At 39.5% G+C, this 144179-nt stretch overlaps 5 protein-coding genes and 1 long non-coding RNA gene across 12 annotated transcripts in view; 4 read left to right on the forward strand and 2 right to left on the reverse strand.

The window, feature by feature from the left end:
• The first annotated feature begins 50109 nt into the window (after positions 1-50109).
• LOC140641087 (immunity-related GTPase family M protein-like) lies at positions 50110-68761 on the forward strand. 3 transcript variants are annotated; one of them, XM_072840396.1, is made up of 3 exons: positions 50110-50519; positions 55878-55936; positions 66791-68761. In XM_072840396.1, exon 3 carries the CDS (start codon positions 66812-66814, stop codon positions 68003-68005), a length of 1194 nt encoding a protein of 397 aa, XP_072696497.1. In that variant the 5' UTR covers positions 50110-50519; positions 55878-55936; positions 66791-66811; the 3' UTR covers positions 68006-68761. The 3 variants fall into 3 exon arrangements, with proteins under 3 accessions (XP_072696497.1, XP_072696499.1, XP_072696498.1); XM_072840397.1 differs by lacking the exon at positions 50110-50519 and adding an exon at positions 52040-54127; XM_072840398.1 differs by lacking the exon at positions 55878-55936.
• Positions 68762-80094: 11333 nt separating this feature from the next.
• Positions 80095-81416, reverse strand: LOC140641085 (interferon-gamma-inducible GTPase 10-like). The gene is given in 2 exon segments (XM_072840392.1): positions 80095-81056; positions 81059-81416. Coding segments are annotated over 2 exon segments (1320 nt in total).
• Positions 81417-103034: 21618 nt separating this feature from the next.
• Positions 103035-113843, forward strand: LOC140641097 (interferon-gamma-inducible GTPase 10-like). Its single transcript, XM_072840414.1, has 2 exons — positions 103035-103279; positions 112230-113843. Exon 2 carries the CDS (start codon positions 112250-112252, stop codon positions 113507-113509), a length of 1260 nt encoding a protein of 419 aa, XP_072696515.1. The 5' UTR covers positions 103035-103279; positions 112230-112249; the 3' UTR covers positions 113510-113843.
• A 325-nt stretch (positions 113844-114168) lies between these two features.
• Positions 114169-115992, forward strand: LOC140642004 (protein SON-like; the record flags this gene model as incomplete). The annotated part of the gene is made up of 1 exon (XM_072842614.1): positions 114169-115992. A coding segment is annotated over one exon (912 nt), but the record flags the coding sequence as incomplete, so codon positions are not given.
• Positions 115993-132946: 16954 nt separating this feature from the next.
• Positions 132947-144179, reverse strand: part of LOC140641096 (interferon-gamma-inducible GTPase 10-like) — a 13989-nt gene continuing 2756 nt past the window's right edge. Inside the window, exons 2-4 of one of the 5 annotated variants that reach the window (XM_072840411.1) lie at positions 142657-142818; positions 137775-137905; positions 132947-135700 (exon numbers count right to left, since the gene is read on the reverse strand). In XM_072840411.1, the coding sequence (XP_072696512.1) occupies positions 134355-135680 (1326 nt within the window). In that variant the 5' untranslated portion in view covers positions 135681-135700; positions 137775-137905; positions 142657-142818 and the 3' untranslated portion in view covers positions 132947-134354. The remainder of the gene's footprint in view (positions 135701-137774; positions 137906-142656; positions 142819-144179) is intronic. The other 4 variants (XM_072840412.1, XM_072840408.1, XM_072840409.1 and 1 more) reach the window with 4 other exon arrangements.
• On the forward strand, positions 134589-140770 carry LOC140641098 (uncharacterized). The gene is made up of 2 exons (XR_012037613.1): positions 134589-136739; positions 137161-140770. It is a non-coding gene; the product is annotated as an uncharacterized lncRNA (long non-coding RNA).

Consider the following 144179-nt stretch of genomic DNA (forward strand, 5'->3'; position numbering starts at 1 on the left):
CGGGGAGGCTCTCGCCCTCTGCTTTAGCCCTGCTCCTTGCGGTGCCCCTCCAGCACTCTATTCTTTTTTATTTATTTTTTCTGCCTTCCTACCTTATTAGAAGAGAAAACCTTTCTCTCTGCAGCATCCGGGCTATTCTCTCTTTAAATGTCAGGTTGAATTCAGGTGTTTTTCCAGTTATCTAGGGAAGCTGGTGACCCGATGAGACCCCTGCTCTTCGACCATCTTCAGAACTTTGCCTATTCTTTTATTCTTAAAACTCTTACATCACTTGACATATATTTACTCATTTTATTGTGAATCCTGTTGGAATATAGAGCTCCATCAGCATAGGACAATTACCAGTTCTGGGTTTGTTTATTTTCTGCCCCATCTGCAGAGCTAAAAGCATTCCTGGCACTTAGTAGGTACTTAATAAATATGTTTTGAATGGAATTCAATTATTTTTAGGAGACCATGATATCTTCCAATATCTTATGCTACAATTTCAAGACTATCTCCTGGATAGCAGAAACTAAAGTGACACCCACTTGTGTGAAATATTAAAGAAATGGTGCCATGAAAATAAGGAGATATTTAATTACCCTCACTATTTTAAAAGTTATCAAAATGAAACCAGTCTACCTGGAGCTGATGAAAAAAATTACGAATTTAAGTGACAATAAAATATGGTATAGTATGTTCAATTTAAAGAAGTTATAGAAATAAGTGAACTTTTAAGAATCTGATAAAAGGTAGGCTTGTCCTATGAAATAGACTCAAAAACATAAGCATAGTGCATGTCAGAAAGTTTAAACTTTAACTTATCTATAAGGTATGTTATTTCTTTGCATAATTATACTTGAAGCAAAATTTGTTTTCATATTATTGGAATAAAAGTGAGTCTAGGTTACCAATGGGAAAGGCCAAGTCAGTCACCAAATGTAGTAGGCCAAGCCCCAAACTGCTTCCATTCAGAAGAGTATTAAAATGCAAAAGTTGGGTGTGTAAAGCACAAGTGCTTATGGAAATCAGGGGCTAGTTTGTCTACCCTAAGGGAGGTAGAGCTGGACAACAAGGATGAAATCAAACCAGAGAACATTAAAAGGAGGGCACTTTGGTATTATGTAAATATATATATCTAAGTGAGATATTTTGAATATTTCTTGGACTGTTGCATATCTAGTTCATTGTCAGGTTAATGAATCAGTGTTAACTGTTTCTTGTGATGCCCTCTCTAACACCTGCTAGGGCTTCATTGATTCGAGGTTCATTCTCAGGCTAGGAGATGATAGTTTGCTCTGACGAGTTGAACTGGGCAGCTGCCCTTGTCATGATCTGCTATCAACTCTTTAGTTCCTGGTTTCTCACTCAGTAAACATACAGGGCTGATGTATATAAACAAGCTGGAGAGGTCAGTCAATCTCCAAAGCAATTAAGTAAAATAATTTATAAGTTTGAACTAGTTTCATAATTTTTGGTCTGATGGATCCAGCAACACTACCCTGAGTTAATTGGTTTGTTGACATGGATCCAATCAGAGTTGCAGGCAGTACGTTCTCTCTGCAATCCTGCTCTGTCTGTGACTTCAAGAACTGAGGCAAATGGGAACACAGAACAATGAAGAACGGGTTTTTAAAAAAAATTTTGGCAGACTATAATGTGATTGTGCACAACTTGTTATTTTATCGTGAACCATCAGATGACTTTTTTTTAAGGCATTTTTAATGGAGAAGATACATCATATAGGCAATCCATGGTTGGTTCATTTAAAAAAATGTTTTTCTTGGAAAAGATATTAGCCTAATCTATGTGCATGAAACTGTTTTGTTTGTTGCTCTCTATTTCTGTTATTTTCAGAAATTACATCAGTATTGCTGGAAGCTTTGATTTTTTTTTCTTGCTCATTCTCTCTTTTTCTTTAAAAAAAAAAAAAAGATTTAGGGGATCCCTGGGTGGCTCAGCGGTTCAGGGACTACCTCCGGCCCAGGGTGTGATCCTGGAGTCCCGGGATCGAGTCCCACATCGGGCTGCCTGCATGGAGACTGCTTCTCCCTCTGCCTGTGTCTCTGCCTCTGTGTGTGTGTGTGTGTGTCTTGTGAATAAATAAATAAAATCTTTAAAAAAATAAAACAAGATTTATTTATTTGAGAGAGAGAGAGAAAATGAATGAATAACCAGAAGAATCAGAGTGGGAAGTAGAGAGAATCTCAAGAGACTCCCCACTGAGCATGGAGCCTGGGGCTGGGCTCAATCCCACAATCCTGAGATCACAACCTGAGCCAAAACCAAGTCCAGAAACTCCACCAACTGCACCACCTAGGTGCCCCACATTCTTTCCTTTCATTTTTCTTTTTCTTTCTTTCTCTCTTTCTTTCTCTCTCTCTCTTTCTCTTTTTCTTTCTTTCTTTCTTTCTTTCTTTCTTTCTTTCTTTCTTTCTTTCTTTCCTTTCTTTCTTTCTTTCTTTCTTTCTTTCTTTCTTTCTTTCTTTCTCTTTCTTTCTTTCTTTCTTTCTTTCTTTCTTTCTTTCTTTCTTTCTTTCTTTCTTTTTTCTCCTTTTCCTTCTTCTCCTTCTTCTCCTTCTTCTTCGCTTTAAAAAAAAGTAGAGGGGTGCCTGGGTGACTCGGTTAGTCATCTGCCCTTGGCTCAGGACATGATCCCAAGGTCCTGGGATGGAGCTTGGTGTCAGGCTCCTTACTCAGCAGAAAGCCTGCTTCTCCCTTTCCTTTTGCCTCTCTCTCCACTTCTGCTCCCTCTCAAATAATTTTTTTTAAATCTTAAAAAAAAAAGATAGAAATGAGTTAACCTCTGAGCATATAAAGAAGGTTGGGGATCCCTGGGTGGCGCAGCGGTTTGGCGCCTGCCTTTGGCCCAGGGCGTGATCCTGGAGACCCGGGATCGAATCCCACGTCGGGCTCCCGGCATGGAGCCTGCTTCTCCCTCTGCCTGTGTCTCTGCCTCTCTCTCTCTCTGTGTGACTATCATAAATAAATAAAAATTAAAAAAAAAATAAAGAAGGTTGGACATTTCAATGAAAAAAGTAGATAAAATTTCAACCATAATTGCATTTAAAGCCAAAATTGCTAAAACATAGTAATCTCTTCTTTAGCCTAGAAGATTAACAAGCTGATAGAATTTTAATTGATGATTTAATTTTAGAATTAGCATTAGAGATTTCCATATCTTTTTTCAAGCCAAGGGCAAGGATAGCAAAATAAAGAAAAATCGTGAGTGATACTGGATTCATATCAAATGTGCTCACACTCAGACTAAAAAATTATATAAAATGCAAATTTTGTGGCAATTATGATTAGCATATTCAGTAAACAACATATCATCCTTCATATGGACATGGAATACATTTTGAGTATATAATCATGACATTGCCAGCTTTTTATGCATAATTGACTTCATCAATTATTTAAAACTGCAAATATACAATAAGCATTTCTATGTCTTCCTATAGTAAAAGCAGTGTCTGTCCCTTTGACTTGGTGATCAGCATTGATTTGCCATTTGTGTATGTGTATGTGTGTGTGCTTTTGGAGGCCCACAGCAAATTGTAAATGCCATACTTTCAGGAGAAACAGCTGGAATAAATTATGAAAAGCAGGATGACATGCCAAGTAACAAATAAGAAAACTGAATTAGAGTTTTACGGGTCTATCTCAGCAGAGGAATGGGTTTTCCCTATGTCTCTATGGGAGGCCCATTCTAATCTTCAAGCTGGAATTGTTCAGCTTGTTTTCTCTTGGTATTTGGATGGGAAAGTAGAGTGAGCCAGGCTTTAAATTAAATAGCAAAGTACTTGCAGGATGGGGGTCTAGTGCTCTGCATAGCGAGTTGTTTTTATTCTCTGCTTTGGCACTTTTTGGATGAGTTAGGCTGGAGGGTGTCCCTTAGTTCTCCATTCTATAAACAGAATGCAATCACTCATTTATAGGGCTCTGTTAAGGGCATAAACATTTTCAAGCACTTATTGAAATAATTACATGAAACTTTGAAGTGTAATCCTTTACCTTGAGATCTGTGTTGACTTTTGGACAGTCTGGCCCACTACCAGTACCCATCTATTTTGAAAGAGAACAGTGTTTTAAAGACTAGTACCATGCAAAGAATTGGCCCCAAAAATCAAATATTGGTCTTGCTATAAAAATATTGGGAATTTGGAGCAGACTGGGTCCAGGAGTGAAAACTGTCTATGCAAAGGGCCCTTTAGAATGAGCAGAAATAACATTTAAATTGCCCATCTAATAAGTCAGAAGTTAATCCTGGCTCAATGAATTAAAAATTATGTGGGGTTTTTGGCCTTAAATTAGGAATAAATAGCCTCTAAAGTCATGCATAGCAATTTATGGCCACCTCCTCATCTTGCCCCCAACCTACTGCTCAGTGCTGTAGGCACTTGTATATGATGGCTGAGTACCCCATGATAACAGGATCACATTGCTTTTGAGAAACTTTAGGAATTAGTAATACCTGGTTGGAACATAGTTCAGTCACTAGCTAGGTTACACCAGGCAAAATCAAGTAATCATTATTGGATATTCTCGTAGCATTATTGCAAGATTAAGGTTTATTTCTTTTATTTTATTTTTAAGGATTTTATTTATGTATTTGAGAAAAACAGAGGTAGCAATAGAGATAGTAAGAAAGAACATGAGCAGGGAGGAGAGGAAGAAGCAAGCTCTTCAAGAAGCAAGGAGACTGATGCAGGCAGGGCTCCATCCCAGGACCTAGAGTCATGACCTGAGCCAAAGGCAGACACTTAACTGACAGAGCTACCCAGCCACCCAAGGCATTCTGAGTGGTCTCTAGTAAGAATTAAAACTGTAGTTATTTCTGTTGTCATGGTGGTTAATAATATAGCATCCTAAATATTAGCTGGGTGAGGTAATATTAATCACACATTTTGGGACATTTTATTTCTAAAATTCTTTTGTTATTCTTATTTGTTCATTTCTCTTTTGTTTTCCTTTACCACTTTCCTTAAAAGCTGTGCCTACTTTGCTTGATTTTTATTCTTTTGCTAATTACTCAGTGAATTATGCTAAATATCGTTAGCTAAGACATAGGCTTATATACATATTTAAAAGTTCATATATGGGGCAGACTGGGTGGCTCAGCGGCTTAGGGCCGCCTTCAGCCCAGGTCATGATCCTGAAGACCCGGGATCGAGTCCCATGTGAGGCTCCCTGCATGGAGCCTGCTTCTCCCTCTGCCTGTGTCTCTGCTTCTCTCTCTCTGTGTCTCTCATGAATAAATAAAATCTTAAAAAAAAAGTTCATATGTGCTGTGCATTGACTCCCATTTTCAACCAAATGATGGTAAACAGGCTGATGGTTGAGCCCTCCCTAACCTGGTAAAGCCACTGATGGTTGTAAGAGGAGAGATGGTCAGTAGTTGTCAACCAGGTTGCATATGAAAACCACCTGGTTGGGTGCCACCCCTGAATATTCTGACTTAGTGGATTCCCTGGGGCCCTGTCATCTTCAGTGAGTTTTCATATGCAACCAAGATTGAGACTCACTGGGCTCTAAGAAGAACCTTGAGTTTTTGTACAGCAGCTCCTAGCAGGGTATCAATTTTTCTGAAACTATGTATGTTTTCCACAGAGATTAAAGGGCAGTGGCTTGCCTTTGGAGAGAAGCATCATTTTGTTTTATGTCACTTTCGTTTAGTTCAACCAGCACACTGTGCATTCAAGTTTAATCATAACTATTAAGGAAAGTGTATTCTCTCTGCTATTGTCTATATTATGGCTCATAGGGGAAGGCTCCTACCTCAAATGTGAGAGTTAACTGAACCCATCCACAATTATTGAATTGATGGCCCCAACAAGTATAAGTGGAACACTGTTAGTGTGGGTACTAGTTTGGCACCCTGATTGTGTCTTTTGAGTGTTACCTCAATAAAACTATTCTAGAAGTATGTGCTAGTGCATTTCTTTCACTTTTTGGTGAGATTTATCCCAAGTACGGGTGATACCACATTTAGGGGTGGATAAACCCACAGATGAGCAGAACATTTGAGCCTCCTTGCAAGGAGACTCCTGGTTGCAGCCCAAATCACACCTTCCTGACTGCCCTCTCTGGGTCCATTTCATCCTTTACATTGGGTTCCCACTGCCAGGCTTTCTCTCCCATTGTGGGTGTCCTTCCTTCAAGGACAAGCTGGAATTCCACCTCCTCCATGAACCTCGCCATCCCTGCCTGGCCCGGCCTCCCTGAACCTATTCACATCTGTGTTCTGGGGTTTGCCTGCTGTGGTTAGTTGTTTCAACGCTTGGCATGCATCTTCACAGCTAACTTTATACAGTTTCGTTGGGAACAGCCTGTTGTCTTGAGGAATATAGTTCTACTCTTCATTTATTTATTTTTAAGATTTTATTTATTTATTCATGAGAGACACACAGAGGGAGGCAGAGACACAGGCCGAGGGAGAAGCAGGCTCCATGCAGGGAGCCTGATGCAGGACTCGATCCCGGGACCCTGGGATCATGACCTGAGCCAAAGGCAGACACTCAACCGCTGAGCCCCCCAGGTGCCCCTAGTTCTACCCTTTAGTAGTTACACAGTGAAAGTGTGATGGTGAAGGTGAAGTAGAAACGTCTACTTTGAGATAGAAGAGAAGACAGGGGCTGGATTGATTCAGGAAGACCAGAGAGAAGCTAGAACTTGAACAAGGATTTGGGATTAGGTAGAATTTGGATTGTTGGAGGAAAGAGCCTACTACAAAGCCTTTTTTTTTTTTGGTTTGACTTGAAAAATTGTGTGTGTGTGTACAAAAATATACAGGCACATATAGGTACCTGTGGAGCCATCTGAGTTTCTAGACCTTCTTAATATCTTCAGAATTTGTCCTAATATATATTATATATGCTATATATAATATATTAAACATATATAGACATAGGATACATAATATATTTATATATTCATTATATATAAGATAATAATTATATATTATGCTTATAAATATATTATTTCCATATAATATATAAATATGTTACTTATATTTATATAATATATATATATATATAATTATGGAACATATTTATGATGTATTCTATTTATATTATTTTTATATATTATATATAAAATAAATACATTATATTCCTTTAAGTCCTGTATGAGGATCTTTTGTCCAAGATATATGTGTGTGTGTGTGTGTGTGTGTGTGTGTGCATAGTAGCTCAACCCCCTCCCCCATGTACATTTTGAATTAGCCATCAAGAATATTGTATATAAAGTATAAAATCAAGAGCTCCAGTGATCTTAGTCAGTTACAGAGTCTGTTCTGTATTGCATGTGAAATTAAAAACTTTTCAAGGTAATTCCATCTCAGAGGTGCATCTGGAACCTTTGTCAGCATGTCCCAGTTCTGACAGTCACCTTGGATACCTGATTGGAACATGATGCTACAAAAGGAGGAACAGTAAAATCAGCCAGGAACCAAGTTTCAAATTTATTATGACATTGATTTCAGACAGTGACAAGGTCACAAAACCATCATCTTGTGCCTATTTGGGTTTGGGGCACTAGATTTTCAGTCCAACAAGACATTTATTTATTCAAAATTTAAAGCTTAATTTTAGGTAGTGCTTTTTAAGTAGACCTAGCTTCTCTCTCTCTCTCTCTCTGAGGACCACTCAGCTTTCTTTACAATGTGTATGACCTTCCAACAAGCCTTCCTCTTAAATCTCCCTGTGTGCTTTTGTATTCAACATTAGCTGACTTCCACCATAAATTCAGGGTGGCCAATTACTTTTCATAATGAAGTTCATGTAAATTGAAGTAGAGCAGAGGTTTTATTAATGACACTGATCTATTATTAAGACTGATTCTATCATCCTATCTGAAGAGTGAGATAAAAGTCAAAAATAATATAATGTTCCCTGTCAACAGGCTTGATGAAGAAAATGAAGTTTGGAAAATTTACACATCTCAGCTTTTTTTGGGCAGGGGCAGTGCAAGGCACAGTCATTTATTTTGAGTACTGTTCCAATTTTTTTATAACTCCCATTAAAAAAAAATCAGGGTCTTCTGACAGTATATCAGTTCTACATAATGAAAATTTTATTCCCGTGCAACATGGAGCCAACTGGTGGTAACTTTAAGATCCATACACAGTTGATTTTCTAGGATACTTATACATTCATATTTTCTTTTCTGCTTTTCCCGTGGATATGTTCATAGATATCATGCCATGTATCTGGGTTTTTAGTGTGCAAAACATGGTCTGGTCAGGGTGTTTACTGCCCAGCTCACATTTAACCCCCCCCCCCCAAAAAAAAACCCTCAAATGGTAGATTTATTAGTGGTGGTTTCATAGGAAGTAGGACAGGCAATGAAGTGACATAGTTTGGGGGTGAGGTGGGGCCCTTCTAAATGCTCCTACACCTGCATAGCTATTTGCTATATTTTAGAATATGAATGTTTTAAATATGTATGTCAATGCCCTCATTCATACCTTATTAATTTATGTTTGTTGTGAATTATTTCTATATGCTTTTGGGTGTTTCTATTAAAAATGATTTAAAAAGTTACAGCAGGGGTAGCCCAGGTGGCTCAGCGGTTTAGCGCCATCTTCGGCCCAGGGCATGATCCTGGAGACCCAGGATTGAGTCCCACGTCAGGATCCCTGCATGGAGCTTGCTTCTGTGTGTGTGTGTCTCATGAATAAATAAATAAAACCTTTAAAAAATAAAAATAATAAAAAAATTAAAAGTTACAGCATATTTTAGGAAATTCAAAAAAAGCAGAAGGAATTGCAACTCATTCAGGGATGGATCAGTAAATCAACATTTAAAAAATGACATTGCCCGGTGCATTGGTGTGTAGAGAGAAGTAGAGGATAATTAGAATAAAGCCCAAAAGTGTTTCTTGCATTGGTAGGTGAAGGATGTACACTGAGACATGGAAAGAGGCATGATTCTGATGGCTGTAGAGGGATAGGAAACCAAGCTAATATTCGTCTTCAGTCAGACACAAAGGTGTAGAAGAGAGTGTGGTGGTCCATGGCATACCAGATACAAATCTTCCCATTTACAAGGGTCAGAAAATCAATTCAAACGGATTAAATTACAAAAACAAGGGAATTTATTGACTTATAAACCAGCTTAATTAAAACAAATTATTGCCTTTAATATTTAAAAATCCAGAGAAGGTATCTTTGAGTCCAAGTTCACAAGCAATTATATCAGGAATCTTTTCTCTACCTCTTGTTTCTGGTTTTCCATACTGGTTTCCTCCTTGGGTGGGCTCTCCTCAGAAGCTTCTGAGCCATAGCCTTCCTGTTTGGCAACCCTAATGGAAAGAGAGCACGTTTTCTAGGGATTCCCACCAGTGTCTGGGCTGATTCTTGTGAATTGACCTTGACTCATTATTTCTTAAGAACTAAATGCTGTAGTGAGGTGATATAATGACCTGACTTCACAAACTGGAGTTGGATGCCCGTTTTTGAGCTTAGGGTAGAGTCAATTCCCCCAGCCAAGACCACAACTACTGGAGGTGTGGGGAAAAGAGGATTCCCCCCAAGAAATTGGAGGCTGGTAACAGAATGGACCATGAACAGGATACGCAGCCAAACAATTAAGAGGTCCACTGCATATTGTTACAAGTAATATCTGGATGGATAATGGTCCATCCTTAAAGGAGTGAGGGCTTTAGGAAAAATATAAAATAGGCATTAATGTCACTTTAGAGAATCTAATGAACATTACTTGAGAAATTATAAAGTTAATACTCAGTTATGATTATTAAGAGAATGAATAGCTAAATCAAAGAACATATTTTCATGCAGCTGTCCCAAATAATTAGAAAAGTATGTGGGAAGATTGATCCAATGAAAGGATCTTCAAGGTTTTCTAGGGGAAACTTTTATGTCCAAATTATGATCATTCATAAGAATTGTGGGTGATTTGATGAAAACAGAAAACATTCTTGCAAAACATTTGTTTTTGAGCCTCTGCTTCATACATGTGCCAATCAGTAGGCTTGTATTGCAGGCATGAGTAGCTTCATTTTACTAACAAAATGCTGCATTATTTGCCAGAATAATGTAATTTGTCTAGGGGAGAAAAAGGTTTTTTTTACCAAATCCCTTTAACTCGAACTTAAAGTTATATCTTAAAGTATAGCTTGAACTATAATACATACTTGTCATTCTAATAGGAGTGATTTGATTAAGATTTCCAAGTTAAATATTGTTTGTGAATTTATTCTGGTTTTAATTATAAATTGTTTTAAAAAAAGAAATTTCATGCCAAGTTCTAGAAGGATATATAATGCACAGCTTTTGGAGCTTTGATAGTCCCTGTTTAATGTTAAAAATAATGTTGCCTGGAAATTTGATATACATGTCAGAAAATTCAATGCAACTGAATACAATCCAGAAATTAGAAGATAGATGTTGGTTATAGAGCATAAAACAAATAGAACTTTTGCTGCTTTCAAGCAATTTGAAATTTAGCATAGTAAAAATTTCTGTATTTTATAATCACGATTATAATACATTTTATTATATATAATAGTATTACACATAAGAGTAGAAGACATAAGAGTAGCACATGACTCATTTTGTTTCAGTATTTCTAGCCAAGGGCTTTTGGAAAGGCTAGTCCTTCACAGCTCCAAGGGTGAATTTTGATTAGTCTAAGAAGCTAACTGAGTTGTTGCAGGATGCTAAGTACTATTTTTTCATGAGTTTCATAATTGTAATTGGAGTTCCCAAACTGAGGACAAAGGTGTTCAGGGATCATATATTCAAAAAACAGGTTGTAGACCATTAGTGGAGAATTTCAAAACAATTCTGTTAATTCAAAACAAATCTGTTAACTCTCAGTCCATCACTCACATCAAGAATATATAAGAAGAAGCAAGGATACTCACAGAGAGATTTTACTGGAGAATGTATTAGTCTTTTAGGGCTACCATATAATATAACAGTATATTACAGACTAGTTGACTTAAACAACAGGAATTTATAACCTCACAGTTCCAGAAGCTAAAAGTCAAAATAAAGGTGCTAGAAGGGCTATTTTTTGATGAAGTTAGTCTTCCTGGCTTGTAGATTCTTGCTGAATCTTTACATGGCCTTTCATCTCTGTCCATGTGTACAGTGAGAGAACTCTCTGGCGTCTCTTCTACTTCTTTTTTTCTTTTCTTATTTATTTATGATAGTCACAGAGAGAGAGAGAGAGGCAGAGACATAGGCAGAGGGAGAAGCAGGCTCCATGCACCGGGAGCCTGACGTGGGATGCGATCCCGAGTCTCCAGGATCGCGCCCTGGGCCAAAGGCAGGCGCTAAACCGCTGCGCCACCCAGGGATCCCTCTCTTCTACTTCTTATAAGGAGACCAGTCTTCTTGGATTAGGGTCCCACCTTTATGACTTCACTTAACCTTAATTACCTATCCAAAGTCCCTGTGGCTACATACTATCAAGTTAGGGGGCAGGGCCTCAAAATATGAATTTTGGGGCACACAATTCAGTCCAAAACACAGAGGGTTCCTGGAGCTATACTTCTGCTCACCTTAAGTTGAGTGAGTAGAGACCTTGAACAAACTACTTACAGAATGTTGGGGGTGTTTTGCAGGAGGAGAAATGGAGCTACAGAAGTTACAGATATAGCCAAGTGATCAACATAGAGTATAGGAAGATAGTTCCTGTGAGAATCTGGTAAGGTATCCCTCAATTTTGGAAGCCAGGGACTTCAGGTGAACCTCATTGGAGATATCCAATAAATTGAGTAGCAATATTTCATTGGATACAAGTCGTTTCCTACTGAATCAGCCTATCATCTATCCATCTATCTAGCTTTGCCTTACTTTGGTGACACCATTGACTCTTAGTACTGAGAGACCCTGGCACTTAGATCCATAACTATACCTGGTTTAGTTCTGGAAAATGCCTTTCAAAGACAGAATCTAATACAGAAAATGTAAAGGAAAATTCTGATACCCCTATGTACACAGAAACTTAAAACTGCAGTTGCTGGAGGGGAGGTCAGCAAGGGGACAGGGTAACCGGTTGGTGGGCATTAAGGAGGGCATGTGATGTAATGAGCACTGGGTGTTGTATGCAATTGATGAATAACTGAACTCTGCATCTGAAACTGATACACTAATGTTGATTAATTGAATTTAAATAAAATAAGATCTAAAATCTAAAAAAACACAAAAAAACCTCTGCCAGTCAATATCAATGATGAATCTAAAAAATTGTAATATAAGAAAACCAAAAGTTTATTATCTTTAATGAATCTCTCCCCAAATGTTTGAAAGACAGGCAGAGTTGATTGATAAATATAAATATATATAAATGTATAAAAATATAAATATAAAAAGCCAATAGAAGTGTGAAAATATGTTTAAACTTTGGAGTGTGCACTCTTCTACACTGCTGATGGGAGTACAAATTGGTGAAACCAATTTAGGAATAGGTTCAAAATATATACTCTTTGACCCCATATCTCCAATTTTGCCCAAAACAAATGATCAGAGAGCACACAGAGAAATTCATGAAAGAATGTTCACCGTTGTGCTGTTTATATTGATGCCAAAATGGAAAAAACTTATGTATCCACAGAATATTTATATGGTAAAATACTGTACAGCTATTGATCATATTTTAATAAACCGGGAATCCTCTTGTGATATAAGGTTAAAATAAATAGAGGGACACACAAAGAACACAAAAGACACCAGTCATAAGAGAAAAAAAGTAATCAATGGGACTTCATCAAAATTGAACCATTATTCTCATTCTCATTAAGCTAAAAATTATTAGTAAAATAAAAAGCAAACCAAAGACTGGGAGAAAATAACCACGAGATAGATAGATAGATAGATAGATAGATAGATGATAGATAGATCTGTAACACTTGTTACAACTCAACAATGAAAAGAAAACCAACTTGATAAAAAAAATGCACAAAAGACCTGGACACTACTTGAAAGAAGATAGAGGAATGGCTAATACACACCTGAAAAGGGGCTTTACTGATATAAAGTCATCAGGAAAATGCAAGTTATAACTTCAATAAGATACTACCATACACCCACTGGAATGGCTAAAATTAAAATGACTGATAATGCCAAATATTGTCAAGGATATGAAAGTACTGGAGCTCTCATGCATTGCTGGTAGGAGTGTGAAATTGTATGACTATTTTGGAAAACTGTTTGGCAGTTGCTTCTAAGAGTTAAATATACACTTCCCCTATGACCCAGCAATTCCGTTCCTAAGAATTACAATTCCAAGAGAAACAAAATCATATGTCTACAAAAAGACTTGTACAAGAATATTCTTAGAAGCTTTATTCATAATACCAAAAACTGGTAGCAAAGCAAATGTCCACCAACAGGAAAGTGGACAAATTGTGATGTATATTCACAAAATAGAATATTATTCAGCAGTGAAAGGAAATGAACTACTGATAAAAGTAATTCCCTGAATAAACTTCAAAAATATTCAGTTTTGAAGTCACACATAAAGGATACAAGTATGATTCCAACTATGTGAATGTCAAGGACTGGGAAAACAAATCCATGGAGACAGAAATCAGAATAATGATTGCCTAAGTGTGAGAAGGGGAATAGCCTGGAATAGGGCATTGAGGAAACTTCTTAGCAATGATACACTCATTCTCCTGATTGAAGTAGAAACTACATAGGCTTATAAAATTATCGGAATTCATCAAGGTGCACACTAAAAATAAATAAAATTCACTGATCATCTTTTTTTTTTTTAAAAAAAAAAGAACTCAAGTACAGTCTGGGTAAGCCAGTCCAAAGGTCAAGACATACTCTTATTTTCCTTTAGCTGAGATCCCACAGGAAGGGATCACTCACTAGCTGGCTCTGTGAGTGTTTCTCTACGGGGAGACAGAAGCATAGACTCATGTTTCTTGTGTTCCATTGATCATCCAATCCATCCAGTGCCTGATGCATGGACTATATGCTGACTGAGAATATTCTCATTGAAGCAATTGTTTTCCCAGATAGATTTTCTTGTTGAGAGGGCAGGTGTAGGTGTCTAGCTGCAGACTGACTAATGTGTATTTTGCTTTAGTTCTGCTTACTATATGTCAGAGCGAACAGCTCCTTAGGAAAATTACCTTCAGTTGACCTTTTATCCTGATTCTTCAGTATACCTAGCACAGATACCTACCCAAGGCCCTACCTGGATGTCCATAGGCCTCTTCTAAAAAAGTGAGTCCTGGGATGCGTGGGTGGCTCAGTGGTTGAGTGTCTGCCCAGCTGGGGGTGTGATCCTGGAGTCCAAGGATGGAGTCTGGTGGCATCAGGCTCCCCACAGGAAGCCTGCTTCTCCCTCTGCCTGTGTCTCTGCCTCTTTCTGTGTGTCTCTCATGAATAAATAAATAAAATCTTAAAAAAAAAAAAAAGTCAGTCGTCTGCTGCACAGCTTTGTGAAGAAGTGGTTTGATTGTGGTGTACACACACATCATCTCTAATCTCTTTGAGAGGTTTTGGCTTGTTATATGCCAGAATCAAGTCCCAGTTGTGATGCTGATTTTAAATTCAGATAGGATCCAGACGGGGGGGGGGGGGGGAGGTGTAGGGTGGAGAAGCTTGCCTTCCAATGTGAGATTTATCATAGTTTTGACATTAAGTGCCTTTTCCTTCATAGTGAGTTAAAGGCCTAATATTTCTGTTGTTCGCTGACATCTTGATGTAATTGGTGCTCACTGCATTCATGGAAATAAAGGAGATGGGGACACTATTTTGGTTGGAGGAATAAGAGGAGGGGAAGCAATAACATAAAACCTACTTGAGAGAGGCAGAGGGGCACTCTTCCATTTATTTTCCAAACTGTAATTTTTTTTAAATTGCCTTAATAATCAAAAGAAAAGTTAGTCTATTACTGCTTTCAGATAAACCGGTAATTTACCACTAAATGAACAGAAAATAAGAACAGTATGAACATCAATAAAAGCCAGGGTTGGGAAAAATTGCTTTGTGCAGACAGAAAACTCTGTAATTTATCCCAAACTCTGCTCAACAGATTCAAAGCATGATGTAATCTTTGTCTATTACTTACCATTCTGTGCAAATGAACTTAGGAGATCTCTTTCTTGTCCTTTAATGTGAAATGTGCAGCTCAGGCACTATTTTATTCTTAGACTTAACAGTTTGTATATAAACAGAGCATAAGATATTTGCAAATATACAATATGCAATTCTACCTATAGGTACAGGGGGAAAAAGAGCATTCAAAATTATGTTAAAGATGGACTGTGGGAGATCTTTTAAATATGACTTAAGCTGCTCCAAGTCGAAAAGATACTTTGATATATATATATTATATATTATAATATATATATATGTATAAAATATATATGTATATATGTTTGGATTATAAAAAAGTTCTTTCCACATTTCATGGAAAATTTAGACACTAGATGACTATGACTATAAAAAACATTGTAAACTCAATATCCAGAGATAAGCACTGCTAATATTTCAATGACTTATCCTTGCTTATTTTTTCAGTTTAGAAATCATTCTCCACTTAACATTATGTGAAGGCATTGTCGAGTGTCCTAAATACCATTCAAAAACATTGCTTTAACGGACTACCCAGGGTCTCGCAATGACGTCATCAGGATTGCAACATCAGCGGCTCTCTGACGTCAGGCCTCCTGGAAAGACCAAGGAGCGCACTGTGAGGATCCCAATGCCAGGGGATGCTCAAGCACGCCCCCCCTCCCACCTCCACCTCCGAAACCAGAGACCACGTGGGAAAGGTAAGAGGAGCAGGCTTAGGTTCACTGCATGGGCCTCAGAGGGGTGCAGGCCAGCTCAGTGCCATAGTCAGGCCCATGGTTTTGGTTTTATTTCTCCAATGGTAACAAAGGGCGGGAGGTGCCCCCAGCTGGAGGGATGCTCCCCGGGGAGTTCATTGGGAGTATCCCACTCATGAAGGTCCCTGAGGGAACCTGTGGGGTGCCCCCAGCTGGAGGGATGCTTCCTGGGGGGGGGCTCACTGGGAATATCTCCCATGAAGGGGGAACCTGTGGGGATCTACCCCTATGGACCAGAGACAGAGAAGAGGTGGCCTTAGAACACCCAGCACCCAGGTGTGGGTGAACCGCATTCCTACTTGCAGTGATGCCACCGAGCAGATATCCCAGCCAGTGGCCACCAGGGGCCCTGAAGGCCTGGTTGTGCGGTTGGCAATTGGGCCACATTTGGGTCCTCAGTCAATGGGATGTACCAGCAGAAGAGCCCGTTTTACACCCACCCAGGCAGGGAAATAAATCCTTAGCCCTGTAAAACTGCTGAGCATAGGCTCTAGTCCTGCCCATCCAGGAGATCTAAGAACCTGAGCAGCCTGGGATTCCATCCTACAGCCCTGCTAGGACACAGAGCAAGTCTGTAGCCTTGCCTCAACTGTTGAGAATAGTTTCTGGCTCCATATAACCACACAGCCTAAAAAGTAATCCTGGGCACACGGAGAGACCACCATGCACTACCAGAGAGCTGGAGAACTCAGCCTATGGACCTGACCCATCTGTGTAGACCAGCTGTAGCCCCAGCCTGTAGTCTTGCTAGATTGCCCAACACAGCCTGCTGCCTCACTCAGGCAAGGAGCTCAGCCAGTAACCTTGCCCAATCCTGAAGGATAGGATATGGCACACCCACCAAGGGAGGCCATACAGTGACACTGCCAGGTTACAGAACACAATCTTTAGCCCTACACAATTGCAGGAAACAGCTGTAGACCATTCTTGACCAGCTAGCCAGGCCAGTGAACTTGCCCTGTAGTGGAGCAAAGCCAGTGACCCGTAGGATGGGGAAAGCCCTACCTGTGACCCTGCCTGAATCAAGAGACCAACCAGCAGCACCGTTGGATCAAAGAACACATCCTGAGAGCCCACCTGACCAGGAGTGTTTGTGGAGTCTAGCTCATAGCTGTGCCTAGTCACATAGTCCAACCATAGGCACCACCCTGCTAGGGTACACCGCTTACAACCCCATCCAGCCAGGGGTGATTGGAGAGTTCAGTTAGCAGCCCCGCTTTAGTATAGGACACAGCCAGAAGTCCTTCTGGACCAGGGAGCTCACCCAGCAGGCCCACTCAACTGAAGAGTCCAGCCAGGGAGGTCAGGGAGAAGATGGCAGAGGAGTAGGGGTCCTCAACTCACCTGGCCCCACCAACTTACCTGCATTATTTTCAAGCCAGCCTGAAAACCTACAAATTCGACCTGAGATTTAAAGAGAGAACAGCTGGAATGCTACAGAGAAAAGGGTTTTCACTTCTAACAAGAATCATCTAGAGTGAAATTTACTTAGGTTGTGGTTGATATTCTTGACTCAGCCCGCTCATACAGCCACCATCATATGGTTTCACTCATACACTCATATGGGGAATATAAAAAATAGTGAAAGGGTTTATAAGGGAAAGGAGGGAAAATGAGTGGGAAAATTAGAGAGGGTGTCAAAATATGAGAGACTCCTAACTCTGGGAAATGAACAAAGGATAGTGGAAGGGGAGGTGGGCAGGGGGATGGTGTAACTGGGTAACAAGCACTGAGGAGGGCATTTGATGGGATGAGCACTGGGTATTATACTATATGTTGGCAAATTGAACTTCAATAAAGAAAAAGAATTAAAAGAGTAAATAAAATAGTTGAGGTTGAAAAAAATGTTCTTTATATATGAGGATAAGGAAAGATACTTAAGCTGAGATTTAAAAGAAGGAAGGAGTGCCTGGGTGGCTCAGTTAAGTGTCTGCCTTTGGCTCAGATCATGATCTCAGGGTCCTGGGATCAAGCCTCATGTCAGGCTCCCTGCTCAGTGGGGAGTCTGCTTCTCTCTCTGCCTCTCTCCTGCTCATTTGTTCTCTCACTCTCAAATAAATAAAATCTTTTTAAAAGAAAGAAAGAAATAAACTAACTAACTAAACATATATAAGGCAGAATATTCCAGATGTGAGAAAAGACAGTGTAAAGGCTCTCATGGGTTAATCAGCATGGTTGGTGTGAATGGAAAAGCAAGGTAGCTGGTGTGATGGGGTAGCATGAAATGGAGCAGAGTAGTGTAAGGGGAGATAGTAGAAGATCAGGGCAGAGAGCTTGCATGAGTGAAAGAGGAATGGAGGATCATGCCAACACTATCGGCCAGAGTATGAGTTTTAGAAATGCAGAACCATCTAAGATTTTGAAAAAAGAACTGACATCTGTTTCTCATTTTTTAGTGCTCTATGGAAAATAGTTTATAAGGGACCAGGCTAAACACAGAGATGAGTTAAGATGCTATTAAAGTTCTAGGCAACAGATAAGGGTGCCTTGGACCAACATAGTAATGGCAGAGAGAGTGAGTGAGAAATAGTTTGACTTGAGAGATACTTTGAAGGGAGAACAAGAACATTATGGATGGATTGCTGCATGTGAGACATGAGAGAAGGAGAGGTTCAAGGATGTCTCAAAATTTTTCCTCACCAAATGGAAGAATGGAATTGACCGATACTACGAAAGAAAATAAAATAGAGAAACAATTAAAGGAAAGGAAATCAAGAATTTGGTTTTACATATGAAGGTTCCTCAAAAAATTAAAAATGGAACTACCATATGATCCAGCAACCCCATTTCTTGGTATATATAAATATATCCAGAGGAGATGAAATCACTATCTTGAATAGATATCTGTATGTCTGTGTTCATTGCAGCATTATTCACTACAGCCAAGACGTGGAAACAACCTAAGTATCTGTTATAGGTGAATGAATAATGAAAATGTGAAAAATACAATGGAATATTATTCAACCATGGAATAAAAGAAAATCCTGCCATTTGTAACAACATGGCTTTATGCATGGCATATGTGGGTATTATACTAAGTGAAATAAGTCAGACAGAAACAAAATACTGTGTGATATCACTTATATGTGGAATCTAAAAACAATGAAGCCATAGAAACAGGGAGTAAGATATTAGTTGCCAGGGGCTAAAAAGGTGGGGAAAACATGCAGCTGTTGCTCAAAGTACACAAATTTTCGATTTTAAAATGAATAAGTTCCAGGGACCTAATGTACAGCATGATGACTGTCGTTAATAAGACTGTGTTATATGCTTGAAAATTGCTATGAGAGTAGAGATTTAATGTACTCACCATAACAACAACAAAATGGTAATTATGTGAGGTGAAGGATGTGTTGACTAACATTATGGTAAATATTTCATAATATATACATATATCAAGTCATCACATTGTACACTTTAAAATTACACAATGTTAATGTCAATTACTTCAACAAAGCTAGAAAAATTTTTAATTAGTATTTTTATTAAAAAATAATTTAGTTTTGGACAAATAAAATAGGGATTCCCATGAGTCATTCAAGAGTAGAAGTCAAATAGGCAGCTTGCAAAAAAAAAAAAAAGAAAGAAAGAAAGAAAAGAAAAGAAAGAGAAGGAAAAAAAAAAAGTAAGCAGTTGGCTATGGAAGTCTGGCATTTGGTGGGAAAAATCTTGGACTAAAAATACAAATTAGGCAATATCAGTAATATAGGCAGTAGTTGGTTGGCACAGCATAAATGACTCGGAGCAGGAAGGATTATAGAGAAGACAGCTGAAGACTGTGTTGAAGACCCCTGTTTTTCCACACCCAAAAAATCAAAAGGTGAGGAAAAAGATAAACTTCAAAGAGTTCAGTTATACAGCTTAATGTTAGAGGGCTCTTTTAATGCTATATACAATTGGCAGTTACTACAAGTCCCCTCATTTTCGGAAGAACCAGTACTAACGAAGCTAACACCTTATTTATTTGTTTGCTAAGCATCAGCTGCTCATCCTAGCTGATCTGAATCTGGACAAATAAATTCAAGAAATGGCAGAGTTGGGCTCCTCTAAAGAGCATTGAACCTTTGCATAATGCCGTTTAAGAACTCCAAAGGCTCTTCTCAGCCACCTCGTGTTTAAGAAATTGATAGGGCTACTCCACAGAGTATTTTGATTCTAAGGAAGTCTCCTCAGGGAAGCCACAAGCCTGAGTTTCCATCATTCAGCCTACTAGACACCCATACTGGAAACGTGAAAAAATCATTTATTGCTAACCCACTGCAGTAGCCTAGACAGCCTGCTCCATGATTCCAAACTCCTGGAACTGAGAACTTTGTAGTCCTTCTCATATTGAATAGAGCTGACCTATAGAACCAATAGAATATTCTGGAAATGCTGATGTGTGACTTCAGAGCCCAGGTCATGAAAGATATCAGAGCTTCTACCTTGCTGTCTCTTGAATTACTTCCTTGGGGGAAGCCTGTTGCCACCTTTCAAGGACACTCACACAGCTCTAGAGAAAAGAGTCACGTGGCAAGGGGCTGATGCTTCCTCACAACAGCCAGCAAGGAACTGAGATCTCCTATCAACAGCCATGTGAGTTGAACCATCTTGAAGGCAGAACCCCTAGCCCCATTCAAGCCTTTGAGTGACTGCAGCCTTGACCAACAACTTGATGGCAACTGGAGGGAAGACCCTTAGCCATAACTAATCCAGCTAAGCTGTTTCTGGATTCTTGACCTAGAGAATCAGGAGCAATAAAGATTCATTTTGTTCTAAGCTGCTAAATTATAGGGTGATTTGCTACATAACAATAGATAATGAATACCTTCATAGTCTTTACTCTCTCATCTTTTTTTTTAGATTATTTATTTTTAGAGAGAGACAGAGAGGGAGCACAAGCAATGGAGGGGCAGAGGGAGTCAGAGAGAAAGAATCTTCAAGCAGACTCTGTGCTGACCGTGGAGCCCAATGCAGGGCTCAATCCTAGGACCTAAGATCATATCCTGAGCTGAAACCAAGAGTTGGTTGCTTAATCAACTGAGTCACGCAGGCACCCCACTCCTATTTCTTTTTTTTTGCCCCTTATGTACACACTTGATTTGGGATGTGCTTAATTCACAGGAGGATGGAGGTTGAAACAGTGGTTCTTACTTACACTGGCTGCATAATGGAATTTACTTAGGAAACCCCCAAATTCAGATTGCTTAAGTCTGGGATGTAACCTGGACGTCAGGGTGAGTGAAAGTTAGTACATGCAAACATACACTATCAGATTTCAGACAAGACATGAAGTAAATCTCAGCTACCAAACCTTCACTTCTTTCTGAAAGTACTGAAAGGCAGAGCAAGTGTTTTATGGGTCAAAGTGTTCTAGACATGGACGCTGCTGAAAGAATCAGCAGTGAAGGTACATCTATCATTTGCTGGTAATCCACACAGAGCATATAAAGCTCTGGCAGAAAAAGCCAGATACATGTGAATGGCCTTCCATCTGACCTCAGCCTACACACTACTTAATGCATGCTGCTGGGAGCCTACAGTTTCATAAGGGAAAACCTGAACTATTTTCTTTTCATGCAAACTTCTACTGCATTCAATCCTCCTGTGCTCCCACCCACATGCATACCACATCTGTATCAGTGAAGATACTTTTAACGGCAAGTTCAAGGAAAGCCAAACCAATCAGCTCAAAAATAAAAATATACTCTATAGAATGATAAAGCTCAATGCAAGGATATTCCAGAGTTGTCTGAGTGGTTATTGACATCATGCACACAGATTCATTCCCTCTCTGCTATACTCAAGGGTTTCTTATTAGACACAGCTGCCTCAGCTGCAGGCGTGAAAAGAACAGAAGAGATGATCTCTTCTAGTAGGGGTGGGATGAGTAGCCTGATGGGGTCCCACAGCCTGAGCAGAGAGAGCCGTTTCTTGGCCTATAAACTCCCTTCCTGGCTTCAGCAAGGCTCTGGGGCTCTTTGCCTTCAGTGTTGTAGCTCTGGTGATGGGCCTGCCTTGGGCTCCTGGGCTCTGTTCTTGGAGCCTGGGATTCAGAGGAGCCATTGCCCAGCCCCTCAGTATTACCGTGTATCCCTCCTCTTAGGGATAGCAGAGACAGAGCAGCTTGCAGGAAGCTGACACCACTCACTCCCCACCATGTCAGCTTCCTCAGCCTCTGCAGGGCACTCAGGGTGGGGGGGACAGCAGGACTAAGTAGGACACAGTTGGAACACCACTGTTCCCAAAGGGCCTAACGCCAAGGGGTGATGAGTCCAGCACTGTCTCTGGAGCTCAGGCCCCAAACCTAGCTCCATGGCCTCTGCCAGATGGCTTTGGAGGTGATCTAAGCAGCCCCCTTATCTGTACATAGTGACTGGGGCAGGGGATGGCTGGCCGGTATAGCAGCTGACTTCTCTGGCCCCTGTAAATATTGGATCAATGAATGAATTGATGACTCTCCCAAGGGAAAAAAAAATTCCCCTTACATTAGGAAAGAAAAACAAACAAACAAAAAAAACCCTTTCATACACAGACTCACACACAGACACACGACTTCCCACACATCTCATTGGTGTGAAAAAATGAATTATGTACTCCACCCAATCAACAGGAAAGAAAATCGGAAAACCTGAGGTCAGGATTTACCTCAGAGAACCAACGATAGGATCACACATAGACACACACACACACACACACACATCCTTCATATTAACATCAATGTATTATAATCCATCAATTAGAATAACTTTCCATTGCACAGAATAGATACAGATCAGTTAGCTATTGTGTGTTACTCAACGTACAAACTCAAAATCCCAGTGGTGTAAAACAAACATGTATTTCTCAGAAATCTGTAGGTTAGCCTTAGTTGTTCGGCTCTGTTAATCTCAGAGACACCCACTTGACATCTGTGCCTCTTTCAGTGGTTGGCTAATCCAGGCTGTGCTTTGCTCTGTGACACTGCTTCAAGCTATGAGTCAGGCTGAGTTTTGCTCCGCACTGCAGATTGGGCTGAGGTCTGTTCCATACATATTCATTATGCGGTACTGGCAAAGGAGCAGAAGGTAGGAAGCTTTCTCATGGCAATAGCAGAAGCACAAGAGGCAGGCAGAAATAGGCGGCCTCCTAAGGTCTAGAATCAGAACTGACACATTATTACATCTATCCACATTCCCTAGGACAAAGCAAGTACATGGTCAAGCCCAAAGTCAGGATCTGAGGAAGTACACACATACCGTTTCTAATGGGAAGGACTACAAAATTCCATGGCAAGGATTTTGAATATAAGGAGAGGTTAAGAATCAAACCCAGGGGCACCTGGGTGGCTCAGTCAGTTAAGCATCTGCCTTTGGCAGCCTTTGGCTGCCTTTGGCTCAGGTCATGATCCCAGAGTCCTGGAATCAAGCCCCACATTGGGTTCCCTACTCAGTGGGGAGTCTGCTTCTCCCTCTCCCTCTGCCTGCCACTCCCCCTGCTCATTCTCTTTCTCTCTCTTTCTCTCTCTCTCCCCCTCCCTCCCTCCCTCTCTCTCAAATAAATAAATAAAATCTTAAAAAAAAAAAAAGAATCAAAGCCTATCTACCACAGTTAGGACATCTGTCTTTGGTTACCCAAAATAAAATTATTAGAAAAGTACTGAGGATTCACACAATTGATGGAAACAATGATCAGGTAGGTTTAGAAAGTAAATTCTCAAAAAAAAAAAAAAAAGAAAGAAAAAAAAAAGTAAATTCTCTGAAATACCAAGAAGCTGAAAGCATGATCATTTTTAGCAACAATCTGCCAGAATGCTACACCACTGGACACTCTGTCATTGCTGCTTCTGGGAAAAAAGCCCTGCTGTCCTTTCTTTTATTTACTCATTCAAAATTTAAATCCTTGGTAGAAACATCCAATCAGCTGAGCATAGTTCACAGCCAAGCAATATTATCAGGATCAGGGAAGAGAGGACATAACCTTTTGCATTTCCATGTTGGGAGGTGGACACTGGCTCCACCAATGCTGGAGAGAAAAATACACAACAGTTAGGTGGTTGTTCTGAACCGGAAGGTGATAGGGATTCTGTGAATAGATAAATGCATTTCGTGATATGAAAACATCCCGCACAAAGGGAGGTACTTCCTGCTTAACAAAAAGGTGAAACTTGGGATCATTCATGATAAATCACCTGATACTTAGTCAGCATTTACCAGTAATACACATTCAAACAGCAATTTCTTTGGACACAGAGGAAAGAAATCCATTAGCCTAGCAAAACTTTTTTTTTTTTATTGTTTTGGGCCGTGGAATATACTTAGAGAAATTCAATATTTCCAATATTACACTCGACATTTAAATAATCTAATTTACATGCAAAAGATAAATGGCTACCTCATGTTCAAACATGCTCAGGAAAAACCATGGGGCCTTGAAACGTCCTCACCAGGATGGCGTTTTTATGCTGAACTACACTAATGTGATAGGTCTTCAATTCTACTCATGGCTTTGGGAGATCTATACATTCAAAAAACTATTATTATGCTTAAATAATGTAATTGACAGAGACTGTAGTATCAGATTAGGTCATAAAATGAATGGATTTGGAGGATCTCCTTTTTTTTTCCTCCCTAATTCACTTTTGGATATTACACCAAGGACAAATACACCAAAGAGAGCTGGTTGAGTAAGTGGCAAGTTTTATTAAATGTTTATAGTAAATCAAGTCTATATTCCCAAACAGTCATTTCATTAGTGAACAGAAGTGGAGGGGGAGCAAAGAGGAAATGAGAGAGGGAAGGGAGGGAGAGAAGGACAATCAAGGAAGGAGGGAGTCAGGGAGAAGAGGAAAGGAAGGGCGATAGGAGCATCCATCCACCACCTCACTGAGCTGGGCACACAGCCATTCTCTGGGTTATTCGAGCCTTATTTTGGAATATGGCCACAGATCAAGCATGTCTTCATAAGCAATTTTCTTCTTATGCAATTGGGGCCACAGGTGCAACATTATGGCTCTCAGTTAACCACATTCACACTTGCCCAGGCTCCTAGGACTCCATCCTACTCTTTTTTTTTTCTTTTTTCTGAAAGCAGAGCAAGGATAATCTCATCACAGGGGCTCACTCAGACTAATAGTAGTCAAGAGAGGAGAATGGAGAGGTAGGGAAGTATTCTTAAGACGCTGACTTCTCAGGGCACCTGGGTGGCTCAGTGATTGAGTGTCTGTCTTTGGCTCAGGTCATGCTCCCAGTGTCCTGGGATCAAGTCCTGCATCGGGCTCCCCACACGGAGCCTGCTTCTCCTTCTGCCTGTGGCTCTGCCTCTCTCTTTGTGTCTCTCATGAATACATAAATAAAATCTAAAAACAAAAACAAAAAAACTCTGGCTTTTCATCTAAACCAGCTTCTAGGCCACTGTGGTTTTGTTCCTGAAGACCTCCTTCTTACTAGAGGACAGTCCCCACACAAGCACTGGCCTTTTATTTACTCTTGACAATGTTCAGTACAGCTTGATTTCCCTCCAGAGTCTTCTACTAGAGATAGTGAAAGAAATATGAACCACTATTTTCTGTACTGAGAGTGATAATAGACGTAGGCATCTTAAGACACAGGAGAAGCTTGCCCAACAATGCCCCAGAAAGTCACCCTGTATAGAAAGGAGAATGAATGAAGGAAATTAATCCCATTCAGTTGTACAATCTGATCAAATCCTGGCATGCTTTACAGTCTCCATCATTAAAATTAATGGTTTCCTAATTTAGGCTATTTTTAAGTTGCTCCATTATTTGTAACTATTTTTGCATATATACACATAAATAGGCCATCTAATTCTAATTAGATCTAAATGAGAGTGGAGAATATGGCTGAAATGTCCACAATTTATGCTCAAAAAACTACAATAATTAAATTGTCTGAATAGGTCCTTGCCGAGACAAAAAAAAAAAAAAAAATGCTTTCTAATAAAAATGAGGTATCATTTTTTTTTACTTAAAGTTATCCAAAGATTCCAAATAACTAGTTAAAGGGTCATTCCTTCTCTATTTTTGACTGAAATTGGTTAAACAGAGTCTGAAATCATTTTACTTCTAGCCTGGACAACTTACTCACAAATTACTGTTTTCAATGGTTATTACCAATGATGGATTTTAGTTCTCCATTGCCCTGGTGCTAAAAAAATAAAAATAAAAATAAAAATAAAAAATAAAAAAATTGTTGATTTTAAGAGTAAAGTAAAACTTCTACTTTTTCAACTCCAGAAAATCAGTGAATAAAATTCTTTCTTTCTTGTTGTTTTTGGAGGCTTACACCCTCCAAAACGGTCTTCATCATGCTATTCCTTAACTTATTCCAATAAATGTTCCTACAAGATCCAAATTTACTCCATTATTTGCAGCGTTACCTCTACTATTCAAATTCTTGCCAAATTCCAAATTAATTCTGTTCAGGATTTTCTATAGTCAAACAAGGAAAGAAATTGTCTAAATGCTAATCCACTGTTTATTCATTTTCTTCATATAGCTTCAGTCTCCCAGAGGTTGACATTTCAATAAAACCTTAAAAGGGATTATAATGCTGCCTCGTTATATTTTGTTTACTCTAAGAAAATAAATTTAAAACTTTCCCACCTTTAACCCTTTAAAAAATTAGAAAGTAGCTTTCTCCCTCCAGAAAGTAGGCTTTGAATGTGGAATTGCTTCCAAGAATCTGGAATAAAAACCAGTCCCCGGGTAACAAAAAAATGATTTCAATGGATTCTGGCAAAAGCTTTCCAATAGTTTGTTTCCCTTAAAACAATTTGATCACTCTCATTCTCATAGGATGCTAAAGCACAAAGTCCCATATGTACTTAACGCAATATTCAAAAGATCCTTGGATTTTTTTTTTCTGTAGCTCTGACTATACCTCTTGGGCTTACCTGTCACTGAAGGCAATCAGTGCAGTGAGGATTGAAAATGAAGTCCATGATGCAATTGCTCTGAATATTACAAATTAAGAAGACAGGTTGAAATTTTCATCATGCCTGGGGGAAAGAAAACTTAATATGCAGGAACTAATTAATATGAAAACAACTAACTGAATTAAGAGTTCTCTGTGGCTGACTTGCTAAAATAAAGCAGGTTATATACAGGAAAGAACCAAAATCAATCCCATTCTTCTCGTGCCCTAATCATCAAATCTTCACATGCACATAGAACCTAAGTTTTGGGTGTGGTCTGCAATCACCTGTGCTGCCATGTTATGCCATCAAGTAGTTGGTACAATTCTATAGGTCAGATATACTTTACAGCTGCTACAAATTATTAGGGCTTCGATGCCTCTGGCATCCAGATGTTCACAGAACGAGGTCAGTCTCACCAAGGGAACAAACCCCTGTGGCCACGTTGTTTTAAAATCTACATTCACCCATGCAGTTGGTGAGCACTAAGAAACCTAGAGTTGGGGACACCTGAGTGGATTAGTGGTTGAGTGTCTGCCTCCGGCTCAGGGTGTGGTCCCAGAGTCTGGGGATCGAGCCCTGCACCAGGCTCCCCTCGAGAAGTCTGCTTCTCCCTCTGCCTGTTTCTCTGCCTCTCACTCTCTGTGTCTCTCATGAATAAATAAAATCTTAAAAAAAAGAAAGAAAAAGAAAGAAAGGAAGGAAGGAAGGAAGGAAGGAAGGAAGGAAGGAAGGAAGGAAGGAAGGAAGGAAGGGAAACCTAGATTTGTAGAAGAATGAAATTTCCTCCCAGAGGACAGCTATCGGCTCAGCAAACGAATGTCTCACTTCAGTCAAGGAGGTACACCAAAGCCAGGGTAAACTGCCCTTTCTAGAGCCATGTCAGTCAGTTCAGGAATTCAAAATCCAGAGAAATGTTTTAAGTAGAAATCAATTTGCTTCTCCAGCTTTACTGAGGACTGCCCACAGGTGAAGCATCTACTGAATGACAAAATATTTTGCTATCACTTCCAATTTAATTTGTGTCGGGTCACATGCTAGGGGCAGGGAGGTAAGGAAGCCAGGGAGATGGCTCGAAAGTACAAGTCCAGTTAGGGAAGAAAAGAGTAGCACCTGGGGATTGAAAACCATATCAAGTTGGCCAGGAACAGGAGGGAATGCAAGGTCTGGCCACAGACTAGGGAAGAGAGAGACATCACAGGATCACATGACAGATATTTTGAGGGCGAAGATGAGTAGTAGGCACATAACTCCTACCAACCTTTCAAGGCCCCACCTAACTCGGAATTACAGTCCAGCCATGTGAGTAAATAGAGGATATAAGTGGATTTTAGAAAATTGGATTTCATGAACACAAGACAGTCTTTGACACATCAGTCTTGAATTTAAATTTTTTTTTACAGCTATCCATCTGTCACAGCTTCGTACAAATCCAAAACTCCTCCAAAAGTTTTATGTTCCACCACAGTCCAGCTTCTGGACACAAACGCTAATCTCTCGTTTGGCAAATAACCTCATCTTGTGATTTCTCTTTACTGTTATCCTATGGGCTATCCAATTTTCATGTTGCTTTTAATATTCTTTCTTTTAAGATTTTATTTATTTATTTATCTATCTATTTTAGAGAGAGGGAGAGAGAGCACAAGTAGGGGGAGTGGCAGAGGGAAAGGGAGAAGTAGGCTCCCTTCGGAACAGGGAGCCTGATGCAGGACTCGATCCCAGGACCTTGGTATCTTAACCTGAGCCCAAGCCAGACACTTAACCAACTGAGCCACCCAGGAATCCTGTTTTTAACATTCTAACAGAAGTTTTGCTTCTCTGAATAGATAATATGCCACTAATCTGCCACTTATAGGCAGGGAGTATGATGGATCTTTAGCTCAGAAACATGTAAACACACACACACACACACACACACACACACACACACACATTGCCTCTGTCCCTTACTCAGATTAGGTATTTTACAGGAATATGGAGAGTGAGGGCATGTAGATCAGGATGTATAAAACTAATCTATCATTGCTAAATCATATTGGGCTTACAAATGCAAAGGTCAGTGTTTGGGGTGCCTGGGTGGCTCAGTGTTTGAGCATCTGCCTTTGGCTCAGGGTGTGATCTTGGGGTCCTGGGATCAAGTCCCACATTGGGATCCCTGCATGAAGCCTGCTTATCCCTCTGCCTGTGTCTCTGCCTCTCTCTGTATGTCTCTCATGAATAAATAAATAATTTTTTAAAAAAAGGTCAGTGTTTAGAAACCTAAAGCTCCAATGGATATCAACCATGGTCTATCTCCCCAGTGGACTTTATGACAATGGGGGGGAATATAGGCATGAGGTGATTTCTTTCATTAGCAAATAGGAAGTTCCACATCAAATGGTGGTATTTAAGAAGATGGTGAGCAGATTGGGAAGTGGCAAAATGACTCAAAGCCCAAAGAAAGCTGAGCCTGCAGAGGAGGATACTGATGAGAAGTCTTGAGAACTCTGCAAAGCCCTCAGGACCTGGAGATGCCAGGTACCTTGGGAGGCAGAGCCAAGGACAGAACAGTATAAGGACCCTAGATGCCCCTTCCACCCTGTGCCAGGTTAATTCCCTCCCCATTCTTTAAAGAGAAGAGAAAAACATCTTCTCTAGAGAAATCGAGTCTCTGATGACTTGGGACTTAAAGACGTCAGGTTTGGCAGAGTGAGAGAAAGCTACTATGTTGAGAACAGGGATTCATTGCACGTGTATTGTTAAGGAAAAATTATTCTTTTCATTCTTGTTAAACACAGTAAAGCAGACTTTATCTAGGGAGACCAGACTATTCCAATGTAATTTTGTAAAAGGGAAAGAGACATTCAATACAATCTTATATTTGTGTGAACTTCTTAGTTTCTGTCATAGTAACCTGATAATTCTTCTTTCAGTTTTTCCATAAAACCACTTACATTGTGTTCAAGGGGGCATGAAAAGAAAATCCTGTTTTTTATTTAGTTGCCATATTAATATGTTAAATCACTTTTTGTTGAATAATAGACCCCCTACTCACACTAACTTGGCAAACAAAGGAATTTACTGGATCACTAGAATTAAAAATTTATATCTGACTTGAATCCAGGGCTCAACCTATGTCAGCAAAACAAGGCTCTACCCTTCTCTTTGCCCTGTTCCCTAATGGGATGGTTTATTGGCAAATTCCACGAAGAGGCAAGATGGCTAATCCACACCTTTCATGTTCAAGTCTAGCAGAAAATAAAGAGCATATTTCACAGAAAGCTCAACTCACAACCCAAAGACTTCACTTTGATTGGCCCCCTTAGTCAGATGGCTTTCCGCAAAATGAACATGATATCTTGGGAAATGAGGGTTTTGTTTTTCATGTGTAGACTTCTACCTGGACACTTGACCAATGAATGGGGAATCCAATTCCCCAAAGAAAAACTGGGGTACTTTTTCCAGTAGTGTGGGGATGGATGTTGGACAAAACAAAAATAGTATGTATCCATTACAGCTTTGAATACATTCAAAAATCTATTGTTCTCCTGTCTCCAAAGAGCAAAATTCCCAGAAAAGGACTTCCCCTCCAGCCAACTTAATGTTTCTCTTGGTAAAGAGACCCTGAGAACTAACAAATCATCTCTTTTAAATTTGTGATCAAATCACACACAAATGTACATTTTCAAGTTCTATCACTTGGAGCCTTTAGAGTCCTTGCTCAATGTCTATACTGGTTTGTAGTTATGAATGAGACCAATGGTAATTGTGCTGATAACTTTTGATTTTCTTCCCCCAGAGCATATGCATTTCTACCTGAAGCTTTGCCTTGAATATCATCACATTCCACCCTTAGCTTTGAAGATAAAATTAAAGCTTTTTCTTCATATCCACGCCCCCTGGGCTGCCAGCCATAATCAGCCTCAGCAGGAAGCTGGGTATTATGGAAAGCTATGTTGTGTATCTTTGAAATCAAGCAGGAAAGCAGCCCCATGTAGGCCTCCTACATACTCCAGTAAATGGCTAAAGTGATGTGGTTTTTGGTTTCCAAATAAAGAAATTAGTTTTCAAAAATTGGCACAAGACTCTGCCATTTCTGTTATTTGTGTGAGATAAACCAGTCTTGTCATGTTCATCGACAAATTTGCCTCTGGAGCAAACCCCTGTGGTTGCCACCCATGAAGACCTGATGGGGCCTTCAGGGCTTTATTTTTACAGAAACAATCCATGCTCTGCCATTTCATTTGAAGCTCAGAGAAACCAGCATGACTTTTCTATTTTTCAAGCCTCACATTTTCTTCTCCCAATGACAATGCATCACACTTGTTTATTGAGTACCTACTAAGCTTAGCAGATCCCTGTCCTTAAGGAGATTATAGTCTGTAAAGAGTCTGATTAGGTTACATGGTGATTTAGAAATGTACTCTGGAATCTTAGGAACCACCTCTGAAGTGTATAGCTAACTTCCTAGATAAAAAATTTCTCTTTGATATTAATCACCAAAAATATTCTTAAGTGTTCATGGCTATGTGGTGACAATGAGTTCTAAGGGATACATCTAACTATACCATATATAACTAAACCATATATATGGTTTCTAGTAAGGAGATATCTATTTCTCCCTTGATATGACACATAGATACAGATATAGAAATACACTTGTCTCTCCTTAGTAGAAAATTTTTTTCTCCTGTTGAACAAACCTTGCTCTTTGGTCTCTCCAAATAATAATTGTAATAATAATTTACAAATTTAAAAAATAAAAATCATTTTTAAACTTCCTTTGGGTATAAACGGTTTGATAACTCTTTCTGTATCTCTAGCTGCTATTCTCAAGCCCTCATAATTTTCTCCTGATAAGAGTAGATTGGGGTTGAACAGGAAAGAACATGAGAAGCAAGAGAAGCACCTGGATGGCTCAGTCAGTTAAGCATCTGCCCTCAGCTCATGATCTCAAGGTCCTGGGATCTGATCCCAGATAGGGCTCCTGGCTCAGTGGGGAGTCTGCTTTTCCCTTTGCTCTGCCCCTCCCTCCTGCTTGTGCTTTCTCATTTTCTCTCTCAAATAAATTAATAAAATCTTTTAAAAAAGAAGAGAGAAGAAAAGAGAAGAAAAGCAAGATTTCTTTTTTATTTTTGTCTCTCAGCCATTTCTTGAATAGGATTCCTCATGTGCAGCATGGAGCTAGCAGCTAAAGAGAAGTAACTTGTGGAGAAACATATTTAAGGGCTAATTAACTTGTATAACACAAATAAATCCAAGACAAGAAGAGACCTTTAGGACTATAAATCATAGTGTTTTCCTCCTATTATGGATCCAAGTATAACAAATAAAAATTGAGATGTATTTTCCCAGGGTTTAAAAGTACCAGAGAAGAATTTTCCACTTGCTTTTGGAACTTGCTCTTGGGCACAGCATCAGATTTCTCCCTTGATGTTATAAGGCAAAAATACCCCAGCAGAATCAAAACCACAAGTATCTCTAATGTCCTAGCCCTAACAGCTTTTAGTCTTCCTACAAAAGCATTTTAACCCTATAAACAAAATAATTATCTGAAGCTTGCTGTCTATAATCCTTTGCAAGGTTTTTAAAATACTTCCAAATGTGATTTAACCTAACCAAAGAAACAATAGTTCAGATTAGGATGCGAGGCTGCAACAATAACTATATACCCACCGCTGGTTATTTAACCCAAAGAATTGGTCTGGAGAAGGCTGATATTAGAGGAAATTAAATTACAAGATACATTCGTTAGACAAATCTACTTGCACTAGACTTTGGAAAAAGAGTATCTGAATGATGAAAACATCATCTGCTACCATCTGTTCTGCCAAGCCCAAAAGTCTTCTCTCAAATATTAGGGTCAGCTATATATTTATCAACTTGCTTGCACTCTGAAAGGATAAACCAAAACACAGGGAATAGACCGTTTAAACCAGGACTTTATGTTACAGAACAGGGAAACCATGTAAGTCTTTGAAGATCGACCCTGAAGATAGAATTTAAAACTCTCAGTGGCTTCTAGAAGGCCAAGGAAATCCTAGGAAATCTAATGCTAATAAATGAGAAAATAGAAATAGCCATTGAAATGCACCTAAAACAACAAAACATCCAACTTTGTGAGACAAAAGCTGATAAAAACGTAAGGAGAAAGAGATGAATCCATGATTATAGCTGGAGAGTTCTACATCCTTTCACCATAAATGGATAGATCCAGCAGACAGAAAATCAAAATATAGCTGAATTCCACAACACCATCAACCAAATGTATCTAACAAACATCTATAGACCACTTCATTTAACAGTAGAATATACGTCTCAAGCTCATGTGGAATATACACCAAGACAGACCATATTCTGGGCCCTAAAACACAACATGACAAATTTAAAACAATAGAAATCATAATGTTTGTTCACAGACCACAGTGAAACTAAATGAGGAATCAAGAACAAATAAATAGCTAGAAAATCCCCAAATACTTGGGAGATTAAACAATACTTCTAAATAATGCATAGGTCAAAAAAAATCCCAAGAGAACTTTTAAAATATTTTGAACAAAATGAAAATGAGAACAGATTAAAACTTGTGGGATGCAGCAAAAACTGAGCATAGGGGGAAATTTATAGCATTGGATGTGTAATTAGAAAAGAAGAAATATCTGAAATCAATCACCTAAGCTTCTACCTTAAGAAACTAGGAAAAGAAGATCAAATATAATCCAAAGTAAGCAGAAAAAAAAGAAATAGTAAAAATCAGAGAAATTAAAAACAGAAAATTGGGACACCTGGGTGGCTTAGCAGTTGAGCGTCTGCCTTTCACTCAGGGCATGATCCCAGGGTCCAGGATCCAGTCCCACATCAGGCTCCCTGCGGGGAGCCTGCTTCTCCCTCTGCCTATGTCTCTTTGTGTCTGCCCCTCTCTTTCTGTGTGTCTCTCATGAATAAATAAATAGATCTTTTTTTTAATAAATAAATCTTTAAGAAAATAAAAATAAAAACAGAAAATCAACAAAGTCAACAAAACCAAAATCTGATTCTTTGAAAACATAAAATTTAAAAGGTTCTAGTCAGATCAATGAGAGAGAGAGAAAGAGAGAGAGAGAAAGAGAGGACAAACTATTGATATCAGAAATGGAGGACAGGATATCATCAATGCATATCCCATGGACATTAGAAGGATAGCAAAGGAATACCATGAGCAACTCTATGCCTACACAGTTGAGAAGGATCTGGATGAAACAGACCAATTCCTGGAAAGACAATCTCTGAAAACTCACACAAAGAGAAATAGATAATCTGAATAAGCCTATATTTACTTTTAAAATTGAATCAATAATTAATTAACTCTCAAAACAAAAAACTCCAGACCCAGATGTTTTTACTGATTAACTCTACCATTTAAGGAAGAAATTATACCAATTCTCCACAATATCTTTTAGAAGATTAAAGCAGGGGGAATATTTCCTAACTCATTCTATCAGGCCAGCATTATGCTAATATCACACTTAACGGTGAGAAACTAAAATCTTTCCTGCTAAGGTTAGGAACAAGATAGGAGGTTTCCACTCAATACTCCCTTTCAACATTTACCAGAAATTCTAGCTAATGCAATGAGCCAAGAAAAGGAAATAAAATGAATACAGATGGAAAAGGAGAAACTAAAACTGTCTTTATTTTTGCAGATGACATGACTGTCTAATATGTGAAAAAAAATCAGAAAAATATCCAAAAACTTCTGAAACTAATAAGTGATCAGAGGTAGGTTGTCCACACCTATTAGAAAGGCCAGCCTCCATAACACTGACAACATCAAATGCTGACTTCTGACAACAATGTTAAGTAACACAAAGTCTTGTTCATTGTTAGTTGGAATGCAAAATGGTGCAGATACTTTGGAAGATAGTTTGGTGATTTTATATAAAGTAAACATACTGTTAAAACAAATGAATAAATGAACAAACAAAAAGCGGAATCCTATAAATACAGAGAACAAACTGATGGTTGCCAGAGAGAAGGGGGTGTGGAGATGGACAGAATGTGTGAAGAGGTGTGGGAGAATGAAGTCACAGGAATTAAAGGTAGAACATAGAAAATACAGTCAATGATATTGTAATGATGTTGTATGGTGACAGATGGTAGACACACTTGTGGTGAGCACAGCATAACCTATAGAGATATTGTGTCACACTATGTTATACACCTGATACTAATGTACTCTTGTGTGTCAACTAGACTCAAATAAAAAAAATTAAAAAGCAAACAAGAAAAACTAAACATTTTCTTGCCATACAACCTAGCAATTGCTCTCCTTGGTATTTACCCAAAGAAGTTGAAAAGTCCATATAAAAAGCTGCATATGGATGTACACAGTAGCTTTAATTGCCAATACTTGTTATCAACCAAGGTGTACTTCAATGCGTAAAAAGATGAATATCTGTGGTACATCCAGACACTGGAATACTATTCAGTTCTAAAATACAATGGGCTCTCAAGCCATGAAAAGGCATGGAAGAAACTTAAATGCATATTACTGAACCGAAGAAGCCAATCTGAAAGACTACACATTATATGATTTCTACTCTATGACATATTAGAATACATAAAAGTATGGAGACGGTAAAAAGGTCAATAGTTTTCCAGGGATTAGGGTCAAGAAAGGGATGAAAAGGCAGAGCAGAGAGGATTTGGGGGGCAGGGAAACTATACTACAGAGGTAGATATATGTCATTATACATCTGTCCAAACTCATAGAATATAGGACACCAAGAATGAACCAATGACTGTCGACTTGAGCCATAATAATGTTTCGATGTAGGCTCATCAATTATAACAAATATGCCACTCTGGTGTGGGAAGTTGATACTGTGCTTACAGGGGGGCAGAAGAGATAGTGTGAACTCCCTACTTTCTGCTCAGTTTTGCTATGAACCTAAAACCACTCTAAAAAATAAAGTCTAATTTTAAAGGAGAAAAGAAAAGACTTATATCAAGGCTATTTTGCACAGTGCTTGCCCTCCTCCTGTTGTGTAGCTGACAATAAAGAGCAAGAATCTCTTCCATGCCTTGGCAAAGTCTCATACTCCATTCTGAGTCTGGTATCCACTTCTGACATTTTATCCTTTGTGCTTTTAATGTGGGGAAATATATCTGAAAGTTCCTTTAATGTGAAGCTTTTGGCTGACATCATTTACTCTCTGACATCTTCATCCTTTTGTCTTGACCCCTTTCCACAGGTACTGATTGTGCCTTTACTAAGTAGCTTTGGTTGCATATTTACTCTCACTGTGCCTGCAGATTCAACATTCAGAGGCAGCTATTCTGTAGTGGTTCCTTCATATTCCGTGAGAATTGCATTTCCAAAGAATCGCTTTCTGTTTCCTTGTGACACGTGTGTCTTTGTCGTCTCTCCCTCCCACTCAAGATTATCCAGTTTTGTGATCTGTGATGTGGATGTTCAAGAGGAGGACAAAGAAGCAGCAGAATGACATGTTTGCTGTCTGGGTATCTGTGTGTGAACTGAATAACGTGCACGGGGACCAAGCACTGCCTGACTGAGAAGGAAGTGACGGCTGATCATGACGCACATCTGTTATCTGTATGGTAATTTGAGTTCTGAGGAATTAGCTATGAAGTTTGTACTTCATGTATTTTCTCACCCTTAATATATGGTGGTAACTGAAATGTGAATTGTGTTGCCCTGGGACCGAGATTATTTAACTAAATAGTGGTAACTGAAATTTGTGCAGAGGTGTGCAATGCAGAGCAAAAACTGCCTGTATAGCAAGCATTTGGTAATATTTTATTGTAAGAAAAGGATAATGTAGAAGAACGTAAGGTAGGATGAGAAATACTGTTCTTATTAAAATGAAGTCTTTGCCAAAGCAGAACATGAAAGTGAGATGTCAGAAAGAACCAGACAGTGGATTGGACTTTGTGTAACTTAAAAAATTCTACATGGCAAAAAGTAATCTAAACAGAGTTACATACAGATACAGTGAAACACTGGAACACCTGCACCCCGATGTTTCTAGCAGCAGTGTCCACAATAGCCAAACTGTGGAAGGAGCCTCGGTGTCCATCGAAGGATGAATGGATGAAGATGTGGTCTAGGGGGGAGGGGCAAGATGGCGGAAGAGCAGGGTCTACAAATCACCTGTCTCCACCAAATTACCTAGAAAACCTTCCAATCATCCTGAAAATCTATGAATTCGGCCTGAGAATTAAATTAAAGAGAGAACACCTGGAATGCAACAGTGAGAAGAGTTCGCGCTTCCATCAAGGTAGGAAGACGGGGAAAAAGAAATAAAGAAACAAAAGGCCTCCAAGGGGGAGGGGCCCGCGAGGAGCCGGGCTGAGGCCCGGGCGAGGGTCCCCAGGACAGGAGAGCCCCGTCCCGGAGACGCAGGAGCTGCACCGACCTTCCCGGGGGAAAGGGGCTCGCAGGGAGTTGGAGCAGGACCCAGGAGGGGTAGGGATCCAACTTAATTTTTCTGCATATAGTGAGCCAGCTTTCCAAAAAAAACTTCAACTAAACAACTTTCATTGATTTGTGGTAATTTCTTTAAAGTTTATTAAATTTCCATGGATACATGTGTCTCTTCTGAGTGTATTATTTTCTTCCACTTATCTGTTTATCTGATCTTACACCAATAGCATATTGCTTTTTATCACTTTGGCCCTGTAGTAGGTCTTAATACCTGACAGGGCAAGGTCTCCAACTTTATGACTTCTCTTTAAGTAACAGGCAGCCATGAGCTTTTATTTGCCTCTACAAATTTTACTGCAAAATATTTAACTGTACTTTCGATTGAAATTGGATTGCATTTATATACTGAATTGAAGAAAATCTACATTTTAGTAATATACATTCATCCCATCCAGGAGCATGAAATGTTGCTCCATTTATTTAGATCATCTTTTATATCTTTCACTAGAATCTTTTTTAAAAAAAAATATTATATTTATTTATTCATGAGAGAGAGAGAGAGAGAGAGGCAGAGACACAGGCTGAGGGAGAAGCCGGCTCCTTGCAAGGAGCCGGACGAGAGACTCGATCCCAGGTCCCCAGGATCACGCCCTGGATCAAAGGCGGGCGCTGAGCCGCCCGGGCTGCCCTCTTTCACTAGAATCTTAAAGCATCAGGAAATTCATGTGAAACTTGGAAATAAGGCCCAAAAGATGCATGGAACATGCTTTCAATATTCATTTTGAAATATTCAATATTCAATTTCAATATCATTTGGGGATAAATGCCACAAAAGGAAAGGATTGCTATGAAATGTATCTGGTTTATCTCACCATTTACTATTACTGAAAGGTTTCAGACTTAGTGAGGTTACATTTTAATTTCTCGAGTTTCATCCAGTAGATACAAATAATTTTGTGACTGATCAAACAACTCCCAAGATTTAAGGTCGGTGGTACATTTACGTTATAGTCAATTCAATAATTTTATCTTCATATTTCTCTATTAAATTGCCTATAAATCCCTGGCTGCTGCTGCTGCTGCTGCTGCTTCTTCTTGTTAATGAAAATAAGCTGTATTACATCAAGTAATAAATACATACAAAGATGCAAACAGTTTTAGTCATTTTCTTCCAGATGTTTGGATCAACTTACAGGTAAAGCAGAACTGAAATCCACAGAGTCTTAGTAGGAAAATTTTGGTGGGGGAAGGGGAGTTCTTGTTAGGTTAGGTTTGGTAGGTTGCGCTTTCTCCGGTATTTATAGCTTGTGCATTTTGTAAATTGACCTCAAAGCACTAATAGTCATGCAAGCAAATGCTTAATTAAGCTCAAAAGAAGTTACATTAAGCAGAATCCACACCACGTGGCAAACGGATGCACTCAAAACAGAACCCTCAGAGTAGTATTAGCTTATGAAAGAGAATGTAAAACAATCTGAGTAACTTACGTGTACTCCAAAAAGAGGATGAAAGGGGCTGGGATATCTGCTGTGAGATAGGGATCTGTTACGTGCATCTTTTTTTTTTTTTATTAGCAGGCTCCATGCACCGGGAGCCCGACGTGGGATTCGACCCCGAGTCTCCAGCATCGCGCCCTGGGCCAAAGGCAGGCGCCAAACCGCTGCGCCACCCAGGGATCCCTGTTACGTGCATCTTTTAAAAACAGAAAACGAAAAACCGAAAAATAAAAACAAAGAACCCTGGGTAGTTCCTATTTAAAATGTAAATCCTAGTCACCTGCAAAGTATTTCTCAGTCTCAGAGCCTCATGACCCATGGGAGGGACACGGGAAGGAGAAACCAAACCGTTACCATTTTGAAAACGAGAGTTTCATCTGAACAGGGGAGACGAGCTGTGTCTTCTGGTCTTGGGAGAAGACGGAGAACCTCGCACGCTGCTGGGCAGCTAGGACCCGGCGGTCCTTTCCGGCCGAGCCCAGCACTCTGGAGCCAGGCCTCAGTCCCCGGCGGAGGAGGCCTCGGCGCGGCCCCCCGCGGCGCTCTCGCTCCCCGCCTGGGTGGGTCGGATCTCCTCCCCCAGCTCTTCAGCGACGCCCAGCAGCTCAGCAGATTTGCTTTGGGGTACCCGGCTGTTCCCGGCTCCCCGGACTCACGCAGCGGCGGGCGGCACTGGGGGGTGGCCGTACTGGTGGAGGGCGGGGGACGCTCCAGCGGCGCTGAGCGAGGGCCACGGCCGCCTGGGAAGACCAGCCCGCGGGCGGCGGGGGCGCGGGGGGCGCGGGGGGCGCGGGGGGCGCGGGGGCGGGGGCGGGGAGGCGGCCCCTCGCTCCGGTCACTTGCTGCTGACGGCGCGGCCGCACCCTGGCTCCGTAAGGGCTCTTCGACCTGACCCCGACAGGATCAGTTCCCTCATTAATTAACTAATTTAAAACCTTTGACACCGGTCCATTTTCCATTTACGTGGACACCGTGATGTTATCTTTTTGAAGATTTCATTTTGGCAACTTCCTCCACAAAGGTCTTCTATATTCTAGGTTACATTACCTCCTGAATACTGCACAGTTTCATTGCAATTAGAAATGGAATATAACTTTTCTGATTGGTTATTGCTGGCATAGAGAAATGTTTTCTTCATTTGACGGTTAATGGTATATCTAGCAACCCTGCTAAACTCTTGTTGGTTTAGTAGCTTCTGTCTGGATCCTATCAGTTCTTTCAGGCAGGTAATCATACCAGCAGTTAGTGAACAGTTAGATGCTATACATTACTAATTTTTTAAAAGATTTTATTTATTTATTTGAGAGTGAGAGAGGGCACACAAGTGGGCGTAGGGAGGGGCAGAGGGAGAAGCAGACTCTCCCCTGAGCAGGGAGCGCAAGTCAGGGCTGGATCCCAAAAACCCAGGATCATGACCTGAGCTGAAGGCAGATGCTTAACCAACTGAGCCACCCAGGTGCCCCTACACGACTAAATTTTTAAAAGTAGATAAAACAGATAAATTCCTAGAAAATTATTAAATGCCAAAACCAGACCTAAATTTGCACATACCTCTATCCAGTTCAATCCTAATTTTAGCTTCTGACTCTTAACAAAAATGCATATTTATGGTGTGATTGCACACGAATGCCGTTTTCCTATGAGGGAAACATCATGCCCATTATACTCTGAAGAAAATAAGTATATACAGGATAAATGCATTGTGAAAAGTCAAAGCCCTAGTTGTAGTGGATCCTTGTCAATACCTTGCTCTTGTGCTTTGAAATCAGGTGTAATTTCTGCAGCAGATACTCTTATGTGTCCCTCTACTCTCCAGGTCATTTTACTACCTGGGAAGTTCACCGAAAAATAGGGTTGATCACAAAAGCAGTTCTAAGAATTAAGTTTAGAGCTATATAGCTCTACCTCAAGAAGCAGGAAAATTCTCAAGTAGACAACCTAAGTTTACACATAAAGGAGCTAGAAATGGAACAGCAAATGAAGCCTAAATCCAGCAGAAAGAAGACAATAGGATATAGTAGAGCAAAATAAATGAAATAGAAATTACAAAACCAATCATACAGATCATTGAAACCTGGAGGTAGTGCTATATAAGGTCCACAAAATTGATAACCCCTTAGCCATACTCATCAAAGAACAGCCAAATAAAAAAGGCAGGAGGGGAAATCACACAAAAAATATGAGAAATGAAAGAGAAGGAACAGCAAATGACACCACAAGAATACAGAGGATTGTAAGAGAATTAATATTAATAATAATTAATTAATTAATAATAATCTCTGAAAAATTAGATTCCAATAAATTGGATAAAATTCTACAAACATGTAACTTTCAAAACTGAAACAGGAATAGAAAATTTGAAGAGATAAATTACCAGCAAGGAAATAAAAAATCAGTAACCAAAAACTCCCAACAAACTGAAGTCTAGGAACAGACAGCTTCATAGGTGAATTTGAGCAAACACTGAAAGGACAGTTAGTACTTGTTTTTCTCAAATGATTTCAAAAAATTAGAAAGGAAAATTTCCAAACTCATTCTATGAAGCCAGCATTACCCTGTTACCAAAACAAGACAAAGGTGTTATAAAACAAGAGAACTATAGGCCAATATCTCTGATGTAATGCACCTCATCAATAAGAGAAAGGATGATGTGATCATGTCAGTAGATGCAGAAAACATATTTTATAAGTATAAGAGTTATTTGTGATTAAAAAAAAACTTCAACAAAGTAGACTTGGTGGAAACAAACGTCAACATTAATAAAGGCCATCAATGAAAAATACACAGCAAACATCATATTCAATTGTAAAAATGTGGGAGCATTTCCACTAAGGTTAGGAACAAGATAATACTGTCTATTCTCACCACTTATATTCACACAGTAGTAAAAGTACTAGCCACAGAAGACAAAAAAATGAAATAATAGCATCCATATTGGTAAGGAGGAAGCAAAGCTCATAGTATGTGCTGATGACCTGATAGTATATATAGAAAACACTAAAGACTCCACTGAAAAACTACTAGAAATGATCCTTGAATTCAGTAAATTTACAGGATGCAAAAACAATGGATCCATTTTTGGATAACCAAAATGGATACACTTGGATATATGACTATCCAATGATATCCATTGAATTTCCATAAACTAATAATAAACCAGCAGAGAGAGAAATAATAAACACAAACCCACTTAAAATTGCATGAAATATCATAAAATATCTAGGAATTTTAATATCATAAAATACCTAGGAATACATTTCACGATGTCCTAACTGCTAGAGTTAATGACGTGGAAGAAAGAGCGAATGACATAGAAGACAAGTTGATGGTAGGAAGGAAGCTGAGGAAAAAAGAGAAAAGCAAGAGACCATGAGGAAAGGCTAAGGAAAATAAACTATAGCCTGAGAAGGAAGAATCTACATCTAAAGGGGGTTCCAGAAGAGGCCAAGAGGGAGAAAGGACCATAAAGTATATTTGATGAAATCATAGCTGGGAACTTCCCCAATTTGGGGAGGGAAAAAGACATTCAGATCCAGCACAGAGAGAGGTTCCCCCCCCAAAAAAATCGATAAAAACCATTCAATACCCTCGACATTTAATAGTGAAAGTTGCAAATTCCAAAGATAAAAATCCTTAAAATAGCTTGAGACAAGAGATTCTTAACTTATATGGGGAGAAATATCAGATTAACAGCAGATCACTCCATAGAGACCCAGCAGGCCAGAAAGGGCTGGCAAGATATATTCAGGGTACTAAATGAGAAGAACATGCAGCCAAGAATATTTTATCAGGCAAGGCTCTCATTCAGAATAGAAGGAGAGATAAAGAGCTTCCAAGATAGGCAGAAACTGAAAGAATATGTGACCACCAAACTAGCTGTGCAAGAAATATTAAGGGAGACCCTGTAAAATAAAGAGGATGCCCCCAAAGATAATCCACAAAAACAGGGACTATTATAGGTCTTACGATGACACTAAATTCATATCTTTCAATAGTTACTCTGAACGTGAATAGGCTAAAGGGTCCATTTCAAAAGGCGCAGGGTTTCAGACTGGATTAAAAAAGCAAGATCCATGTATTTGGTGTCTACAAGAGACTCATTTTAGACCTAAGGACACCTCCAGCCTGAAAATAATGGGGTGGAGAACTATTTACTATTCAAATAGTCCTCAAAAGAAAACTTGGGTAGCAATACTCATATCAGATAAATTAGAGTTTTTCCCAAGACTGTAGTAAGAGAGGAAGAGGGACACTATATCATACTTAAAGGGTCTATCCAACAAGAAGACCTAACAATCATGAATATTTATTCCCTTAATGTGGGAGCTGCCAAGTATATCAATTAATAACTAAAGACATACTTAGATAATAATACACTAATAGTAGAAGACTTCAAGATGGCACTTTCTGCAAATGACAGATCTTCTAAGCACAACATCACCAAAGAAACAGGGCTTTAAATGATACACTGGACCAGATGGATTTCACAGATATATACAGAACTTTGCATCTGAAGACAACTGAATACTCATTCTTCTCAAGTGCACACGGAACTTTGTTCAGAATAAACAACATACTGGGTCACAAATCAGGTCTCAACCGATACCAGAAGATTGGGATTCTCTCCGTGTATTTTCAGACCACAATGCTTTGAAACTAGAACTCAATCACAAGAAGAAATTTGGAAGAAACTCAAACATGTGGATGTTAAAAAGCATCCTGCTAAAAGATGAGTGGGTCAACCAGGAAATTAGAGAATTAAAAATAGTCATGAAAATGAAGATACAACTGTTCAAAATCTTTGGGATACAGCAAAAGCAGTCCTAAGAGGGAAATACATCGCAATACAAGCCTCCCTCAAAAAATTGGAAAAAACTCAAATACACAAGCTAACCTTGGACCTAAAGGATTGGAGAGATAACAGCAAGTAAAACCTACACCAGGCAGAAGAAGGGAGATAATAAAGATTCGAGCATAAATCAATGAAATAGAGACCAGAAGTATAGAGATAAACAAACCAGGTTCTTTGAATTAATAAGACAAACCATTAGCCAGCCTTATTAAAAACAAAAGAGAAAACACTCAAATAAATAGAATCACTAAAGAAAGAGGAGAGATCACAACCAATAGCAAGAATATACAAATGATTTTAAAAATATTATGAGCAGCTATCCGCCAATAAATTAGGCAATCTAGAAGAAATACATGCATTTCTGAAAACCACAAACTACCAAAACTGGAAAAGAAAGAAATAGAAAGCCTGAACCGGCCAATAACCAGGGAGGAAATTGAAGCAGTCATCAGAAACCTCCCAAGACACAAGAGTCCAGGGCCAGATGGCTTCCCAGGGGAATTCTATCAAACGTTTAAAGAAGAAATAATACCTATTCTCCTAAAGCTCTTCTGAAGCATAGAAAGGGACAGAATGCCTCCAAACTCATTTTATGAGGCCAGCATTACCTTGATTCCAAAACCAGACAAAAAATACCACCAAAAAGGGGAATTATAGACCAATATCCCTGATGAACACGGATGCAAAAATTCTCACCAAACTACCAGCCAGTAGGATCCAACCGTACTTTAAAAGGATTATTCACCACGACCAAGTGGGATTTGTCCCCAGGATGCAAGGCTGGTTCAACACTGGTAAAACAATCACTGTGATAGATCACATCAACAAGAGAAAAAAAAAAAACAAGAATCATGTGATCCTCTCAATAGATGCAGAGAAAGCACTTGACAAAATGCGGCATCTATTCCTGATCAAAACTCCTCAGGGTGTAGGGATAGAGGGAACATTCCTCAGTATCTTGAAGGCCATTTATGAAAAGCCAACAGGAAATATCATTCTCAATGGGGAAACACTGGGAGCCTTTCCCCTAAGATCAGGAACACAACAGGGATGTCCACTCTCACCACTGCTATTCAATATAGTACTAGAAGTCCTAGCCTCAGCAATCAGACAACAAAAAGAAATAAAAGGCATTCTAATTAGCCAAGAAGTCAAACACTCCCTCTTTGCAGATGACATCATACTGTATACAGAAAACCCAAAAGACTCTAGCCCAAGATTGCTAGAACCCATACAGTAATCCAGCAATGTGGCAGGATACAAAATCAATGAACAAAAACAGTGGCATTTCTATACACTAACAATGAGACTGAAGAAAGACAAATTAAGGAATCAATCCCATTTACAATTGCACCCATAACCTAGGAATAAACCTAACCAAAGAGGTAAAGGATCTATACCCTAAAAACTACAGAACACTTAGGAAAGAATTTGAGGAAGACACAATGAGATGGAAAAACACTCCATGCTCATGAATTGGAAGAATAAATATTGTGAAAATGTCTATGCTACCCAGGGCATTTTATGTGTTCTAATCCCTATCAGAATACCATGGACTTTCTTCACAGAGTTGAAACAAATAGTATTAAGATTTGGATGGCATCAGAAAAGACCCGGAGCAGCCAGGGGATTATTGAAAAGAAAACCAATGCCGGGGGCATCTCAATGCCGGAAATCAATCTGTACTACAAAGCTGAGATCATCAAGACAATGTAGTACAGGCACAAAAACAGACACATAGATCAATGGAACAGAATAGAGAACCCAGAAATGGACCCTCAACTCTATGGTCAATGAATACTCAACAAGCAGGAAAGACTATCTACTGGATAAAGGACAATTTCTTCAATAAATGGTGTTGGGAAAATTGGACAGCCACATGCAGAAGAATGAAACTGTACCATTCTCTTACTCCAGACACAAAGATAAACTCAAAATGGATGAAAGATCTAAATGTGAGACAAGAATCTATCAAAATCCTAGCGGAGAACACAGGCTACACCCTTTTTGAACCTGGCCACAGTAAGTTCTTGCAACATACATCTATGAATGCAAAGGAAACAAAAGCAAAAATGAACTCTCGGGACTTCATCAGGATAAAAAGCTTCTGCATAGCAAAAGAAACAGTCAACAAAACTAAAAGACAGCCTACAGAATGGGAGAAGATATTTGCAAATGACATATCAGATAAAGGGCTAGTATCCAAAATCTATAAAGAAGTTATGAAACTCAACAGCAAAGAAACAATCCAATCATGAGATGGACAAAACACATGAACATAAATTTCACCAAAGAAGACATACACATGGCCAGCAAACACATGCAAAAATGCTCCGCGTCACTTGCCATCAGGGAAATACAAATCGAAACCACAATGAGATACTGCCTCACACCAGTGAGAATGGTGAAAATTAACAGGACAGGAAACAACAAATGTTGGAGAGGATGTGGAGAAAGGGGAACCCTCTTGCACTGTTGGTGGCAATGTGAACTGGTATGCCACTCTGGAAACAGTGTGGAGGTTCTTCAGGAAGTTTAAAATAGAGCTACCCTACAACCCAGCAATTGCACTACTATTTACCCCAAAGATACAGATGTAGTGAAACACTGGGACGTTTGCATTTTAATGTTTATAGCATTAATTTCCACAATAGCCAAACCGTGGAAGGAGCCATGATGTTATTCAATGGATGAATGGATAAAGAAGATGTGGTCTATATATACAATGGACTATTACTCAGCCATCAGAGTAATTGCTTCAACGTGGATGGAACTGGAGGGTATTATACTGAGTGAAGTAAGTCAATTGGAGAATGACGATCATCATATGGTTTCATTCATATGGGAATATAAGAAATAGTGAAAGCGATAATAATTAAAGGAGGGAAACCGAGTGGGAAAAATTAGAGAGGGTGACAAATGATTAGAGACTGCCAACTCTGAGAAATGAACAAGGGGTTGTGGATGGGAGGCTGGAGGGGAAAGGGGTAGCCTGGTGACAGGCACTGAGGAGGGCACTTGATGGGATGAGAACTGGGTGTTATACAATATGTTGGCAAATCGATCTTCCGTTAAAAAAAATCAACAGAATTGAAAGCCCAGAAATAAACCCACACATGTATGGTCAAATGATGCATAAAGAATAAGACAAGAATATGCAAAGGGAAAAGAGTCTTTTAAACAAATGGTCTTAGGAAAACTGGTAGCTGCATAGAATGAAACTGGACCGATTTTAATAGAATACCCCAAAATAAACTTAAAGTGTATTAAAGATCTAAATGTGAGACCTGAAACCATAAAACTCCTAGAAACATATGTAGTAATCTCTTGGACATATTCATAAACATGTTCCCTCAGCAACATGTTTACGAATATGTCTCTCCAGGCAAGGGAAACTAAAGTAAAAGCAAACTTTCAGGCCTACACCAAAATAAAAAGCTTTTGCACACTGAAGGAAACCATAAACTAAAGAATAAGACAATTGAGCTAATGGGAGAAGATATTTGCAAACGATATATTTAATAAGGGGTTAATATAGAAAATGTATAAAGAAATTATATAACTCAACACCAAAAAACAAACAAGAAAAATCTGATTGAAAAGGTGGGCAGAGGGGGCACCTGGTGTGGCTCAGTGGTTGAGCATCTGCCTTTGGCTCAGGTCATGAACCTGAGGTCCTGGGATCGAGTCCCACATTGGGCTCCCCACAGAGAGCCTGCTTCTTCCTCTTCCTATGTCTCTGGGTCTCTCTGTGTCTCTCATGAATAAATAAATAAAATCATTAAAAAAAAAAGAAAAGAAAAATGGGCAGGGGACCTCAATAGACATAAAAAAAAAAACAAACAAAAGCACATAGAAGACCAATAAATATGAAAATATGTTAAATGTCACTAATCACGGGAGAAATGCATATAAGAAACCAGAATGAGATATCATCTCACATCAGTCGGAAAGGCAAGCATCAAAAAGATAAAAAACAGTGTTGGTGAGGATATGGAACTAAGGGAACTACCATGCACTGTTGCAGGAATATAAATTTTTTAAAAATATTTTATTTATTTATTTATGAGAGAGAAAGAGAGAGAGAGAGGCAGAGACACAGGCAAAGGGAGAAGCAGGTTCCATGCAGGGAGCCTGATGTGGGACTTGATCCCAGGACTCTCGGATCACAACCCGGGCCAAAGGCAGGCGCTAAACTGCTGAGCCACCCAGGGTATCTCAGGAATATAAATTGATACAACCATTATGGAAAACTTTATGGAGTTTGCTCAAAAGATTAAAAATAGAAATATTATATAATCTAGTAATCCACTATGGTATTATCTAAAAAAGACCGAAAACACTAATTCAAAAAGATATCTTCAAAAAAAAAAAAAGATATCTTCACTTCTATGTTTATTGCAGCATTATTTACAATAGTGAAAATCCAAGCTTGCATTGATAGATGAAAAGATAGTGGATGTATATATACATGTATGGACATATATACATATATATCTATATATACACATATGGAATATTATCCATAAAAAGGTAGCTTGCCATTTGTAACAATATGCATGGAAATAGAAGGTATTTTACAAAGTAAAATAAATCAGAAAGAGAAAAACGAATATGTAATTTTAATTATACGTGAAATCTGAACAAACAAAACAAGAAAACTGACTTACATACAGAGAATAAACTGTTAGTTGCAGCGGGGAGGTGGGTAAGGGAAAAGATAAAATAAAGGAGATTAAGATTAAACTTTCAGTTATAAAGTGTAGAAGTCAGAGAGATGAATACTACAACGTAGGGAACATAGTCACTACTATTGTAACGATGTCGTATGGTGACAGATGGCGACTGCACTTACTGTGGAGAGCTTTGAGTAATGTATGGAGTTGTTGAATCAATGTGTTTTACAGCTAAAACTAAGATAATGTTTTATGTTCATTATTCTTCAGTCAAAAACTGGTGCGTGTGAGGAGGTAACCTCTATGCTGGAGGAGGGAGTTGCTATTTGCAGGGAAACATCAGTGTTTACTGGGTTGATGGCAGGTCTGTTTTCTTTTTCTTTTTTAAAAAGACAGTTCTGTTTTTTTGTTTTTGTTTTTTGCTTTTAGATTTTATTTATTTATCTGAGAGAGAGCACTAGAGAGAAAGAGAGCAAGCACAAGTGGGGGGCAGAGGGAGACGGAGAAGCAGACTCCCTGGTGAGCAGGGAAGCCAATGTTGGGCTCCATCCTGGACCCTGAGATCATGACCAAAGGCAGATGCTTAACCAACTGAGCCACCCAGGTGCCCCAAAGTGACAGCTTTTTTGAACTATAGTTCACATAGATCTTATTTCTTCAAATACTTCTCAGTAAAACAGATGTTTGTTTACAAAGAGATTAATAAAAATATTTTTAACAGGAGCTTTGTGTGTGCTCATGGAGAACAATTACCAAATAGCAAAAGAAAAACCCAGGGTATAGGACATTGTATAGGAATGCTGCCATTTTTGTAAAAAGGAGAAAATAGATGTGCATATTTGTTCATGTTCAAAAATGGACCTGTAAGGATGACACAGTCCCTCTGGTACAGGCACTCGAGTGCCCATTGTGTGTGGAGGGACATATTATTGTATACATCTTATACCTCTTAAATTGTAGACAATATAGTGGATTTCTATTCAAAAAATAAGTGAAAAAAAAAAGCCAGAATATGGCTGCCAATGACACAGGTCTATTCTGTATTGTTTCCAACCCAACTAGGTATATCTATCTATTAATTCCTGTACTAGTCACCCAGAGTTAGCAAAGATTCGCTGGGTTTAAGGTTCCAGTACTTGAGAAGACTACTGTCCCTTCAGATACCAATTGCACTTGGGATTCCCAGGTCACTGGGACCTCCAATTGACTGTCTACGAATTTGAGGGTTCCTATAACTCCTTAAGGCTTCATAATGGTTTTAGAATGATTCACAGAAGTCAGAAAAGGTTTTTTATATACTACTACAGTTTTATTAAAAAGGATACATGATGGGTGAGATGTGAGAGAGAGTACACAGCTTCCATGCCTCTCCCTAGGGAATCAGGGCACATCAGCCTCCCAGAACATCAATGCAAACATCAACCAAGAAGACCACTTGAGCATTGGTAACCAAGATTTTGATTGAGGTTGAGGTTTCATTACATAGACAGGACTGGTCAAATCTTTGGCTACTTAATTGATCTCAATCTCCACCTGCCTTCTCCCCAGAGGTCCAGCTGACCCGAAGCCCCCATCCTCTATAACATGGTTGGTCTTTCTGGCCAGCCACTGACCTGAAGCTGCTACCTAGGATCCCACCTGGAATCACTTCATTAGCATAATAAAGTCAACTCCTTTCACTCAGGAAATTCCCAGGGTTTCTGAAGCTCTGTGCCAGGAACCAGGGACAAGGACTAGATACACTCTTTATTAGACTTCACCCCCAGGGAGTTTGGGCTGTCCCAGGTTAACAGGGGGGACATGAGAGTCATTTTCCAGGACTCAGCCTGTGTTCTCTGATTCCAGATTCAGATTCTGCCTGGCCTGGAGCCTGGGGCCTGGTTAGAGTGTCCTCTTGGGGGTCACTGAGAAGCCTCCTGCCTGGAATCCTGTGCCCTCCTCTCACTCATGATTTCAAAAACACACAAAATCACTGTCCATGGTGCCTTTCAGTTTCACTTCCTGGCAATGCCTGTGTTTCTCAGAAAAGGAGCCCTCAGAACTTTCCTTTCACTTTCTGTTCCTGGAAATGCAGGGCTCTACAATGTGCTGGCTGCCTCTTTACTATTGGCCAAATTCCTGTGAGGGTGGAACAGAGGCCAGAGATTATTTAAATCCCGCCAGCTCCTCACACACAGTTTAGACATTGCAAGTGACAGCTCTTTTATCTCTGCAGAGTGACCACACCAGCACACAGGACCTGTTCCAGTGCGAGGCCAGTCTGTGCAGAAGAGTGTTTCTGCCTTGGGCTGCAGGGAGCACTTCATCCAGGCTCTGCATTTTCTGCCCTGCCAGGGGACACATTCAGAGCTCAACTCTGACACCAGAAGTCTCTTTTCTTTCAGGAGCTGGTAAACAAGAAATCACTTTGGATAGAGTACAGATATAAACATAATATTATAGATCTGTAGGTGGAAGGGTGGAAGGGCCCCAATGCTTGATTTTTGGTGTTGTGCACTTGAGAGGCTGAGGGCAGGATGTCCGGTGGGTGACAGTAAGCCAGTTAGAAAATTTAACTAATGAGACATTTTCAGAGAGCAGTTTGAGAACAGGCTTTACTCCTGTGAACTGCAGAAGGATCATGTGAATGTCAGGGCTCTCAGTGCATAGGGGCTTTTCTCCAAGAGCTTCTGCCATCAGACATCCTCCATCTCATGCCTAAATACCTTTCCCTGTGGAGACAATGTATATATTATCTGTTAAAGAACAAAATTCAACTAAAGATTTTAAAGGACTGATTTTTTAAATTTAATGGTTCATGAATTAGGAAACATCCTATATAGCAAACAGAAAGGTGCTTCATTGTTCTATAGGAAATGAAATGTTTTTAAGGTAGAGAAGAAGAGAGAAAGAAATATCATTAGCACAGGGTGCATTGTTTTACTCAAGATCACTCTCCTAAAGAGAAGGAAATGGGTCTATCTGCAAATCCAGTGCTGATTAGGCAATTCTTACATTGGCTGATTAAAGTATACATTCCTGGAGGAGTGAATCCGTAGTTAGATTAGGTATTAGGTCTTGGTTTACTGAGTCGAGGCCTTAACTTAAGTGGCTCCTAAGGCCCTGTGACCCTGTGGCCCCATGGTCCTTCTTTTTCACAATTCCCCTACTTTGATCAGACTCTCAGCTTAACTCAGAGATATGATTAAAACATAGGATACTGATGCCACTTTCAGCTACTCTTCAATGGTTCTCACAGCTTTTTTTTTTTTTTATCATTTGCATGGTATTCACATTCCATAATGTTTTTGCTTAATCTCTCTGATATTCACAGGTGATGACTTCGGGTTCACAACTTGGGTATCAGCCATCCTCTACATTCTTTTTATGATGTTCCAGTCTCAGGGAGATTAATTACTTGATGGTTAGCATCTGTGAAAACACATTTAAAACTTTTAAGAGCATACAATGCACCTAGTGGATTATTATGATTTTTAAAAACAGGATAATTTTCAATGATTAGAGTGCACTTTGGAGCCAGGATTCCCAAGACTCAAGTCCTCAAAATCAAATAAGTCAAAGAAAGACCCCATTGAAGGAGTCCTCTTTTTAAACTAAGTGGCTTGCTCAGTGATTTTATGTAGTCGTATTTCAACTTCCCCCGAAGTGTTAATCTGGATGCACCTGGTAAGGTTGGTCACAGTATAGACAGCTCTTGCTAAGCTAAAAGATAATCGGAGCCTGTTTTATTGTCAAGACAATCTTTGGCCAGAGACTCTAAGCATGTTTGTTGGGCATCTATTGTTTTAGGAATGGATTCTGCAATATCTTTTAGGTTACGAAAGGTTCTGGATTAAACAGTCATGTACATTTACTCTTAACTCGGGAAGTAGTGGCTCTGCAAGGGAAGCAAATTCTGAATCCTGAATGGACCACGGTTGGTCTATTTTCATTCATTTATGTAAATGAAGGGGATTCAACCAGTGAGATCTCTTAATTTGTTTATTATATATATTGTATATATATATATATTATTATTATATATATATTATTATATATATATTGCTTATTATATATATATATATATTATATATATATTAGGGACAAGATTAGATTTTCTCTTAGCCTAAAATAAAAGGTTCTTTTAAATTCTGGAGTTTAACTCCTTTTTCTGAGCAATGGGTTCAGATGTACAGCTGAAGGCATTATATTTCCAGGACTATCCCAGAGTACAGGAAAAGAAAAGGAGAAAGGGTTTCACATTAGTTAAATTATGAAGACTTTATCTGTTGTCTTTGGTGAAAGCAGTCTGCCTCAATGTCAAGTTACTTAGCTTCTGCATCAATTTGATTTAGAAGTCTCTAGCATCTGTATAGGACCAGATGTCAGGTAAAGCCTTCTTTAGCTGTGAGATGAGTACCCAAGACTCAATACCTTCTAGTTTTGTAACAATGTCAGGGGTTGGCAGCACTTGGTAAGATCTTCGTCAATGGGGTTCAAATGCTGTGTTCTTCTGATGACAGTTCCAGAATATGGAGTCACCAGGCTCTTGACTATGACAAACAGGATCCTTTGAATTGGAATCTGGGAAGACTTCTTTAACCTGTTGATCACAGGCTTCGGTGAAAAACATTAGAGACTTTGCTATAGTTGGTCATGCTAGCACGAGACAACAAGGGATCAGCAGAAAGTTGTATATCAATGACATTAGTCTTCCAGTGACTATGTTGTGTGAAGTGAGTTTACATTACCCAAACAGAGTAATGCAAACATTCAACAAGTCCAAAGGCAATACCTTAGGGGCAGGGAAGTCATGTGTTTTTGGCTAGTTTAAAAAATTTAAGTTTAAGGGTTGCATTAGATCTCTCAAGCTTGCCTGATGATTGAAGGTGATAGGGCCAAACTTCCAAGAAGTTTGCAAGGTGTTTGTTTAGGCTCGTAAGATTTGTTCAATGAAACCGCTGTCAATTTACTGAAGATTGTGGAAGGTATATATAAGCTTCGTGGGAAACACAATTTAACAATTCCTTTGCTACCACGAGGGTATCAGCCTTTCAGCAGGAGAAAGCTTCAACTAATTGGGAACCACACATATATAAATAGAACATATTGATAACACATACGTGGTGGCAATTGAATAAAGACGAGGAGTGGGTATTCAAAAGTCCCAAAAAGAGGCAGGGTGAAGCCTCTGGGGGTTAAAGTAATTTTTTCAGGATAATGAGCCCGACAAGTCAGAAATTGCTGGTAGACTGTTTTCACAATTTTATACAAATCTCCTCTCAAATGTCTAGTCATAGTTTTAGTTATCTTAAATGAACTAACGTGGGTGATGGGTTGAAAAAAAATGGGGTTTGACAGGGAGACAAGAAGAATTAAGTAGCTGTCTTATATTTCCTAAGTGCCTGTTTGTTCAACTTACAGCCATTGGTTACCCATCTTTTTTTCTCTGGGTCAGAAGCAGTGTTGCCCTGTTACCCTGACATCAGAATGACGAATATCTCGCAATGAGGAATCCGTTTTGCAGTAGTGGAATGGATATTATCCACATGTGCCACAATCTTTATAGATTCTTTTGGGGGCTGCCTTTGCGTGAATGTCAGCTGGAGCATTTTCCTGATATTCTTGGGGGTAGTTCTTTCAGTGTGAGCCTCAGTTTTGATGACAGCAATTGCAGAAGGTAGGAGAGTAATTACAAGTGATAACATTATACTAGGACATATCAAATTTCCAAGAATTTCACATAATTCCGGAACACTTACATACCTATACAAATACAACATAAAAGACAGGATTTTTGTTTTCTTTTTTTAAAAAGATTTTATTTGTTTATTCATGAGAGACACAGAGAGAGATGCAGAGACATAAGGAGAGGGAGAAGTAGGTGCCTTGCAGGGAGCCTGATGTGGGACTCGATCCCAGAACTCTGGGATCACACCCTGAGCCAAAGACAGACGCTCGATTGCTCAACCACCCAGGAGTCCCAGGATTTTTGTTTTCTAGGAAGATCTCTTAAATGGTAAGAGAAATTTTACCACCTGTTACTAAAAGTAGATCAAATGTTAGAAAAGCAGACAAAATTTGTCCTTTTAACAAATAGGAAATGAAATTCTATTTTGCACCAGTTTATATTTGCATTAAATGTATTCATTCAAATGTTAGTCAGTCCTGATCATAAATAAAATTCCTTTCTAAGGATTCCTTTTTCACAATTTTTGTACAACTTTCTTTTGCCTAAAGAAAAAAGTACATCTCTGGGTCATGTATATTTTTTAACAAAAAGCAACACTTTTTGTTTTTTTGTTTTTGTTTTTAAAGTAGGCTCCATACCCAACATGGGGCTTAAACTCATGACCCTGAGATCAAGAGTCTCATTCTCTTTGGACTAAAAGCCAGGTGTCCCGATTTCATTTTTTTTTAACCAAAAGCGCATGCCCAACTTTACTTTCATTCAAAGATGTTTCTTTTTTCTATTTTTAGTTGCTTTGACCACATACATTAATTAGAGTTCCTAACCCTTAGAAACTTTAATTTCTAGGGAAAATTAAGTAGTAAGCAAGAGTAAACGCTCTGTTAGATTAGTGTTCTTTAGATTGGCAAATTTACAAATACACGTCATAACTTCTAGAAACATGTCTTTTTATAGTACAACTATCAATATAGCATACCAAGAAAGTTTGCCAACAGACCTGCATTTATCTTTAGTTTCTCAGGAATAAGCCAAAATTAGGTAAACATGATTAGCAATTAATATTTCATTATTTTATTTTATTTGTAAATGATCTAAATATTTACTGAATTTAACTTAAATCACTACTGATTCTAATTCAGTGAAACTTTAAAGTTTTAGTTTATTAAAAGGCTTTTGGAAATTATTTCAAATTAACTTCAAATTTTTAAAAATTTAATTTACGTATATTTAATTTAATAGTTTTTAAAAATTGTGTTTAGATTACTCATAAAATGAGTAATCAATTATTCTCCCAAGCTACTTTTTATTTTTATTTTATTAATTTCTACTGTTTTTTATTTTAACTCCAGTACAGTTAACATGCAGTGTTATATTAGTTTCAGGTGTATGATATGATTTAACACTTCTTAATTACTCAGTGCTCATCATGATAAGGGAATGAAGTACTCTTAATCCCCTTCACCTATTTCACCTTTTCCTGACCCACCTCCCCTCTGGTATATCCATTAGTTGTTCTCTATAGTTAAGAGTCTGTTCCTTGTTTTGTTTATTTCTCTTTTTTATTCCCTTTGTTAATTTGTTTTGTTTCTAAAATTCCACATATGAGTGAAATCATATATTTGTCTATCACTAACTGACTTATTTCCCTTAACATTATAGTCTCAGTTCTATCCATATCATAGCAAATAGCAAGATTTTGTTATTTTTAAAGAATATATATACATACATATATATACATATATATTTCTTCTAACATATATACATATACATATACATATCTTCTTTACTCCTTCATCTATCAACAGACATTTGGGCTGTTTCCATAATTTGGCTGTTGTGAATAATACTGCTATAAACATAGGTGGACACATATCTTTTTAAATTAATCTTCGTGTATTTCTTTGGGTAAACACCCAGTAGTCAAATTACTGGATTGTAGGGTAGTTCTACTTTTAACTTTTTGAGGAAACTCCATACTGTTTTCTACAGTGGCTGCACCAGTTTGCATTCCCACTAACAGTGCTTTTTTCTCCACATCTTCACCAACACCTGTTGTTTCTTGTGTTTTTTATTTTAGCCATTCTGTCAGCTGTGAGGAGATAACTCATTGTGATTTTCATTTGCATTTCCCTGCTGGTAAGTGATAATGAATATATTTTCATGTATCTGTTGGACACTGTATGTCTTCCTGGAGAAATATCAATTCATATCTTCTGCCCATTCATGAATTGATTATTTGTTTTTGGAGTGTTGAGTTTTATAAGTTCTTTATGTATTTTGGATACTAACCTTTTATTGGAAATATCATTTTCTAGTATCATTTCCCATTTAGTAGGTTGTCTTTTAGTTTTGTTGATTGTTTCCTTTGCTGTGAGAAGCTTTTTATTTGGATGAAGTCCCAATATTTTATTTTTGCTTTTTTTTCCCTTTTACCTCAGAAGTTGTATATGTAATAATATTGTTATGGCTGATGTCAGACATTACTGCCTATGTCTTCTTTTACAGGTTTTATGGTTTAACATTGCACACTTAGGTCCTTAATGCATTTTTAGTTTATTTTTGTGTATGGCATAAGAAAGTAGTCCACATTCATTCTTCTGCATGTTGCTGTCCAGTTTTCTGAATAGCATTTGTTGACGAGGCTGCCTTTTTCCATTGGATATTCTTTCCTGCTTTTATAATACTAATTGACCATATAATTGTGAGTTTGTTTCTGGGCTTTCTATTCTGTTCTACTGATCTGTGTATCTATTTTTGTGTCACTACCATACTGTTTTGATTACTACAGTTTTGTAATAGAATTTGAAATCAGGAATTAGGGATTTTCATTGGGTGTAAAGTAAATTAATTCCCTATAAGTATTTTTGAGGTAGTGAGAGAGAGCATAAGGGGGCTAGGAAGAGAGAGAAGCAGGCTCCCTGCTTAGCAGGGCTTCATCCCAGGACCCTGAGATCATGACCTGACCTGAAAGCGGACATTTAACTGATTGAGCCAACCAGGTGCCCCTCCCTATCAGTTTTTATCGTCGTTTATCAATTTCACTGAATCATTAAATGTCAAGTCCCTAATTAACTGTGCAAAGTGATGTTCACAATTTGGATGACTCTACCAGGACAGTGAAAGCACATGTAATTATGTTTTTGCATTAATTCAAGTTTTGGATAATTTTTAATAGTTTAATGGAAGTAATAATTGGTGCATGATAGAAAATTTCATTTTCTTCCAAGCTTTGTGTTAAGACCATTGAGTGACCTCCTAAGCTTATTATAATTACTGCTATATAAATTCTGTAATCAGAAAACTCCTTAAATCTTAGCCTGAGCTTTGAGCTGTACAATGAAAAATCAGAAATGTATTTATAGCATATATATTTAAAAACACAGTATATAAATCATTTTCTTCTGTAATCAGATATGTCTTGATGTCTGCATTGTAAGACTGTGGAATATATTTTTAATTTCCAAAATAGCAAAATTTATTAGCTGCATCAGACCCTATCTACCCTATTAGGATCTCCCAGGGGGAGCAAAACACTACCCTATCCAAATTTCAGTTGAATTGATATGGCTTCTTGCATACTCTCCTTCATTACCTTGAAACTGGCCTTATTATAGTGACTTGTGTTATCAATGATATTCTGGGAATTCTGAGGTTGGGGGTGAAAGCCTTGCAGCTTCCATATGGATCGCCCACGTAGTGTTTCTGAGAGCTGTGCTCTGCCACGTGAGAGGATTTGGAGAGGCCACAAATAGGTATCTTAGCTGGCAGTGCTGGCAGAGTTTGCCTTCCAGCCATGCCAGCCTGGGCCCCATAAACATGAGTGAAGCGATCCTGGACCTTCTATACCACTTATTTGCAACTAAACATCATGCAGTGACTGCCATTGATGCTGCCTGGAGCAGCTCAGCCCTGTTTGAGTTACTGACCCACAGAATTATAGGATGTAGTGGCCTGTTCCTTGTTTTAACCAAGTTTTGAGTAGTTTGTTTTGCAGAAATAGGTTATTTAAGTAACTGTAGATACTAAGTAGGCTGTAGATGGTAAGGTCATGTGAAGATTAGAAAGTTACTATCCACTACCAGTTTATAACTGGAAGAGTCCTCTGAGGTTCAAGGACTTCCTCCTACTGGTCCAGGTTAAGGAGAAAAAAGAGAGACACTAAGTCCCATGAACTCAAGGTCTTAGAATCAAAAGTCCTTCAATAGAGAATAAGAACCAACAGCTGTTGCTCCCCAAACATCTTCATTGGAAAAAAAGAGGAGTGGGCTAGAGCTCAGAATGGTGTAGGGAAACCATACTTTGTGGCCCTAGAGTGAAGGGAAGAGATTGTCCCATAAGTGTGATATTATTCACGAAGAGGATGTTATGAAAGCTCAACCTGGACCTGCCTGGCAGGCCTGGGAAATGTCATATTTTTTAAGCTTTATATTTATTCTAGGGAGTTCCCTTATTTTCCAAAACTTGTACTGTTTTTCCCACCAATTCTCACATTTTATTTTTCCAAGATTTTTTGTTGTTGTTGTTCTCTGAATGATTGCTATGTATAGCCTCTAAGTTTTGTGAACAAAATTGTCAACCAGCTGCTATTTACTGAGAGGATACTATGTGCCAGGCAATGATTTCAGGGTAGGGATATAATTTCTTATCTCTCTAACACTAATGAGAAGCTTTTTGCCTACTCCCTCATTTGCCTCTGATATCTCTGAGTTGCAACAGCCTTGCAGTCTGTGCAGATGTCTCAGCTTTTCACTGCATCTGTATCTTTGGGGCAAATCCCCAGTACAGCAACTGCTGGGGCAGTAGGGGGGCTCTAGTTTTAGCTCCTTGAGGAACCTCCACACAGTTTTCCATAGTGGCTGCACCAGTTCACATTCCCACCAACCATGCAAGAGTGTTCCCCTTTCTCCACATCCTCTCCAACATTTGTTGTTTCCTATCTTGTTAATTTTCCCCCTTCTTACTGGTGTGAGGTGGTATCTCATTGTGGTTTTGATTTGTATTTCCCTGATGGCCAGTGATGCGGAGCATTTTCTCATGTGCTTGTTGGCCATGTCTATGTCTTCCTCTGTGAGATTTCTGTTCATGTCTTTTGCCCATTTCATGATTGGATTGTTTGTTTCTTTGCTGTTGAGTTTAATAAGTTCTTTATAGATCTTGGATACCAGCCCTTTATCTGATATGTTATTGCAAATATCTTCTCCCATTCTGTAGGTTTTCTTTTAGTTTTATTGACTGTTTATTTTGCTGTGCAGAAGCTTTTTATCTTGATGAAGCTCCAATAGTTCATTTTGGCTTTTGTTTCCCTTGCCTTCATAAATGTCTCTTGCAAGAAATTTCTGTGGACAAGTTCAAAAAAGGGTGTTGCCTGTGTTCTTCTCTAGGATTTTGATGGCTTTTTGTCTCACATTTAGATCTTTCATCCATTTTGACTTTATCTTTGTGTAAGGTGCAAGAGAATGGTACAGTTTCATTCTTGTGCTCGTGGCTGTCCAATTTTCACAGCACCATTTACTGAAGAGACTGTCCTTTTTTCCAGTGGAATAATTCCTGCTTTGTCAAACATTAGTAGACTAGAGAGTTGAGGTCCATTTCTGGGTTCTCTATTCTGTTCCATTGATTTCTGTGTCTGCTTTTGTGCCAGGACCACACTGTCTTGATGATCACAGCTTTGTAGTAGAACTTGAAATCCGACATTGTGATGCCCCTGGCTCTGGTTTCCTTTTTCAATATTTCCCTGGCTATTTGGGGTCTTTTCTGATTCCACACAAATTTTAAGATGATTTGTTCCAACTCTTTGAAGAAAGTCCATGGTATTTTGATAGGGATTAGACTGAACGCATAAATTGCCCTGGATAGCATACACATTTTCACGATGTTTATTCTTCCAATCCATGAACATGGGATATTTTTCCATCTCTTTGTGTCTTCCTCAATTTCTTTCAGAAGTGTTCTGTAGTTTTTGGGGTATAGATCCTGTATATCTTTGGGTAGGTTCATTCCTAGGTAACTTATGCTTTTGCATGCAAATGTAAATGGGATTGACTCCTTAATTTCTCTTTCTTCAGTCTCATTGTTAGTGTATAGAAATGCCACTGACTTCTGGGCATTGATTTTGTATCCTACCACATTGCTGAATTGTTGTATGGGTTCTAGCAATCTTGGGGTGGAATCCTTTGGGTTTTCTACGTACAGTATCATGTAATCTGCAAAGAGGGAGAGTTTGACTTCTTTGCCAATTTGAATGCCTTTTATTTCTTTTTGTTGTCTGACTTCTGAATCTAGGACTTCTAGTACTATGTTGAATAGCAGTGGTGAGAGTGGACATCCTGTTGTGTTCTGGATCTTAGGGGAAATGCTTTCAGTGTTTCCCCGTTGAGAATGATATTTGCTGTAGGCTTTTCATAGATAGCGTTTAAGATGTTGAGGAATGTTCTCCTTATCCCTACACTCTGAAGAGTTTTGATCAGGAATGGATGCTGTATTTTGTCAAATAGATGCATTCTCTACATCTATTGAGAGGATCATATGGCTGTTTTTCTTCTCTTGTTGATGTGATCTATCACGTTGATTGTTTTACGAGTGTTGAACCAACACTTGCATCCTAGGGACAAATCCCACGTGGTCATGGTGAATAATCTTTTTAAAGTACTGTTGATCCTATTGGCTAGTATCTTGTTGAGAATTTTTGCACTTGTGTTCATCAGGGATATTGGTCTCCTTTTTGGTGGGGTCTTTGTCTGGTTTTGGAATCAAGGTGATGCTGGCCTCATAAAACGGGTTTGGAAGTATTCCTGCCCCTTCTATCTTTTGGGCAGTTTTAGTAGAATAGGTATTGTTTCTTTTTTACAAGTTTGATAGATGGCAGCCTGGGTCCCTTAGCGGTTTAGCGCCACCCTCAGCCCAGGCCATGATCCTGGAGACCCGGGATTGAGTCCCTCCCTGCATGGAGGCTGCCTCTCCCTCTGCCTGTGTCTCTGCCTCTCTCTGTGTGTATCTCTCATGAATAAATAAATAAAATCTTTTTTAAAAAGTTTGATAGAATTCCCCTGGGAAGCCATCTGGCTCTGGACTTTGTGTCTTGGGAGGTTTTTGATGACTGCTTCAATTTCCTCCCTGGTTATCGGCCTGTTCAGGTTTTCTACTTCTTCCTGTTCCAGTTTTGGTAATTTGTGGTTTTCCAGAAATGCATCCATTTCTTCTAGATTGCCTAATTTATTGGTATATAGCATGCTCATAATATTTTTTTAAAATCATTTGTATTTCCTTGGTTAAGTTGTGATCTTTCCTTTCTCATTCATGCTTTTATTAATTTGAGTCTTCTCTTTTGTTTTTAATAAGGCTGGCTAATGGTTTATCTATCTTATTAATTCTTTCAAATAACCAACTCCTGGTTTTGTTGATCTGTTCTGCTATTCCTCTGGTCTCTATTTCATTGAGTTCTGCTTGAATCATTATTAACTCTCTTCCTCTGTGTGGTGTAGGTTTTATTTGCTGTTCTTTCTCCATTTCCTTTGGGTGCGAGGTTAGCTTGTATATTTGAGTTTTTTTCCATTTTGTTGAGGGAGGCTTGTATTTCCCTCTTAGGACTGCTTTTGCTGTATCCCAAAGATGACAGAGTCATCTTTCAGTGGGATGCTCTTTAACCTCCACGTGTTTGAGTGTATTTCAAATTTCTTTTTGTGATTGAGTTCTATTTTCAAAGCACTGTGGTCAGAAAATACACGGAGAGAATCCCAATCTTCTGGTATCAGTTGAGACCTGATTTGTGACCCAATATGTCATTTATTTTGAACAAAGTTTCATGTGCACTTGAGAAGAATGTGTATTCAGTTGTGTTGGATGCAAAGTTCTGTATATAACTGTGAAATCCATCTGGTCCAGTGTATCATTCAAGGCCCTTGTTTCCTTGGTGCTGTTGTGCTTAGAAGATCTGTCATTTGCAGAAAGTGCCGTGTTGAAGTCTCCTACTATTAGTGTATTATTATTAAAATATGTCTTTACTTTGGTTATTAATTGATATACTTGGCAGCTCCCATATTAGGGGCATGAATATTCATGATTGTTAGGTCTTCTTGTTGGATAGATCCTTTAAGTATGATATAGTGCCCCTGTTCATCTCTTACTACAGTCTTTGGGATCAACTTTATCTGATATGAGGATGGCTACCCCAGCTTTCTTTTGAGGACCATTTGAATGGTAAATGGTTCTCCAACCTTTCATTTTCATGCTGTAGTGTCCTTAGGTCTAAAATGTAGACAACCAATAGATGGGTCTTGCTTTTTTTATCCAGTCCAAATCCCTGCTTCTTTTGATGGGATCATTTATCCCATTCAAGTTCAGAGTAACTATTGAAAGATATGAATTTAGTGTCATCGTAATACTACTCAGTCCCTGTTTTTCTGGATTATTTCTTTGCGCTTCCTCTTTCTTTTCCAGGGTCCCCCATATTATTTCTTGCAGATCTGGTTTGGTGGTCATATATTCTTTCAGTTTCTGCCTATCTTGGAAGCTCTTTATCTCTCCTTCTATTCTGAATGAGAGCCTTTCTGGATGTAGTATTTGTGGCTGCATATTCTTCTCATTTAGTACCTTGAATATATCCTTCCAGCCCTTTCTGGCCTGCCAGGTGTCTGTGTAGAGATCTTCTGTTAATATGATATTTCTCCCCATATAAGTTAAGAATCTCTTGTCTCTTTCTGCTTTGAGGATTTTCTCTTTATCTTTGGAATTTGCAAGTTTCACTATTAAATGTCATGAGGTTGAATGGTTTTTATTGATTTTGAGGCGGGACCTCTCTATTTCGTGGATCTGAATGCCTGTTTCTTTCTCTAAATTAGGGAGGTGCTCAGTCTGATTTGTTCAAATATGCTTTCTGGCCCTCTCTCCCATGCAGCGCTCTCTGGAACCCCAATTATATGTAGATTTTTTTCTTCTGAGGCTATCATTTATTTTCCTTAACCTTTCCTCAGGGTCTTTTAACTGTTTTTCTCTTTTTTCCTCAGCTTCCTTCCTTGATATCAACTTGTCTTCTATGTCACTCACTCTTTCTTCTACCTCATTAGCCCTCATTTTTAGGACCTCCAGTTTGGATTGCGTCTAATTTAATTGTTTTTTAAATTTTGGGCTGATTAGATCTAAATTCTACAGTCATGAGGTCTCTTGAATCCTTTATGCTTTTTTCTAGAGCCACCAGTAGCTTTGTAATTGTGCTTCTGAATTGGCTTTCTGACATCTAATTGCAATCCATATTCTCTAACTCTGTGGCAGAGAGTACTGTTTCTGCTTCTTTCTTTTGTGGTGAGTTCTTCCTTCTAGTCATTTTGTGTAGTGCACAGTGGCTGTATGAGTGGGCTGAGTCAAGAATATCCTCCACAACCTCAGTAAATTTCACCCTAGATGATACTGACGAGGTCAGAGACCAGATATTGCAAAGAAAGATCATAATGAAATAAAACAAATGGACCACTGAAGTGAAAAACAAATTTTAAAACAAAGTAGTAAAAATTAAAAGGCCAAGAATCCCAAAGAGGAAGAAAAATGAAAAGAAAAAAAGGAAGAGAAAAAAGTAAAGAGGAAAAAAAAGGAGAAGAAAAAAAGGGAGGGATTGGGAGATGGTGGTGGTGACAACATTGTAGTGGAGGGAGAATGTAGTCCACCTGAGGGGTCCCAGTTGGTGAATCTCTTGGTTCTGAGTATATTAAGTTCTGTATGTTAGAATATGCTGAGTCCCAAATTGATATATACCAGAAATACTCATAGAAAGCCCCAACATTGACTACCAAAACATAAATGAGATAAAAGAGGGGGAGGGCAAATGGGAATGAAGAGAGAATATAATCTCACAGAGTGAACCAGTATGGTATACCACTTGGTTCTGGGTGCATGCTGGTCATGTTTTAGAAGGTATTAACTTCTGCCACTGTAGAACAAAATGACAAAGGGAAAACACAAAAGAAAAGAAAACAAAAAAACCCATCTCATATATCTCCCAAAAATAAGTTGGGTATTTTGAAGAGAATCTAGACATGGAAAATATATCTAAGACCTGTAATTGTACAAGTATGAAAGTCTAAAAGGAAGAAACTTAAAAATGAGGAGGTGGTAAAATATTGTAGTTAAGGTGGAAAAAGAGAAAAACATTGGAAATTTGTAGTCTGATATAAAAACGAGTTGTACTGGAAAAAGGAAAGAAAAAAGGAGGGGTACCCTCTGGTTCTATTTATGGTAAATCCCTGGAACTTTCCAGCATTGCTTGGTCAAGAACTTCTTCTTCCCCTGTTCTTCCAGCTGGCGTTCTGGAGGAAGGGTCTGCTGTGCTGATTCTCAGGTATCTGTGCCTGGGGGTGATACCGCATCCCCTGCCTGGTGCAGGGCTCTACGGGAGCCGTGAGGCCTGTGTTCCCTGGTGGCCCTGCCTCTCCCAGGCACAGGGTGAAATGAGGAGGAACAACAACAATGCCGGCGGCCTGATTTCCAGCTCTGGAGTCAGCTCCCCACTAGTTAACTAATGCAGTCTCCCAGTCCACGCTGGCCTAGATGCCCCCAGGTTGGTGCAGGTGTGCTGATCTGCACAGCTTGCAAGGCGCCCAGCGGCAGGAGAGTTTTCACTGTCCTGTGCCCTCCCCGCCTCCACCTGTCCCGGGGGAAGTGCAGGATTGTGGGCTTTGTCTGCTTGGCGCCCCGGGATCTAGGCCCTGTGCTGCTGGAATCGTGCTTCTGGGGCCTGAGGCTCCTGAAGGCATCATGATGCAACACTTCTGTCTGGAGCCGCCTGCCTAACCAACCGGCTTTTCCCAGATGCCCTGCCTAGTGGGCGCTCCAGCTCTTTACCGAGATTGGCCCATGGTGTGTGGTGAGCTCTCCCTGGGGTGCACTTCCTCTATTAGTGAGTCCGTGAAACTGGAAGCTTCACTGCCCCTCCCGCTATTCTGCCCGATTTCCCTGCTAAGTGCTTTTCCATCCCGGAAGAATCCGGTGCAGATTTTTTAAAGTTCCTGCTTCTTCAGGCGGGGTTTTCCTGTCCTGGAGGCTCTCACTGCCAGCTTTAGCTTGGCTCCTCCTGGTGCACCCCCACCTTGATTCTTTTTTATTTTTTTCCACCTTCCTACCTTGCTAGAAGTGAAAACCCTTCTCTCTATAGCATTCCAGCTGTTCTCTCTTTAAATCTCAGGTCGAATTTGTAGGTGTTCAGGATGGTATGAAGGCTAGGTAAGTTGGTGGGGCCAGGTGAGTTGAGGACCCCTTCTCCGCCATCTTGCCCCATGCCCAGTCTTAGGTATTCTCATTCCAGAATGTTTCTTCAGCCTGAGGCAGCCAAGAGCTCTGTCTTTCTTGCTTGTATCCAGGTTTGCCCTGTGTGCTCTGAGACTCACTGCACTGGTACTGAGGCAAAATTGACCAAGAACAGCAGTACCAGCAGAGTGTGTTGGTGTGAGACTTAGAGTAAGTAGGTTAGGCAAGCAGTGTGGGCACTCTTGAAGATCGTTATTGCCATTTGCTGAAGATCATTATTGCTGAGGGGTGGGGAATGGGAATGGCACCAGCCAGCTCTTTTGGAGGAAGGGTCTGCTGTTGCTGTTGCAAGGAAGGGGTCTCCTTGCTTGTTGCTCTCAGGGAAACACTCTCAGAGGAGCTAATAATCTCCCCCGTGTGTCCCAGGAGTTTTTCAGATTTCTTTTTTTATGTTGTCTGTCTCTGGTTTGTTTGTCTGCCTTCTCTCCAGGAGCAGCAGAGTGTACTCTTGGCTCTATCCCAGCCAACCCTGTTGACATTTAAAACTCCAAACTTTAGGGATGTTTTGTGGCTGGGAGCCTGTGCTGGTCTTCTGGGGAGGGTCTTTTCTCACAGGGACTGATGGAGGCAGATTTGTTGGAGATGGGCAATCATGACAGTGTGCAGGGGCAAGGTGACTATGCAGCCAGTGTTAGGGAGAAACCACTCTGAGCAAGTGGCTCTGCATCTATCCTGAGGGGTGAGGAAGGAAAATGGGGTCTGTTCACTCTTTTGTCCCCTAGAGGCATCTCTGTGAACTCTACCTCTCATAGATGCACTCCAAGAAGAGTGAACAATCTCTCCTTCACATGCCTTAGGCCTTCCTCAGATCACACCATCTAACCCCAGGTTGTCTGCCTGCCTTCTCTCCAGGAATAGGGCAGTGCCCTCAGGTCTCTAACCCAGGGAAGCCTATCAACTTTTAAAAGTCCAGTCTTCATGTCCCACTGGTTGCAAAAACTCATGAAAATAAGCCCCTCTCATTTTTCTAGCATATGGCTTTGGGGAAGCATTCTCCTTTCTCTCTTGCCTTTCTCCATGACCAGGACTGCCTTCTCTCTGCAGCACCCATGATCCAGTTGTGTTTGAGGGAGGAGGCCAGCTTAGGGTCCTTCTACAAAGCCACCATCTTAGCTCCCCCTTCCCCAGTACTTCACTTATAACTGAAACTTTGTACTTTTTGACCACTTATTCCAATTCACCCTCCTCTCACCCTCTGCCTCTGCCTCTCCATGAGCCTGACTCTTTTTCTATAAATTTATGTCATTTTAGTTTTAGATCCCACATATCAGTTAGATCATGCAGTATTTGTCTCTCTCTGTCTGGTTTATTTTACTTGGCACAATACTTTCAGGGTACATCCATTTCATTACAAATGATAGAATTTCCTCATTTTCTATGGTTGAGTAATATGTTTAATTTTTGACAACCTATTGAACAGTTTTCCAGACGCTTGCTGTTTCTTTTTTTTTTTTAAGGTTTTATTTTTAACTAATCTCCACACCCAACATGGGGCTCAAACTCATAGCTGCAAGATTAAGAGTCTCGCCTTCTACTAACTGAGCCAGCCAGGTGCCCCAAGGCTTTCTGTTTCTAATCTAAGTGCTGTTGCAGTGAGTTGGGATCTGATACCCTCAGTTTGGTATAACAAATCTGATGATCCTCTGCCACCCTGTGCACTTGGTCTTCCTAACTCCCCTGCCTTTCCTATTTCTGCAGGTCACTCCACTGATCAGAGACATGACACAGCCCAACCATTCCCTTCACATCCCGTTATCTACATCCTTCACATCTATTGTTCCATACAATATGGGATGGACAGTCTTACCTAAGGCAACTGCCACAAACATTGAAAAGGCATTGGGAGATGGGAAGTTGCTAGAGGTGGTCTCTATGATTAGGGAGACCCTAGAGACAGTATCCAGTGCCCCAGTAAGCATTGCAGTGACTGGGGATTCTGGCAATGGCATGTCCTCCTTCATCAATGCACTGCGGGAAATTGGGCATGATGAGAAGGACTCAGCTCCCACTGGGGTGGTAAGGACCACCCAGGTTCCCACTTGCTACTCTTCCTCCCATTTTCCCTACATGGAACTATGGGATCTACCTGGAACAGGGACAGGCACCCAAAGCTTGGAGAACTATCTGGAGAAGATACATTTTAGCCAGTATGACCTTTTCATCATCATTGCATCTGAACAGTTCAGCATGAATCTTGTGAAGCTTGTCAAAGCCATCCAAAGACAGGGGAAAAGGTTCTACATTGTCTGGACCAAGCTGGACAGGGACCTCAGCACACGTGTCCTTCCAGAGGAACAAGTCCTGCAGAATATATGGGAGAATATCCAGGAAACTCTCCAGAAAGTAGGAGTGTGTGAACCCATCATATTCCTGGTCTCCAGCTTTGAGCCCTTATTGCATGACTTCCCAGAGCTTAGGGACGCCTTGAACAGGGACATTTCTGATATCAGATACTGTGGTCCCCTAGAGAACCTGTCTGACACCTGTGAAAAGATCATTAATGACAAAGTGACTTCTTTTCAGGAGCAAATAGGCTCAAAGACTTTCCAGGACATCCTGGGCATCCAGGATGAAGATGATCTGGGGCAGTGTCTGATAGCCTACCACTTGTTCTTTGGTGTGGATGATAAGTCTCTCCAGCAGATGGCCCAGAGTATGGGGAAACCCATGGAGGAGTACAGGGCCATTATGAAGTCTCAGGATGTGCACACTGTCCTCACCGGGGACTGGGCATTATCTTGCATGAATTGTAAAACAGCATCTTACTTATATTCGATTCTGAGCTATATCCCGTTCTTAGGTGATACTGTTATCAACTACCTGAGAGTGTGGAAACACAGACACTTCCTTGAAATAGTTGCCAAGGACACCAGAAGCATTGTGAAGAAAATCCTGACAGACTCCATCATCTGAAGAATTGACATCATCAGACTCCTTCTGGAGGGAAGTCAGGACATCTGGGGTCCTCTCACACTGTATCCTTTCTGAATTCTCAGTCAAGCTCATTATTTCCACTTTCATTGGTTCCAAGTTCCTCAAGGCAAATGAACTGACTTGTTCATTTTGAACCCATGCCAGGAAATGCTAAAATATGTTCTACTTCTTGTCACTTATTAAACAAGCTGGATTCAAAGGTGAAAGAATTTACTCTGTGACAGTTTCATTCTGACATTCCCTTATCACTTAACATTAACACCCTTTCTCCAAGCCCTCTTGGTTTCCCATGTCCCTTCAGTTCTCACTTCTCAGTCCATGGACTCACAAAGACATGCCCAGATGCAGAGGGGAGAACATCCTTTGGGATTTTTCTTTTGGGGAAATATGATGGAGAATGTGTGTTCTGCTATTCTTTGAAAAGTATCCAAGGCTGAGAGCCAAGATCAGTCTGGTATCCTGCAAAAGCTCTGTCCTAATACTTTTCCTCAGCAATTGCACAAAACACATATACAGAAAAGGATACAGGAAATGGACACAATGGCCACAGTTACTGGGATTGGAAAACTGTTGAATGCATAAGCAAAACTGACTATTGTAAGTAGTAACACTGCCTCCCACACACACCTTCCAAGAATTCATGCCCTTCACATGCACATGCCCATGGTGGGCCTGTAATAAGAAGTAGTACCTGTTAGATAATATGTCTTATGAATAAATATTTGTCAACTTAAAGTTACCTGCTATGTTGTATTCTTTGCCAAATTATTTCCTATGTTGGTCAAAGGAAACTAAATTTGGTCATCAGCATTGAGGAAAATAACCCATTTCTAATGATCTTACTATTTATACAATTATCCCAGCCTATAGAGACACTAAGGAAATTCCCCTATTGGAAATCACTTCAGACCTTAGTTCTAGGTTTTCCCCATACTGTGTATATATATATTTTTTAACTGTTTTTTTTTATAACCGACTTTTTACAATGACATTTGAAACCTCACTCTCCACACCAAAAGTAACATAATCTGGTTCTCACTTTGGAATCATTGATTCTTCACAAGAGCAAATCTCCCTTCCTGCATCATTCACCATCAACCCCTTGACCTTACTTTATTTACCTAGAAGGATTACACACAGAAAGGAATCTAATCAGAATTTGGTGGACATGTTGGAACTACACCACTGTGTAAAATTTTGGTCATTAAATCTTTGGAACTGAAAGCAGAAGATGATTAAAGAAATCTTGGACAAAAGAAAGAAAGGAATGAAGAAGTGGCACAGTGTGATTTTATCATACGAAAATGATAATCTGCTATTCCCTTTTTCTAGATGACTGTCCTTAGTAACGATGACATTACTGCTAAAAATCATTTCTCGTTGAAGGTATCCTGTGAAAACCTCTAATCCCTATTCTCACTTCGACTAGTTGCTTTCCCAGCCTGAAGCACAAGCCTCACTCACATCTGTCCATTACTTCGGTGGTGCTGGTGCTTCTTGGATTCCCTGTTCCCTGGTCATTTACACTGAGTCCATTCTCAAACAAAAAGAGAAAAAAAAGGGTTCTCTGAGAGGTGAACCTTCTGAGTCTTTGTGCTTTGAATTAATGCCTTCATTTTGTGATCACTTATAATAAACAGTTTAACTGACTATGGATTCTGGAAACAGCATTATTTTCTCTTAGAACTCTGAAGATCTCCTTCCTTCCAGCATGCCATGTTGCCAGTAAAAAGCCCAACGCCAATTTCATTCTCATTCCTTGGATGGTCACCTGAGTAGGAAAATTATAGGAACTACTCATCCCTGGGGTTCAGAAGTGTCACCAGGAGCTGGTGACCTGGAGCACTTCTACTCACCAGTCAGCATTCAGAAGGCTCCTTAAATGACAGCTGTTTGAAAAAGACATGGAGGAATCTGAAATGCATATTACCAAGTGAGAGAAACCAATCTGGATGGAAAGGCTAAATACTGCACGAGTCCAAATGCATAACATTCAGAAAAAGGCAAAACTGTAGAGATGAGAAAAAGATCAGTGGGATCCAAAGGGTTCAGAGGAGGGAGGGATAAATTGGTGGAGCACAGAGGCTATTTAGAGCCATGAAATTACACTGTGTGATATGATACTGGTGGATCAATGGTGGATAAACTATACTTTTGTCAAAACCCATAGAATACACAACACCAGGGATGAATCCAGTGTAAACTGCGGATGTGGAGGGAGAGAGATGGATCAATTTGGGTTCATGAATTGTACGATGTGTGAGTTGTTGACAGTGGGGAAGCTGTACTTGTCTGAGGGCAGGGAATACATGGGAACCCTCTATACTTTCTGCTTAATTTTTCTGTGATACTGAAACTTCTCTAAAAAATAGTTTATCGAAGAAGAAAATGTCTGCTGACATCATTCCTTGGCTTTGGCAATTGTCCTTTGTTATACTTTCTTAGCGTAATAATGTTCACAGCTAGCTACAATAGGATACGTATGATATTACACACATGCATACACACAGAATAAAGCAAGATGTTAATATAGATACCTGTGAAATCAACTCCCAGATTAGGAACTGGAATGTTACTTATATCACTGGATATTCCCACAAGCTTCACCCCATATCCTGTCTCTCTACATCTCTTCTCAGATGTACACACAGATCCTTTGAATTTTGTGTTTAAAGTTTTCTTTTTGCTTTCTTTAGTTATTATCATAGGTGTGTGTTTCCTCAGACATTATATCATTGAGTTTTGCTTCCTTGGGTGCTTTAGAAAAATGAAATGATTTTCTGTGCCATCTTCTGTTAGCTGCTTTACATTTACATTCATATCTATCACGTGTGTTTTCCATTTTGCAAAGATAGCATATACAATCTATCTATTCCCTGCCAATGGAATTTGGGATTGGGGTTCTTCACAGTTGTTTCTTTCTCTTCAACACAGTTCTGCTAAAAACATGTTACACATGTTTCTGGTACACCTGTGTAGAACCTTCTCTAGAAGTGTGTGGAATTTCTGGGTCATAGCATATGGATTCTTACACATTGCGTGATAGAAAGACAAGGCACTGCTTACCAAACAGCCTGGAATCTCCCATCATTCAGACATTTTCTGTATTTCTATTACTTCTCAATTGGTCAGTTGAGAAGGATCTGCCTACCCTTATATCTCAAATGTAGGGTCCACTTGTGACTTGGTGCCTGTGACCACCCATTTCTCTCTGGAGGAGGCTACATGGTATCAGACCACATCTGCATCTGTAGCAGCTTCCTGAGTCATGTCCTTTAAGCTCTGGAGGAGCTGCTGGCTATTCTTCTGGGTCTTCCTCTGAACAGACTTTGCCACAGGTGCTGGGATTGTCTGACACACCCACCCGTTCTCTAGTCCAGCTCTAACATCGCACAAGGAGTACTGCTACAAAATATAATATTTTAGACATAGGTTTCATGCTGGACTAAATAAAGTCTAACCCACAAGTTTGTGTTTTAGGGCCCTAGCCCCCATTATAATTGTATTTATAGGACATTCTTGAAGGGGATAATGAGCATTAGCTGAGGTCAGAGAGGTGGGACCCTGATCCAAATAGGGCTGATGTCCTTAGAAGAAGGAGAAAAGACACCAGGATTGCACATACACAGAGAAAGTCCATATGAGGACACAGCAGAATGTGGCCATCTCTGCAAGCCAAGGAGAGAGGCTTCAGGAGAAGCAAAACCTACTGGCGCCTTGATCTAAGACTTCCAGCCTCCAGAAGAGTGAGAAAATAAGTTTCTGTTGTTTAAGCCCCCCAGGCCATGGTATTTTGCTATAGCAGCCCTAGAAAACAAACCTCTTGAAAGTAGGAGCAGTTTCCTGGATACAGACTGATTCTCAGTAGGTTTTCTTTTTTTTTAAGATTTTTTTAATTTATATATTCATGATAGATAGAGAGAGAGGGAGGGAGAGAGAGAGGGAGAGAGAGAGAGAAAGAGAGAGAGAGAGAGAGGCAGAGACACAGGCATTGGGAGAAGCAGGCTCCATGCCAGGAGCCTGACGCCGGACTCGATCCTGGGACTCCAGGACCACGCCCTGGCCCAAAGGCAGGTGCTAAAGCTCTGAGCCACCCAGGGATCCCCTATTCTCAGTAGGTTTTTATTCCAATTCAGTACCTCAGCTTCTCTCCGTTTGATTGGCAGTGTTTTTTTTTTAAAGATTTTATTTATTTATTTATGAGAGACACACACTAACACACAGAGAGAGGCAGAGACACAGGCAGAGGGAGAAGCAGGCCTCCCGCAAGGCGATGGACATGGGACTCGATCCCGGATCTCCAGGATTACGCCCTGGGATGAAGGTGGAGCTAAACCGCTGAGCCACCCGGGCTGCCCCTGATTGGCAGTGTTTGAGGAGGACTCCAAAGAGCCAGATCCCCATTCCTTTGTCACTGAAACTTTGAAAACTCTCCTTTTCTTCCTGCCAGCACCATGGCCCGTCCTGGGGAGCTGCTACCTGGATGCATGGGCCCAAGAGGCTCCTGGCCGGCCTCCATCCAATCTCTCACAGAGGCTCTACCATCATCCCTTCATCATCACCACACAACACTGGTTGGAGTCCAGTGTGTGACAGAGCCAGAGTGGCCCACTGAGACCCTGAGTGTGCTCTGAGTCCTGAGGCCCAAGGCTGGGTTCATGTCCCAGGCCTTCCCCTGGGAGCACAGTGAGTGCGGATTTCCCTGACTTGATGTTTCATGGACTGTAGAAGATACTTTCTGCCTTTTGCCTTCTTCCAACTTGAGAAGATCAAAAAGGTGACAACCCAAAAGACGTGCTATCACTTCACATTGAGTGCCATTTTCAAATTTAAACATTCAGTGAATAGTCCCATGAAGTCAGTGATAAGAAAATGACTATGCTATCTGAGAAGGAATTTAAATGACTCAAGAAGCCCACAAAATCAAATGTTGACATTATGCTTCTAGTATCATCAATCGGAGACTAAGAAATTCAGGCTGTCTGGTTGCAAGATGGGTGGAACTTCCTTTGCCACCACTATATTTGCATTCATTTCATAATCCAGCATGTGACTGTGACCCTCAGCATCTCCTTATTAGGGAAGATGGTGCCAATGGACGTGTTTCATGCCCTCGTTATTCTCAGAGGCCAGTGGGAAGAAGCAGACAGTAGAAATGTAGGCAAAAAATTTAGAATGAGGTTACCCAAAGTAAGCTCTGCTGTGCAGGGAAGGAACGTGTCTCTCAAGTAAAGGCTGTCCCAGTACTAATAGAAGGTACGCTGTAGGGAATATGGTCAATGAGACTGTAGGAGTGGTGTATGGTGACAGCTAGTAGCTACACTTGTGGTGAGCAAAACAGAATATACAGAATTGTGGATTCATTTTGTTGTACACCTGAAACTATTGCAACATTGTATTTCAACAATACTTCAATGAAAGAATTAAAGAGTATCCCGGGAGTTCTAATTAAAGAGATTCCTAGTTAATGAGGGATAGCCTGACTGTGGAGGAGATATGGGAGTTCAGATGTTCAATGCCTCTCCTTCCATTTCCTCCCAGTGATCAATCCGCCAATTAATGCAGAATCTAGAGGCCTCCTGGATACCCCAAGAGCAGCTGCCTCTTACTCTCTTTCCTCTAGCACCAGACTCTGGCTCAGTTCCTCCACTGACCAGGACAGTTACATTACCCTGGACCTCATTCCTCAGGCATAAAATAAACAATTAGAGGATTGTGGTATTTGACACTCCGACTCCTCCTGCATCAGTGATGTTTGTTTGTTTGTTTGTTTGTTTGTTTGTTTGTTTGTTTTCTGTGACTTCTGGAAGCACAAGAGGACAGTTTCCCTGCTCACCTAGGTATAGACTTGCACACCTGCTGACAGCAGGCTGGACTCAGTCAAGGGCTTCAGCTGCCCTTAGGGACGTGACCCTTTACAGTTGTTCTATACACATCCCCAAGGACTGACATGAGATGTCCTCTCAAGTCTGTGAGGCCAGAGGCCTGCTTCAGGCAGAGCAGCCTCCTTCCTGAGGTCAGCTCTAAGGGGGCATGGAGTGATGACAACTGCCCCCTTTCCATTCCAAGCAGAACCAAGACCCACAGTTCCTTCCCTCATTCCTCAGATAGCTTCAGAAATGCTTGTATGCCTGAATAGACCTACTGCTAGTACTAGCTAGTTTCACTCTTGCAAAAGGGTTCACCTCAGCCTGAACTCCAGTCACCGGCACTGGTGCTTTTGTCAGTATTATTTCTATCGCCAGAGCTTTGTCTGCTCAGGCTGCCATAACAAAGTCCCACAGTCTGGGTGGCTTCAACAACAGAAGATTTTCTCAGCTCTGGGGCTAGGATCAAGGTGTCTTCAGGGTGGTTTCTGAGGCCTCTCTCCTGGGTTTACAGAGAGCCACCTTCTCCCTCTGTTCACATGGCCTTTCCCCTGTGTGCCTGCTTGTCTGTGTCCCACTTTCCCCTGCTTATAAGGAGTCATATTGGATTAGGGCCCATCCTAAAAGTCTCATTTTAAGCTCATTGCCTCTTTGAAGACTTGTCTCCATATATATTTACTTTGTAAGTATTGGGGATTAGGATTTATGAAAGGAATTAGGGCAGGAGCAGGGACACAATTCAGCTCAGAATAGCCTTCAGGTAACTCCAGTTGCCTGGGACACAGAGGAACAAATGGGGCTGCCTCCTTGTCACCTTAGGGTTTTGCTTTCTTAGGTCAACTGAATGCTTTGACACTCATTCACCTGCTTCCCAGCTTCCCTCATTGTCTTTTTGTTGTCTTCTCCCCTGGAGTATCTCTGTGTGTGTGTGTGTGTGTGTGTGTGTGTGTGTGTATCACTATTTATTTGGAATAGCTTTGTATGCACATGTAGGAAAGGCCAGACAAGGATCACAGTCTTTAATTAAAGCCCCTAACAGTGATGGCAGTAACACAGACTGTAAGGCTGTTGCAACTCAGAGATATCAGAGGCAAATGAGGGAGTAGGCAAAAAACTTCTCATTAGTGTTAAAGAGATAAGAAATTACATCCCTACCCTGAAATCATTGCCTGGCACATAGTATCCTCTCAGTAAATAGCAGCTGGTTGACAATTGTGTCCACAAAACTTAGAGGCTATACATAGCAATCATTCAGAGAACAACAAAAATCTCTTGGAAACATAAATGTGAGAATTGGTAGGGGGATGTACAAGGCTTCAAAAGTCAGGGAATCTTACAGAAGGAAAAATAAATTTTTAAATTTGAGCCTAGTAAGATGGCAGAAATAAGGAGGACCCTAGGCTCATCTATTCCCAGGAACAGAAATAGAATACTATCGAAACTTCTTAAATACTCTGGAAATCTATCTAAATACCAACAGAACAAATTTCACAGCTAACGTAGAAAGGAGACTACCTTAAATTGCAAGAAGGAGATTTTGCAGACTGCTGACCTGTAGGATTCATCCAAAGTATAACTGCAGAGTCATTCTTTGGAGCACCAGGCATTACATGACCCATTCTTCATAAAGCCATTACTTTTAGGAACAGGAAACATAACTGACTTTTCTAACACAGAAAAAGAAGGCAGATTGTTAGAGAAGATGTTAGGGTGGAGGAATTGATTTCAAATAAAAAAACAAGAGAAGTCCTTAGCCAGAGTTCTAAGCAAATCAGATATGAGTAACGTACCTGATGGAAAATTTAAAGTAACAATCATTTGCATACTCACTGGGCATGAGAAAATAATTGAAAACATTACCTTACCACGGAGATAAAGGACTTTAAAAAAGGCCAATCAGAAATGAAGAATGCTATAAATGACATTGTAAATAGGCTTGGTACAATGAACAAAAGGCTCAAAGAATCAGGGGAATGAATAACTAATATAGAGGACAACATAGTGAAAAATAATAAAACTGAACAGGAGAGAAAGAATTATGAAACACAAAAATGACTCAGTGACTCCATCAAATGTAATAACATTCGTGTTATATGGGTCTCAGTAGTAGAAGAGAGAGGGGGGCATAAAATTTATATGAGGAAATAATGGCTGAATATGTTCCTAATCTGGAGAAGGAAACACATATTCACATCCGGAAAAAGGGAAAAAATCCTAAAAGAGGCAAGACAAAAGAAGTCTTTACCTATAAGGGAAGATGATTAAGACCAGCTGTAGATCTCTTGAGAGAAACTCATCAAGACAGATGGGAGTGGCAGACTATATTCAGTATGCTGAATGGGAAAATTATGCAGCCAAGAATACTCTATCCAGCAAGCCTATTATTCGGGATAGAAGGAGAGATAAAGAATTTTCCAAACAAAAACTAAAGGAGTTTGTGACCACTAAACCAGCCTTGCAAGAAATTTTAAAGGGTACTCTTTGGGGATCCCTGGGTGGCTCAGCGGTTTGGCACTTGCCTTCAGCCTGGCACTGAGCCTCCTAGTGCAGAGCCTCCCGGATGCCAGCCAGGCCTCAGGCTCCCATTCTTCCTTGGGGTGGGTGGGTGTGAGGAAGCGCTGAGGTTGCCTTGATTGAAGCTGGGTCGAGGGTGCCTCTCTCCACCCTGAGCCTCAGGTTCCACATCTGTAAAATGGGGGAAGAGATCTGTTTGCTTCAGGGTTATGAGGACCACCATAGTGGAAGTGCCTGGATGGAGGGTTGCTGGTGGTACTCAATAAACATGAGTGTTTTGCTATTTAAAAAAAAAAAAAAACCTGGGGTGTGGTCCCATAGTCCCAGGATCGAGTCCCACGTCGGGCTTCCAGCATGGAGCCTGCTTCTCCCTCTGCCTGTGTCTCTGCCTCTCTCTCTCTGTAAGAATGAGAGCATGAATAGATAAATAAGATCTTTTTAAAAAATTAAAAAAATAAAGGGTACTCTCTGAGTGGGAAAGAAGGACCAAAACTGACAAAGACCATAAGGTATCAGAGAAAATCTCCAGAAACAATGACAAAACAAGTAATAAAATGGCACAAAATACATGTAAAAAATAATTACTTTGAATGTAAATGGACTAAATGCTCCAATCAAAAGAAATAGCATGTCGAATGGATTTTTAAAAATCTATATGATGCCTATAAGAGACTCATTTTAGACCTACAGACACCTGAAGATTGAAAAAAGAAGGCGTGGACAAGAGAAATACAAATCAAAACTACAATGAGATATCATCTCACTCCTGTCAGAATAGCTAAAATCAAGAACAGAAGAAATGACAGGTGTTGGTGAGGATGTGAAGAAAGGGGAACCCTCTTACACTTTTGGTGAGAATGCAAACTGGAGTAGCTACTCTGGAAAACAGTATGGATGTTACTCAAAAAGTTAAAAATAGAGCTACCCTACAACTCAGCAATTGCACTACTAGGTATTTACCCAAAGGATACAAACATAATGATTTGAAGGAGCACATGCACCCTAAAGTTTATAGCAGCATAATCAACAATAGTCACATTATGACAAGAACCCACATGTCCACATGAATAGATAAAGAAGAGAAAAAATGAAATCCTGCCATTTGCAATAATGTATATGAAGCTAGAGAGTATTATGCTAAGCAAAATAAGTCAGTAAGAGAGACAAATACCATATGATTTCACTCATATTTGAAATTTAAGAAACAAATGATCATAGGGAAAAAAGAGGCAAAAAGAGAAACAGACTCAACTATGGAGAACAAACTGATGGTTACTGGAGAGGAGTCAGGTGGGGCAGTGGGTGAAAAGGTTGATGAGGATTAAAGAGTACACTTATTGTGATGAACTTCGAGAAATTCTCGGAAGTGTTGAATCACCATTGTATACCAAACTAATATAACACTGTATGTTAATTACAGTGGAATTTAAAAAATAATAAATGAAATCTTGAAATCACTTTTTCTATACCAACAATAAACTTACATTAATTTGTTTTGATTTGCTTTGTATTTTTATAAATACCGGGTCTTTTTGTTATATAACTTTGTAAAACATTTGCATGTTCCAATGTAAAATAAACTGCATTAAAAAAAAATCTAGCCCTTATACTGCTTCCCTACCCAGTACCATCACTTCTTTAATACATGATTGGATTTTATTACTGATGTTGTCTCATGTTTAACTGAAGAATATGTGTAAATATATATTCATATTTTACCCTGTCTTAGATCATCACTACATAACAATACACATAATTCATCTTACTTTGTGTATTAAACAATATATCCTAGAGAGGAGAGCATACCAATATATAGAATATTACTCCTTTGTATACTTGTCAAGTCATCTGTTTTGTGGCTGTAATATTTCCTATTAAAGGACATTTGAATTTTGTATTTTACCATTTTAAATAGTGCTGCAATTAATAACTTTTAGTATATATCTTTTTGTAATTTTTCCAGATTTTTTATTCTATTCCCCAGCTTTATTTAGGTAAAATTGGCAAATAAAATCATATATGTTTAAAATGTACAATGTGAAGATTTGAGATATATATATATATATATATATATATATATATATATATATGATATATATATTTGATATATATATATTAGATACGGAATGATTCCCACAATCAAGTTAATTAACACATCCATCACCTCACATATTTATACTTTGTGGGTGGGGGGAAATGCCTAGGATATACTTTCTTAGCAAATTTCAAGTATTATTATTGTAGAGTTTAAAACAGTGTTATAAACTATAGTCACTATGCTATACATTCATCTTATAGCTGGAAGATCAATAATAGCCTTACACATTTCCCCCACTTTCTATCCCCTGCCAACCACCAATCTAATCTCAGTTTTTATGGCCCAGATTCTGCAAAGTGGGATCACTGGGGTAAAGTGTAAATGTGTGTTTTCCTAGAGATGGTCTAATCTGTACATGCTACATATCCACCAACATTGTATGACAAACTCTATTTTTCTCTAGTTTCACCCACAGAATGTCAAAATTGCAAATTCCCCCAATCTAATGTGGTACAAATGATAACTTAGTGTAGATATCATTTCTAATTTGTATTTCCCTCCTTAAAAAAGGGATAAGATATGTTTAAGGATCTTCTGCATTTTTTTTTATGTTTTTATTTTTTTTCTGCATTTTTTAAAAATTTACATTTAGATTCATGACAATTGTCGTCTCTTATTCCCTAACCTCCCATGTTCAATGCTGCTAGAACCAAGGAGTGTCTAGACCTACAATTTGCAAGCCCTTGAACTATTTTCTCATCTTAGGCATTTCTCTCTCTCTTACAATATACCCCCAGATAAATTGTTTTCCTTTGCTGATGTTTCTCTTTCATTTCCTGTAACACATGCTTAGTTCACTATAATTAATCTTTATTAAATATAATGATAACACTAGAAAGGACAAGGAGATATCAATCAACATTAACTGATACTCTATTAATGATCAGAATTTATGCATTCACAACACTGTGACAAGAATGCCAAAAAAAAAAAAAACAAACCCCAGACTCTGTATGCATTCAGAACTGGGTGTTATACTATATGTTGGCAAATTGAACTTCAATAAAAAAATATACAAAAAATCATTTTTGAAGATCTACTGTGTGAACAGTCATTTTTAACTAGTATGTCAGTATAAAGACCAGTGCTGGGTATGTAGTAACCATGACACAAATAGCTATTCTTTCCACTAAGCAGAAAATTCCAGATTCCTGTCCTTCATTTTCCTAAGGATCATGTGAAAGGATTCTTTAGAGCTGATTGCTCTCATTGTCAAATAATAGTCACTAAATTCATACTTTGCTCAAGAATGAATTATGGAAATGTCTGTGATACACCTTGAGGGCAGTGGATCAGGATGTTTGAAGAAAGCCCTAAATCATCTTTCCAGGGATCCCTGGGTGGCGCAGCGGTTTGGCGCCTGCCTTTGGCCCAGGGCACGATCCTGGAGATCCCAGATCGAATCCCACATCGGGCTCCCGGTGCATGGAGCCTGCTTCTCCCTCTGCCTGTGTCTCTGCCTCTCTCTCTCTATCATAAATAAATAAAAAAAAATTAAAAAAAAAAAAGAAACAGCTCTACTTTAAAAAAAAAAAAAAAAGAAAAATCATCTTTCCAGGCACCACTGCCATGCCAGCACTGAGAATAATTCAGGAGTTTGTTGTGTCACTTTTCCCATTTTCAATCCCAACATCCTGAAGCAGATAAGCTTTCCCAGACCCTAGAGATTCCTTAAAAATCTCTTCTTTGTTAAGAATAACTTTTGCATCACTTGCCACAGTCTCAAGGAAATAATTTTGCAAATAGAAAATCTTCCTAAAGTAAAGACCAGTGGCAATGAGTCCTCCACTAACAGAGCAGAATTTTTCCACATATCTCAGTAGTTTTTTCCCTAAAGACTCATCTTCCTTCTCAACTGTTAGCAAATGGGGAGACTTAAGGTTTGCCTTGAGTTTCTCCATGGACACATTCAAGTCCTTGGCCATAGTTTCCAGGGATGCATCATCTAACCCAAAGTAAGACCTGTAAAGGGTTAAAGTCTCTCCCAGCTTCTCTACATCTTTATCACCAATCAAACCCATGAAAGGGATGGTGGCTGTTGCTCCAGCCTTAATGGCCTCCAGCCAGACCTTCTGTCTCACGGAATCCCTCTTCTGGTCAATGGCAGCCTCAGTAACATTCGGTAGATATTGCATAAAGATGTGGCACTTGTAGGCTGGGAGCTTCTTCAGAAGGGTGGTCTCTAGGCTTTGGAAATCATAGCTAAACAAATCAAGGCTGGAGATCAAGAAGACCTGAGTGTCACTCATATTGGCATTCTGCAACTGAGTCACACAGTCATTGCGGATCCCTTGCAGGACTTCATCCTTATTGAATGTGCTGGGTTTACTCATTTTTATATTATATAAATCATTGTCCACTTTAGTTCGAACAAAGTAGAAATTCTTCTTCATTTTTTTTATTGCTGCAGCTAGATGCATATCACTGATTTTGAAGCGTGTGAAAGAGATGATAATAAAGACATCATACTCACAAAATTTCATTTTCTTCAGATACATCTGTGGCTGAAAGGTAGTAGTCATCATGCCAGGCAGATCCCAAGATGTCACATTGGAAACTTTGGATGTTTGTATGAGATTCTCTCCAAGGTTGTCTCCACTAGCCCAGTGGGGGCAGCCCCTTCTTCATCATGCTCCATCCCTCGCAGTGCATTGATGAAACTGGACTTTCCTGTCCCAGGCTCCCCAGTCACAGCAATGTTTAGAGGGGCGTTGTCAATATCTCTCAATGCATCACTAATTGCAGAAGCTGCTTTCTGAAGGTCCCCCTCCTTCAGGTGTGTTTTGATCAATGTGATGGTCTCCTGAGAGAGGATTTGGCTTTCTATCTTAAAGTCCTTAAAAAACTTGCCAAAGCTGGAGGCCAAATCATCACCTTTTATATGTGAGGATGTGGAAGAGGACTGACCCATAGCTGGAGCAGTAGGAAGCACTATAGGGAGGAGAGAAGAAGGAAGGAAAAAGAGCACAACAAGTGGTGGCTTTGACTGTGCCATTAGGGATGGGTATAACGTCAGTCCTGGCCACAACATTGTATCCAGGAGCCCTTCTCTTTCTGTCCAAGCATTGTGTGGACTTCTGACCTGGATTCAATGTTTGCCCTTGCTCAGCCTCTTCCCTAATCTTGGAAAGCCCTTTTCCTTTAAAATGCTCTTCATTCTGGGGTATGGGCAAGATGGTGGAAGAGTAGGAGTCCTTGATTCATCTGGTCCCCCGAACTTACCTAGATAACTTTCAAAACATCCTGAACATTAATGAATTCAACCTGAGACATAAAAAGAGAACAGCTGGAATGTTACAGAGAGAAAAGCCATCTCTTCTGACAAGGTAGGAAGGTGGAAAAGAGGAAAGGTGGAGGAGGAGGGACGCCATGGAAAGATGCTGCAGGAAAGTGGTGAGCAGACAAGTGGGAACTTTAGAAATCTGCACCTGAAAGAGTCTTTTTTGACTGAAAAAGGCTCAGCAGGGAAATAGGGCAGAATCATAGGAGGGGCTTTGAAGCCTCAATATTCCCAGAGACAAAATAAAAGTAAGGATGCCTGGCAGAAAGCTCACCACAAATGGAGGTCAGATCCCAGTAAAGGGCTGGAGTGCCCCAACCCTCCAGGGAATTTGGGAGAAGCCCACTGGCACAGGCTGGCACCAGAGCTCCCTTTACCCTAGAGCCTGGCAACAGATGGAGGTGGCTGTCCTCTATTCCCTTCCAGAGAGGTGGATCCCAGGGTGTGGGTCCATCAGTGCAGGTCCCTCAATCCAAGGGCAGCAAAGCATTTTTTGGAGCTGGTATGCTCCATTCCCTTCAGGAGAGGCAAACCCTGGGAAAGCACAGGACAGTGAAAACTCTCCTGAACCCGGGAACCCTGCAATCTGTGCAGATCCGTGCACATACACCTGTCCTCAGGAGCATCTAGGCCAGTGTGGATTGGGAGACTGTGGTTCAGTACTTGTGGGGAGCTCTTGTCTCTGAAGCTAGAGATCTGGCCACCACCATATTTTTTTTCATTTTTCTCTCTTTTTCCCCTTTCACCTGGGAGAGGTGCAGCCTCTAAGGAACAAAGGACTAACAGGATAAACCCCTCATACTGAGCCCGGCACCTGGCAAGGTGTGAGGCATCTCTGCCCAGGCACAGACACCTGACAATCAGCACAGCAGACCCCACCCCCAGAAGAACCACCAAAGAACAAGTAAGAGCTAGTTTACTGCACAAGCAGCACTGGAAAGCTCCAGGACTGAGGGAAAATAGTATATAGACCTAGAGGGTTTTCTTTTTTTCTCATTATGACTCATTTTTATTTCAGGTTAAAATTTTCTAATATTTTTCCTCTTTTCCTGCCTAACTTACCAACTCTTCGTTTTTAAGCTTTTTCCTTTTTGACCTTCATGTTTCTACAATTACATGTTTTAGATATATTTTTCACTTTTGGATTCCCTTCAATGTATTCAATTTAATTTTGGTAGATATATGAGTTTGGTTTGTTTTTTTTTTTTTCTGTCTTGTTTTGTTTTATAATGGTGGAAGTTAGCACCTTCTAACACGTGGACCAAAATACACCCAGAAACAAGTGGAACAGCATGTTAGGTCATTCAGTGAGACTATATTCTGTCTTCCTTCCCATTCTGCCCCCCTTCTTTTATCTTGTTAATGTTTTTGTGGATGATGTTGGGTCTTTATGTAAGTTTTGCTGCCTTATATAAATTTGGAATTGAGCATCTGCTAACATACAGAACAAAATACACTCAAAACCAAGAGGATCACCCTCTAAATCTCCTCTGGGAGCCTATATTCTCTCTCCACCACCACTTCCTCACCACCACCCCCTTTTTTTTGTTTTCCCATTTTTCTTCCTATTTGTTTTTTGTTTTTGTTTTTGTTTATTTGTACTATTTTGTTTTAAAATCTGTTTTTCAGTTTAGTGGTCATTTTGTTTTATTTTGTTCTGTTCTTCTTTTTCCTTTATTTTCTGGTCTCTGACCTCTTCAGAATCATCTAGTGTGTATTTTACTTAGGGCGTGCTTGATATTTTTGACTCAGCTCACTTACACAGCGACTCTGTACACTGGACAAAATGACTAGTAGGAAGGATGCACCACAAAAGAAAGAACCTAAAGCAATACTCTCTGCCACAGAATTGCAGAATGTATATTTAAAGACAATGTCAGAAATTCAACTCAGAAGTACAATTATAAAGTTACTGGTGGCTCTGGAAAGAAGCATAAAAGACTTCAGAGACTATGTTATTGCAGAATTGAGATCTAATCAGGCCAAAATTAAAAATACTTTGACAGAGATGCAGTCCAAAATGGATGCTCTAACTGCTAGGGTTAAGGAGGTGGAAGAGAGAAGGAAGATGAGGAAAAAAGAGAAAAACAAGCATTCACGAGGAAAAGCTTATTGAAATCAATGATAGTTTGAGAAGGAAGACTAAACATCTAATTGGGATTCCAGAAGAGGATGAGAGAGAGAGAGAGGACCACAAAGTATATTTGAACAGATCATAGCTGAGAACTTCCCTAATCTGGGGAAGGAAACAAGCATTCATATGCAAAGGATAGAGAGAACCCCCTCTGCTAAATCAATAAAAACTGTACATACCTCAATATTTAATAGTAAAACTTGCGTATTTCAGAGATAAAGAGAAAATTCTCAAAGCAGTGAGACTCAAGAGATTCTTAACTTATATGGGGAGAAAGAGCAGATTAACAGCACACATCCCCACAGAGACCTGGCAGATTGGAAAGGTCTGGCATGATATATTCAGATTACGAAATGAGAAAAACATGCAGCCAGAATACTCTATCCAGCAAGGCTGTCATTCAGAATAGAAGGAGAGATAAAGAGCTTCCAAGATAGGCAGAAACTAAAAGAATATGTAACCACCAAACTGGTTCTGCAAGAAATATTAAGGGGGACCCTGTAAAAGAAAGAGGAAGCCCAAATAAATAATCCACAAAAACGTGGACTGAATAGGTATTACAATGACACTAAATTCATATCTTAAAATAGTTACTCTGAACGTGAATGGGCTAAATGATCCCATCAAAAGATGAAGGGCATTGGACTGAATAAAAAAGCAAGAACCATCCATTGGCTGTCTACAAAAGACTCGTTTTAGTCCTAAGGACACTTCCAGCCTAAAAATGAAAGGGTAGAGAGCCATTCACCATTCAAACCATCCTCAAAAGAAAGCTGGGGTCACAATCCTCATATCAAATAAATTAAAATTTATCCCAAAGACAGTAATAAGAGATGAAGAGGGACACTATATCATACTTAAAGGATTTATCCAACAAGAGGACCTAACAATCATGAATATTTATGCCCCTAATGTGGGAGTTGCCAAGTATATCAATCAATTAATAACCAAAGTAAAGACTTACTTAGATAATAACACACTAATGGTAGGGGATTTTAACATGGCACTTTTTGCAAATGACAAATATTCTAAGCACAACATTACCAAAGACACAAGGGCCTTGAATGATACACTGGACCAGATGGATTTCACAGATATATACAGAACTTTGCATCCGAATGCAACTGAATACACATTCTTCTCAAGTGCACATGGAACTTTGTTCAGAATAGACCACATACTGGGTCACAAATCAGCTCTCATCCAATACCAAAATATTGGGATTCTCTACTGTGTATTTTCAGACCCCAATGCTTTGAAACTAGAACTCAATCACAAAAAGAAATTTGGAAGAAACTTAGACACATGTAGGTTAAAGAGCATCCTACTAAAAGGGGAAGGTGTCAACAAGGAAATTTTTAAAAAATTTTTAAATGCATAGAAACTAATGCATAAAAAATACAACCATCCAAAATCTTTGGGATGCAGCAAAAAGTGGTATTATGAGGGAAATACTTTGCAATACAAGTCTCCTCCCTCAAAATTGGAAAAAGTTCAAATACACAATTTAACCGCTCACCTAAAGGAATGGGAGAAAGAACAGCAAATAAAACCCACACCAAGCAGAAAAAGCGAGACAATAAAGATTCAAGCAGAACTCAATGAAATAGAGACCAGAAGAACTGTAGAGAAGGTCAACCAGGAGCTGGTTCTTTGGAAGAATTAATAGGATTGATAAACCCTTAGCCAGCCTTATTATAAAGAAAACAGAAAAGACTCAAATTAATAAAATCATGAATGAAAGAAGAGAGATCACAACCAATACCAAGGACATACAAACGATTTTAAAAACATATTATGAGCAGCTATATGCCAACAAATTAGGCAATCTAGAAGAAATACAACCATTTCTGGAAAACCACAAATTACCAAAACTGGAACAAAAAGAAATAGAGAACTTGAACAGGCCAATAACCAGGGAGGATATTGAAGCAGTCATCCAAAACTTCCCAAGACACAAAAGTCCAGGGCCAGATGGCTTCCCAGGGGAATTCTACCAAATGTTTAAAGGAGAAATAAAATCTATTCTACTAAAGCTGTTTCAAAAAGATAGTAAGGGACAGAATACTTCCAAACTTGTTCTATGAGGCATTAGCTTTATCCCATAGCCAGACCAAGACCCCACCAAAAAGGAGAATTATAGACCAATATCCCTGATGAACACGGATGCAAAAATTCTCACCAAACTACTAGCCAATAGGATTCAACTGTACATTAAAAGGATTATTCACCACAACCAAGTGGGATTTGTCCCCAGGATGCAAGGTTGGTTCAACACTTGTAAAACAATCAATGCAATAGATCATATCAACAAGAGAAAAAACAACAATAACCATATGATCCCCTCAATAGATTCAGAGAATACATTGAAAAAATACAGCCTCATTCCTCAACATTTTAAAAGCCATCTATGAAAAGCCCACAGCAAATAATCATTCTTAATGGGGAAGAAACTAAGAGCCTTTCCCCTAAGATCAGGAGCCCAACAGGGATGTCCACTCTCACCACTGTTATTCAACATGGTACTAGAAGTCCTAGCCTCAACAGTCAGACAACAAAAAGAAGTAAAGGGCATTCAAATTGGCAAAGAAGAAGTCAAAGTCTCCCTCTTCACTAATGACATGGTACTATATGGAGAAGGCCCAAAAGACTCCACCCCAAGATTGCTAGGACCCATATAGCAATTCAGCAATGTGGTAGGATACAAAAATCAATGCCCAGAAATCAGTGGCATGTCTGTACACTAACAATGAGACTGAATAAAGAGAAATTGAGGAATCATTCCCATTTATAGCTGCACCCAAAACCATAAGATATTTGAATAAACCTAACCAAAGAGGTAAAGGATCTATACTCTAAAAACTACAGAACACTTAGGATAGGAATTGGGGAAGACATAAAGAGATGGAAAAATATTCCATGCTCATGGATTGGAAGAATAAACATTGTGAAAATGTCTATGCTACTCAGGGATATTTACATGTTCAATGCACTCCCTATCAAAATACCATGGACTTTCTTCAGAGAGTTGGAACAAATCATCCTAAGATTTGTGTGGAATCAGAAAAGACCCCAAATAGCCAGGGGGATGTTGAAAAAGGAAACCAGAGCCAGGGGCATCAAAATGCCGGATTTCAAGTTCTACTACAAAGCTGTGATCATAAAGACAGTGTGGTCCTGGCACAAAAACAGACACGTAGATCAATGGAACAGAATAGAGAACCCAGAAATGGACCTCAACTCTATAGTCAACTAATGTTTGACAAAGCAAGAATTATTATCCACTGGAAAAAGCACAGTCTCTTCAAAAAGTTGTGTTGGGAAAATTGGACAGCCACATGCAGAAGAATGATATTGGGTCATTCTCTTAAACCTTAAACAAAGATAAACTCAAAATGGATGAAAGATCTAAATGTGAGACAAGAAAGCCAAAATGAACTATTGGAGCTTCATCAAGATAAAAAGCTTCTGCACAGCAAAAGAAATAGTCAACAGAACTAAAAGACAACCTACAGAATGGGAGAAGATATTTGCAAGTGACCTATCAGATAAAGGGCTAGTATCCAAGATTATAAAGAACTTATTAAACTCAACAGCAAAGAAACAAACAAGCCACTCATGAAATGGGCAAAAGACAGGAACAGAAATTTCATCAAAGAAGACATACACATGACCAAGTTGCACATGAGAAAAGACTCCGCATCACTTGCCATCAGGGAAATACTAATCAAAACCGCAATGAGATCCCACCTCACACCAGTGAGAATGGTGAAAAATAACAAGACAGGAAACAACAAATGTTGGAGAGGATGTGGAGAAAGCGGAACCCTCTTGCACTGTTGGTGGGAATGTGAACTGGTGCAGCCACTCTGGAAAACTCTGTGGAGGTTCCTCAGGATGTTGAAAATAGAGCTACCCTTATCCCCAGCTATTGCACTGCTGGGTATTTACTCCAAAGATACTGATGTAGTGAAATGTCGGGGCACCTGCACCCCAATGTTCAGAGCAGCAATGTCCACAATAGCCAAACTGTGGAAGGAGCCTCGATGTCCTTCGACAGAGGAATGGATAAAGAAGATGTGGTCCTTACACACAATGGAATAGTACTTAGCCATCAGAAATGACAAATACCCATCATTTGCTTCCATGGATGGAACTGGAGGGTATTATGCTGAATGAAAGGTGGAGGGTATTATGCGAAGTTAATCGGAGAAGGACCATCATCATATGGTTTCACGCATATGTGGAATACAAGAAACAGTGAAATGGATTATAGGGAAAGGAGAGAAAATGAATGGGTAAATTAGAGAGGGTGACAAAACATGAGAGACTCCTAACTCTGGGAAACAAACAAGGGGTTGCAGAAGGGTAGGTGGGACGGGAATGGAGTAACTGGATGATGGACACTCTGGTGGGCACTTGATGGGATGAGCACTGGGTGTTATATCATATGTTGGCAAACTGAATTTAAATAAAAAGAAAACAAACAACAGCCTCTCTGAACTTTGCTGGAGTGCAATGGATAAGACGATGGAGTAACTGAGTGATGGACATTAAGGAGGGCACTTGATGTAATGAGCACTGGGTGTAAGATTCAACTGGTGAATCACTAAATTCTGTCTCTGAAACTAATAACACACTATATGTAAATTAAAGGAATTTAAATAAAATAAAATATTAAAATAAAAAAGCCTGAGAGAAAAAAAGATGCTCTTCATTCTTCCATACTATTTCCAAAGCCTGATTCTTCTCTCCACACTTTCCTGCCCATATTCTTTGTCTTGCTTTAGTTTTCCTTATTTGTAATGTTAAGAAAGTAATATTTCTTCATGGTGGCAAATCTAAGAAGACAGCACTAGCACTTACGCCAACACCCTTTCCCAGCTGTGGTGTGAGACCCTCCAATAAACCCACTTCTGATAACCTCCAACATCACCATGTCTTTGGACTTAATTCTCCTATGAGGCACCTAAGTAAGGATGAGTGGCTCCTTTCCTTCTTAGAAAAGACACTGTATGTCTTCATTAGGAGATAGAAAATTGTAATGATTGCAAATGTGTTTTCTTTTGTCTAGAAAGTATGTTGAGTCATGAAACAAAATGTTGAAAGGACTCTGTTTTTCATGGAACAACAGCAACAGGTGTCATGGATTCCCATGTTCTAAAAAGTCATGCTGGCCTCTCTACTTGGGGCTTGCTATGAGCCACCCCAACTGCCCTGAAACCCCACCCATCTCCTGATTCATGCCTGTGTATAATAGGGGACAGAAATAAAGTAAGGAGATAATTCACCTAGGCCACTGACTGCTATATAAAGTGTCATTGATGTAAAAGATGGTGTTAGTAAAGACTGAAGCAAGCCCAGAAAGGGATGTAAGAAATCAGCCATGATAAAGGAGGTCCCTCTGTCACCTTTCCTGCTGTCAGTGAGACTGAGCTGGTTCTGGAATCCTGAACCAATCTGATCACTGGAGACTTGTACCTTGAGATGGGGCACCAGAAGAAATCGTATACTCAAGACTAAATGTAATGTGAAATATTTGTGTATTACCCCCTGCAGAGATTGGGTGCAGAGTTTTCAGACCAGGAGACAAGTTACCTCAAGTCAGCACTGATGTCTGGGCATCATGCAGACTGGAGAAGTGTCCTTAGACTAAAAGTGAGGGATCAGACACATCCTCCAGGGGCTTCCTGGTAGCCACAGGCTGCAGTTCAGGAGAGGATGGCAAAAAATATTTTGGAAGGAAATATTCAGAGCAAGTGTACAAGATCTGGACTGACCCACATATCAATGGAGCAAGCAAACATTCTTCTTAGGAGAGAGAAGTGTGGGAATCTAGCTTATCAGTTGTGAAAAGGGCAACTATTAAGCAACTAAGAATCATGGTGCCAGCACTTCTAACTTCTCAGAAGGAATATTTTTGACATACAGAAGAGTGGAAATCCTGAGCATCTGGCATGTGCAGGGACAACATCGTGCTGTTTGGAGAGCAAACCACCCTACCACACCTTTGGGGGAGCAGGCAGCACACAAAGCAGAATGGGCAAGCCTGAGTGTGCAAGTGGCATATACAACTTGGCGTCAAGGAGGAGCCAACAAGGTGAGAGGTGAGATCTCAACCTTATCAGTTGTAGGCTCATGCTTGTGCATTCTTGGAGGATGTGGGAAAATACACAAGAGGCTGGAAATCTCTGACTGAGACAGGTCCTGAAGAATGGAATAAACAAAGAGGGAACCAAATGACAGAGTTAGAGGGCAAGCAGATGTGGAGAACAAAATTCTATGTGCTGTGCAAATTTCAACTACACAAAAGCCATGCTCTATTGTTAAGATTCCATGCCTCACCTGATGTTCCCTGTGAAGTTCTGTTATTATTTTCTAATGAAATAGCAATGCAGGGGAAGCAGTGGCAGAGTACTTTTAATGCTATCCCTGGGAGCTTGTATTCTAATCTTTAGCAGTGTGTCTTCTTCAATTGGGTAGAAAAGGGAGGAAATGTGAGAAATCCATGTGAATAAACCATAGATGTGCATCTCTCCATACATTTATCACCTTATCCTCTTAACCCTACATGGACATTATAATTATTTCCACCATAAATTAAGAATCAAATGGTGAAGTTGAGGGACAGACAATGAGGGTCCCACCATTAGTAAAGCTCAGAGCTAGGATTCAAGGTGAGGGCCCTCTTCCAAATGTAGAGCTCTATCTCGGGAAGCAAAGGCAGAGCACACAATCGAGTGGGGAGAGGTGAAACTAGGACTCAAAACTAAGTCAGTGTGAGACACACAGGATTTATATTTCTGTGGACAGATGTGCTAAAAAGGGCCATAATGGAGTCACTTAAGTTAAAGCACCAAGTCAGTAAACCAAGACTTAGTACCTAACAGCAGTTTCAACCTCCAAGGATGTAATCTTTCAGCAGTCAACATGCTGTCTGGTTAGCACTACAAATTATGCTGACAGATCTCCTCTTCTCTCCTTAGCATGACAACCATACCTTAAACAATGGATTCTTTGCTAATAATTGTTTTTTCTGCTTTCTCTCTTCACTTAAAAACTTTTCCTTTTCCACAGCATAATGGAGCTCTTTTATATTTGAATGGGATACTACCCGATTCAAAAATCATTTAATAAAATCAGTTAGGTCTTTATAATTTACTTGGTTCAGTTTGTTATTTTAACAGATTTAGGGGCAGTGTCTAGATCCTAAGAAAACTTCTGACTCCATTTGGGGAAAACAAGAAACACAAGTGCTGTGCCCCATTAATCCTTTTGAGTTCACTCTTTCTCAACATTACCAAGAGACATTGGTAAGTCCATTTGGCTTTGAACTCTGCTCTTCTTTGCATGAGAGTTTCTGATTGAATTCCCTTTCCAGTCAGGGTTAGTGGGTCACTGTCACTGGTAGAGCACCAGCCTATCGTTCAATACAGAAGTCCACATTGGAATCCCTTTCCCAGTTCAAGTCCAGTGTATTTACTGTTCTTTACTGACTTAGGCTGCTCCCCATTTCCTGTCTGCAGTCTTCAGTAATGGAACCTGCTTGTTTTGTCCATGATGGACATTGGTGGTGATGTGTAGAGGACACTCTATCGAACAGTCTGCAGTAACTTCTAAATTTAGCCCTTGGTTCTGAACTCAGATTTCACGTTGGGAACTGTTGGTGGCAGTGACAGTTCTCTATGTGTATAGAATCATGCTGCAGTCCCCATTCTTGGAAGTCTGCTGGTTCGATCCTTGTCCCAGCCCCTAGTTCTATGGGACACACACCTGTGTCCATAGTTGAATTACATCAGTACTGTTGGTTTCTCTTAATATGTCCATGATGTTAAAGATTAGCTTAAAGAAAAACAATAAATAAATGGATAAACAAGCAAACAAAAAAGAAATGGGATCTTTAAAGCTCCAGTTAAGGGATCCCTGGGTGGCGCAGCGGTTTAGTGCCTGCCTTTGGCCCAGGGCGCGATCCTGGAGACCCGGGATCGAATCCCACGTCGGGCTCCCGTTGCATGGAGCCTGCTTCTCCCTCTGCCTGTGTCTCTGCGCCTCTCTCTCTCTCTCTCTGTGTGACTATCATAAATAAATAAAAATTTAAAAAAATAAATAAATAAATAAATAAAACTCCAGTTAAGTGATCCACCCGCTAGCACATTGTGTATATTATATGTAAGATCTCTGGTTCTGCCTCTTACCCTGTTGATAGGAATGCAAATTGGGGCTGCCACTCTGGAAAACAGAATGGAGGTCACTAAAAAAGTTAAAAATAGAACTACTGTATGATCCAGCAATTACAATACGAGGTATTTATCCAAAGGATACAAAAAATACTGATTTCAAGTGATACATGCATCCAGATGTTCATAGCAGTATTATTTACAATAGCCAAATTATGGAAAGAACCCAAAGGTCCATCAACTGATGAATAGATAAAGAACATGTGGTACATATATAGAGAATGGAATATTATTCATCCATAAAGAATGAAGTCTTCCCATTTACAAAGATGTAGATGGAGTTAGAGATTATTATGCAAAAAGAACTCAGGCAAAGAAATATATCATATGATTTCACTCCTGTGTAGAATTTAACAAACAAAATAAATGGTCATGGGGGGAGGCAAAAAGAGAGGTAAACCAAAAAACAGACTCTTTATTATAGAGAACAATCTGATGGTTACTAGAGGTGAGGTGGGTAAGGTGATGGGTGGGATAAGTGATGGAGATTAAGGAGTGCACTTGTGATGAGCACCAGGTATGTAAGTATTGAATCACTATATTGTACACCTGAAACTAACATTATACTGTATATTAACTAACTGGAATTTAAACAAAAGCTTGGAAGAAAAAAGAATTATGATCCTGGATGGCATAAAAGTCTACAAGCCTGTTTTGTGTCCCAAATACAGGCTTGGTAACTTTCAGATTGAGACCCACAAAATAGGGCTAGACAAAAATGTGTGAGTCACTCCCTATTTGTGATAGATATGGCTGGACAGAAATGTGGGTTAAACTCTATTTATGGCTGGAGTCCTCACAAAGTGCTGCCAGCCCTCAGGGGAATTATAACCTAGAATGACAATGGCCATTATGAGGAATATCCAATGAGGTAAGATCATTTAAGAAGTGCACTTAAAAGCAAAGTCTTCAAAATTCCAAAAATAGCTTCATTGAAAGTCTCATTGCAAAAAGTTGGTAAAAAAGAAATGTAAAAATACAATAAAAATACCCAATACGAAAGACTGTAAGACTAATGTAATTCTTACCATTTTCTACTATCTTCCTTTATTTGAATACTCATTCTAAATTATCCTCTGCCTTGACAGAGGATAATTGACAGCTATCTTGACAGAAACCAAAAACAAAAGTCAACCGTAGAGGCTATTCAAAGTTCATCTACTCCTTTTCCAACCCTCAGATTTTCCCGGTTTATCTTGAAGGGCTTGTGAACTTGAAGATCTTAGGAAATTCAAATCCTTCTTGGAGGAACTTGAATTCTATCTCTTCCCCCTAAAGTCATACATCTTGTCATGTCTTTGAAATATAAATACACACGCAATCACTGGAAAGTAAAGTGGGGTGGAGGAAAAGAGGTCTTTTATAATACAAATTGCCAAAAAAAAAAAAAAGGGTATTGTGCACAAACTCTGGCACAGCCTCCTTAAGGTTATTTCCAGAGGTAAACACAAATCTTAAAAAGCTTCTCTACGAATATCTGTGACTATAATGTTTTTTTTTTCTGTGTGTTTTTGTGTATGTCTTATATATTACATGTGTGATACTTTTCTATCTCTGGAGGGTTTTGTTGTAAAAAATCTCTTTAGTTGGTTTGAAGGTAAGCACTTGTAAGGACTGAGCATTTTAAAACTCTCAGAAAGACAAAAACTAATATAATGTTGTTCATATGATCTGAAATATTCAGTATGAAGGATAATTTAAATTTGTTGGTTTAATTAAAATGTGTTTAGAGTTATGAGCATTAAAATTAACATTTTTTTCCCTTATTTATCTAAAGTCAAATAAATAATTTGATGTCATCTCTGTTATATCTTATTTTTAGATTATAACCATCAAGTGAGGATGCTAGGTTGATTCAATATTCATAAAACAATGTGACTCATCACATCAATAAGGGAAAGGATAAAAACCATGTGATCATTTTAATCGATACAGAACAAGCATTTGACAAAGTATGATATTCATTTATGATAAAAATCCTCTACAAGGTAGGTCTAGAGGGAACATACCTCAACATACTAAAGGTGATGTATGAAAAACCCTCAGTGAACTATCATACACACTGAAGAAAAAAATGGGAGCATTTCCCCTAAGGTCAGCATCAAGATAAAGATGTTCATTCTCACTACTTTTTTTTTTTTAATTTTTATTTATTTTTGATAGTCACACAGCGAGAGAGAGAGAAAGGCAGAGACACAGGCAGAGGGAGAAGCAGGCTCCCCGCACTGGGAGCCCGACGTGGGATTCGATCCCGGGTCTCCAGGATCGTGCCCTAGGCCAAAGGCAGGCGCCAAACCGCTGCGCCACCCAGAGATCCCATTCTTACTACTTTTATTCAACACAGTGTTTGAAGATCTAGCCATAAAATTAGACAACATAATCTAGAAATAAAAGTCATCCAAATTGGTAAGGAAGAAATACAACTTTCACTATTTGGAGATGATATGATACTATATTCAGAAAACCATGAAGAGTCTACCAAAAAGTATTAGAACTGGTACATGAATTCAGTAAAACCACAGGATACCAAATTAATGTATAGAATTCTGTTGCATTGCTATACACTAAAAATGAAGTAGCAGAAAAAGATATTAGGAAAATAATCCCATTTACAATTGCAACAAAAACAATAAAATATCTAGGAATAAATTTAACCAAAAAGGTGAAAGAGTTGTACTCTGAAAACTATCAGATACTGATGAAAGAAATTCAAGGTGATGTAAAGAAATGAAAAGACATTCCATGTTCATGGGTTGGAAGAACAAATATTGTTAAAAATGTCTCTACTGCACAAAGAAATCTATAGTTTCAATGCAAGCTCCCCAGTCATGCCAACAACATTTTTCACAGAAATGTAATGAATAATTTAAAAATTTGTATGGAATCACACACGGACACAAAAATCCCAAATTCCCAAAGCATTCTTGAGAGAGAGAAATAAACTGGAGGTATCACAGTTTATCCAGGCTTCTAGTTATATTACAAAGATGTAGTAATCAATACAGTATGTTACTGGCCTACACAGGGACACCTGGGTGGCTCACTCACTTAAGCATCTTCCTTTGGCTTAGATCATGATCCCAGGGTCCTGGGATCGAGTCCTGTGTCAGGCTCCCTGCTCAGCAAGGAATCTGTTTGTCCCTCTCTTTGTGCCCTTCCCCTGCTTATGCTCTCTCTTATAAATAAATAAATAAATAAATAAATAAATAAATAAATAAATAAACAAACAAATAAATAAAATGGGCAAAAGACATGAACAGGTATTTCTTCAAAGACATCCAGATGACCAAAAGACACAATAAAAGATGCTCAACATCACTCATCATCAGGGAAAAACAAATCAAAACCACAATAAAATATCACTTCATGCATGTCAGAATGGTTAAAATTAAAAACACAAGAAATAAAAGTGTTGGGAGGATGTGTAGAAAAGGAGCTCTACTGCACTGTTGTTGGGAATGCAAACTGTTGCAGGCACAGTGGAAAACAGTACAGAAATTTCTCAAAAAGTTAAAAATAGAACTACCCTATGCTACAGTAATTGGACTACTGGGTACTTACCCACAAAATACAAAAACACGAATTCAAAGGGGTACATGCATCTCCATGTTTATTGCAGCATTATTTACAAAAGCAGCTTTCAGAAGCTGCCCAAGTGTCCACCAATAGATAGACAAAGAGGATGTAGTGGGTGTGTGTATATATATATATACAAAACTGACTGCTAACTATAGAGAACAAACAGGGTTACCACAGAGGAGGATGCATGTATTTACTATGATGAGCACTGAGTAATGTATAGAACTGTTGAATCACTATATTATACACTTTAACATATAACACTATATGTTAAGTATACTGGAATTAAACTAAAAATATATAAAAATAATAAAATGAAAATAGCTCAGGAGAATAACCAACTTTGATGTTTCATAGTGTCTGAATACTCATATTATGGGTAATATAAGGCTAATTGTTTTGGGGAGATTTTTTTACTTTTTTAAAATTTAAATTCAATTTGCCAACATATAGTATTACACCCAGTGCTCATCCCATCAAGTGCCCTCCTTAGTGCCCATCACCCAGTTACCCCATCCCCCTACCTACCTCCCCTTCTGCAACCCTTTGTTTCCCAGAGTCAGGAGTCTCTCATGGTTTGTCTCCCTCTCTAATTTTTCCCACTCAGTTTCCCACATTTCTCCTATAATTCTTTTCACTGTTTCTTATATTCCCCGTATGAATGAAACCATATGATGATTGTCCTCCGATGGACTTACTTCACTCAGCATAATACCCTCCAGTTCCACCCACATGGAAGCAAATGGTGGGTATTCGTCTTTTCTGACGAATATATATCGCCCAGTGATACTCCATTGTGTATATATACCACATCTTTATCCATTCATCTGTTGAAGGACATCGAGGCTCCTTCCACAGTTTGGCTATTGTGGACATTGCTGCTCTGAACATTGGGGTGCAGGTGCCCCGGCATTTCACTTCATCAATATCTTTGGGGTAAATACCTAGTAGTGCAATTGCTGGGGGTAGGGTAGCTCTATTTTCAACTTCTTGAGGAATCTCCACACTCTTCTCCAGAGTGGCTGCACCAGCTTGCATTCTCACCAACAGTGCAAGAGGGTTCCTCTTTCTCCACATCCTCTCCAACATTTGTTGTTTCCTGACTTGTTAATTTTCCCCATTCTCACTGGTGTGAGGTGGTATCTCATTGTGGTTTCGATTTGTATTTCCCTGATGGCAAGTGATGTGGAGCATTTTCTCATGTGCTTGTTGTTAAGGTTAATTGTTAAGAACAAGTATATTGAATAGATATTTACATAAAATTTTTCACTTTATGTAAATTTTTAGTTTCCCATATCTTTTGATTAACTCAAAACTTAAAGTTTTACTGAGTTAGATTAAGTAACAGTTTATGTTAAATATCTAGATCTTAAATATCTAGGTCACTTCCAAGTAAGATAAAATAATGAAACATTAATTACTAAATATCGTTTTCTCTAATTTTGGCTTCTTTGCTATAGGAAAATTAAAGAAAAATGTTGGTCTATTGATACACAATTTTGGTGTGCTTTATTGAAAGATTGTACTATAAAAAAGCATGTTTCCAGAAATTATGAAATATATTGATAAATTAACGATCTAAAGAATACTGGTGTAACACACAATTAACAACTGCTGACTAGTCCCCTTTCCTAGAAATTGAAATTTAGAAGAATTAAGAACTGGAATTAATACATGGAGTTAAAGCTACTGAAAATAAAAAAGGAAATCTCTCTGAATGCAAGTGACATGTGCTTTCGGAAAAAATGTGTATATATATATGTGTGTGTGTCTGTGTGTGTACATATATATATGGAGAGAGAGAGAGACTGGAGATGCACGTTATTTTAAGGTAAAAGAATGTGTATAAAGACAAAAATGAATCTTTGGAAAGGATTTTTGTGCATTGTCAGGACAAACATTGGAATGAATACATTCTAATACAAAAGTAAGCTGATGCAAAATTAATATTTGGTTTCCAATCTGTTAAAAAGACAAAAGTTTTTGTTTTTAACATTTCGTCTAGTTTTGGTAATAGATTGTGAATGTTTCCTTACTATTTAATGATCTTCCCAGAAAACAAAACACTTGTGAAATTCCTGGAAACTTGATAACCTTTTTAGTATAATGTTATCACTTGTATAAATTATTCTCTTATCTCCTGATGTTGCTGTCACCAAAATTGAGGCACACACTGAAAGAACTACCCCAGAGTATCAGGAAAATGCTCCAGTTGACTCTCATGCAAAGGCAGCTAGCAAAAGAATCTATAAAGATTGTGGCACATGTGGATAAAATCCACTCTGCTGCTGCAAAAATGTCCCCTCATTGTGAGACTTTTGCCATTCTGGTGTCAGGGTAACATGGCAACACTCTGCTTCTGAATCAGAAAAAAAAATGAGATAGATAAGCAGTGGCTTGATTCTTCCTGATTTCTTGGTAAGGAAGACTCCCTTTTTTTGTTTTTTTTCATTCCTTCCCCCACCATAGTGCATTTAAGATGAATCAAACTAGGACTAGACATTGAGCGAGATTTGTATAAGACTGTAAGAACAGTCTACCAGCAATGTCTGACTTCTCAGGTCCATTATTCACCCATGTGATGTACAGCTCAATGAAGCTGTCACTTTAAAAATGAAGAAAAAGAAATGGAACCTGCCCAATCCAGTAAACTCTAGTGATCCCAGGAAATAGCAACTCCCTCTTCCAGCATGGAGTTTATCCCTCACACGCACCAGGTTTTGATTGAAGAAGAACTAAGATAAAACATTATCTTAGTTTTAGGTGCACAATACATTGATTCAACAACTCTATACATTACTCAAAGCTCTCCACAGTAATTGCAGTCACCATCTGTCACCATACGTTGTTACAATGATATTGACTACATTCCCTACCTTGTACTATTCATCTCTGTGACTTACACACTTTATAGCTTGAAGTTTGTGCTTCTTAATCTCCTTTATTTATTTTACCTTTCCCCCTACCCGCCTCCCCACAGGCAACTACCTACCAGTTGTTTCTCTGTATTTAACAGTCTGTTTTGTTTGTTACTATTTCACATATAAGTACAATTATGTATTTGCTTTTCTCTTTCTGACTTATTTCACTTTGTATAATAACTTGTAAGGTATCCATATTGTCACAAATGGCAAGCTATCATTTTGTATCGCTGAGTAGTAGTTGATTGTGTGTGTATATGTATATCTATTCATCTATCAATGCACCTGTGGATTGCTTCCCCATGTTGACTACTTTGAATAATGCTGCAGTAAATACAAAGGGGCAGGTGTCTTTTTGAATTAGTGTTTTTGTTTTCTTTGTGTACAGTAGTGGAATGCCTAGATTATATGGTATTTCTATTTGTGGTCTTTTTTTTAGTTTTTAAAAAATTTTTTTAAAATTTTTTTCAGTTTTTTAAATTTATTTTTATTGGTGTTCAATTTGTCAACATACAGACTAACACCCAGTGCTCATCCCGTCAAGTGCCCCCCTCAGTACCCGTCACCCATTTACCCCCACCCCCCGCCCTCCTCCCCTTCCATCACCCCTAGTTCGTTTCCCAGAGTTAGGAGTCTTTATGTTCTGTCTCCCTTTCTGATATTTCCCACACATTTCTTCTCCCTTCCCTTATATTCCCTTTCACTATTATGTACATTCCCCAAATGAATGAGAACATACACTGTCCTTCTCCGATTGACTTACTTCACTCAGCATAATACCCTCCAGTTCCATCCACGTTGAAGCAAATGGTGGGTATTTGTCGTTTCTAATGGCTGAGGAATATTCCATTGTATACATAAACCACATCTTCTTTATCCATTCATCTTTCGATGGACACCGAGGCTCCTTCCACAGTTTGGCTATTGTGGGCAATTGCTGCTAGAAACATCGGGGTGCAGGTGTCCCGGCGTTTCATTTATTTGTAGTCTTTTGAGGAAACTCCATACTGCTGTCCACAGTGGTTGTACCAATTTACATTCTCACAACAGTGCATGATAGTTCCCTTCATTCCACATCCTCGCCATCACTTGGTATGTTTTTGTCTTTTTAATGCTAGCCATTCTGACTGGTGTGAGATAGCTCACTGTGGTTTTGATTTGCATTTCCCTGATGATTAGTGATGTTGATCATCTTTTCATATGTATTGGTCATCTGCATGTTTTTGTTTGTTTTTTTGGGTGGAGGGGGCTAACATCTATTCAAGTTGTCTACCCATTTTTAAATGGCTTTTTTTTTTTTGGTGTTGAGTTGTATAAGTTCTTTATACATTTTTTATATTAACCCCTATCAGATATATTATTTGCAAGAATCTTCCCCCATTCACTGGGTTGCCTTCTGTTTTGTGCATAGTTTTCTTCCCTGTGCTAAAGCAGAGTTTTTTCTTTTCTCTTGTCCTTGTAGTCACAATAATTTATTTTTGCCTTTGTTTGCCCTGCCTGGAGAGACATAAATATGTTGCTGAGGGAGACAGCCAAGAGATTTGATTGCTGCATATATTCTTTAGGAATTTTATGGCTTCAGGTCTCACATTTAGGCCTCTAATCCATTTTAAGTTTATTTTTGAGTATGGTCTAAAACTGGTCCAGTTTTGTCCTTTTGCACAAAGCTATCCAGTCTTCCTAAAACCACTTGTTGAAAAAAACACTTTTTCTCTTTGCATATTCTTGCCTCCTTTGTTATACACTAATTGATCATGTACATGTGTATTTATCTGGGCTTTTAATTCTGTTCCATTGATCTTCTGCCTATTTTTGTGTCAGTGCCATGCTGTTTTAATTACTGACAGTAGAAATATCACTTGAAATGTGCAATTGTGACACCTCCAGCTTTGTTTCTCTTTCTCAAGACTGGTATGGCTATTTGGGATCTTTTGTGGCTCCATACAAATTTTAGGATTATTGTTCTGGTTGTGTAAAAAATGCTGTTGGTATTTTGATAGGGATTGCCTTTTATCTGCATAGTGCTATGCTTTGTATGAACATTTTAACAGTATTTGTTCTTCCAATGCATGAGCATGCACTATTTTTCCATGGGTTTGTGTCATCTTCAGTCTTTCATCAATGTTTTATGGTTTTCAGGGTGTAGGACTTTCACTCTTTTTTTTAAAGTTTATTTTATATTTTTGGCGCAATTGTAAATGGGACTGTTTTTGTGATTTCTCTCTCTGAAACTCTATTATTAGTTTATAGGAATACAATGGATTTCTTTATCTTGAGTTTATATCCTATGTCATTAGTGAATTCATCTATCAGTTCTAGTAGTTTTTGGTGAAGTCTTCAGGTTTTTCTCTGGATAGAATTCTCTTTTTTTGTTTGTTAGTTTGTTTTTAGTGTCCTTATTTGCTTTTGGTCTCAGAGTAATGCTGGCTTTTTAGAAAGAGAATTCCAGACCAATCTCCGATGAACATAGATGCAAAAATCCTAACCAAGTGTTAGCAACTGGAATCCAACAATACATTACAAAAATCATCCACCACAATCAAGGGGGATTTATTCCCAGATACAAGTGTGGCTCAATATATACAAGTCATTCAAAATCAGTCAATGTGATACACCACATTAGTAAAAGAAAGTATAAGAATCATATGCTCCTTTCAATAGAGGCAAGAAAATATTGACAAAGTACAACATCCATCATATTAAAAACCCTCTATAAAGTAGGTTTAGAGAGAACAAACCTCAACATGATAAAGCTCATATAAAAACCCACAGCAAACAATCATACTCAATGATGAAAACCCAAGCATTTCCCCCAAGGTCGGGAACACTCAAAGATGTCCACTCTCACTACATTAATTCAAGCTAGTACCACAAGTCCTAACCACAGCAATCAAATAAGTAAAAGGAATAAAAGGCATACAAATTGGTAAGGAAGAAGCAAAACTATCACTATTTGCTGTGACATGATTCTATCCATATAGGTAACAAATGAAGAACCCCGGGTTCAGAATATTGTGTAGGGAATGCTGCCATTCTTTAAAAAGGAGAAAATACATTTTGCATATTTGCCCATACCTTCATAAAATGGACCTGTGAGGATGACACAGTCCCTCTAGTGCAGACACTTGATGAATGGCCATTGTTTTGTGGAGGGATATTATTATTGTATATGTCCTATAACTCTTGAAATATAAATTACATAGCAGTTTTCTTTTTCAACAAATGAATGAAAAAAATAAAAATTAAAGCCAGAATATGGTTGCCAATGACACAGGGTTACTCTCTACTCAGTTTCCACCCTCACTGGGTATATTGCCTTTTACTTCCTGCCCTGACCACCCAGAGTTAACAAAGACTCTCCAGGTTTTAGGACTCAGTCCTTGAGAAGACTACCCTCACTCCAGTCACCAGCTGCACTTGAAGCAGTTCCCAGGTCACCCGGACCTCCAACTGTCTACAAATTAGGGGGCCCTTATAACCCCCTCAGGCTTGCTAATTGATTAGAATGATTCACGAGTCAGGAAAGTGTTATACTTACGAGTATGGTTTTATTTAAAAGATACACATAGGGTGAGGTCTGGGAGGGAGTACACAGTTTCCATCCTCTCTCCATGGAGCCAGAGTGTGCACCCTCCCGGAACATCAATGCAAACATCAACCAAGAAGCCCACTTGAGCATTGGTGTCCAGGGTTTTGATTGAGGCTTCATTATGTGAACATGATTGATCAAAAATCATTGGCCATTCGACTGAACTCTATCTGCATCCCTCTTCTCCTTCCCAGAGGTCCAGCTGACCCAAAGTCCCCACCCTCCATTCACAGGGTTGGTCTTCCTGGTGACCAGCCACTGACCTGAAGCTACCTAGGATCCCACCTGGAATCGCTTCATTAGCATAACAAAGTCAGCTCCTTTCACTCAGGAAATTCCCAGGGTTTCTGAAGCTGTGCCAGGAACCAGGGACAAGGACTAGATACACTCTTTATTAGACTTCACCCCCAGGGAGTTTGGGCTGTCCAAGGTTAACAAGGGGGACATGAGAGTCATTTTCCAGGACTCAGCCTGTGTTCTCTGATTCCAGATTCAGATTCTGCCTGGCCTGGAGCCTGGGGCCTGGTTAGAGTGTCCTCTTGGGGGTCGCTGAGAAGCCCCCTGCCTGGGATCCTGTGCCTTCCTCTCACTCATGTTGCCAAAACACACAAAATCACTGTCCATGGTGCCTTTCAGTTTCACTTCCTGGCAATGCCTGTGTTTCTCAGAAAAGGAGCCCTCAGAACTTTCCTTTCACTTTCTGTTCCTGGAAATGCAGGGCTCTACAATGTGCTGGCTGCCTCTTTACTATTGGCCAAATTCCTGTGAGGGTGGAACAGAGGCCAGAGATTATTTAAATCCCACCAGCTCCTCACACACAGTTTAGACATTGCAAGTGACAGCTCTTTTATCTCTGCAGAGTGACCACACCAGCACAAGGGACCTGTTCCAGTGCGAGGCCAGTCTGTGCAGAGGAGTGTTTCTGCCCTGGGCTGCAGGGAGCACTTCATCCAGGCTCTGCATTTTCTGCCCTGCCAGGGGACACATTCAGAGCTCAACCCTGACACCAGAAGTCTCTTTTCTTTCAGGAGCTGGTAAGCAAGAGGCTACTTTGGATTGTGTGCAGATCTAAAAATAGAATCATAGATCTGTAGGTCTAAGGGTGGGAGAGACTGGATGCTCCATTTTGGGTGCTGTGGACCCTGGAAGCTGAGGGGCAGGATGTCTGGTGGGTGGCTGTAAGTTGGTTAGAGCAGTTAACTATTTGAGACATTTTCAGAGAGGGATTGGAAAGCAAACTTTATTCCTGTGAACTGAGAAGAATAGTATGAATGTCAGGGGTGTTGGTGTATAGGGGCTTTTCCCCAAGCCCTTCTGGGTCAGACACCCACATCTCATGCCTAAATACTTTTCCTTGTGGAAACAATGCATATATGATCTGTTAGAAAAAAAGATTCAAGTGATTACATTTTATTTATTTTATTTTATTTTATTTTATTTTATTTTATTTTATTTATTTATTTTAGTGATTACATTTTAAAGAGCCATTTACCTTGTTAAATGATTCATGAATTAGGCAGCATCTTATCTAGGAAATTGGGAGAAGTTGTAGGAAAGGAAATGTTTTTAAAGGAAGATGGAAAGGGAAAAGGAAATAAATTATTAGTTAATAATTGTTTTGTCAACATTGTTCTGGTAAGGGGATGGGAAAGGGTCTATTGTTCCCATCACTGATCAGGAAATTCCCACTTTGGCTGGTTAAATTATACATGTGTAGGGAAATGAAACTGTAGTTAGGTTAGTTATTAGGTCTGGGTTTACTGAGTTGAGGACTTACCTTAAGTGGCTCCCTGTGACCCTGTGGCTCAGTAGCCCTTCTTTTTCACAATTCCCCTACTTTAATCAGACTCTCTGCTTAACCTAGAGATGTGATCAAAATGTAAGGCACTGGTGCTACTTTTAGCTACTGTCCAGTATTCTCACAGCTTTTGATGATCCTTTGCATGGTATTCACATGTCATGATGTTTTTGCTTAATCTCTGAAATATTCACAAAGATTTCAGTTTCACAATTTTTTAATCATCCATGCTCTATATTCTTTTTCTGATGTTCCAGGCCCAGGGAGATTATTTCCTTGATTGCTAGCATCTGTGAACATGCATTTAAAACCTTTGAGAGGGGAACCCTGGGTGGCTCAGCAGTTTAGCGCCACCTTCAGCCCAGGGCGTTATCCTGGAGACCCGGAATTGAGTCCCGTGTCAGGCTCCTGGCATGGAGCCTGCTTCTCCCTCTGCCTGTGTCCCTGCCTCTCTCTCTCTCTCTCTCTCTCTCTCTCTCTCTCTCTCTATGTCTATCATGAATAAATAAATTAAACCTTTAAAAAATAAAAAAAAATAAAACCTTTGAGAGCATATAGTGTATCTGGTAGATTATTATAATTTTACAAACAGGATTCTTTGTAATGATTAGAGTGCACTTTAAAAGCATGGTTGCCAAATTCCAAACAATCAGAATTACTTAAATCAAAGTAAGACCCTATTAACAGAATCTTTTTAAGCCAAGGGTTTGCTCAATGATATTTTTAAAAGATTTTATTAATATATTCATGAGGGACACAAAGGGGCAGAGGGAGCAGCAGGTTCCCTGTGGGAAGCCTTTTTTTTTTATTGGAGTTCAATTTGCCAACATATAGCATAACACCCAGTGCTCATCCCATCAAGTGCCCCCCTCAGTGCCTGTCACCGAGTCACCCCCACCCCCTGCCCACCTCCCTTTCTACCACCCCTAGTTCGTTTCCCAGAGTTAGGAGTCTCTCATGTTCTGTCTCCTTTTCTCATATTTGTGGGAAGCCTTTTCTGGGACTTGATTCCAGGACCCTGGGATTGCAACCTGAGCCAAAGGCAGAGGCTCAACCACTGAGCCACCCAGGTGTCCTCTGCTCAGTGATCTTATCTGGTTGTCTTTCAACTTCCCCAGATGTAGAAGCACCTGGGTGGCTCAGTCTGTTAAGCATCAGACTCTTGATTTCAGTTCAGATCATGATCTCAGGGTGTGAGATTGAGCCTCATGTTGGGCTTCATGCTCAGTGGGGAGTCTGCTTGAGATATTTTCTCTCTCTCCCTTTGCCTTTCCCCATGCTCACTCATGTTCATGCACACACTGTCTCTCTAAAATAAATAAATAAAACTTCAACTTCCTCAGAAGTGTTAATCCAGATGCACCAGGTGGTTTGATCACAGTATAGACAGCTCTTGCTCAGCTAAAAGATAATCAGAGGTTGTTGACTGTCAAGAAAATCTTTGGCCAGAGAGTCTAAGGATCTTTGTTGCGTAGCTATGCTCTTAGCAATGGATTCTGCAATATATTTAGGAGTTAAGGAAAAGTTCCTGACAAACTGTTATGCAAATTTACTTATAACCAGGGAAACAGCCTTGACAATAAAAGCAAATCCTGAATCATGAATGTGCCCTGGTTGGTCTTTTTTTTAACTCAGTGATATAAATCTAAGAGACCTGACCAATGAGATGTCTTATTTTATTTGACAAAAGTTAGGGACACAATTATATTTTCTCTTAGCCTAAAATAGAAGACTGTTTTAACTTCTGGAGTTTATCCCCCTTTCTGAGCAACTGGCTTAGACATACAGCTGAGGGCATAATATTTCTAAGACTATGCCAGAGTAAAGAAAAGGAAAAGAAGAAGAAAGAGTTTCACATTTAAAGTATGAAGACTTGATCTGTTATCTTGGATGAAAGCAGTATACCTAGATGTCAGCTACTTACCTTCCTCAGCAGTTTGGTTTAGAGGTCTCTAGCATCTGTGGCGGACAGATATCAGGTAAGGCCTTCTTTATTTGTGAAATGTGTATCCAAGACGCAACACCTTCTAGTTTTCTAGGAATGTCAGTGGTTGTGAGCACTTAGTAAGATACCTTTCAGTGGAGTTCAAAATGATAATTCCAGAATACCCAGTCACCAGGATCTAGACTATGACCAACAGGATTCTTTGAATTGGGATCTGGGAAGACCTCTTTAACCTGTTGATGGTAGACTTGATGGTAAAACACACATTTTGCTGTAGTTGATCATGCTAGCATGAGACAACAAGTATATACCAATAGACATTAGTCTACTAGTGACTATGTTGTATGAGGGGAAGAGTCCAGCCCTCAGGCAGAGTTCACTCCCTCTGAGATGCCCCCAAACTGATTCTAGGCCCAGATTGTTCCAGAAGGAAGGAAGGGGGTTGTGCTGCGTGGGGTTGGCCTAGGAAGAGCCTAGACAGGAGGGAGAAGAGGAACTGGGAAGGAGAAGGCAATCTTACAGTGTTTTCTGCTTTAGTCCCTTCCTGCTCAAAACTGTGCAATTTCTGAATATAGCCAGTGGCAGGATCCCAGCCCCAGCAGGAAGGACCACAAAGAGGGCTACTTTCAGTTTCTATTTCTGGAGAAGACTCCAGTTCTCAAAATAGGCCTGAACCAGTTTCAATTTCTTCATTCTAGTGAGTGGGGTGCTGCAGTATTTGCCTGTGAGTTATGCAGGGCTATTTGAGTACCTTCAGCCCAGAGGCCCAGGGGAGGGTGGGAATGCTCTGAGACCAGCCGCCTCACACCTGATAATCTTACTTGGAGGCCAGTGCCCTGACCAGTGAGGAGTCCACTTTCAGCCCCCTTGAAGCTGGCCCCTCAGATAGGTGCAGACACTGCCTACAAAGTTGCTCCTTGGGTTGCCCAAGTGCCCAGTTCAAGGGCTAACTCACTTCTGCCCACAGAGATCAGACTGCAGAGGTTACATCTGTGGTAGAGTTCTCTTCCTGACACCAGCTGTGACCCTCCCTGGAGTTGATGCACCTGCCCCAACCAGGTGAGGGTCTGAACTCAACACAGCTCCCTACTGACTTGGTGACTCTAACAGCTGCTTAAACTCTCAGTGATTGTGATGTCCTCATTCTCATGTGGAAACAGCAGTGAAAGCTCCCCAGGGTGTCTGTGTTCAGGAGAGGGGCCTCAGGGAGGGGACTATGTGACTGTGACAGGGCGAAAAAGAAGATCTGTTTTACAAAGTTTCTGCCAAGATTGCAAATGCCCATAACAAGTTATGAAATCCTCTGTGGCTAAGAGATTGTTAATATATCATTGCCATCCTGGATTGCCATCCTGGGTCAGGAAAGGACAACTGACAAGTTGAGGAGAGGGAAGGCAAGGATTATTTTAGCGAGCCTGTTTCAAGGGACATGCCCAACAATGAGGCTGCACATGGCTGCCCTTCTGTTCCTGATAGCACAGAGGAGGTAGAAGCCTAGAAAATCTGGACTATGCCTGCCCTGAGATACCAATGGAGACATCAGCATGGACCTTCCATAGATCCCCTTCCTGAAGGACATTCACCACACCAAGCCATCAGCTGGATTGCAAACGTCCTACATCCTTTCCTATTCTTGTAGTTGCCCTACACCATGCTCCTCCATGTAATGGGACAGTGGGATGAAGAAAGAGGAGAGAAATAGACTCTTTTCCTGTCTCTGCTGCAGGTGTCTCACTCAGTTGGAGGAGAGGATGAACCAGGGCAGTGGAGTTTTCCATTGTACAAGAGCCTGGAGGTTGTATGTTACACTGACTGGACTTGTACTCATCTGAGTAGGACTAGGAGAGAAGGGATTTCCTAAGCCATTCATTCCTAAAAAGGAATTGCTTTTCCTTTCCTTTAAAGAGAAAGAATGTAATGATGTCCTTGTTATCATATTTCCTGATTTCCTAACATTAAATTAGAAGCAGCAGGTCTAACTCTGGACCCTGAGGTGGGCATACTGGGATATCAGGCTCCAGGCCACCCGGTCCTCAGACACTGCAGACCAGAGCCAACCAAACAGGGCACAATACCGATACCCAGAGTGATTCTCTCACAGACTGCTGGGGAGCAGCCCAGCTCTGGGGGCCCCCCCGAGTGGGAGCTTTCTGTCACCCACTACAAAGTCTCCATCGCTACCAGGGGTATCTGAGTCTCAGTGGTTATTTCCTACCTCACTACTGAGAGCTGTAATTGTGTGTGCATGTCTGTGTGTGTATGTGCTCCTCTGCAACCACAGTTAGTTGTCAAATCCATGTGTGAACTTGCATCTTTGCCTTGAATTTCAGCTCTTCACTTTAATGTAGTCAAAGGTATCACATTGGTCAATCTGTGTTATATCGCTGTCATCTTGGTATCATTATATGGGTATCATCTCATTTAAGGAATCTTTTTCTTTCATTTTTAAAGAAAATCTTATTTATTTATTTATTTATTTATTTATTTATTCTTGAGAGACACACAGAAAGAGGCAGAGACATAGGCAGAGAGAGAAGCAGGCTCCCCACAGGGAGCCTGATGCAGGACTCAATCCTGGACCCCAGGATCACAACCTGAGCCAAAGGCAGATGCTCAACCAGTAAGCCACTCAGCGGCTCCAAGGAATCTTTTTCTAAGAACAGCTGTATTTTCTTCTATAGATTCCATTTGAGACTTAGGTCTTAAATCTATCTGTAGTTAATTATTGTAAGTGATGTAAGCAGAGATTCAGTAACCTCTGTCCATATGGAGAACCAGTTAGTCAGCTCCATTTAGTAGATGGCACCTTCTATACTCCCTGACATCCCTTGCGCCTCTCCACACAAGTCTGAATCCTATACAGGGCTCTGTGTCCCTTTCTGTGGGTCAGATGGTCTATGCTTATGCCAACATCCAACTGTATATCCAACTATCCTTTATTGCCAGCATGGAAATAAATCTTATCTGATACAGCAGATCTTACTATGTTCTTCTGTAGAATCTCTGGTATTTTCCTCTTGATCTTCTGTATAAATCTTAGAGGGCAGGTTCTCTCCTCCCTTTCTGCATCTCCCTCCCTGTTGCTTACCAAATTCCCCCAGAGCTCTTCCTCATAGTTTAAGTTGTTCATAAGACATGATCCCATGACTTGCCAGAGTCATCCATGCCCAAGGGTAACAATGTGGCAGCCAGCAACAGACTTCCTAAAATGAAACAGCAAAAGAAATGTCACAGTCCTTCTTCTTCCTGATAGAGATGCTTTTCTCATTCACTGGAAGCTTTGGAATCTTGTTCTCAGCCTTCCTCCCTGTCTCCAGGGCTCCCATGGAGAGTCTTGGCTAAATGATCTCATAGGAGTCATCAGAGTCTCATGGCCCCTGGTATTGCCCTCCCCTCATTCCTTGAGCCCCCTGATGCCCAAACACTTCTATATCTCTTTTCTTGAAATTTTTTGTTCTGTGGAGAGATGATGGTTTCACTTTCATGTAGATGTGAGCCCAAAACTGTCAGCCAAGTCTTCCTGAGGGAGGGGTTCAAGTCAGAGGCTGTCATCCTTCCTGTTGTTTTCACACTTTACCCAAGCAGGACAAAGGCTCTCTAGTCCCATGCATAGGGCAATAACTTCAGGAGCACCCAGTGCCTCCATTTCCCAGGGAGTATAGGCCCCTGGATTGTTCCTGTGCCACTGGCTCCAGGGACACTACACCAGGCTCAGCATTTTCTGTTGTTTTAGTAGAAACATACATGATCTCTGACATCAGAAATATCTTTTCTCTTCAGGGCTGGTGAGTGAGAAAACTGTATACTTGCAATAATGAAATACTGGCTTTGTGCTTAGAGAGTTGACATGTAGTTCTGACTGGTTGAGGGCTAAGATTTCATCCAACTGCTCATGCAATCCTCTTCAGAAAAGAGAGAACCATAGTCTGAAGATGCCTCTTTTTCTTTCTTTTTTTTTTAAATAAGAAATTTGTTAGAAAATTTGGAATAAGCAGAATGTTTACTGAGCATCTCCAATTGGAAACTATGTCATGTTTAAATGCAATCTAGCCATTCATATTGTAGAGCTATTTCTAAATATCATGAGTTTTAATAATTGGAGCAATGCAAAATAATTATTTTGTTGGGAATTTCTTTCCACCTGTTCAGGCTATAACAACATACTGTGGTTACTCACAGACTGAGTGGCTTGTGAATAGAGATGTATTTCTCATACTTCTGGAGGATAGGAAGAGCCAGATCAAGGCATCTTTGTTTCAGTATTTGGTGAGAGCTCACTTCCAAGGTGGACCACCCCCGTCACCTCACATGGCAGAATGAGCAAGCTAGGTTTCTACAGTCTTAATCTAATCCATTCACAGTCACTCTGCCCTCATGACTAAGGCACCATCCACAAATCCACCTATTTAATACCAGAGTTTGAGCTTACATGTCATCTAGGAATTTAGTGGAGGACACAAACATTCAGTCCATAGTCGTCATATATATATAAATCTGTCTGTGGAGGTTCAGATTCCAGAGAGCTAACCATTACACTATGGAGCTGCCACTGTCTATGGAAGTTCAATTGACTTCCCACTCTCACCTTAGAATACAGCACTTTTGCCCCATTTCAATATGCATTCAATATTCTTGAATGATTATTTTCTCTTTTTGGGATTCTCCATTTAATCAGTAATATCATCTGCCCGGTTCCTTCATTAGTAAGCTGATAAATAAAATCTTTAACATACATATATTTCATATTTCTTTGGGAGTCATGATTCTCTCTCTTTTGAAAATTTTCCTTGCACGACTTGCAAGATGGGGATGAGCATTGAGCATGCCCTTACTGGTAAAATCGTGCTGGTAGTCCCTGAGATAAACTTATGTGTATAAATATTTTTTAAATCATAGTTTCCTCACTCATAATGAATGATAGGAGGCCCCAACAGTGATGTAGTAATGATTTCCTTGAACTGCCATGATTTAATCAGATACTTATATTTCAAGACTGTGCAGGTTTGAATAGGGAAAATAAGAACTCTTATCTACTTCCTCTGCCACTTCCTGTCACATGATCTAAATCCCACCCAAATTTTTCCATGAGGTGACATAAATGGACATTAAATTGCTAGGGGGCAATTATTACCACAAGGACTATGTGCTTCGCTAGTCCACTTCTAGAAAACGTAATCTGATGGGCTTTTCTCTGCCCATTGTACTCTTCCAAAAAACAAGTCATGCCCCTATTTGCCTATAGGATATAAGCTATGTCTGCAATTCTATTGTCCTCTCTAATATGCTGCCCTGACTGATTCTTCCTGCAGAAGGGAGATGTGCTGGGCTCTATATTGAAATTTTAGGAAAGTAAGACTGTCTGCAATAGTTTCTCATTACTGTGTAATAAATCAGTACAAATTTAGCAGCTTCAGACAACAACCCATATTTATTGGCTTATAGTTCCAGAGAGGAGTTGCTCAAATGAATCTTAAAAGAGCTATAATCAAAGAGTCAGTGGGTGATGGGTTTTAAGCAGGGCACTTGTTGTGATGAGCACTAGGTGTTATATGTAATGACGAGTCACTAAATTCTACTCCTGAAATTAATATTACACTATATGTTAACTAACTCTAATTAAAATAAAAATATGAAAGTAAAAATAAAATAAATCAAATCAAGGTGTCAGCAAGACTGGTTCTTTCCATAAGCTCCAGGAGAAATTCCATTCCTTTGTCTTCTCTAGCGTTTGAAAGCTGCCTCAATTCCTTAGTTTGTGGTTCTTATTACATCTTTCTGGATCTTTACTCCAACATCTGCTTCCATTAACCATCTCCTTTTCTTCTGTTGGCCTTGCCTCCTTCTTATACGGTCCCTTGTTACCATACTGAGCCCATTTGGGTAATCCAAGAAAACCTTGGCATCTGAAGATCCTGAACTTCATCATACCAGCAAAGTGCCCTTTTGCTATGCAAGGTAACATATTCACAGGCTCTGAGGTTCAAGATGTGAATATCTTTGAGTACTGTTATTCTCTATTAAATAAGTCTTCATTCTTGTGACATAGGAATAATCAGAGTAGACAAGGAGTTTCTTCTATAGCATGAAAACAAAATTCATCAGGAAAAATAAATCAGAGAAACACGAGTAAGTGTGAGAGAATGGGAATGGGCTGTTGAGACCAGTGTGTTTCCTCAGCTGACACTATGTGTCTGTTCTGCTGCTCCATTTGTCTTCCTAATTCACTTTCCTTTTTCTACAGATGTTCCACTGTTAACCACTATGGATAAATTCATGTGTGATTTCCTGGTAGGAAAGAATTTTCAGCAACTGGCCATCAACTTTATCCCTCACTATACCACATTAGTCAATAAGGCAGGGGGTATCATCGCTTCAGAAAACCTTGATAGAATTCAAGCAGCCCTTAAGGAGGCCAAGCTAAAAGATGTGGCTGACATAATTGAGGAATCACTTGTGGCAGCAGAGAATGCTCCTCTGGATGTGGCTGTGATTGGGGAATCTGGCACTGGGAAGTCCAGTTTCATCAATGCCCTGCGAGGACTTAGTTATGAAGAGGAGGGTTCTGCAAGTGTTGGAGTCGTGGAGACTACCATGAAGAAAACGCCCTATCAACATCCAAAATATCCCAAAGTGACCTTCTGGGACCTGCCTGGAACTGGAACCCCCAATTTCCATCCACATGAATATCTAGAAATGGTGGAATTTGCTACATATGACTTCTTCATCATTATTTCTTCCTCCCGGTTTAGTCTCAATGATGCTTTGCTGGCCCAAAATATCAAGGAGATAGGCAAGAAATTCTACTTTGTTAGAACCAAGGTGGACAATGATTTATATAATGAAGAGAAAAGCAAACCCATGTCTTTCAAAAGGGAGAGAGTGCTTCAGCAGATACGAGACAACTGCCTGGCTAATCTTAGCAACATTGGAGTGCCTGAGCCATGCATCTTCTTGGTCTCCAACTTTGACCTGGACGACTTTGATTTCCCAAGACTGGAGGAAACCCTGCTGAAGGAGCTCCCTGTTCATAAGCGCCACATCTTTGCACTCCTGTTGCCCAATTTATCTTACACTTCCATTGAAATGAAGAGAGCTTTCTTCAAGGAAAAGATCTGGCTGGATGCCCTGAAATCATCAGCTTTGAGCTTCATCCCCTTCATGGCCTGCTTTAATGGCTTTGATTTTCCCCAGCAGGAAAAGTGCTTGAACCTTTACCAGAGCCATTTTGGTTTGGATGAGAAGTCGGTCAAAGGGATTGCAGAGAAGCTGGACATGTCTGTGGAGGAGATCAAGAGTTTCACCAAGTCCTTGGATTTCTGGTTACTTGTGAAGGATGACAGCATAGCAGAAAAAGCCATGAAGTGTGTTGAATGCTATTGCTCAGTAAATGGAGGCCTGCCATCCACTATCTTCCAGTTCTTTAAAATCTACTTTCTACATTTGAAATTCATCAATACAGTGGCAGATGATGCTAAAATTCTTTTGCATAAGACTTTAGAGATCTTAAGTCACAGAAGATGACAGAGAGATGAATGCCTAACTCAATAATAAATAGGCCTAAGATCTTGTGTTCTGTAAGTGGGGATGGGATCCTTTTCCACTTACCACCAAGGCCAGATCTTCCCTAAAGTGGCAAGAATATCTCTCCACTGGAAAAAAAGCATTGTTCCATATTGATATTCCACTACTATGCAAAGAGGATTTAACTATGGCTTCTTTCTTCATTCCCTGGGCTATTTTGCCAAAATCATGACATATATACACCCCATAGTTTTTATTAATCTCCATGTATTATGAAGCAGTTTACATTTGATTCATTTATTCAGATAATAAATGTTGGTAACAACCAAGATAACTGTTGTCCATTGGCTTTTCATGAATGAGTTTCCCCAATCATCAGATCAATACCCTCTTCACCAGAGTAAGGTCAATTCATGACTATGGGCACATGTGCAAGTGAGTAATTTAGTATGTAATGGGGCACTACAGCATAGAAGAGGAAGTTGAAAGAGCATTAGGGAAATGTTCTAGGATGTCATATTTTTAGATACTATAGGGGAACAGAGAGAAGGGAACAAAGTTAGGGTTTATATTTCTAATACTTTCCAAACATTAGATGAGATGAGAGACTTGTGAACAAGATACAATGAGGGACATGAGATATGAGAGAATGAAGATGAATTAAGAATGAGCCTGGATCTCGTTCTAGGGCAAGGATCTCATCTAAGTTCAAGTCTCATCGTTCTCAAACATGTTCAAGGTCCCGTTCAAGACGCAGGAGGAGGAGCAGCAGATCAAGGTCAAAATCCAGAGGAAGGCGCTCTGTATCAAAAGAGAAGCGTAAAAGATCTCCAAAGCACAGGTCGAAGTCCAGGGAAAGAAAAAGAAAAAGATCAAGTTCTAGGGATAACCGGAAAACACTTAGAGCTCGCAGTCGCACCCCAAGTCGTCGGAGTCGGAGTCACACTCCCAGTCGCCGAAGAAGATCTAGATCTGTGGGGAGGAGGAGCTTTAGTATTTCCCCGAGCCGCCGGAGAAGATCAAGGTCTGTGGTAAGGAGACGAAGCTTTAGTATCTCACCAGTAAGATTAAGGAGATCACGAACACCCTTGAGAAGAAGGTTCAGCAGATCTCCCATCCGTCGTAAACGATCCAGGTCTTCTGAAAGAGGCAGATCACCTAAACGTCTGACAGATTTGAATAAGGCTCAATTACTTGAAATAGCCAAAGCTAATGCAGCTGCCATGTGTGCTAAGGCTGGTGTTCCTTTACCGCCAAACCTAAAGCCTACACCTCCACCCACAATAGAAAAGAAAGTTGCTAAAAAATCAGGAGGAGCTACTATAGAAGAACTAACTGAGGAATGCAAACAGATCGCACAGAGTAAAGAAGATGATGATGTAATAGTGAATAAGCCTCATGTTTCGGTTGAAGAGGAAGAAGAACCTCCTTTTCATCATCATCCCTTTAAACTCAGTGAACCCAAACCCATTTTTTTCGATCTGAATATTGCTGCAGCAAAGCCAACTCCACCAAAAAGCCAGGTAACATTAACAGAAGAATTTCCTGTGTCATCTGGATCTCAACATTGAAAAAAAGAAGCAGATAGTGTTTATGGAGAGTGGGTTCCTGTAGAGAAAAATGGTGAAGAAAACAAAGATGATGATAATGTTTTTAGCAGCAATTTGCTCTCTGAGGGCCGGGTTAAATGGCAGGGCCGGGTTAGACAACAGATGAAATAACCCGCAGTTTCTCATTTGACAGTAACTCGATGCAATTCACTTTGTGGAACCAAGCCACAAAGTGAAAAGCATCAAATTGCAGAGAACAGTGTTATCACATCCTTACCCAACATTGGGCCCTCCTTGCACTTATGGGAAGGTAGTCCAAGGTACAACTATTTAGCTTCCCGTTTTGCTTCAAGGCTCTATAGCTCTAGATTTTGGTGGTAGCAAATTTATTGGGTGGAGGGATCGAGCAGAGAGAGGCAGATCCTCAGGTTCAACACAAGAACTGGATTGGAAAAGGTCATTGTAGGCTGATGTGTGAGCATCTTGGATACATAGCCCATTGCCCTTAAACAATGGTTTCTTTGGGTTGTTTGTCAGATAGTCTTTAATTTTAATCATTTTCCCTTCCCTGTGCTACCGTGGCCCTTTGAATTCTTGTGTTTAACCTAATGCTCAGCCTTGGTACTCCATTTCCCTTCTCCTTCCCCTCTTTGCTACTATTAAAAATTGGAGATGTGGAATTTACAGCTTGAAATTTCCATGAGGCTATAGTTGTATCTTGTCAAAATGACACAGTAATAACGCCAAGTGTCAAAACAACCCCATTAAAATGCTGCCTGATTAATGTGCTGCTAAGTATAGTGCACATGAAAACAGCAAGACTGTATATATATGTAAATATATATATATATCTGTATCTTTGTATGTATCTCTGTATCTGTACCTTTGTTGTATCTTTTAATAAACAGTTTACTTTTATTTAAAAAAAAAAAAGAATGAGCCTGGAAAGCAAAGATGAATTCAATTACACAAGTTGGAAGAATAATGTCTTTTGCTTTCACCCAAATTTTCACATCAAACTTGTGAAACGGGACCAGCAAAAACAACAATATCTGACTCAAAGCTCATGGATGGTTATTCCTGCTATTACTGTAATTAAATTTTCCTACTCCTTCCCCATTACTGGTATATTATTGATAAATGCTTCATGATATAACAGATATACATGAGTGAGGCTATCTCTCAGATCCCTTATTATTCTGAAGGCTCACTCCAGAGAGTGAAAAGCAAAGATGTAAAGAGGAGGGTACTACTGGCCCACAATTTCCCCACTACAGCTTGCTCCCCCACTGCTCAGTAGAAGTCTGCAGGAGGGAAGAAAGGAGGCAAGAAGGGAAAGTGAGTGATTGTGCTGCTTCATGTATAAAATACATGTGAAATACTCAAAGGAATGGAGCTCTTGACCCTTGTGTATGGCCACATTGCATTTAAAAATTTTTGTTCCTTAGATTCTCACATGCATTCCCAGTGCAGAATTCACACTAGCAGGATACAGACTGCTTACCATCTTGCCACCAAATCCCATCTATCCTAATAAAGAGCATGGACAGTGAACAAATACTCCACCTTTTTCATCTCATCAACCAAATGTGGCCAGCACTGGTCCTACACAATCTTCTTCTCCTCCAGAAGTCATGACCTTTTCAAGATCCTTGGGTCTTTTCCTTCCAATTTGGTGGCCTTAAGATAGAAAAAGACAAATCCAAAGGGTCTTTATAGGTGCCTTGGGGAAGATACTTGTGATAAGATGAGAGTTATCAAATACTTACAGCTGTGGGGTTTATTTAAAAGTTCCTGAGTTTCCCGAAGAGACAAGAAAATGAATCTTTCACTGTGGGAAGGAAGAACTCAGAAGAAGGTGGAAGTAGTACAATAAGTATTAGTACTTTGGTTTCATCAGACTGATCCCAAGACAAGACTGATCCCCATTAACAAGAGTGTTCATGTGCCTGGCTGGCATACATAAACAGCTTAAAGTATTCCCCTGGCAGTGCAAAGTGTGAAAGAGGGACCTGTTAAGAAGATAGAGGTGTTGGGGTCTGGGAGGAGGAGATAGAGCTGGGAGGTGTCTATAATTCAAGACCTATGAGCCCAATCAATGATTGTGTGCAATTTTGGGTCCTTCTTATGTCATCCTGCAAAACTCACTCAGTCTCTGTCTGAAGGACCTTCTAAAGCTCCTCCAGGAGGTGCCATGAATAATTGGCCAACACTTTAGGCATCTGGAGTGAACTTTGTCATGCAGTAGCCCTCAATAAGATTTCACTATGCCTTAACTTTTTTGTTCCCCCCATGACTTCTTGAACACAAAACTCCCTTTCCTGACCTAAGTTTGGTGGTAGTGACTCAGATCATCAGAGAGTTTATGTTTTTGAGGAAGGGAAACCCCTCTTCCTTGATTGTCCATGCCATTGTCTGAAGGCATTTTGTAGAAGACTGGGTCAATGTTGTAATATAGTCTCTGTCCTAACTTCTCTCCAGTTTAGGAGCTGTGAGATGAAATTTTGGTTCTCTGAAGTAGGACATTGTTGGAGCAGGTGAAGTGAAATGTCCAATTCCCAGGTCAGGCTTCTCTCTCCTATTGCAGCAGTCCTAAGTCAGCATAGCAAGGGACAAATGAAATCACTTTCTGGGGGATGTCATCGAGAAAGTGGGAGGTAAACTCTAGTGATCTTTGTTGGGATGCCTTTTTTTCTGCATAATTGTAATGACAGCAGAGGAGTCAGGAAACAAGCTCAGAAATATAACTGTGGCTATTTGAACTCAGAATGGAGATGCCGTGTACACACAGGTGGATATTTGTGTGAGAGTGAGCAAAGAAGGTGGTTGTGCAGCATTCTAGCTGTCTGACCTTTGGTAAATCACTTCAAAACATTTTTCCTTTCTCAAAATGGGGTCGAATTCACTTACTCAGGGACTTTGTGGGGATACAAGTCCAAAATGAAGAAGTTTAACACTTACATAAAGTAAGTATGGCACAGTGAAAGAGCTTCACGGAGACACTGGAATTATTAGGAGGCAAACACAGGTAAATTAACTTGAGAGAGAGAAATTATTATCACAAACCTTTTCTCCAGGAAACATATGGGCTAATTTGTTTATCTCCACCCTCTCCCCCCATAATATCACCACCACTATATTGGTATACACCTTTTTAGGAAACATTCTTGAAAGAAATTTCTTTCTCTATTGAATTGCCTTAACAAGTTGTCAAAATTGTTTAATCATACTCAGGTGAATTTCTGTCCTCTCTATTCTGTTCCATTGTTGTGCCATATCTATGCTTTCCTCAATACCATAATGTCCAAATTATGTCAATTTTCTGGTAAGTCTTAGAATAGGGTAAGAATAGGATGTGAGCCTTCAAACATTATTCTTTTTTTCATAATTATTTTGTCTATTTTGCCTTCCTTTTCTGGATAAATTTATATAGAATTAATACTATTTCTTCTTTAAATGTTTGGTAGAATTCATTAGTGAAAAAAATATGTGCCTGAATTTCTCTCTGTCTCTCTCTCTGTCTCTCTCCCTCTTTTTAACTTTCTTCTTTCTTTTGTTTTTTAAAAGATTTTTAATTAATAGAGAACTTTTTATTTTGTCTCTTTTGCTCGAGTTTTGGTTGTTCTTGTCTTTTAAGTAATTAGTCTGTTTTTTCTCACTTGTTGAATTTGTGAGGATAGAGTTCTTATTATTCATTGTTATCCTTTTAATGTCCATGGGAACAGTATTGATGCCCCATGTTTCATTTTTTTATATTGATAATTTTTATCTTCTCTGTTTCATTCAGCCTAACTAGAAGTTTATCAGATTTATCGATCACTTCAGGCAGCTGACTTATTGTTTCATTGCTTTTCTCCATTGTTTATTTTTTACTTCATTAATATCTGCCATAATCTTTATTATTTCCTTCCTTCTTGTTTTCAGTTTCACTTACTCTTTTCTCTATAGACTTGAGGTGGAAATATAGATTTCTGATTTTATATCTTCTTTTCTAATATTGACACTTAATGTCAAACTTTAATGACTGCTCTAGTTTCATGATAAATTTTGATATGTGACATATTTATTTTTAATTATTCAATATATGTTTTAATTTCCTTTGTGACTTCTTCCTTTGATCCTTGCATACTTAGAACACTTCTCATTTCCAGATGTTTGGGGGATATCTTTGTTTTATGTCTTTAATTGGGGTATAATTGGCATACAACTTGGTATTAGTTCCAAGTATATCACAAAATGATTCAATATTTGTATATATTGCAAAATGATGACAAGTGTAAGTTTTCCTTACATATTTGCAAATATTTTTCTTTTAGTGAAGGCTTTTAAAATCTATTCTGTTAGGAACTTCAAATATACAATACAGTGTAAGCTATACTGTATTCACTATACTGCACATTACATCCCCACAACTTACATATTTGATTATTTTTTTACATAATTGTTTTTTTGTACCATTTACCTCTTTAACCAATTTTATCCCTCACTCAACAGCAACCATCAATCTGTTCTCTATATGTAGGAGGTTGATTTGTATTTTCTTGTTTTATTTTTTAGATTCAAAATATAGTGAGATCATATGGTATTTGTTTTTCTCTATCTGACTTTTTCACTTAGTTAAAGACCTCAATGCTTACTATTGCTGTTCTAAATAACAAGAATTTATTCTTTTTCTTTATTTGATATGTTTTTTATTGGAGTTCAATTTGCCAACATATAGTATAACACCCAGTGCTCATTGTGTCCAGTGCCCCCTTCAGTGCCTGTCATGAAGTCACCCGATCTGCCACCTACCTCCCCTTCCATTTTCCCAGAGTTAGGAGTCTCTCATTTTCTGTCAACCTCTCTAATATTTCCCACTCATGTTCTCTCCTTTCCCTTATAATCCCTTTCACATTTTTTATATTCCCTGTATGAGTGAAACTATATAATGTTTGTCGTACTCGAAATAGACTTACATCACTCAGCAAAATACCCTCCTGTTCCATCCACATTAAAGCAAATGGTGAGTATTCATAATTTCTAATGGCTGAGTAATATTCATTATATATATAATATAATATTAATATATATATGATATTCCATTAAGATATATATATATGAATAATGCTCCTGGCTCTCTCTCTCTCTCTCTTTCTCTCTCTCTCTCTCTCTCTAACAATCTTTTTATCCATTCATTTTTGATGGACACCAAGGCTCCTCCCACAGCTTGGCTATTGTGGACATTGCTGCTATAAACATTGGGGTGCAGGTGTCTTAGTCTTTCACTGCATTGTATCTTTGGGGTAAATCCCCAGTAGTGCAATTGCTGGATCATAGGGTAGCTCAATTTTAACTCTTTGAGGAACCTCCATACAGTTTTCCACAGTGACCGTACCAGTTCACATTCCTACCAACTGTGCAAGAGTTCTCCTTTCTCCACATCCTCTACAACATTTGTTGTTTCCTGTCTTGTTAATTTTCTCCATTTTCACTCGTGTGAGGTGGTATCTGGCTGTGGTTTTGATTTGTATTTCCCTGATGGCAAGTGATGTGGAGCATATTTTCATGTGCTTGTTGGCCATGTGTATGTCTTCTCTGGTGAAATTTCTTTTCATGTCTTTTTGCCCATTTCATGATTGGATTCTTTTTTTCTTTGCTGTTGAGTTTAATAAGTTAATTATAGATCTTGGATACTAGCCCTTTATCTGATATGTCATTTGCAAGTAGTTTTGTTGACTGTTTCTTCGGCTGTCAGAAGCTTTTTATCTTGATGAAGTCCCAAGAGCTCATTTTTCCTTTTGTTTCCCTTGCCTTCATAGGTGTATCTTGCAAGAAATTGCTGTGGCCAAGTTCAAAAAGGGTGTTGCCTGTGTTCTTCTCTAGGATTTTGATGGATTCTTGTCTCATATTTAGATATGAAAGATCTTTGTGTATGGTGTAAGATAATGGTCTAGTTTCACTGTTCTGCATGTGGCTGTCCAATTTTTCCCAGCACCATTTATTGAAGATACTGTCCTTTTTTCCAGTGAATAGTTTCCTGCTTTCTCAAATATTAGTTGACCATAGAGTTGAGGGCCCATTTTGGATTCTCTATGATCCATTGATCTATGTGTCTGTTTTTGGGCCAGTACCACAATGTCTTGTTGATCATAGCTTTGTAGTACAACTTGAAATTCAGCCTTGTGATGCTTCTAGCTCTAGTTTTCTTTTTTAATATTCCCCTGGCTATTTGGGGTCTTTTCTGAGTCCAGACAAATCTTAAGATGATTTGTTCCAACTCTCTGAAGAAAGTCCATGGTATTTTGATAGGGATTGCATTGAACGTGTAAATTTCCCTGGGTAGCATAGAGATTTTCACAATGTTTATTCTTCCAATCCATGAGCATGGAATATTTTTCCATCTCTTTGTGTCTTCCTCAATTTCTTTCAGAAGTGTTCTGTAGTTTTTAGGGTATAGATCCTTTACCTCTTTGGTTAGGTTTATTCTTAGGTATCTTCTGCTTTGGGTGCAATTGTAAATGGAATTGACTCCCTAATTTCTCTTTCTTCAGTCTCATTGTTAATGTATAGAAATGCCATTGATTTCTGGGCATTGATTTTGTGTCCTGACACATTGCTGAATTGCTCTATGAGTTCTAGCAATCTTGGGGTGGAGTCTGGGTTTTCTATGTACTGTATCATGTCATCTGTGAATAGGGAGGGTTTGACTTCTTTGCCAATTTTAATGCCATTTATTTATTTATTTGTGTTGTCTGGTTGCTGAGGCTAGGACTCCTAATACTATGTTGAATAACAGTGGTGACAGTGGACATCCTTGTCATATTCCTAATCTTAAGGGAAAGGCTCCCAGTGCTTCCCCAATGGGAATGATATTTGCTGTGAGCTTTTTTTTTTTTTTTTTAAATTTATTTATTTATGATAGTCACAGAGAGAGAGAGAGGCAGAGACACAGGCAGAGGGAGAAGCAGGCTCCATGCACTGGGAGCCCGACGTGGGATTCGATCCCGGGTCTCCAGGATCGCGCCCTGGGCCAAAGGCAGGCGCCAAACCGCTGCGCCACCCAGGGATCCCCTGCTGTGAGCTTTTTGTAGATGTTTTTAAGATGCTGAGGAATGTTCCTTCTATCCCTACACTCTGAAGAGTTTTGATCAGGAATGGATGCTGCAATTTGTCAAATGCTTTCTCTGCATCTATTGAGAGGATCATATGGTTCTTGTTTTTTCTCTTGTTGATATGATCTATCACGTTGATTGTTTTACCAATGTTGAACCAACCTTGCATCCTAGGGACAAATCCCACGTGGTCATGGTGAATAATCTTTTTAAAGTACTGCTGGATCCTATTGGCTAGTATCTTGTTAAGAATTTTTGCATGTGTTTATCAGAGATATTGGTCTATAATTCTCCTTTTTGATGGGGTCTTTCTCTGGTTTTGGAATTAAGGTGATGCTGGCCTCATAAAATGAGTTTGGAGGTATTCCATCCTTTTGTCTCCTTCAGAACAGCTTTAGTAGAATAGGTTTTATTTCTTCTTGGGAAGTTTTTGATGTCTGCTTCAATTTTGGCCTGTTCATGTTTTCTATTTCTTCCTGTTCCAGTATTGGTAATTTGTGGGTTTTCCAGAAATGCATCCATTTCTTCTAGATTGCCTAATTTATTGGTGCATAAGTGCTCATGATATGTTTTTTTTATTATTCTTTTTATTAGAGTTCGATTTGCCAACCTATAGTATAACACGCAGTGCTTTTAAATCATTTGTATTTCCTTGGTATTGGCTGTGATCTCTCCTCTTTCATTCGTGATTTTATTGAGTCTTTTTTCTTTTTAATAAGGCTGGCAAATGGTTTATCTATCTTTTAATTCTTTCAAAGAACCAACTCCTGGTTTTGTTGATCTTTTCTACAGGTCTTCTAGTCTCTATTTCATTGAATTCTGCTCGAATCTTTATTACCTCTCTTTTTCTGCCTGGTGTACATTTTATTTAATGTTCTTTCTCCAGTTCCTTTAGGTGCGACGCTAGCTTGTGTATTTGAGGTTTTTCCAATTTTTTGAGGGAGGCTTGTTGCGATGTATTTCCCTCTTAGGATTGCTTTTGCTGTATTCCAAAGATTTTGAATGGTTGTATCTCATTTTCATTGGTTTCCATGAATCTTTTAAATTTTTCTTTAATTTCCTAGTTGACCGATTCATCTTTTAATAGGATGCTCTTTAACCTCCACGTGTTTGAGTTCCTTCCAAATTTCTTCTTGAGATTGATCTCTGGTTTCAAAGCATTGAGGTCTGAAAATATGCAGGGGACAATCCCAATCTTTTGGTGTCCATTGAGACCTGATTTGTGACCCAGTATGTGGTCTATTCTGAACAAAGTTCCGTGTGCACTTGAGAAGAATGTGTATTCATTGCTTTCGGATGCAAAGTATATATCTGTGAAATCCATCTGGTCCAGTGTATCATTTAAAGCCCTTGTTTTGGGGATCCCTGGGTGGCTCAGCGGTTTGGCTCCTGCCTTTGGCCCAGGTTCGGATCCTGGAGTCCCAGGATCGAGTCCCATGTCGGGCTCCCTTCATGGAGCTTGCTTCTCCCTCTGCCTGTGTCTCTGCCTCTCTTTTTCTCTCTCTGTGTCTCTCATGAATGAGTAAATAAAATCTTTAAAAAAAAAAAAGGCCTTGTTTCTTTGGTGATGTTATGTTTAGAAGATCTGTCATTTGCAGAAAGTGCCATGTTGAAGTCTCTCAGTATTAGTGTATTATTATCTAAGTATGTCTTTACTTTGGTTATTAATTGATTGATATACTTGGCAGCTCCCACATTAGGGACATAAATATTCATGATTGTTAGGTCTTCTTGTTGGATAGATCCTTTAATTATGATACAGTGTCTCTCTTCATCTCTTTTAAACTCTTTGGGATCAACTTTAATTTATCTGATATGGGGATTGTGACCCCAGCTTTCTTTTGAGGACCATTTGAATGGAGAACAATTTATGATTCAATTTACAATTTTTCTACACCCTTCATTTTCTGGCTGGAAGTGTCCTTAGATCTCGAATGAGTCTCTTGTAGACAACAAATAGATGGGTCTTGATTTTTTATCCAGTCCAAAACCCTGCGTCTTTTGATGGGTTCATTTAGCCCATTCACATTCAGAGTAACTACTAAAAGATATGAATTTAGTGTCATCATAATACCTATTTAGTCCTATTTTTGTAGATTATTTCTTTGGGCTCTTTCTTTTACAGAGTCCCCCTTAATATGTCTTGCAGAGCTGGTTTGGTGGTCACATATTCTTTCAGTTTCTGCCTATCCTGGAAGCTCTTTACCTTTCCTTCTATTCTGAATGACAGCTTTGCTGGATACAGTATTCTTCACTGCTTGTTTTTCTCATTTAGTACTCTGAATATATCATGCCAGCCCTTACTGGCCTGCCAGGTGTCTGTGGAGAGGTCTGCTGTTAATCTGATATTTCTCTTCATATAAGATAGGGATCTCTTATCTCTTGCTTCTTTAAGTTTTTCTCTTTATCTCTGAAATTTGCAAGTTTTGCAAGATACTAAGTATCGAGGTATTGAATTGTTTTTATTGATTTTTGGGGGGAAGGGAACCCCTCTATCTCCTGGATCTGAATGCGTGTTTCCCTCCCAAAATTAGGGAAGTTCTCAGCTATTATTTGTCCAAATATGCTTTCTGGCCCTCTCGGTGCCTTCTGGAACCCCAATTATATGTAGATTTTTCCTTCTTAGATTTTTATTTTTATTTCCCTTAACCTTTCCTCATGGTCTTTTAATTTTTTAATTTTTAAATTTTTTTTCTCTTTTTAACTTAGCTTCCTTCCTCGGCATCAACTTGTCTTCTATGTCACTCACTCTTTCTTCTACCTCATTAACCCTGTTGTTAAGACCTCCAATTTGGATTGCATCTTATTTAATTGTTTTTTAATTTCAGCCTGATTAGATCTAAATTCTGCAGTCATGAAGTCTCTTGATTCCTTTATGTTTTTTGTTTGTTTGTTTGTTTGTTTGTTTGTTTTGCAGAGCCACCAGTAGCTTTAAAATTGTGCTTCTGAATTGGCTTTCTGACATCGAATTATAATACAAATTCTGTAACTCTGTGGCAGAGAGTACTGTTTCTGATTCTTTCTTTTGTGGTGAGTTCTTCTTTCTAGTCATTTTACTCAGTGAAGAATAGTTGTATGAGTGGGCTGAGTCAAAAATATCAACCCCAACCTAAGTGAATTTTACCCCAGATTGTTCTGACAAGGTCAGAGACCAGAAAATGAAAAAGATCAGAACAAAAGAAAACAAAAGGACCACTAAAGTGAAAAACAAATTTTAAAACAAAGTAATAACAAATAAAAAGCCATGAATCCCAAAGAAGAAGAGAAAAAAGAAAAAGAAAAAAGAAAAAAAAAAACAAAGTTAAAGAAGCAAAGAGAGAAAAGGAAAAAAAAAGAAAAGAGGGGGACTGGGAGATGGTGGTGGTCAAGAAGTTGTAGTGGAGGGAGAATGTAGTCTACCTGAGGGGTTCTAGAGGGTAATCCTCTTGGTTCTAAGTATATTAAGTTCTGTATATTAGAAGATGCTCAGTCCCAGATTTATATCAACCAGCAATACTTGTAGAAAGCCCCAACATTGACCAGCAAAACATAAACAAGATAAAAGAAGGGGGCAGAATGGGAATGAAGAGACAATATAATCTCACACAATAAAGCAGCAAGGTATTCAACTTGGTTCTGGGTGCATGTTGGTCATGTTTTAAGAGGTATTAAACTCTGCCATTGTAGAACAAAATGAGGCAGAGATAACAAAAAAACCCATATCTTGTATATCTTCCAAAATTAAATTGAATCTGTTGAAGGGAATCCGGAAGTGGAAAATATATCTAAGACATGTAATTGTAGAAATATGAAAGTCAAAAAGGAAGAAACTTAAAAATGAAGAGCTGGTAAAATATTGTAGTTAAGGTGGGAAAAGAGAAAAAATATTGGAAATTTTTAGTCTGATATAAAAGTGAGGTGTAATGGAAAAAGGGAATTTTTTTTTTTTAAAGGAGGGGTATCCTCTAGTTCTGTATCCTATAAATCACTTGACTTCCCCTGGAGCTTTGTTCGCTGCTTGGTTAACAACTTATTCTTCCTCTGTTCTTCCAGCTGGTGTTCTGGGAGAGGGGTCTGCTGTGCTGATACTCAAGTGTGCACACCTGGGTGCAGATTCCACCCCCTGCCAGTGCTGGGCTCAGTGTGAGCTGTTTGTCCAGTGAGGCCTTTGTTCCCTGCTGGCCCCACCCCCTCTCAGGCACAGGGTGAAAGAAGGAGGAAAAACAACAATGGTGACAGCCAGATCTCCAGCTCTGGAGTCAGCTCCCTGCTCCTAACTAATGCAGTCTCCCAGTTTGCACTGGTCTAGATGCTCCCAGGGCAGGCATGGGTGCACTGATCTGCACGGCTTGGGGGTGCCCAGCAGCAGGAGAGTTCTCAGCCTTCCTCTCTTCTGCTGTCCCACGGGGAGCACAGGATCACCAGCTTTGTCGCTTGGGCGCCCTGGGATCCACGGCCCTGTGCTACTGGAATCGCGCTGTTGGTGGGCACATCTCCTGAAGGCATCAGGACACAGACACCTCAGTCTGGAGCCGCCCGCCTAACCGACTGGCTTCTTCCAAATGCCCTGCTGGGTGTGCGCTCCAGTCCTTTACCAGGATGGGTCCACAGTTTGTGGTGTGCTTTCCCCCAGGGCGTACTTCTTCTATTAGTGACTCTGGGAATCTGGAGGCTTCACTGCTCCTCCTGAGATTCTGCTTTATTTCTCTGCTGAGCACTTTTCCACCCAGGAAAAATCTGGTGCAGATTATAAAGTTCTCACTTCTCCAGGGCAGGGCTTTCCTGTCCTGGAGGCTTTCACTGACTGGCTTTAGCCTGGCTCCTCGCGGAGCCCCTCCCCATTTGATTCTTTTTTTTTTTTTTTTTTTTTTTAACTTTTTCCACCTTCCTACCTTGCTAGAAGCGAAAACCCTTCTCTCTGTAGCATTTGGGCTGTTCTCTCTTTAAATCTCAGGTCAAATTCATAGCTGTTCAGGATGTTTTGAAAGTTATCTAGGTACGTTGTGGGACCAGGTGAAGTGAGGACCCCTACTCTTCTGCCATCTTGCCCCTGCCCCCATAGTTGCTTCTATCCATTTATCTCTCAATGGACATCTTAGCTTTTTCCATCGTTTGACTATTGTGGATTTTGCCACTATAAACGTTGGAGTGCAGGTACCCCTTTAGATCACTACATTTGTATCTTTGGGGTTAATACCCAGGAGGGCAATTGCTGGGTTGTAGGGTAGTTAACATCTTGAGGAACTTCCATACTGATTTCCAGAGTGGTTGTACTACCTTGCATTCCAACCAGCAGTATGAGAGGGTTCCCCTTTCTCCCCTTTCTTCATTAACAAATGTTAATCCTCATTAACATCTTTTGTTTCCTGACTTGTTAATTTTAGCCATTCTGATTTATGTGATGTGGTATCTCATTGTAGTTTTGATATGTATTTCCCTGATGCCCAGTGCAGGTGAGCATTTTTTCATGTATCTGTTGGCCATTTGTATATCTTCTTTGGAGAAATGTCTATTCATGTCTTCTGCCCATTTCTTGACCTGATTACTTGTTCTATGGGTGTTGAGTTTGATAAGTTCTTTATAGATCTTGGATACTAGTTCTTTGTCTGATAAGACATTTGCAAATATCTTCACCCATTCTGTAGGTTGCCTTTTAGTTGCTATTTCCTTTGCTGTGCAAAAGGTTTTCATCTGGATGAAGTCCTAATAGTGCATTTATGCTTTTGTTTCTCTTGCCTTTGGAAACGTGTCTAGCCAGAAGTTGCTGTAACTGAGGTCAAAGAGATTGCTGCCTGTGCTCTGCTCTAGGACTTTAAGGATCCTGTCTCATACTTAGGTGTTTTATCCATTTTGAGTTTATTTTTGTATATGATGTAAGACAGCAATCCAGTCTCATTCATCTGCATGTGGCTGTCCAAATTTCCCAACACCATTTGTTGAAGAGACTTTTTTCATTAGATATTCTTTCCTGCTTTGTTGAAGATTAGTTGGCCATAGAGTTTAGGTTCCATATCTGGGTTTTCTATCTTGCTCCATTGAGCTATGTTTTTGCACCAGTACCACACTGTCTTGATGATCACAGCTTTGGAATATAGCTTGAAGTCAGGAATTGAGAAGCCCTCAGCTTTGGTTTTCTTTTTCAACATTCCTCTGGCTATTCAGGGTCTTCTCTGGTTCCCTACAAATATTAGGATTATTTGTGCCAGCTCTGTGAAAAATTTTGATGGTGTTTTGATAAGGATTGCATTTAATGTTTAGACTATCCTGGGTAGCAAAGACATTTTCACAATATTTTTTCTTCCAATCCAAGAGCATGGAATGGTTTTCCATTTCTTTGTGTCTTCCTCCATTACTTTCATAAGTGTTGTGTAGTTTTAGAGTATAGGTCTTTTACCTCTTTGGTTAGGTTTATACCTAGGTATCTTATAGATTTTGGTGCAATTGTAAAAGGAAATGATTCCTTAATTTCTCTCTCTTCTGTCTCATTCTTAGTGTATAAAAATGCAATTAATTTTTGCCTGTTGATTTTCTATCCTAACACATTGCTGAATTTCTGTATGAGGTCTAGCAATTTTGGGGTGGAGAGGTTTTTTTTTTTTGATATCTGCATGAAGTATCATGTCATCTGCCAAGTATGAGAGTTTGACATCTTCTTTGCTGATTTAAATGCCTTTTATTTCTAAGAAGGCTAGGAATTCTAGTCCTATGTTGGTGCTCACAGAGGTGGGAGTGGGCACCCCTATTGTGTTCCTGACTTTAGGGGAAAAGCTCTCAGTCTTTCCCCATTGAGAATGATATTTGTTTTCTTTTTTTAAATAATAAATTTATTTTTTATTGGTGTTCAATTTGCCAACATACAGAATAGCACCCAGTGCTCATCCCATCAAGTGCCCCCCTCAGTGCCCGCCACCCAGTCACCCCCACCCCCCGCCCTCCTCCCCTTCCACCACCCCTAGTTCATTTCCCGGAGTTAGGAGTCTTTATGTTCTGTCTCCCTTTCTGATATTTCCCACACATTTCTCCTCCCTTCCCTTATATTCCCTTTCACTATTATTTATATTCCCCAAATGAATGAGACCATATAATGTTTGTCCTTCTCCGATTGACTCATTTCATTCAGCATAATACCCTCCAGTTCCATCCACGTTGAAGCAAATGGTGGGTATTTGTCCTTTCTAATGGCTGAGTAATATTCCATTGTATACACAAACCACATCTCCTTTATCCATTCATCTTTCGATGGACACCGAGGCTCCTTCCACAGTTTGGCTGTTGTGGACATTGCTGCTAGAAACATCGGGGTGCAGGTGTCCCGGCGTTTCATTGCATCTGAATCTTTGGGGTAAATCCCCAACAGTGCAATTGCTGGGTCGTAGGGCAGGTCTATTTTTAACTCTTTGAAGAACTTCCACACAGTTTTCCAGAGTGGCTGCACCAGTTTACATTCCCACCAACAGTGTAAGAGGGTTCCCCTTTCTCCGCATCCTCTCCAACATTTGCTGTTTCCTGCCTTGTTAATTTTCCCCATTCTCACTGGTGTGAGGTGGTATCTCATTGTGGTTTTGATTGATATTTGCTGTGGGATTTCTATAGATGGCTTTTATGATATTAAGGTATGTTCCCTTTATTCCAACACTGTGGAGAGTTTTAATCAAGAAAGGATGCTATACTTTGTCAAATGCTTTCTCTGCGTCTATAGAGAAGATCATATGTTTCTTGTCCTTTCTTGTATTAATGTAGTGTGTCACATTGATAGATTTGCAGATGTTGAACTACCCTTGCAGCCAATGGAATAATTCCACTTGGTTTTGTTGATAATCCTTTAATGTACTGTCAGATCCTATTTGTTAGTAACTTGATGAGAATTTTTACATTCCTGTTCATGAGGGATATTAACCTGTAATTCTGTTTTTTTTAATTAAAAAAAATTTTTAAATTTATTTATGATAGTCACACAGAGAAAGAGAGAGGCAGAGACACAGGCAGAGGGAGAAGCAGGCTCCATGCACCAGGAGCCCGACGTGGGATTTGATCCCGGGTCTCCAGGATCGCGCCCTGGGCCAGAGGCAGGCGCCAAACTGCTGCACCACCCAGTGATCCCTGTAATTCTGTTTTTTGATGGCATGTTTGTCTGGTTTTTGGGATCAAGGTGATGCTGGTCTCATAGAATGACTTTGGAAGTCTTCCTTCCATTTCTATTTTTTGAAACAATTTCAGAAGAATAGGTATTAATTCTTCTTTAAATGTTTGGTAGTATTCCACTGGGAGGCCATCTAGTCCTCAACTCTTGTTGGTTGGGAGATTTTTCATTACTGCTTCAATTTCTTTGCTGCTTATGCATCTGTTCAGGTTTTCTATTTCTTCCTATTTCAGTTTTGGTAGTTTATAATTTTCTAGGAATAAATCCATTTCTTCCAGATTGCTTAATGTGTTGGCATATATTGCTTATAACATGTTCTTAAAATAATTTGTTTTTCCTTTGTGTTGGTTGTGATCTCTCCTCTTTGATTCATGATTTTATTAATTTGGGTCCTTTCTCTTTTCTTTTTGAGAATTCTAGCCATGAATTTATCAATCTTACTAATTCTTTCAAAGAACTAGCTCCTTGTTCTATTGCTCTGTTCTACTGTTTTGTGTGGTTGTTTGTTTGTTTTTTATTTGGATATCACTGAGTTCTGCTTTAATCCTTACTATTTCTCTTCTCCTGCTGGATTTAGGCTTTACTTGCTATTCTTTTTCCTGCTCCTTTAGGTGTAAAGTTAGGTTGTGTATTTGGGACTTTTCTTGTTTCTTTGAGGAAGGCCTGTATTGCTATGTACTTCTCTTTTAGGACCTCCTTTGCTGGGGCACCTGGGTGGCTCAGTGGTTGAGCATCTGCCTTTGGCTCTGGTCACAATCCTGGGGTCCTGGGATCAAGTACCACAACAGGCTCCCTGCAGGGAGCCTGCTTCTCCCTCTGCCTCTGTCCGTGTGTATCATTAATAAGTAAAAATTTTTTTAAAGAGGACTCCCTTTGCTGCATCCTAAAGGTTTTGATCTCTCTTGCTTTCATTTTCATTTGTTTCCATGCATTTTTAAAATTCTCCCTTAATTTCCTGTTCATTCTTTAGTAGGATGTTCTTTAACCCCTGTGTATTTGTGGTCTTTCTAAAACTTTTCTTGTGGTTGACCAAATATTTTTTCTTATTAAGGACCTTTTGAAAAATTTTTTAAAATTTCCATGTTGTTGTCACAATCCTCTTGTTCCTTATTCCTTAACTTCTCAAGTTTAGGCACAAAATATACTGCTAGCAAGCAAGGAGTGTCTAGACACACAATATGCAAATCCTTTAACTATGTTCCTATCTTATATAATTCTCTCTCACAAATATCCCATAAATATTTTCCTTAGCTTATGTTTCTCTTTCATTTTCTGTGACACATGTTCATCTCACTATCTTTTATGTTTATTAAATACAATGATAACCCTAGAAAGGATAAGGAAGATATGTCAACATAACTGATGATCTATTAACAATCAGAATTTATACATTCATGAATGAAAGCAAATGTTTTGGAGAAGAAAATGGTGGCGGAGTAGGAGGACCCTAGGCTCACTTTGTCCTGTGAATGCAACTAGATAGTAATCAAATCATCCTAAATACCCCAGAAATAGACCACAAAGACTGCAGAACTAAACCCCATGACTAAAGGAGAGAAGAGGTTACATCAAAGAAGATAGGAAGTGCAGAACTGTGGTTTAAGGGAGAAAGGGATTGCAGGTGCTTAGGAGGGGTAGGAGGCATGGTTATAGAGAAGGACAAGAGAGTGGAGCACACAGGATAAGGTACAAGGAGAATATTTCCCCAAAGCAACTGGCTTGAGAAATGAGAGTATCTGAATGTCATGAGTTCTTGAAATCAGTGGGGCTGAAAGCCCGGAGTCTTAAAAGTCAGTGGGCTTCACTAGGTTAGAGCCCAGAAGGCACTGCACTGTTCCTGGAGACAACACAGGGAAACAACTCCAGGACAGACAGCCTGGAAACAGTGATCTAAATAGCACTTGGGGTACACAGTGGGGAAATGATTCAATCTGGTCAGACCACTCCCTGAGAATCTACATCATGGAGACACTTCCCTGGGAACAAAGGAAGTGGCCATTATCAATTCTCTCTCTCACCCCTCAGCATAAATGTAGAGCCACCAACAGGAAACAGCACAGTGCCAGCACTGGCTGCTTAACTTGCATATACCAAGCCCCACACTCCTGAGCTCCAATGGAAGTGCCCTTATTAGTCAGGCTTCCATCAGTCCCAGTGTGACAGGCTCCTCCACCAGAAGACCAGCACAAACCCCTGCCTACCTGAGATCTCCCACTGACCAGAGTTCTGCAGGGCATCAGTTCTCATGGAGGTGGTGCTAGGTCTCATTTCACAAGAAGACCAGAATATGCCTAGTTAAAACTCATGACATTCAGGATAAGGACCAAACATTGCCTACTGCAGGCAGGGAGAGCCTCTACGGATAATTGGCCTGAAGGGCAAAGCAGCCAAAACACAACATGAAGCACACACCAGAGACACTTCCTGAAGCTGCACCATTTCTTTACACCATACACAAAAAAAAATGGAAAATGGATTAACAAATGTGAGACCTGACACCATACAAATCCTAGAAGAGGACACAGGTAGTAACTTCTCTGATATTGGCTTTGGCAACTTCTTTCTAGAAGAGTCTCCTGAGGCAAGGGAGCAAAAATAAACTATTGGGACTTCATCAAAACAAAAAGCTTCTGCAAAGTGAAGGAAACAATCAACAAAACTAAAACGCAACCTCTGAACTGGGACAATATATTTGCAAATGACATATCTGATAAAGGGGTGGTATCCAAAATGTATAAAGAATATAAAACTCAACATCCAAATAGCAAATAATCTTATTAATCATGGGCAGAAGACATGAGTAGGCATTTTTCTAAAGAATATATCCAGATAGCTAACAGATCCATGAAAAGATGCTCAACATCACACAGTATCAAGGAAATACAAATCAGATCTGCAATGATATATCAACCTGTACCCATCAGAATGGTTAAAATCCATAACACAATAAAATGGCAGGTGTTGGTGAGGATGTGGAAAAAGGGGAATCCCCTTGAACCATTTGTAGAAATGCAAACTGGTGCAGCCACTCTGAAAAACAGTATAGAGATTCCTCAAAAAGTTAAAAATAGAAGCACCCAATGATCCAGCAATTGTTTACTAGGTATATACCCCAAAATTATAAAAATACTAATTAAAAGACATATGACCCCAATGTTTATAGCAGCATTATCTACAATAGCCAAACAATGGAAACAGCCCACGTGTCCACTGACTGATCAATGGATTAAGATATGATATATAGATATAGATAAAGACATGGATATAGATATAATGAAATATTACTCAGCCATAAAGAAGAATGAAATCTTGCTATTTATAATGACATGGATGAAAATTATGTTAAATGGAATGTCAGTCAGTGAAGACATATATTATTTCATTCATGTGTGGAATTTAAGAAACAAAACAATGAACAAAGAGGAAAAAAAAGAGAGACAGAGAAAGGCAAATCAAGATAGAGACACTTAACTATAGAGAAGAAACTAATGGTTACCAGAAGAGAAGTGACTGAAAAGAAGGGTTAAACAGGAGGTAGAAATTAAGGAGTGCACTTGTGATGATCACTGGGTATTACATGGAGGTGTTGAACCACTATATTATACACTTGAAATTAATATTACACTGTCTGTTCCCTAACTGGAATTTAAATTAAAACTTTAAGAAAAAGAATGTATGGATTCATTACAGAGTGTCAGAACACCAAAGATGTATTATGTACCCATTTATATAAAAATCCATTTTTCAGAACCCACTATGTGCATAGCCATTTTTTACTACTATGTCAGTAGAAATTCCAGTGCTGGGTTATTAAGCAACCATCACACAAAGAGTTATTCTCTCCAGTAGCAGAAAATTCCAGATTCCTCTCTTTCATTTTCCCAGGAAGGATCATATGAAGGAAGGATTCTTTAGAGCTCATTATTCTCACTGTCAAATAATAGTCACTAAGTTCAAGGTTTATTCAAGAGTGAATTATGGAGATGCCTGTGATACACCTTGAGGGCAGTGGGTCAAGATGTTTGAAGGAAGCCCTAAGTCATTTTTCCAGGGACCACTGCCATGCCAGCACTGAGAATAATTCAGGAGCTGGATGTGTCACTTTTCCCATTTTCATTTCCAACATTCGTATGTAGATAGGTTTGCTCAGAGTCCACAGGGTCCTTAAAAATCTCTTCCTTTTTAAGGAGAACTTTTGCATCACTCACCACGGTGTCAAGGAAATAATTTTTCAAATAGTAAATCTTCCTAAAGTAAATACCAGCAGCAATGGGTCCTCCACTAACAGAGCAGAATTTTTCCACATATTTCAACAGTTTTTCCCCTAATGGTTCATCGTACTTTTCAACTGATAGCAAATGGGGAAACATAAGGTTTGCCTTGAGTTTCTCCACGGACACATTCAAGTCCTTGGCTATGGTTTTCAGGGATATATCATCCAATCCAAAGTAAGACCTGTAGAGAGTTAAAGTATCCTTTAAAGTTTCCACATCGTTATCACTGATGTAGCCCACCAAAGGGATGGAGGCTGATGCTCCAGCTTTAATGGCCTCCAGCCAGACCTTTTGTCTCAGGCAATCCCTCTTCCGGTCAATGGTGGCCTCAGTAACAATCGGCAGGTATTGCATGAAGATGTGGCGCTTGTGGGAAGGGAGCTCCCTCAGAAGGGTGGTCTCCAGGCTTTGGAAATCATAGTCAGATAACTCAAAGCTGGAGACTAAGAAGACCTGAGCATCACTCATATTGGCCTCCATCAGATGTTTCACACAGTCATTGCGGATCTTTTGCAGGATTTCATCCTTATTGAATTCTCTGGGTTTAATTCTTTTTAGATTATATAAATCACTATCCACTTTAGATCGGACAAAGTAGAAATTCTTCTTCATTTTTTTAATTGCTGTAGCCAGTTGCACATCATTGATTTTGAAGCGTGTAGCACAGATGATAATAAAGAAGTCATACTCCCTAAATACCATTTTCTCCAGATAGTCCTGAGGCTGAAAGCTAGTGGTCCCTATGCCAGGCAGATCCCAAAATGTCACATTGGGAAACTTTGGGTGTTTATAGGCCTTTCTGAGAAAAGTTGTCTCCACTGGCCCAGTGGGGGCAGCCCCTTCTTCATCATGCCCCATGCCCCGCAGGGCATTGATGAAGCTGGACTTTCCTGTCCCAGATTCCCCGGTCACAGCAATGTTCAGTGGGGCATTGTCAATATCTCGCAATGCATCATTGATTGCAGAAAATGCACTCTGAAGATCCCCTTTCTCCAGATGTGATTGAATTGTGCTGATGGTCTCCTGAGAGATAATTTTGCTATCCAGCTTGAATTCCTTAAAAAACTTGTCAAAGCTGGAGGCCAAATCACCACCATTTCTATTCGAGGGTGTGGAAGGAGGGGACTGACCCATGGCTGGAATAGTAAAAGGCACTATGGGGAGGAGAGAAGAGGGAAGAAAAAAGAGTTAGTACAACAAGTGGTGGCTTGACTATGCCATTAGGGACAGATATAACATCAGTCCTGGCCACAACATTGTATCCAGGAGCCCTTCTCTTTCTGTCCAGGCATTGTGTGGACTTCTGACCTGGATGCAAAGTTTGCCCTTGTTCAGGCACTTCCCTTAGGTTGGAAAGCCCTTCTTGTTTAAGATGCTTTTCATTCTTCCAGACAAATTTCAAAGCCTGATTCTTCTACTGAAACTTTCCTGCCCATATTATCCTTTCTTTATCTTGTTTTAGTTTTTTTTATTTGTAATATTATGAAAATAATACTTCTTTATGGTAGAAAATCTAAAAGACAGCACTGATATTCACCACCATATCCCTTCCCACCTGTGGTGTGAGACCCTCCAGAAAATCCCCTTCTGATAACTTCCAACCTCATGTCATAGACTTTGGGTCTTATATGAGGTAGCTAAATAAAGATGAGTGGCTTCTTTCCTTCTCAGAAAGATACTGTGTATCTTTATGAAAAGATAGAAACGTTTAATGATTGCAAATGTGTTTTCTTTTACCTAGAAAGTGTGCTGGCTCATGAAACAAGGTGTTGAAAGGACTCTCTATTTTTCCTGGAGTAGTAACAGTAGGTGAAATGGACTTCCGTATTCTAAAAAAGCATGTTGGACTATCCACCTAGGAATTTTTATGAACCACCCCAACTGTCTGAGATCACCCATCACCTACTTCAAGCCTGCGTATAATAGGGGACAGAAACCAGTAGGAGAGATAAACCACCTAGAGGACTGACTGGTATATAAAGTGCCACTGGTGGAAAATGTCTTATGAGCAAAGACTGAAGCAGCAGCTGAATGGGATGTTGTAAGAAGCCAGCCACGATAAGGAAGTCCCTCTGTCATTTTTCCTGCTGTCAGTCAGACTGAGCTGGTTCTGGAATCCTGGACCTATCTGATCACTGGAGACTTGTACCTTGAGATAGGGCACCAGAAGAAATCATATACTCAGGACTAAATGTAATGTGAAGTATTTGTATACTATCCCCTGCAGAGATTGGGTGCAGAGTTTTTAAACCAAGAAACAAGTTACCTCAAGTTAGCACTGATGTCTAGGCAGCATATAGGCTAGAGAAGTGTCCTTAGACTAAAAGTGAGGGATCAGGCACATCCTCCAGGAGCTTCCTGGTAGCCATAGGCTACAATTTTTTTAATAAATTTATTTTTTATTGGTGTTCAATTTGTCAACATACAGAATAACACCCAGTGCTCATCCCGTCAAGTGCCCACCTCAGTGCCCGCCACCCAGTCACCCCCACCCCCCGCCCACCTCCCCTTCCACCACCCCTAGTTCATTTCCCAGAGTCAGGAGTCTTTCATGTTCTATCTCCCTTTCTGATATTTCCCACTTATTTTTTCTCCTTTTTGCTTTATTCCATAGGCTACAATTCAGGAGAGGATGGCAAAAACAAATTTGGGAAGAAATATTCAGAGCAAGTGTACAAGGTCTGGACTGGTATACATATGAATGGGGAGTGCAAACATTCTCCTTAGAAGAGAGAATGGTGGGAATCTACATTTCAAGATTGCTATGAAGCAACTTTTAAAAAAAGCACTTCTGACTGCTCAGCAGGAATATTCTTCACATGTCGTAGAGTGGAAATCTTGAGGATGTGGCATGTGCAGGGCCAACATTTGGCTGTGTGAAGGGCAAACAATATCATCCCTTTGGAGAGCAGGTACCACTCAAAGCAGAATGAGCAAGCCTCAGTGTGAAAGAGGCATACACAATCAGGGCCTTATGAAGGGGCCAACAAGGTGAGACTTCAGCCCTATCAGATATGGTTCCATGTCTGTGCATTCTCAGAAGATGTGGGGAAAAATACACAGCAAAGCGATGAAATCTCTGAGACAGGTCCTGAGGAACAGAACAAATACAGCAGAGGAAACCAAATGACAGGATTGAGAGGGCAAATAGATGTGGAAAACAAAATTCTGTGTGATGAGCAAATTTCAACCACACAAAAGCCATGCCCTATTGTTAAGTTTCCATACCTCACCTGATGTTCCCTGTGAAGTTCTGTTATTATTTTCTAATGAAACAGCAATGCAAGGGAAGCAGTGGCAGAGTACTTTTAATGCTATCCCTGGGAGCTTATATTCCTCTTGCAGTGTGTCCTCTGCAGCTGGAATAGAAATGGGAGGGAATGTGAGAAATCCATGTCAGTGATCCTTAGATGTGCATATATATACATACAATTCTCATCTCATCCTCTCAAAGACCCAACACACAAAACTTTCAGTTCTAGGAGAGATGTGCTAAAAAGGGCCATCATGGAGCCACTTGAGTTAAAGCCCCAAGTCAGTAAACTAAGACTTAGTACCTAACAGTAGTTTCAACCTCCAAGGATGTGATCTTTCAGCAGTCAACATGGCTGTTTCCTGGTCAGCACTAAAACTATGTTGACAAATTCCCTACTTTCCCCTTAGGAGGACAACATTGGCTAAAACAATGGGTTCTTTTCTGCTTTCTCTCTATATTTCAAAACTTTTCCCTTTCTGGAGTTTGATGGAGTTCCTTTATATTTGATAGGTGGGAAGCTGCCTGATTCATAAACCATTTAATAAAACCATTAAGCCTCTAGAATATACTCGGTTGAATTTTATTTTTTTACAGATTTGGTGTCAGTGTCTAGATCCTAGGTAAACTTCTGACCTGTATTTGAGGACAACAAGAAACACAGGTGTAGGGCTCTATGAGTCTTTTTTAGTTCACTGTCTTTCTCAACATTGCCAAGGGCTATGCTAGTCCATCTTGCTTTGAGTTCTGCTCTTTTTTTTTGCATTACAACTCCTGATCAAATTGCCTTTCCACCTCAGGGTTAATGAGTCACTGTGTCACCAACACAGAGGCTCTGACAGAGCACCAGTCTTTAGTCTTTGGCTCATTCTACAAGTCCACATTGGTATCCCTTCCTCAGTTCCAGGCCACAGTCTATATTTACTGCTCTTTGCTGCCTTAGGCTATTCCCCATTTCCTGTCTGCTGTCTTCATTAATGGAACCTGCTGGTTTCATCCATGATGGACATTGGTGGTGATGTGTACAGGACACTCTATTGAACAGTCTGCAGTAACTTCTAAATTTAGCCCTTGGTTCTGAACTCAGCCACGTTGGGAACTGTTGGTGGCAGTGACAGTTCTTTATGTGTGTGGCATCATACTGCAGTCCCCATTCTTAGAGGTCTGCCGGTTCAATCCTTGTCCCAGCCTCTAGTTCTTTGGTTCTTGCTTATATCCACAGTTCTACTACCTCAGTGCTGTTGGTTTCTGTTAATGTGTACATAAAGTAAAGCTTTAATTTAAAGAAAACTAATAAATAAATACATAAATAAGCAAATAAAAATAAAGGGGATCTTTAAAATCCAGAGTTAATTTTTCTACACTTTAGCACATTGCTTATTTTATATCTAATAATTATGGTTCCGGAAGCTATAAAAATCTATAATCCTGTTTGTGTCCCTAACAGATTGGGTTGGAGACTTTCAGATTGGTAGCCATAAAGTAAGGCCAGAGGAAATTGTGAGTCACTCCCTATTTGTAACTAGATATGGCTGGATAGAAATGTGGGCTAAACACCATTTATGGCAAGGGTCCTACTAAACTGCTTCCAGCTCTCAGGGGAATTGCAATCTAGAATTATAGTTGTTTTTATGAGGAACACTCCAATTAGATAAGATGAGAGACTCCTAACTCTGGGAAACAAACAAGGGGTAGTGGAAGAGGAGGAGGTAAGCAGGGGGATGGAATGACTGGGTGACGGGCACTAAGGGGGGATGAGCACTGGGTGTTTTACTATATGTTGGCAAATCGAACTCCAATAAAAAATATACATCAAAAAAAAGATAACTTGAGAAGTGCACTTAAAAGCAAAAGCTTCAAAATTCCAAAATAGCTTCATTGAAAGTGTCACTACTAAAAGCTGATAAAAAAAGAAATGAAGTACCCAATACAAAAGACCATAAAACTGATATAATTGTTAATGCTTTCCACTATCCTCCTTAATTTGAATACTCATTCTAAGTTATCTTCTATCTGAATTGCCTTGACAGAAACCATAAATACAAGTCAGCTCTAGAGGCAATTCAAAGTTCACCTATTCTTTTGCCAACCTGAAAACTTTCCATTTATTTCAAAGGACTTGTGAGTTATTGGTCTTAGAAAACCAAATCTTTCCTGGAGGAACTTGCATTCTTTCTCTGCCCCCCTAAAGTAATACACATTATCATGTCTTTGAAATAGAAACACACCCATAATTGCCTGAGACTAAGGGGGGAAAAAAAGGGAAAGAGGCCTTTCTATAATACCAACTGCTAAAATGCACCCAAACTCTAACACAGCCTCCTGAAGATTAATTCTTTTTTTTTTGAAGATTAATTCTTAATTAAGTTAAACAAAATCTTAAAATCTTTTCCACAAAAATTACTAATGACAAGGACTCTGCTGTTGTGTGTCCATATATATATGGAGTGTTTTATTGTAAAAGGGCTCTATTTGGTTGGTTTGAGGCAGGCACTTGTAAGGATTGAATGTTCTAAAACTCTCAGAAAAATGGACATTACATTAAATGTTGTTCAAGTTCATGTGATTTGGAAAAATATTCAGTATTAAAGCTAATTTAAGACTGTTGGTTTAATAAAAATAAAAATGTCTTTAGAGTTTATAAGCATTAAAAATAACATTTTTATTCTACCTTTGTTTACTTAAAGTCAAATAAATAAGTTGATGCTTTCTCTGTTACAAAAAATTTTTAATAGCTTGGGAGAACAATATAGTGGGATTTATTCATGAGATGCATAGTGGTTCAATATTCACAGAACAATCAATGTGATACATTCTATCAATAAGAGAGAAGATAAAAAGCATGTGTTATTTCAATAGATTCAAAAAGCATTTGACCATTTGACAATGTAGAACATCTATTTGTAATAAAAACCCTAAGTAGTACTAATGGGAACATACTAATGGGAAAATAAAAGTCTGTTATGAAAAACCCACAGTGGATAGAACTGGAGGATATTATGCTGAGTGAAGTAAGTCAATTGGAGGACAATCATCATATGGTTTCACTCATACAGAGAATATAAAAAATAGTGAAAGGGATCATAGGGGAAAGGAGAGAACATGAGTGGGAAAAATCAGAGAGGGTGACAAAACACGAGGAGACTCCTAACTCTGGGAAAGGAACAAGGGGTAGTGGAAGGGGAGGTGGGAGGGGAGATGGGATGACTGGGTGATGGGCACTGAGGGGGGCACTCGACGGGATGAGCACTGGATGTTATACTATATGTTGGCAAATTTAACTCCAATAAAACAAACAAACAAATAAATAAATAAATACCCACAGGGAACATCATACACGATGGGGAAAAACTGAGACATTTCCCATACGATCAGAAAAAAGACAAGGATGTCCCCTCTCAACACACATTCAACACAATACTGGAAGTCCTAGAAATAGCAGACAACATAAAGACATAAAAGCCATCCAATTGGTAAGGAAGAAGTAAAACTTATTCACTATTTGCAGATGATATGATACTACATATAGAAAACCCTAAAGACTCCACCAAAAAAAATTAGAACAGATAAATGGATTCATTAAATTTGCTGGATACAAAATTAATATGCAGAAATATTGCATTCCTACACACTAATAAAGATGCCCATAGGGGGCAGCGCAGGTGGCTTAGTGGTTTAGTGCCTGCTTTCAGCCCAGGGCTTGAGCCCAGGTCGGGCTCCCTGCAGGGAGCCTGCTTCTCCCTCTGCCTGTGTCTCTGCCTCTCTCTCTGTGTCTCTCATGAATAAATAAATAAAATCTTTAAAAAATAAATAAAATAAAGAAGCCACAGAAAGAGAAATCAAGAAAACAATTGCATTTACAATTGCAACAGAAACTGTAAAATATCTAGGAATAAACTTAACCAAAGAGGTGAAAGACCTGTACTCTGAAAACTATTAAACTTTGACAAAAGAAATATAAGGCAATGAAAAGAAATGGAAAGACTTTCCTTGCTCATGGGTGAGAAGAGTGAATATTATAAAACATCTATACTACCCGAGAGCTACAGATTCAGTGCAAAAACTATCAAAATACCAGCAGCAATTTTCACAGAACCAGAACAAACAATTTTAAAATCTGTATAGAGACAAAAAAAAAAAAAAAGACCCACATAGCCAAAGAAATCTTAAGAAATAAAAACAAAACTAGAGACATCACATTTCCTGACATCAAGTTATATTACAAAGTTGTATTGATCAAAATAGTACGCTTGTAATGAGCACCGGGTATTGTATGTAAGTGTTGAATCACTAAACTGTACCCCTGAAACTAATAGTACACTGCATATTAACTAACTGAAATTTAAATAAAAAACAAAAATATAGAATGCTATTGGCATAAAAATAGACATATGGTTCAGTGGAATCGAATAGAAATCCCAGGGATGTATCCACAATTATATGGTCAATTAATCATTGCCAAAGCAGGAAAGGATATCCATTGGAAAAAGATAGTCTCTTCAACAAAAGGTGTTGGGAAACTGAACAGCTACATATGAAAAAATCAAACTGAACCACTTTCTTATACCATACACAGGAATAAATTCAGAATGGATTAAAGACATAAATGGGAAACCTAGAACCGTAAAAATCCTAGAAGAGAGCATAGGCAGTAAATGAAATTGGCCATAGCAACAATTTTCTAGATAGATCTCCTGAAACAAGGAAAATAAAAACAAAAATAACTATTGGGATTACATGAAAGTAAAAAACCTCTGCACAGCAAAGGAAACAACAAAACTAGAAAGCAACCTAATGAATTGAGAGAATATATTTGTAAAAGATATATCAGCTAAAGAATTAGTATACAAGTAGCACCTGGATGGCTCAATTGGTTAAGCAGCCGACTCCTGATTTTGGTTCAGGTCATGATCTCAGGGTTATGACATCAAGTCCTGCATTGTGCTCCCTGCACAGCAGAGTCAGCTTGAGATTGTCTTCTCACTCTGCCTCTCTCCATCCCATCCCCATACTTTCTCTCTAAAATAAATAAAATGTTTTTTTGAGAAAAGCCTTTTTTAAAAAAGGAATTACTATACAAAATATATGCAGAATTAATACAACTCGACACCCAAAAAACAAATAATTTAAAAATGGACAGAAGACATGTACAGACATATCACCAAAAAAAGACATCCAAAAAGCCAACACACACATGAAAAGGTGCTCAACATCATTCATCATCAGGGAAATGCTAATCAAAAGTACAATGAGATACCACCTCACACACATGTCAGAATGGCTAAAATGAACAACACAGGAAACAAGAAGCGTTGGCAAGGATGTGGAGGGAAAGGAAGCATGGTGAACACTTGGTAGGAATGCAAACTGGTGCAGCCATTGTGGAAGAAAAGTACGGAGGATCCTCAAAAAGTTAAAAATAGAACTACCCTACCGTTCAGTAATTGGTCTACTGGGTCTTTACCCAAAAAATACAAAAACACTAATTCAAAGGGATACAAGCACCTCTCTGTTTATTGCAGCATTATTTCAATAGCCAAATTATGGAAGCTGCCCGAGTGTCCATTGATAGATGAGTGGATAAAGAAAATGTGATATATATGTAATAGAATGGTTTTTAGCCATAAAAAGAATGAAATCTTGGGGTACCTGGGTGCCTCAGTTGGTTAAAAGTGTCTGCCTTTGGCTCAGGTCATGATCTGCAGGTCCTGGGATCAAGTCCGACCTTGGGATCCCTGCTTAGCAGGGAGTCTGATTCTCCCTCTCCCTTTTCCCTTCCCCCCAGGTCATGCTCTCAAATAAATAAATAAAATCTCTAAAAAAAGAAGATGGAATTTTGCCTTTTGCAATGACATGTATACAGCTTGAGAGTATTAATGCTAAGTGAAATATGTCAGTCAAACATAGACAAATACCATATGATTTTACTCATATGTAGAATGTAAGAAAGAAAACTAATGAGCAAAGGGGGAAAAAGAGACAGACAAATCAAGAAACAGACTGTTAACTATGGAGAACAAACTGATGGTAACCAGGTGGGAGGTAGGTGGAGGATGGATGAAAAAGGTGCTGGGGATTAAAAAGTACACTTACTATGAGGAGCACTGAGTAATGTATAGAACTGTTGAATCACCATATTGTATACCCGAAACTAATATAACAGTCTATATCAACTATACTGGCATTAAAATTAAAAACTTAATAAAAAATAAAAATACTTGGCAGAATAATTGACTTTGATGTCTCATGACTTATGAGTACTCATTTTATGAGTAATCTAAACATAATTGTTAAGAACAAAAATATTGAATAAATGTGGAAATTAATTTTTTAAAAATTAAGGTCAACTTGTAGGGGCCACTGTATGGTTCACTTCTTAG

The sequence above is a fragment of the Canis lupus genome, chromosome 10 (genome assembly GCF_048164855.1).
Source record: "Canis lupus baileyi chromosome 10, mCanLup2.hap1, whole genome shotgun sequence".
Lineage (NCBI taxonomy): Eukaryota > Metazoa > Chordata > Mammalia > Carnivora > Canidae > Canis > Canis lupus.

Coding starts and splice junctions, on each gene's coding strand:
- LOC140641087 (XM_072840396.1), top strand. CDS start 66,812: ATGACACAGCCCAACCATTCCCTTCACATCCCGTTATCTACATCCTTC.
- LOC140641097 (XM_072840414.1), top strand. CDS start 112,250: ATGGATAAATTCATGTGTGATTTCCTGGTAGGAAAGAATTTTCAGCAA.